This window comes from Vanellus vanellus (genome assembly GCF_965231255.1).
Source record: "Vanellus vanellus genome assembly, chromosome: 6".
Lineage (NCBI taxonomy): Eukaryota > Metazoa > Chordata > Aves > Charadriiformes > Charadriidae > Vanellus > Vanellus vanellus.
The window spans coordinates 13,507,863-13,629,570 of record NC_138911.1 but is presented as its reverse complement, the minus strand read 5'-3'; the positions used below and the strand labels follow the sequence as shown (position 1 = coordinate 13,629,570).

General features: G+C 45.4%; 2 protein-coding genes across 2 annotated transcripts in view; both read right to left on the bottom strand.

Annotated features, from left to right (window-relative positions):
• RIC3 (RIC3 acetylcholine receptor chaperone) overlaps window positions 1-5,314 on the bottom strand; it is a 19,565-nt gene extending 14,251 nt beyond the window's left edge. Inside the window, exon 1 of the mRNA XM_082484823.1 lies at window positions 5,121-5,314. Coding sequence (XP_082340949.1) covers window positions 5,121-5,268 — 148 coding nt within the window. The 5' untranslated portion in view covers window positions 5,269-5,314. The remainder of the gene's footprint in view (window positions 1-5,120) is intronic.
• Window positions 5,315-49,275: 43,961 nt separating this feature from the next.
• LMO1 (LIM domain only 1) lies at window positions 49,276-111,195 on the bottom strand. The gene is made up of 4 exons (XM_082485866.1): window positions 111,075-111,195; window positions 65,988-66,201; window positions 54,442-54,567; window positions 49,276-49,711 (listed from the first exon to the last, which is right to left on the bottom strand). Exons 1-4 carry the CDS (start codon window positions 111,094-111,096, stop codon window positions 49,606-49,608), a joined length of 468 nt encoding a protein of 155 aa, XP_082341992.1. The 5' UTR covers window positions 111,097-111,195; the 3' UTR covers window positions 49,276-49,605.
• Between the last annotated feature and the right edge of the window lie 10,513 nt (window positions 111,196-121,708).

The window sequence follows — 121,708 nt, the reverse complement described above, 5'->3', positions numbered from 1 at the left end:
GCCCAATGCGCCCTACCTGGCTTTGTGATCTTTTACCTAAGATTTACCCAACACGCTTAATAATTTATCAGTTTAATGCTTCAAATCAACTTTGCAAACCAGCTACAGGGCAAGCAGAGCATGTTTTGTCTAACCCTGTCCCTTCAATAGCTTAAGTCCGGAAAGGAAATTATGCCCCAGCTAACATTCGTGTTGTTTTAAGAGACTATAGTTTCTGAATGTAGGTAAAGTCCTTAATAGCAGTATCACATGAAAATTACTGTGGGTTTTTTAGACTTTTAACAATATTAACACGCAACTGAAAAAAGCAAATCTTAGAAAGTATATTTATAGCACACGTAATACAACAGCCAACCAGCTAATAATATTCAGAGCATCCAAGTGTCTTTTTTCCAAGAAAGCTGTTACGTGGTCTAATGGGGTTTAGGAATTGCTACTGAGCCCAACTTGACTATTTATAAAGTTAGTTAGACTTAAGTTATTGTACGATTTAGCAACTCTTAACCTAGATAATATGTCTTTCTGCAACATCTGACCAGCTGTAAAGTGCTGGGATACATACATACAGATATAATAAAAAAATAAAGTTTGACATACAGTACATATGGGCTGTTGCTACATTAAGTTTGCACTCCATTAATCAGATTTATGATACATTATGACTTCATTTATAAAATGTGCATGTTCTTCAGACCCCAGGAAGCGTAGGAAGAGGCTTAGTGACGGGAAACGGCAGCCTGGGAAGAGCGTGTGACTTGTCCATGCTGACAGCAAAGCAAAGGATGCTGTTCTCACTGCTCCTCAAATCTCAACCGCACTGCTCCTTAGGACTGCACCCACAGTTCTGCTCATGCTCTGCAGTAGGCGCTCTGCCTTTTTCCTTTGTTTCCGTCCCAAAACCATGGTTACACTACTTTGGTTTGGATTGTGTTTTTCCTTGTAAGACATTTACTATTCCTCACTGTGCATGCAAAACCAATCAAACAAAAAAAACACAGCCCAAGAACAAACCAGCTAGATATTTTGCAAAAGCTTTAACTGAAAAAACATGTGACAGTGGGATACAGAACTATCCTTCTGCCTCAGCAATGCAAATTCAGTCCTCAAACCTGTCTTCAAACTGTACTCTGACTGCCGCGTTTAGGAATGCTTAGGCGCCATTTACATTTTCCTGATAAAATGTTCATCGTAGTGACTGAAAAAGAAAACCACCATTTTTTCAGACAGTCACAGGGATCAGAAATGAAACACATTTCTGTGAGAACCAGAACTCAGAGTTTTGTACATTTTTCTCCCCTGATGTTGGACTGGATACATAAAGGAGATGTGTGCTCTAAGCAAAGCTTTTGCTAATTGGTGGTAAATGCCAATGAAGAGGCATTCATGCTGAAGCCTTCAGCTCAGGACACTTGAATCAATCTTTAGCCCCTCTCAGAAGTTTATTTTCACAAAACATTTATTTTCTGTCTCTCTGTCCAATGAGATAAATTAGCGAAAGGGTTCTAAGGCTGCAAGTGCCAACACACAGACAAACACATGGATTCCATAACAAAGTAATGTGATGTCTAGACTGAAAGTGTCCTCCTAGGTTGTCTTGCATAGCCTCCACGTTTAGTATAATAGCTTAGAAAAATCTACACAGAAACTGTTGTCTTGACATTAAATCTAAATTCTCTTTCAAGCCACTATATCATTTCTGCTGCTATTCATTAACACTCTTGAATTTCCCTAACATCTCTGTCCCCAGAAAGCCCAAGTAATTAATCATTTTTATAACACAAGTTCACATTCAGTTCACAGTTGAGGCCACTCTATTTCAGTATTATACTCTATCACAAGACCCATGTTTTAGATTTTTTTACACATGCACTCATTTATATTTTTCCCTTCTAAATCTTTTTATAAATACTTGTGATTCCGGCGGACAGTGTAACATCAAGATGATCTGGAAAAACAGTATGCATTCATTTAGTTCTTGCTCTTTTACTGACTTTTACAAAGTAGCTCTAGCTGTGTTCCCAACCACACAACTTTAGAAACCTACCCAAAAATGGTTAGAAGGAATGGAAGTTTTGAAAACCATACTTTAAATCATTGCACGGGTGTTCTTAAGTGACACAGTCAAATGCTTGAACATTTTAACTAAATATTGCAGACGAAGATTAAAAGGAAAACAAAACCACTACCCAAACATCTTAATTTTCTTAAGTAAGAACACCGGCAGGCAACTGATGTGTGCATTGCACAAATCCAGGCTGGGCAGAGGCATGACCTGAACAGTCATGTATTTTTCTTGTAAATCTGATGCCACTTCATTGTTCCTAACAATGCAGACAGACTATACACCTATTGTCATGGAGCTGTAAGGTTTTGCTCAAACTACCAACTTAGAGAGCAGCTTTACAAAATGATTGGCATATATTTGTGAACACCAGACTTAAAAGTACTTTTTAAACTGCTAGTAGCTCTTTTTTTCCTCTTTTTCAAAAGATTTAAAAAAAAAAGTAAAATTCTAACGCCTGTCCATGAAGTAAACTAGAAATGTGATACATTCACAATAAGTTCTTTAAAGAAGTTCTTTCATATACATGACACTATTACTGTGAAAAAGAACAACCATTCTGTCTGAAAGACAGTATTAACTTCTATAGTGCTATGCTTACCATTTTCCTAAAGCGACCTCTGAAAACAGCTTTATTAGAGAAAGCGCCATTCCTGTGCTTAAAGCCTGTTTCAATAAAAAGCCTTCTGGTAACATTGAGTTCTAACAAACGGTAGTAAACTTTAAGAATGTTTTATTCAGAAGCATTTTACCCCCAAGACTACAATAAGCACTTTATTAACTTCAAGAATGACACAATTACTTCAAGTCCCTGAAACTTCTGTCAGATAACTGCAGTTACCAGTTCACTGAAGAGGAGGACTAATGACAGAGATAGGAATTGAACTGTTCAATCAAGATTTATTCTTCCAATAAAAAAATAACTTCAGGGGAAATAAAGTTTGGTCTACAGAGCAGGTGTAATGAAATTCTTGCTATCAAATTGAAAATACAGACTATAATTATTCATCTGAAATGGATCAGCTGAGGTGAGGTATTACATCCATGGCCAAAGACTGGGGTGCAACAGAAGGAGCGTGCTGAGCGCTTGCTCTGCACCAGGCACACACTAACTCGTGCTGTGTTGTGATCTCCTGCAGGATGATGGAAAGAGTACTTATGCTACCTATTGATGATGGAAAGAGTATTTATGTTATCTATTTTAAGCATTTAACTGTGGCTGTGATTAGTCAGCTTATGACAGTGCTGCTTGAAGCAGGTTGTGCAGGAACAGGTATGAACACCACTCATCAGACAGCTGTCACTGAAAATTATTTGGGGGCAAGCTTTTTTTTCCCTTTTTTTTTTTTTTTTTTTAAAGTTAATTTTTCTGTTAGATCAATTCAATCCATCCTGCAGTCAAAGGAGGAGCACCAGAACATCAACTGACAACTGCCTAAGACTGCACTGCTGTGGGAAAAGTTTGTCAAACTCTGCCATCTGGTATCACTCTGGGATCAGAGCCGGGAGCTGCACAGGGGCCAAAGTTAACACAGAGACAGGTACAACCTCCCAGAGCGTCTGCTCCCATGCCTGCTTTAGGCAGGTGACTCCACAGTCCTCACCGAGCCCCTGTGCTGTCTGCGGGGCCCTGCAACGGCCCAGCACCATGCCCTCACAGTATTGCTCTTGATGTGCTATCAAAAAAATCAGCTACCATTCAAATTTGCAGTGTTAAGAGATTATGGAATGAAACTTACAAACCTGTAAATCTACAGTGCTGATGAACCTATATTCAAAAGACCAAGAATACACACAGCAACAGGTAACTGTAGTACAGAAGTCATATATTTCCGTTCAGCATAACATCGTTTCAGCAGTAACTTCAGCCTGAATGTCCTTAAAAAAAAATGGTCAAATGAAATTAGCGTCACTGAAGTGCACAGTCATGTAAGAATCAGGCTGTTGGAAAGATGCAGAAGATCACATCACTGATCATGAGTCCCTGTGGGACAGCATCCAGTATAACCTAGAGGTTCTCTGTACTTCCATCAGCTTCATCTCCAGCTTGCGGGCAGCCTTGGGCAAAACTCTTTCTCTGCCAACACCTCGGGCTACGATACTAGCTACTGTTGTGAAGTGCCTTGGGGAGAAAAACCTACAGTAAAAGGCAACAGGCATAAAAAGAATGGGAGATGCTTGTATGAATCCATTCCTCTAGAACTTAAGAGGGGACATGCAGAGTAGGAGGGCAGGCAGGAAGGACATAGCTTGAGGGATTGCAAGGACAGGAGCTGAGTCTAAATGAGTCATCATGTAGCATGTTTATTATGAGAGTTTGGTGTGTGAAAACCAAGTTTAAAATACTGGAGTAGGAAACTAAACAATGAAGATGATTCAAATGAACTTTTATTTCATATGCAACAACAAAAGCATTCCATACAGAAAATAACAAAATAATGAAGCTTTCAAATAAAAAGTGATGCATCACAATGAAAAAAAAAAAAAAAGCGGTATGTCTCTTTTCAGTAGCTTTAGTACCCCACTTACATGAAACAAATAAAATGAAATCTGAAAGATTTTAAAATATCTCTCTCTGAAGGGAACAGAGGAAAATAAATCACATGGAGAATAGTAAATTCAATCTTTGACGCTCCACACATCACTAAGGGGAGAGCACGGCAGAGGGACCCGGTAACGCTTATGGGAAGGGTTAACTACGCTACGTTTTCATACCAGGCGGCAGAGCACCTTCCAGACGCGCCGCGCAACCAAGGACCGCTCACGCACCGCCCGCCCCAGCGGCAGCAGCACCCCCGGGCGCGGAGAGCTGCGGTCGGGCCGGAGGCCCAGGGCCCACCGCCCAGCGTGCCGCCGGCGAGGCCCACCCCTCCCCGGCCTCACTCACCGCTGAGCCATCCCCCACATCATACCCTCGGCCCCCGAGCAGCAGCCGAACCACGGACCTCGGCGTACCGGGGCGGGGGTGGCGGGGGGAGGGGGGGGAACTGGCGGCGAGGAGCGACCCACCCTCGCCTCAGCGGAGCCGCCGCCGGCGGGGCCCGCAGCGGCCTCTTACCCTCGGGCGGCGCGGGCGCTGAGAGCGGCGCAGCCCCGGGCTCCTGCCTCCCGCCGCCCCGAGACAAGAAGGTCCGCGGCAGGAGGAGGGAGACGCAGAGCACCAGGCAGGAGACCATGGCCACCCGGCAGCACGTCGAGTACGCCATGACGGCCCGCGCGCCGCGGCCGTTGCGGAGCCGTTAGCCGGCCGTTACCGCACCGTTAGCCTCAGCGCAGGCGCGGGCGGAGCGCGCAGGCGCGGGCGGGCGGGCGGGAGCCTGAGGGAGGCGGAGGGCGGCCGCGGCGCCTGAGGGGCAGTAGAGGCCGAGGGCGGTGGAGCGTCGTCCTCTCTGCGGGGGAGGTGTTGAGGAGTCCGGGGGTGGGAAGCCCATGTCCTGTTCTGGGTTGGGACCCTGTGGAAAGGACCCTGAATCTCAACAGGGCAGGGCAGGGCAGGAGGGGGCATTTGGATCCCCTCTTCCTAATGCCGCCATCCGTGTTTTCCAGGCTCTGGCATCCCTTGACTACTGAGTGAAAAAGAAAAATAATAATCTACGCTGTACCGTATTTTTTCTCCCCTGTGGAGGGTTTCAGTGGTGTCACACCTGGTCTCTGCTGGTGGCAGTGATGGCAGGACAGAGCAGGTGGGCCTTGGCCACTGAAAGCTCTGCGGTGTCCAGCCATGCTGAGAGCCCGTTTCAGCAGCAGCAGTGCGGTTACCAGTGCTGTCCCCGGCCTGGGAAGCGGCCAGGGCCTTACCTGCGTGGGGCTGCTGTTGTGAGGGCAGAGGGACTCGCAGGGGCAGGAAAATGTCTTGGCTAAAAGAGCTGGTTGAGGCCGTGGCTCGCCTGGGTTCTCCATGTGGAATTGATTCCCCCCTTTGGGCACAGGATGGATATAGGAAAGCCCAGACCATATTTAAAATACAATTTACTGCCACTATCAAAGAAATTTAAAAATTATAAATGTGCATATATTTTCAAAAGAGAGCTTGAGATTTGCATATTGTCAATGCATTTGTTTAGGTTGCTGCAGTGCAAAGTCACCTGAAACCACCTTTCCACTATACTAACAATAAAAGATCGAAGTAAAGAGGGAAGTTCATTGTTTGTACTCATTCATTTTCACTGACTTAAGCAAAAAACCACGAGTCATGTCAAATTAAATTATATGGTTTTGTATTTCCATTATATTTATATTACACTGTATTACTGTAGTTGAATTAGACTGTGTTCCATGGGGTCTGGGCTGTGACTACTGAATTTAACTCACTTTACGCAAGAGCTACCCTTAATTAGACTTGAGCTGAGAGCAGAATTGCTTTGACTAACGCTGCAGACCACTATAGCCGCAGAATACCACAGACTCTTACATTGCTACAAAAGAGATATCTGCTGTCTGAACAGCTGGGACTGGGTGGGTGATTCCAGAAATTGTTCCTACTGAGCACCTCAGCCCTAGGGAGACAGCACCCCTTGGCCAGGTCCCACCAACCGTTACCGGGCTAACCTGGCTGGACTGTCCCCTTCCACAGCTCCTTCACCCACCACTCGCTCACCCGCTCTCAGGCGCCTCACAGTGGGACTTCTCGGACTCCCTGCTCTGCTCCTGGAAATAAAAATTGTGGGAACTGTTGTTTCCCTGTCTATACCTCTTCCCTAAACTTGCCAGCAGCTATTGATGCCTGCAGCAGCAAAGTTAGTAAGTATGGGCATCAAAAGGAGCATCGCCCTGATCAGAAATGTGTCATCAGTCTACTAACAACAAATAATTCACTCAGTCTGTCATGAAAAATATATTGTTGTTTGCTGGCAATGGTGCACTACCATGAGCAGCAGCTTTCATCTCTTCATTGAGGAGAAAAAGCTTTTTAGCATAGTACAGTGGTGAGATTTTACAGTTGCTTAGGACAGTCACCCTCAGCGTCTGAGGATGCTGAATTTACCCAAACCGTCAGCCAAAAGCAAAACAAGCTTCTATGATCACAGGGAGAACACTACTGGCCAAAAAACAAGTGGGAGAGGAGCAGCAGCAGCACCTGAGCCTTTCTAGACATTGGCTGCAACTGTCCAAGGGTGGTTTCACCATTATAAGTGCCGTGGGTGTCATCAAGGCAGTTGATTCCGAACACTGATATTTGGGGGCTTCCTTGGTGATTAGGTTTGGATGAAGCAGGTTGCCTTTCCTCTCCTCTCTTGTTCCTAAGAAGGCCACTGGAAGAAATAAATAAACGCTTATGGCATTTTTCTCGGTATTTTTCCCCATGCCATTCAAAGCCAAGGAGGAATGGCGAGACTGCTGCTAGCGTTTCATGTGGAATCACCAGCTTTCTGATCCCAGCATGGTGTCAGGGAATTTAATACTGGGATTACACGTAGAGACTGCATAGATGTAATGACTCATTGTGAAGTCTTCAATTATCAAGACTTACGTTTAAAAAAAAGGAGGACTTGAGCAAACCCATCTTTCTTCTACAGCCAAATACAGAAGTCTTGCAGGGGAAGCCTAGGGTACAGCTCTTGGGCTTCACAAAAAGGATGTGTCTAGTCCTTTGTGGAAGTCACAGGTGAAATCCTTCTGGTTCAGCTTGCTGCAGAACCCGTTTCTAAGAGTACAAAACAACTGTTGAAAACAGCATCCTAAAAAATAAAATCAAGAGGATATTTTAGATGATTTTACCTTCTGGAAAGGGAAAATACCATAAATATATTCTGATCTGAATATGTGTTTTTCATACCATGGTCTGAGTACCACGAATGCACTGATTGCTCACATGGGTCTCAAAAAGGTCAGCCTCCTGAAGTGGATTTCGCTGTATTTAGATTGCTTTGAATTGTGTTTGCCGTCACATAAAAAGAGATGTTTTCACAGACTGATGTCTCCATAAGTGCTAGTATTCATAAATATCTTGTTTGATTTATGTTTCCAAACTGATTCAAGTACAGCCTTTATAGTATTCAGAAACAACACTTACATAGCAAAATACCTTCCAGGTAATATAATAGATATTCAGCAGGTATCGATAGCAATCTCCAACAAATGATTTATTTTGAACTTCTGGAGAGGAACATTAGAAATGAATTTCATTTTCTTATTTAAACCCTGATAATCTCCCACTTGCCTGCCTCTCTGCTATCCCATGCTTACCAACTTTCCCAGTTTCTCCTTATTGTGGGATAAATGTTGAAAAAGTTTTTAAAGACAATTTATCCAGTATGAGTCAGACTTTTTTTTTGTTTCTTGTTTTTATGCTTTTTTCCTAAGGATGTTCGTGGGCTACTTTATTTTGCAAGGAAGCTCAAAACCTGGGAAATGACAGTGTGAGCTGTGGAAATTGTACACGTTCATACTACTATCCACACTGGCAGTATCAGCATCAAAGCAACCACCCATTTGCACAAGTATTTGCAACTTATTGTAAGGGAAGGGTCATCTTCAGAAGCTAGAACCTTTTTCACCGGTGTGGGTAAAGATCTGCATGAGCCACAGTCTATGGCTTAATGAATACCAAACTATGAATTATGTAAAACAATATTCAACAATTCTGAAAAACAGGAAAAGCAATAAATGCTTGAGTACGATTGCTGATAATTCAGTGAAGAGAAAATTAACGTGAAATAACTTGAATAAATCATTTTAAGCCTGTCTTTTTCTCTGCTCATTTTTGACTGGCCACATATAAATTGCCATAAAAGTGAACAATCTTAGATATAAATGTGAATTAGGAACAAATTCCTTAACTTAATCAAACTAACAAATGACTCAAGAGCCTCCTCATAAGTCTAGGTCTTGCCAAAAGCTGTGCCATCCCAGGTCCTCTCGCCTAACTTAGGAAGGTGCCTGTGGGCATGCTGCAAGCATACTTCTCATTGCAGAGTATCTTAGGAAAGGGCCAAATGCTGCAGTATTAGGTAAATGCAAACACCAGTAGGAAGCCTGAGAGCTTTTTTCTGAGGAAGAATGTAATGCCTTGGTAATTCCTAAATCCGCCGATTAGCTGCAGAGCAGACAAAAATCAATGGTTAGGCTGCGCCGGCAGTATTTGCTGGGAAGACCTCTGTGGTATGTTGTGCTCGCTAGTACCGAAGTGATAAAAATCCTCTGTGCCTTCTGTGGGTGGCCTGGAACAAGGATGTGGGTTCTTGTCTTATGTGCGTGAGCAAACCTATTTGGCATATTAAGTCATCCCCATACTGGAGTTGCCCCTAAATGAGCAGCGTTGACTGGAGGCTGCCTGCGTGTTTGCCAACTCTGTGGTGAGTTGACAAGGTAACATCAGGTAACAGATGGGATTGCTCACGCAGTATGATCAGGAACACATTAAAGGGGATGGTTTAACCTATGGACAAGGTAACGCCTTGCAGAGGGATGACCCTTTCTCTGCATCTTTCTCGCTGTCATTGATCAGCAGAAAGAAAGCTCAGACTTGAATTCTGTGGGCCCTTCTGTCACAAAAAAATAAGGGAAGTAGTGTTCTGCTCCAATTAATTAAACAAACTGATATAAATTCCCCGCTTAAATCGTACTTTGCATATCCATAATCTCTGCACTACATTTTATGTATACTTTACCCTTGGGTAAAAATTTGTGAGCATATAAATGCTTTCTCATATAATCTTGCTAAAGCACGCTCTTCCCTATAAATATTCATACCACTGCCAAAACATTTGCAAGCTTTCCCCAAAGGTGAAATATGTGTAATGTACTTTGCCTTCTGGGTATAAATATTATCCAATACATTTTGGTTAATATGAATACACTAATTATTCTTGTAACCCTTTTTAAAAGGGTCATCCTCATGATGTGAATTTTTTAAAAATGTAATTACAGTAATTGGATACTTAATCTAATTAAAATTGGCTTTATCTTTAATGGGAATTTTTCTAAAGAGGCAGAATGACAATTGACTTTCTGATAATCACTGTTTTCTTTCAGCTAGAGGATGCATTTAGTACAGTAGGAACCAGAGAACGTGGCCTCTTTACTACGTGCCAGCCACCTTTAGGGCCAGTTAAGATATAATTTTATCCATTACCAGGCAAAACTTCCACTTTACTTAAAAATAAAAGTTCTTCATCCTGAATCGATTTCAGGCTGTGGCTCAAGTACAGATAATTTAGGGAGTGTTTATTGTGCTGACTACGATGCAAAACCTCCCTTAGAGAAGATGCTCTATGGCGGAAGGTGCCAACCTCACAAAGCCCGTCTCTCTTGATGGCTGTAGGCACAGTCACAGGTCTGATGAGCTCCTCTGTCTTCAGGAGGTGCACCTGGATGGACCCCAGCATGCTTGGGGTGCGTGTAAATTCTCACTGAAGTCAACAGAACTTCAGTACAGAGATAATTGGGATTATCTCCTGTGTGTGTAAGTGGGATCAGCATCTCTAGTGTGCTCTCTAAAGACATGTTCCTTGCACGGTGTGACTGGCAGGACTGTCACTGTTCAAAAGGTGAAAATTATTTTGAGTCCACATTGCCAGTTATAGGGAGCATCCTTTACTGTGGGAAGCCAAGGAGAACAAGGCAATGGAAAAGCTGGGGGTTGTGTAAGAGTAAGACTGGAGGAGTGGATTCATGTCACTAGCTTCAGATACCTGTGACATACACATTTATGTCTGAGACATGTTTGTATCGATCAATGGGAAATTGGTGTTTTTAAGGTATAATTCACTTGATCATAGGTGGAAGTCTACTTTCAGATGTGATAGATCACACTATATTTTCCTTCCTTTACAATAAACGGTGGAGGGGGTGCCTTGCCCGGAGATTGATACGCACCCTGTAGATGTGAATATTTAGTCAGATGAATGCCACCAACTGAGAAGCAACCAAACCCCTGTCTGTGCAGCACATCAGTTCGCTCAGGAAGTGCAAAAGAGAATATTAACATTAGAAGCCAGGGGAGGTTCATAAAGTTTTGCTTTCTGGATGTCCGAGGACTCAGAAACGCAGCTGAAAGCTGGGTAGAAAGAGTAAAAAAAGCAAAATTACCTTGAGAAAGAAATGAAAATGGAAATTCCCTGATAATATGGGTGATTTTGAACTGTCTATGGGAAATATTTCCGAATTGGGGAAGAGCTTCCCTGATGAGCTCAACAAATTAAAATCTGGCAGAAAAAAAACAGAAAAGGCAATTCCTGTGAGCAAATATGACTGACCCATCTCTGGTGATGTTGCAGAGGTGGCACTGTCAGCAAAGACACTGGATTGGTGTAAACCCTTGAGACGTGGTTTGATCAGGCTGAGCACAACTAATACTATGACCTGGAGAACACAGCTTCAGGTTGAAATATCTGGATGGAGGTCTGTTATAAAGCTCTGCACCTTTCAGGGTCTTTGCTGCTAGCAAAAGGCATTACTGGAAGCCAGGCAAGAGAGAAGGAGCTTCTCTGAAAATGAACTGTTTTGTCGGCTCAGCTTGCCAACCAGTGTGTCCCTCATAAGCTGGTGTATTTTCACATGACTGAAGACAAAGAGAGGGATTTCATAGAGGAACTAATCATTGTTTACTAAGAAGGATAATCATCTACATCTCCACAGCGAAAAAAGAAAAAAAGAGAGAAAGATTGTGTAGACTGGGCCAAATCATCACCTAGTGCAAAGAGGCCCCACTGGTTTTTGAGGTACCTGTACTCAACTGATACCAGTATCAGCTGGGGAATGATGCAATTGCCAGAAGAGTCTTTTGGGTTTCAGCCCCGCTGTGTGGTGTCTGCTACAGCGAGACTCACAGCGAGATGGCTGTGGCAGCGTCCGGGAGAAAATCTGTGCCCGTGTCTCTATAAATGCTCTCTGTGCCTCTCACTTCTGCCCAACTGCTGCGCCTGGGGAGTCTGTCTGGGCTGACAGACCAGAAGCACCACCTTTATAGTTTCCATAGGAAGCTATTTTTTGTGCCCAGAGAGTTTCTGCTGAGCCCAGCCCTCTTGCAGTCTCCTCCAACAGGCGATCGGTTAAAAAACAAAGAAAACACATTGTATTACTGTATTACTTTTTGGGTCAGGGTGAATGAATATGTATGTAGTTCTGTTGAGCATGATGTGAAGTAGCAGTGACTGCAGAGGAGCTGAGGAAAAAGAGGATGGGGATGATGCTGTGATTGAAATGCTGTATTTCAGCACCAACCTGCACATAATACACGTGATAGAAAAGAGGCTTCTAAGAGAGCCATTTATGTATTGAGAAAAAAGTGGTCCTGCACCTGAGACGCACAGAAATGTGAATGTGGTGAGGTTCTTTTGCTATTCCAGAAAATGTGTTTGTGGGTTTGGCAGTACTTCAGAAATGTTGTGGGAGGTGAGAAAAGGGAGTGTTGTAATGGTCAGCAGCGTGAACTTTCATCTTCCCAGAGCTGAAGGTCATTCTAGTTAGCATGTTTGCATTGAGGCCATTATTGGCTACTCAGTACAGTGGAGCTGGGAGGATAATGGCTTGCTAGAAAAATCTGAGCTCTTTGGAAATAAATTTTTGGTTTCGTAGGAATTCCTGTCCCTATTTACGAGGCCAGTTCAAGCTATACTTCTTGCAGTAGCTTGTGACTGAGGAATCTTGGCAGATGCCCATCTGAATGCTTAGGAAAACGGAAGCAATTTGGTTTTGCAATCTGTCTTGGATAAAAACTCTGCATTGCTGATGTTCTCTCCAGATAGGCTTATTGGGAAGCTAATATCAAACATTGCCCTAAGCATGAGAGAAAAGTATTGGTGGCTGAAGGCGATAAATGTGTTCAGGGAGAGAAAAAAGTCTGTTGCCTCTCTTCTCTTTGCAGACATGAAAATGTTCCTTCCTTCATCCTTCAGTGGTCCAGTTACAGGAAGAGGCTGCCAAGTAACCGACTTGGCACATACATATCCTACAATACCACAGGAAAAGCTTTCTTGTCTAAGAGACAACTTGAAACTTTAGAGGGTTCTTGTAGGTTGGGAAAAAATCCTCATAGGTATTGGTACCAGTATCAATTTATTTAAAAGAAATTAAAATCCTGGTGCTATTTCACAACTTTAAAAAGGAAGAGGAGTCTGAAGTTAGAAAAAAACCAATTTAGCAAGTGTGTGACAAGGTGTGCTATAAAAATCTTGCAGAGGAGATTAGGTGTTTCTGATAAAAGGAAAATGCTCAGCAGACCACACATGACTTTTGCTTTGACCACAGTCAAAAAAGTGGGTGCCTCTTTTCCACAGTCCTACTGTCCACAGGATTATTTTGGAAAGCAGTTTGACACTATGCAGAGCAAGAAATGAACAAGCTGGGCAGCCAAGTGCTAGCGACTCCCTTTGCAGCAGCTTTGATATCTTGCCTGCATCGCAGACGGAAAAGAAATATTAGAAGCCAAAGTACTGGTGAAAGGCTGTGCAATTTCTGGATGTCTATGAGGCCAGCATCCCTGCAGCATACGGCGCGGGATGGGAGGGGGAAGTGTTGGGCTGGAGCTGTGTGCGGCTGGCTGACCAAGCAGCCAACCTACCCCTATTCCAGCACTGCAGAGACGGGAATGGGACCAGCTGAGGCAGGTGTGGGAGTAATGGGTCACCATTACGGCAGAGAGTGGATAATAAAGCGTGGATAGTTCAGATATAGCCTCTCCCCAGCACAGAGACAGTAACTGTAAGAGGAATTTGGGTAAAAAAACCACCTGGTTTTGACTGGAAATATGAAAATGCGCTGAAAACAAGGCCTGGTAGATTTGAAAGTAATTAGAATTGTATTGTAATCTGGGGGAGGGCTGTGTGTGTCAAGTGCATGGTCTCACAGGTTACCTGGTAAACGCAAGTAAGGATTTCATCTTTTGTAGTTGAACACAATTCCCTAATTTGAGGCCGCAGTAAGAAGGTGTTTCGCTGAAACAAGAGCAGCCTTCCCCCAGCCCTATCACGACACAAACAGAAAAGGCACAGGGGAAGTAGCTGGGCCTGCAGGGGGATTTCTGCCCTGCTTGGGAGATACCGCCGCCGCCGAGCAGCTATGTGCTTCACCTCTCTGTCTCCTGAGGAAAGGCAGCCCCACGTGAGACGTAGGTGCCCATCTCCCATGTATTCCTGCAAGAGGGAGCTGAGGCAGGGAGAAGAGTCCCCCTCCGCTGCGGGCAGAGCCACAGCTTCATCCTCCAGCTGGTCTTGGACCCCGTCTGAGAAGCTGAGCCTGGGAAGAGTGTGAGAGGCTCTTACTACAGTGCCTCTTCAGGCTGAAGGCCACATGTTGCAGCCAGAGGTCCAAGCTCATTGATGGAAAAGCTGGCAGTGGGCCAGAGGACAAACTGGGGATACGGACAAACATAAAATCTGAGTAACAAAACTAACACAGCGCCTAGAGACAGGGGGAGATGGGGAAATCCTTCAGCGGCAGCCAGAACCACTGCTTAGTAAGTTGAAAGGATGGTCAATGCTAATTATCACAGGGTGGCTCAGGAAGGGCCAAGAAAGCAGACAAAAATTTATAATACTATCTCCTTTCAGATGAAAACTGCAATACAAACCTCTTTACTGCTAAAATCCTGTAATCTGAAAGTGTCTGTTTCTGGGTTACTGACTGCTGGGGGCATTAAGTAAAGTAATACTGCACCATTTCTTGGTGGGCAATTTATGATGTGTTTTGGGAACTTACATTTTGTAAAGAAACACCAAACCAACTGGAGCACCTAGCTGTTCTCACCATCTCCTTTTGACAGGAGTGGCCCACAACACTCCGAATATCATCTCCATTCTTGTTCCTCAGCAAAATTCTTCAGTAACAAAGAGCCGTGCAGCCATTTCTAACATTGAAACCAGGTATCTCAGCAGCTCCTAACCCCTTAAATTGAAGAGGCTTTTGGCTTTTGTACTTAACCTCTTGCTCTTGAAAAGTTTCTTTCATCTCAAGGTGAAAAATTAGGAAGCACAGCTTCTGTTTTTCCAGGAGATGGCAGTGCCACTACAGAAAATAGCTAAGCGGATGAGCTCCTTAGGTGACCGTTCTGTAATTTGCCAGCTCAGAACTCATATATAACAAGTTTTGATTTTTTTTTTTTAAATAGATGATCAGATAATTATACTTCAATGACTGTCAAAAGCAATAATGATAGCACTCATTACAACTTTAAAGTGTGTCTGGTTTCCCAAGGGCTCACAACAAACGTTAATTCATCTGAATGGAAACAGGAGACATAATTAGGCAGTAACTCATTTCTATCACATACGGTATATGCTATAATTAATTTTTGCTTTGTTTGTTCACACTGGATGTTGAACTGCCCTCCTAATGGCCATCTCCTATGCTCCTACCTGGGGTAAGAGCAGGTGTTGCAAGAGTTGCGGTAGCAGGCAAGTAGACGGTAAACCCTGGATTCAGTCCGAGGAAATGGCATAGCACATCTGGCAGCACCCAGCAGACCTGAAGTATAAAGCAGGCAAATAAACGTATTGAAAATTAATAAGGAACATAGCACTGCACCAGATGCAGGGGTATGCTAACTACATTGCTAAATAGATTGCAAAATGCTAACTAAACTATCTAAAGTATATTCTTGCTTTCATGAACTGCGTGAGCTGATGCCTTTAATTTACAGGTTGAGCTTGATTTCTGATTATTTTTGTCACATCATATTTCAAGGATTTTGTGTTATGATTACATGCGATTTACTAAAAATAACAGATCAATGAAAAGATGCAGAACTTACTGTGCTGCTCTTTCCATTCATTTATTATATTTTCCTTTCATTACAAAAAGAAGGCTCTATTCACACTAGAAAGACTACCTACCAGTTCAGTGAGAAGAAGGCAAGCAAAGAGTTATTCTACACCCTGCTAACATATTCATATAAAACTCATCCAATTTTGTTAAGACCTTTTGTGGAGAATCAAAAGTTAGCGAAGATTGTATTGTAATTCCTCTTCCTGACCTGAAAGTCACACAGCTGGATTCAAGTAGGCCAGAAATATGTGCTTTATAGAAACACCTTGTGGTTGAGGCTTTTTTTGAAGCTCTGAAAGTTTATACCGCTGACCCTGCCCTCCGTACCAACAACAGAGTCTCTAGTAGGAACTCATGGCAGAAGACAATTTGTCGCAACTGTTAAATAGCTGGCGGAAGGAAAGATCCACCTTGTTTCATCAATGTCAGCCTCTACGTTTTCCTTCTAATGGGGCAAGAGTTGCACACTGCTCATTAGACCTGAGAGATTCTAGTTTTGTGGGACACATTCAAAATTTAAATACCCTGGAGGAAAATAATTTGCTGCTTGATCCAACAGCACCTTTTGAAGTCAGTGTGAAAATGTTCATTATCATCAGTGAGATTCAGATTAGACCCTCATTTCATAGTCAGCGGTAATACAACGTAATTGGCTGGTCAACATCATCTTTTGCAAGTCATAGGAATTCATGGAAAGCCATGTCAACAGCAATCTCATTTGTTGTAACAGCAGCAGCAGCACCCCAGTGCTCTTTACAGCCTTATGAGCATGCACATTATATCATTTGCATCCCTCCTAGGTGGTGCTAAACCCTGTCCCATACTACATGAGAACACGTCACAAAACACGCACTGCAAATTTTGCTGGTGGGTGATGGTAGAAAGGAGTGTAGCATTTGTGATAATGGAGATAACTAAGATACGAGAAGGAAATGCAGATATTCATAGAATCATAGAATGGTGTAGGTTGGAAGTGACCTTAAAGGTCGTCTAGTTCCAACACCCCTGCCACGGGCAGGGGACACCTCCTGCTAGATCAGGTTGCTCAATGCCCCATCCAACCTGGCCTTGAACACTTCCAGGGATGGGGCATCCACAGCTTCCCTGGGCAATCGCATAATAACATTTTATGTATCAGTTAATTTTAGTTCTCAGTGTTAATGACGATAATGAAGTAAGTGGTGATGGTACTTTGTACTACATACATGATAAAAACATCAGGAATCGCATGTGTATTGTGGAGAATCTCCCCATTATTTATGCCTTTCAATTTATTGCGTAGACTTTATGACAATCCTCATAAATAAGGTATTTAAGTAATAACTCTTCAACTGTTATGCCAATACAGGTGTTGCAGACCACGTTGTTCAGAGGTGCTACTCTGAACATGTGAACAACGAGCTAATACTGAAGCGCGTGTCAGTGCGATAACTGAACAGGCCAGGTCCGTGTGGTGTGTGAGGCATCAGAACTAGCAAAAAGAGCACAGCAGGTTTCTGTCACACATGAGAAACACCCAAATATCAGGGGTAAAACCCTTCTCATGCACATACCTGACAGCACGCACATGCAGACCACAAAACTCCAACCACATCCTGGAGGAGCCCTCCCCCCAAAAATGATGGAGCTAGAAGCAAACTAGAAGAATAAGACTGATAAGGTGTTCGTAGTCATCCGTTACCACCAAGGTAATTTTCAGAAGTGAAGCCCTGTGCCTCCTATGCCTTTGAAGGCATGCGTATCTCCCCACGCAAGCCCAAGTTGGGTGTGATTCAAATGCCATTCTTCTCATGCATGGACAGCCCAACTCTGTACAGCACATCTGTCCCCCTGCAGCTCTGCAGTGCCAGTAGGACTACTCACCAGAAGACAGGCAGATAACCAAGGTCATGGGGGGGCTTATTTCTGGGGCAGTTACTTACTTTCCATGTGCCTTTACTTAAGTCATCCAACCTCTCTGTGCCTTTTTTTTCCTGCTGGGTTGGGCTCCTCCATTTGCTTCCAGGTCTTCAGCTATGGTCCCCTTTTATATGTGTACAGCTTGGTTGAGGCCTCTGGGCACACCAGCATTGCTACTGCTGATAGATGGTTCCCACAAATGAGAAGAGGCAGAACAACACGAGTATATCTTGCTGTAGAAAGTCCCAGTCTCAGAAACCGTAAGAGGCGGAGATGGCCTCAAAGAGAAACACGGCAGCTGCAATGGCATAGGGATGAAGGGAGACTCAAGGGCTTGGCAAAAGGTTATGATTTTGGATGATAAAGACTGAGAAGACATTCAAGTTTAAATAATCTTTGGATGTGCAGCTGTAGGGACAGTTAATACCGAGTTCCCATTAAAAATCTCTCATGAGATCTTGTAAGATTAAGTAAAATTAGCCCAAAGGCCCAAATTTTACCTGCAAATCAGGCGTCCTCCGCTGAAATTAAAAAGCCCCTGAAGAACACGAGATGAGACCGGCCGCGTGGTCTGGCAGTCACCATGTCCTTGTCATCCTTGCCTAGCCTCCCCCCGCAGCACCTCCCGCTGCTCCAGTCAGCTCTGGTCCCAGTCACCGGGACAGATCACTCTCAGGCTAGCAGTTCTGCTCACGTACGTGGTTAACGCCTTGAAAAATGCATAGAGAAAAGGCAGTTAGCCCGTCCCGCAAGGACCAGGCCTTGTACTAGCGTGGCGTGGATGTGCCTTATACAACTCTTCTTCAAAACCTGAAAAGGCGGGCACCTTCCTTTCGGCTAGGTATGGCTGGGAGGGCTGGCATTGTAGGCTTACACATTGGTGACAAGTAGCTACAGTGATATATCTTGTGTTTCCTAACTTATGACGACTAAAAATTGGCATAGCTACAAAAATTGGTGCTCTCAATTTTACATTAAGTGTTTAAAAAAAAAAAAGAGAAAAAAAGACCAAAAAAGAAAAAAGACAGACCAAAAAAGAAAAAGACAGACCAAAAAAGAAAAAGACAGACCAAAAAAGAAAAAGACAGACCAAAAAAGAAAAAAGAACGAAAAAGAAAAAGAACAATAAAGAAAGAAAAAGAAAAGAAAGGGAAAAAAGCCCCAAAGAGTTATTAATGAGTATACGCTGATGCTGCAGGTTTTCCTTACTTTCCCCAGTCATCCCCGTTACATCCCTAGGCTGTGCGGCGGACCATCGCGGTGTGCTGCTGCCTGTTTTTCAGGGTGTTACAACTACAGCCGTGAGGCGCTTCTCCTGATTGCAGACACATAACTGGTGGAATCGCTGCTGAACAGGGGGCAGGAGATCTGCGAGCCGTGGCTCTGCGGCATGCCCGGTTCCTCTAACGTGCCGGCCAAACTTTTTATGGCAGTCATTACCGCCTGCGTTTGGCGAGCCCCGGGCAGTGCCAAGTGCCTGCACCTGCAAGTAATTCCCCGGGAGCCGCTGGCATTGCTGGTGCGGCTTGGAGCTCAGCAGCCTCGCTGCCGCTCCATTAACTCCGGGAGATGTTTATTACGAAGCTAAAATTTATTCAACCGAATCTCACAACGGATAGAAAGTGTAAGATAAATATTAGGCCTGCGCTTGGTAGAACCAGTAAAGAATACGCGGTTTACCAGCGCAGATAGGAATGCTGCTTAATTTCTGTCAGAAGTGGTTGCAGGGGGAGACCTCACTCCCTTGCTACAAAGCCCAGCTTTAAGCAGACTTGTCCTCTCTGATACTTAAGAATATTTCCATGCAGAGCTTACCTTTTTGGGTTTTTTTTTGCTTAGAAGGACAAAATATTAATACCTTTTCCTTTTAGTAACAGGTTAGTCCTCTGACAGTCTATAGGGCAGACGAGTAGTTGAAAATACGGACGTACTTTCAGACAGTAACTTGAGCCAGTCCTTTGGTGCGGATGCTTCAAGTTAGGCAATGTCCAACACCTGATAAAAAAATTACAGCAGTGGGAGTTGCTCACCTGTGCTCCAGCCGTTGGAAGTGTGTTAATTAGTTAAGGGCAGGTGCCACAACACCTGGAGGACCAAAGCTTTACGGGCAGATTTTCAACGCTATCGACATGCCTAGGTAATTCACAGAGCACCCCAAGGCAGTCCCACGCTGGCTCTTTCAGGCCACCCCGGTGGGGCCGTACCACTCGGGGACATCAGGAGGACATGGACATTGCTCCACGTCTGCCCGTTTTGGGAGCGTGTCCCCATATTTTCGGCCATGGGCGCTGGCAGTGACCAGATGTACCAGTGTTCACAAAGCTGCAGTGATCTAAGGACGAAAATGGGGCTCTTAAATCTTACCAAAACTCAACGGGCTTTAGGCTAAGGGGACGCGTGTGTTTGAAGACATTCAGGTACCTCGGTCTGGCTGACGGGTGGCTTGGGGCTCGGGACGTAGCGCCTGTGCACAGATCCATCCTGCTGCACTGGCAGATAGTCCAAGACATGGTGTAGCTTCTCCGGGAGTGAATCTATACGCATCCATCATCAATAAGGGACAGTGTATAGATCGAAACGGAGGATAATGAGTGGACAGTAATTTAAATCATAGTACTTAAGAGGACATAAGGATTCCTAACATCCTCTTACTTTCCTAATTGCTAATATACTTAACACTGATTTTGTCAATAGACTATGATATATGAAATTACTTCATATCATCTCGTTAGTTAATTAATTAGGAGGGGAGAGGTGGGGAAAACAACAAAGCCAAAAGTAGATTGAGGACCCAAACTTCTCCTTGAGTGAAAGGAGCAGCTCTGCCTCTGGTGCAGTGGTGCTAATGCTCCCCGGCCTGCGTGTTTTTCAAGTGCAGCAATACAGCTTTGGAAAGTACGAGTAAGAAGGAGATGAGGCCACCACGCCAGGACCAGCCCTTCTTTTCAGCTTTTTGAGACTTTATCTTCTGGGGCAAAAAGTTCCCAGGTGAACTGCAGCTCAGAGCCACAGCCAGCAGAACTGTGGCTGAATTAGAGAAACCAGAGAAATAAAATTAATATATGTATATATATACCGGTTTTTTAAAAACTCTCTAAATAGCTGAATGAGTATACTGAGATATAAAGTTAGTTTTTCTATGGGAGTTAATATCTTGACTAAACCAGAGGAGACAAATATTAGTTATAACTACCCAGACAAGCACTCCAAGCTGTGTATAGCGAGTGCCTTCTGGATGACTGTTTTTGGTGAGAATGAAATACCATATATTGGGTGAACCGAATGTTTCTGATTACCCAACTCAGCAATATAAAGGCATTTCAAACCACCACATTTTGCTTCTCAAATAAGCTTAGAAAGGGACACAAGGCTGTTAAATACAGCTCGACTGATGTGCATTGACCAAGTGATGCTCTGTCCCTACCTGGAGGTCATCTCGCTTTTTTACAAGTAAGGTTAGGTAGGATTTGTCCCTAAGTTTGTTTTTTGTTTGTTTGTTTGGGCTTTTTATTGTGTGGGGTTTTTTTTCTTTTTTGTTTTTTCTTTTTTTTTTTTTTCCTTTTTGCTGGTCAAAGTGGGGCAGGACATGGAAGAAAGCTCCTGTGCCAGTTGGGGGTTATCTTCCCTTTTACTATCCAGTGAGCCAAAATTTGATCTATGCTATATTATTAACATCATCTACAGAGCAAAAGGATCACACTTTCTTCCCAACACTGGCAAATGGATGGTTTCATTTTCCTCATCTAGCGTGTCCCCATACATGCCTTTTACTGGGCTGGAGACCTCTCTTCTAGCTCGTTCTTAGTCTTTTGTCCTTCAGCTGCTGCACGTGAGATGTATAAAAGGGTCTCTACCACGGAAGAAAATTTGATCACCCCGCTAAAGTGAACAAAGTGAATTTTAGATTTGCAGCTTTTGCATTTATTATCTACAGAGAAACCCAAACTCCAGTGTTTGCTTCATGCTGATTATCGTTCTGGGGATATAAAAAAAGTATCAATTTTTCTTTTACCCCTATTTCCTCACCGCTTCTATGCAGACAGTCTATAGACACCGTTACATGACTTTTTCCTCCTGTTGAAGACAAAAGTGAGGATTTTTTGCACCAACGAAGTGTTACAGCCGCCACTGTTTGTCCCATTTCTCCCCCCAGCCTACACTTACCCCTCTGGTTTCATGTGACGATTTATTGCTAAGGAGCGTATTTGCCATTAGAGGAGAAGAAGAGGGGGAGTACCAAACAAACTCCAGTGGCTGTATTCAAAGTGTAATGCTTCTTATCACAAATAATTTAAAAAATGCAAGAACCCCAATTTGCAGCTAGGAGGCCCACTTGAGGGATCAGTTAAAATTTACTCCTTTATACGCATGCCAACTTTGACTTCAAAAAGACTTTATTCCCAAGGATAAACAACCCAATATTTGTGTAATATAATTAAGTGAAGGCATCTTTAAATGTCATACCAGCTTGTGCCATGCTTTAAATTGTTATGCATCAACAGAATTTAACGAGATGGCCAAGGATCCTGCTTCCTGCGTGAATGCGATAAGCCACAAATACTGTATAGCTCTTTAATAGATTGCCAAAATAAAGCATTTTGTATGCAAATTATTCATGGAGTGGCAAAGCTAATATAGTGCCAAAATTACGCCCACTGGTCCTCTGCAATTAGTAGTTAAGTTGAAGTATCTTCAAACTGCAGAATTTCTTTCAGTGTCTCCCAATACTTGAAACATCTTTTCATTTAGGAAAATAGGAAATAGCAGCTTTTATTTTCCTTTTAAGGTTTAGGGTATGTGCGCGCGCTATAGCAGCGAGGTGGCGAGCGGGATCTAATCAGAAGAATTGCACATAGGCTACCCGGGAAATAAATATAAAAGTCCAGTGACTTGCAAGAAAGTTGAAGGAGAAAGAAAACAAATTGGTTTCCCCCTCCCCAGCCCATGCCCCTAAAATAAAGTGCGTGAGCCCTGTGAAGTTGGGCTCAAGAAGCTAACTGGAAAAACCCCGGTGAAGCCTGAAGTGAAAATACAAGCATCTGGCTTGGAAGGGCTGCCGGGGCCCCCCATGTACAGCTCCTTCTCGTCTCCTCCAGAAATCTACCCGTCCAACAAACACCCGCGTCCTCCTAACAGCTCCAGGAGAAAAATTCCTCGGGGTGCACCCGGAAGAGGAGCCACCACCGTGAAAGGCCAGCACCTGGAAATCATTTAACCTATAGCTTCGCTGGCAAGAAATCACCTGAACTGTTCTTTTTCGGCAGATTCGGGGCTAAGCCATCCATAACCAGGAGGCCCTAGTTTCCAGTTAAGTACACAAATGACCGACGGGCACGCCACCTGGGAAACACTTGCAAAGTTCTCAATTTTTCTTTTTAAGTAATTGTATTCTCCCCTGAATATCAGCAACAGGGGTACTTTGCGAGAAAGGGAAGGGGAGAAAGAAGGAAAAAAGGATGTCCCAGTCTCTAAATTTCCAGGAAAAACCTCTTTCCCTCTTCTTCAGCTCTCCAAGATCATCTCCTAGACAAACCTGGGGCCAGGGCGGCAGCCATGCAAAGCGGGAGAAGAAGAATTGCTCCTTGATGGAGAAGTTTTTGGAGAAACTTTTAAAAGTTGAATTAGGTAACTGCAAAGTATTCAGGCAACTTTTACCCTCCTCGGTGTCACTTGCAATAGTGCGTGGAGATGAAGCTTGGTGACGAACTAGAGGGGCAGGCGGGTCCTTGTAGATCGTGTCCCCGTTCTGTAAAGTTAATGCCAACTGTATTTTTCATTTACAACCTAATCATCAGAAGAGTATGGTAGATGTCAGGGGCCCGGGACAGTGATTTAAGGAGTCTGTGTCAAACCGCTTGGACCAAGATGGCCTTTCTAAGGTAACCTGGAGGATTTACTACCAGCAACACAACAAATGTAATTTCGGTCACAAACTGTTTTATGAAATGCTGTGGAATACCATAAACAATGGTATTCAGTCCAGCGAACTCCAAAAGCTGTAATCTACAGCTTTCTCTTAGCCTGGAGGGCAGCGGGGGGACCCAAATCCAACAACCCCCCTCTTCCGTACTATGATATCAGGGGAAGAAACAGATAGCAGGTCTTACAGCAGAAAACGGCAGTCGCTTGGGGCAACAAATAAGAGCAGCTACCACCATTAATAACATAGATCTTGCATTTTGTCCTTTTTATAACAATGCTGGTTTAAATGTGTCCTTTTTTATAGTGATGCGGGTTTAAATGTCCGCCCCGCAGAGGTGAGCGTTACCGCATCATCTCCACCGGACAAGATCCAGCAGAGGGCACGGGGAGCGTGCTGCCCCGGCACCTCTGCGTGCACCTGGCCGGTGGCAGCCCTTGCGCCCCGGGGAGGACTTGCCGGATGGTATTGGTTTGGGTCCCACACTGACAAGTTGTCATCAATTTTGTTCAAAAAAAAAAATAAAAATGGCAACCAATGAAAATCAATCTTCTGATGCTCCGCTGCCTTAAATACCAGTAGAGCAAACAAACAGCCCTAAACAATACAGCAGAAGCCATATATCAATTACCCTAAATGCTCAAGCATTTTTACTTCACAGCCTGCAACATCCGACTGTGGTACCCGCACCCACTGCGCCGAGATGATAATGGTGCTGCATTGTTCCTGGGCGCCTGGTGGCCAGATAAGGGCTGCCTGCGCTTAGATGATAATGAAAGTGGGCAGACTTAACATTGTGATTGGAAAATTTCTTGGGTCTCAGAAAAAGGTTCTATTAAGCCCACTGACCCCAATTGAATATTAATTAGCTAATTAACAGATTTATTGTTCCACGCAATTTCTGGAGAGGCAATTTTTTTTTCAAGTGCCATTATTTTTTTAAATTATTTTTTGCATTGTGTATAATTGAATCTTTGCAGCTGCCAGCATCTTCTGCATGATTTGGCAAAAAAAAGAAAGAAAAAGCACTTATAGCTTTCCCTTTTTTTTTTTTCTTTCCAGACCCAAATGTTTCCAATCATTTTAGCAAGTGTTTGGGGGTGGGGAAGGAAGGGAGGGGGGAAGAGGCAGCTGATATACGTCGCATTGTACAGATTTATTTATTTATTCTTAAAAGCTTAACTTAAAAATGTCTACGCTTCTTTTTTTTTTCCTATTATGATTCACTGGTCTATCTCTTAGCCTGAGGTTACTGTACACTGCGATATTGTTCCCAGGAAAGACACTGAGGTCTGCGCTCTGCCTCTCTTTACACGTCTTTTTAAGCATTGCGCATCATTCCTCTCATCTTACCTGTTTGCTCTGGCTCTTTTCTGCCATGCAACTACTTTCTGCCCAGCTGGGGAGGGAAGGGACTGGGGCAAGCTGGGCTCTACCCTTCCTGCAGGAGGGTCCATTCCATAGACCAACACCGTTCACATTTTTTTTTTTGCAAAGTATTTTTTCTAAATACTGAATTATCGGTAAAGAGAGGTGAGATTATATTTTACCATATGGATGGTTTCTGACCGTTTCAAAGAAGTTTCTTTGGCACAGACGGCTCCAAGAGCTTCACGCTTAAGTGAGCAAGAGCCCGCGGCAGTCTGTCGCATGATGCCATTACCGGGGCGGAGGGGGGTTCGTTGCAGATTTCTTACAAATCATTTACTGCATCATATCTTTTCTTAAAGAAGCAGGCGGTCTCTCAAATAAACCGTGGTATTTTGGGGAGTGCTGCCCAAAGCCTCTAATGTAAGCACTCTGAATTTCCAGAATTAAAAATCAAGATATTCTTCTGGTGTTACGAGGTGTAGTGGAAAATGTCAACAGAGAACATCATTATCTTGTTAAAAGTAGAAAAGACAGAAATAATCTTGTATTAGAGAACAGAAAACATACAATTTATATATTTCAAGAGAGCATGCAGATCTCTTAAGTCCATGCACCTGGGCTTAGGGCTACTTCTTGTGTCCAAATCCAGGATTTGCATAATCTGCTTTAGCAAGTGCGGCTCAAAACTGAGACCCGGATCTTCTGACAGTGTCTTCTTTTAAGGCCTATATCTTCCTTCTCTAACCATCATGTAAACACACCCAGACAGCTATATATTAAAAGTACGGTTAAAAAAGGACACCTCCTGCAGAGGCCTGTGAAAAACTCTTTGGTACCTACAGAAGTGAAACCGCATTTGCCTCGTCCCCCATGGACAGAAGAGATTACAAGAGGGACCAGCTTGTACCTGCCACAGCTACAGGTGGGTCTAAGGCCAGTGAATGCTCCTCCTTGGTTTCCTCCTCGGTTTCCTCCTCAGACTGATGATTTTTCTGTTTTTTGTTTGTTTGTTTGTTTGCTTTTTAATAAAACTGCCAGTGTTCAAAGAAGTAATTCATTTGTAGCTTCTAAACAATTCATATTTCTACAGCTCACAGTTATGTTTGTTTGGAAACCTGTGGAACAGGTCCTTGATGACTCGAGACACTGTGGATCCACAGGAAGGCAGTGCTGCCAAATTAAATGAGTCAAAATACATCCATCAAGTATCTCTTTCAGCTGTTAGAGGTGACACTGGTGCAGATTATGGCTATCCTGCACAGTGACATAAAAAAACCAGCTTGTAACCCCATATCTGAGAGGTAGACAGACACTTTCACTCAATGGCCAAAACTAAGTTGTACGACCCAGAAGGAGACAAGCCACCAGAGGCAGCTCTGGGCCCTGGCTAAATCTGGATCCAACCAAGAGTTTTACCAGTCATGGGGAGCAGAAGTGTCGGCATCTGGATGTTTTTGTCCATCACAGAGAAATAACCGAACTGAAATATTCAAATCCGGATACAGGGCCCACGGTCACAATGTTTTGTCCAGGACCTACCTCAGGTCCCATGCAATGTTCTTCGCGACATTGGCCTAGGTGACCACGACATTTTAGTGAACTGCTGTTGTCATAAACTCCTTTTTATTTAGATTTCTGTACCTTTTTTTTTTTTTTACAGCTACATCCTGTCCTGAAATATGCTAGTCAGGGAGATAGCGTTTAAACCACCTGATCATTTACTTAAAAATATTAGATGAAATACTACTGGGGCTCCAAAAGAGAACTAATAAAAACACGAAGAAATGTGATTTCTATTTAACTATAAAAACGTAAGGAATAGCGTAAGGAGAAACACAAAGCTTGCACTAGGATTACAGAGATATGTGAACTGTGTCAGTAAAGAGCCTGGACTAGTCTCATCAAAAGGCTGGTGGATATTATTTCATATTGACTTTGACCTTCTACTCTAATGTAATTACTAGGAACAATTTAAATAACTTTCTTTTTTTTTTTTTTTCCCCAGAAAAAAAAAAAGAAAGCATTTTCCATTGCTTAAAACTGGAAAACAAAATGTTTGATTGAGGTCATCTTGACATCCATTAGTGTGATAAATGAAGTGGAATTCAAGGCTGCTCCATTATCAAGGTTCATTTTCCTTGTTCAGATCTGGTTTCTCCCCTCTCTCTCCCTCTCCCTTTTTTTTTTTTTTTTTTTTTTTTTTTTAAAACAACATGGCCTCAGACTCAAGGCTGATTACAATAATTACATTTTCTACCCATAATAGTACAAATGATTCAAAGAGTTATTCAGAATGTTTCAATGTCAGCACTTAGATAAATGCTCCTTCTTTCCTAGGGATTGCATTTTTTATGCAGGAGGTTAGTTAGCAGCGGCAATAGCGGTATAGCTGTCAGAAAGCCGTGAATTTACGTGCCCGGTAACTACATTCACAATTGTTTGGTACTCGGCGTGGCAACAAGACTGAATGGGATACCAGATAATTTATAACTGCTCCCCAATACAAGAAGAACAATTATATTGTGTGCAGTATAAAATGGCTATTATTTAGCTCAATTTTTTAAAATTATTTGAACAAAATGCTTATCCTTTGCAGGGCTATTTTCTTCTTGGGTCTAATTAGATACCCGAGGAATACAGGATATATAAATTTTAGCCAGCAAATATATTTATGGAAATTTAATTCGCTTCTTGTATACCTCTGCCATAAACCTTGTAAGCCTTCTTCAGGAGGTTTTTAATCTTAAAGGTAAAAATAAAAAGAAGTAAAAAAAAAAAAAAAAAAAGTGAAAGAAAGCACTAGTCATACAAAAGGTAGCTGCCATTTTTCTGGTGAGCAGCAAGACCCCGGCTGTACGTCTCTCCTCTCCTACCGTAAAATTCCTGCCGTGTGGTTTATGAGAACAAGTTTGCTTCTGCAGACTTGACAGATCGCATCCCCTTGTAGGGAAGAGCGGGGCCGGCCTTGGGCAGAGCTTCCGAGGGGCCTCGAGCAGCCCAGGGGCCGCGGGACCCTCCAGCACTTGGGCTGAAGCCTCCATCCTCGGCATCCAGCCTCTGCCCCGAGCCTCCCCTTTCGAAATGCGCACGTCACATGGCTGTGGAGGAAACCTTTCCCTCATTTTCTTCCAAAGCATTTCAGGGATCGACAAAGCATATAACCAAGGGTGAACAGGAGGAGAGTCAGGTTTCACCGATTTCTGTATAATTTGTACCTAAACAGGAATTCAGCTAGGGAAGGGACAGACAGAGATGGACAGGCGTCAGAAAGCTCAGACTTGTTAGTAGCTGGGGCCAGTTTAAGACATTGTCGAAACTTAAATTTTGCCAATTTTGAAAGGAAATTAGCCATGCTATTACTGAGACGGGCTTTCAATCAAAGTCTAAAATTAGGCTTTCTTCTCTTGAATGAGACCTTAAAATATCTAACGTATATTAATCTAATCCAGCTGTCTAAGAGTTGCTATCTCCCATCACCGCATAGCAAAGTCGCAAAACATTGCATTAACCCCCACCTTGGGAAGGAGGTCTTTTATGGGATTGCATCCCCATCGGTCTAAATCCAGTCACGTCTTTTCTAATGGCAAAAAAATTTTCCAGGGGAGGCTGGGGAGGCAGCAGGCAGGGGAAGGGCTGCGGTGGTGTCCTGCCAGCATCCCAGCAAGGCTGTGCCACAGCAGTTCCCACCTGCCCTTTCCCTCAGAGAGTCCAAGGGTACGGATGCAGGAGAGAGCTGGGATGAGAGGCTGTGCTGAGTGCAATTAATTTATATCTCCGTTTAAATAAAACCCTCTCATAGTCATAGCTTGGTCGGAGGCAGCACCACTTGGCAAACAAAATTGTATTAAGTGCACTCCACTAGAAATGTTTATACTTTGTCCCCGAGAAATGTTTATGCTGGAGTACAGTATTTAACGTATCAATTTGAAAATGAATGACGAGGAGAGGAGTACCGAGGTTTTCTTATTTCAGAAACATTTGTTAAGTGCCTTTCATTTGCGACAGCTCCAAAGTCAGGGTAAGTTGTCTTCGTCTAGAGGAGTCTGCAGTGACCAGAGCAACGCTGAGTGTGCTGGTGGGGACCCTCCAGCAAATGTATATCTCAAAAATGAATGAAGGTTTGGGGAAATTTCTTCATTTCTGATTAAAATCCTTTCTTCTCACCCTCTCGTGATGCTGACTTGGCCTCAGGAGCCTAAAATTACATTAGAGCAGCCAGACCAGGGCTTTGAAATGTATGAGATTGTACCTGTGAGCTTGAATTTCCAAAAGACTCTCTCGATTAATATCTCCAGGTCAAACTCCAAGTTCCCGAAGGTCAATGCACCCCCTCGCATTCTTCCCCTGCATTTCCAGCACAGGGTGCAGTCGCGCTCGGTCGTCCATCCGCAGGGGTGCAGGAACAACGTGTGCCCGTGTCCAGCACATGCATTGCAGATGCTTTTTCTTGCCAAGGGGGGTTGGCCTTCTGCTCTAAATACTTTTTTTCATCAGAGAAGAATAAAAACCCACCTGTATTTCCTATCTCAGTCTTTTCCCCTGCGGACTGCATGAGATGAGTGTAAGCTAACCTGTAGGATCCTCTCTGGGCTTCAGGGCTTCAGGTGCTGCTGAGTGGTCCACTTTACAACCAACAAGAAAGTCGATCCCCACTCTGACAACCCCACAAGCTGCCCAGAGATTTTGGCAGCAAGGTCGCCTCTCTCCCTCCCACCAAGCAAAACTGGTGCCTCCACGTTGTGGGGGCTGGGGCTCGGTTAGCGGCCAGCAGCCAGCTGTGTCCATCACCAGCATGGGTGCTGCTGCTGCTGCATTATCTGCACGCTTCTGAGTCAGCCTGCATGGGCTGGACGTGATGCTTGCAGAGCCGTGGGGGCCTTTCACTTGCTTTTGAGTTCAGGTTTTGCTCCATGAAAAAGTAAGGCATCGGTTGAACCGGGGCTGTGGCAGGCGCGCCTCCGCCAATGAGTCTTATTCTGGGCCAAATTAACGGAGCTGGGTCTCTGGGAGCATGTGGTACCCGAAAACAAACCTCTCTGTCCCTGCGTGCGAATGCTGGATGTCAAACTGCTGAACTGGAGAACCCAAATTAAATTGCATTTATTTCAGTGTAGCGTCATACATAAAAATAAAAAGGCCAAGTGTGTGCCTCTCAACACCCGTTTGCATGAGGGGTGTGTGCCCTCTGCCTCCTCTACCACATGCAAGTAAGCATACACGTGATTAATTTCATACTCCTATTTGCTGGTAACTTATATTCCCTGCAGGAAAGCCTGTAGCCTTCCCAAGATGACCGTTTTGCTGAGGTGCTCAAGGTATTCTGGAAAGGCGGTGGATTGGCACAGAGGACGCAGTACTCCATAGATAAAATACAAATTAAACGTTACGTTCTGCAGGACAATGCGGGGGTCTCCTGCGTTGGGCAGCTCCGGGAGGCTCAAAACCAGGATTATCCCCTCTTCCCCACACAACAGCCCATCTGGCGGCTACCAGCAGGAGTGACCCAAACCGGGAGCAATCCTGGCCACTGCAAGAGCAGAATGCTCTGCTAAAGGCAAACCCGAGCAGGTGATGGGCAGTAATGGTCTAATGATCCTTCGTGCGCTATTCGGTGCTGCAGACCCTGACTTCAGACCTGAGAAGCTGCCGTATGTGGACCCTGGCTGCACCTCTCCCCATGCTGGCGTGCGGGCGCTGGCGCAGCCCCGCAGCCCTCCCTGCAGCCGGGTTCCCAAAATGACCCGTGGATGGCCATAACCATCAACCGCTCTACCAGCACTGTAATTCCCCCATCACACCCCAACAAAGGCATGAAGGACCATGCTACCAGTATCCCAGTTGCTTTTATTTGGTATAAGAAGGATGGGGGGAAAAGATCCACTGGAGGAGAGAAAATAAATTTAAAAAAAAAAGTAGGACTAGGAGCCCGAGGGGAAGTAGCATTGCTCACTCTAACCATCATCTGTAACATCATATTTGATCTTTACGTGAGGCTCCCAGAGAGACAAGGAGAGATGGTGTAGGTATGAATCCAGGAATAACAATGTGCACTTAATAGTTCTCATCGTATGATGAAGTATGACACTGACATTTTACCAATGTATCTTCAAAGGGTGTTAACGAGGGAAAACCTGCCTGAAGCCAACAGCCCAGAACATGCCAAACAAGAGAAATGATTGTGTCCGGGAGAAGAAGAGGCCCAAAGGAGGGAAAGAAGAGGCACAGAACAAAACCCCTTGTGCAACCACGTGATGTTTCAATGCCCAACGACGAAGAGCAAAGGAGGGGTAACCTGGTGCCAGAGGGGAGGCAACAGGAGGCACTCAGCAGCTCATGGAGGAGGAGGAGAAGGAGGAAGAGGAGAAGAGCCGCACCTCCTCATGGCGGCCTCAGCACTGGGCATAGCATCAAGCAGGCTCTCCACTGTCCCCCTCCTGTATCCATCCCTGATATTTTTTCTCTCCTCAAAAGCTTTGCTTTAGAATATACGTGACCTGGGTGCAAGAATCAGGTCAAGACCAGCAGCATTGTGATTAAAATAATAATAATAATAATATTTTTTATTGTTTTTCTAAAAGCATGCATGCAGAGTGAGAGAAGTGTGACCAACCTCTGAGAAACCCGGAAAACTCTGCAACTCTTGGGGACGAGCAATAAATGAGGTTTAAAAGCTTGTCACCCTCTCTAGCACATGTGTCAAGAGCAGAGGTGGTGTAAGATTGAAGGAGAATAATTTGCGAAGGAGGGATGTAATTTATCAAATTCTGTGAAACTCATCACTTCGCATTGGACAGGAACTTGCAGCAAAAATAGCCAGTGGTGATGTGCACGTTTTAAAAGAGGCAGAAACAGAAAATAATTTTAATTTAAAAATAATTTTGCTTTCCCCATCATTCACAGAATAACAGAAATGGTCAGGGTTGGAAGGGACCTCTGGAGATCATCTAGTCCAACCCCCCTGCCAGAGCAGGTTCACCTACAGCAGGTTGCACAGGACGGCATCCAGGTGGGTTTGGAATGTCTCCAGCATGGGAGACTCCACAACCTCTCTGGGCAACCTGTGCCAGTGCTCTGCGACCCTCAAAGTAAAGAAGTCCCTCCTCATGTTTAGATGGAACTGCCTATGTTCAAGTTTGTGCCCGTTACCTCTTGTCCTATCACTGGGCACCACTGTTCCCATCCCCCTGGCACCCTCCCTTTAAGTATTTATAAGCATCGATAAGATCCCCCCTCAGTCTTCTCTTCTCCAGACTAAAGAGACCCAAGTCCCTCAGCCTTTCCTCATAGGAGAGATGTTGCAGTCCCCTAATTGTCTTTGTAGCCCTTTGCTGGACCCTCCCCAGCAGTTCCCTGTCCTTCTTGAACTGGAGAGCCCAGAACTGGACACGATACTCCAGATGTGGCCTCACCAGGGCAGAGCAGAGGGGAAGGATAACCTCCTTCGACCTGCTGGCCACACTCTTCGTGATGCACCCCAGGATGCCATTGGCCTTCTTGGCCACCAGGGCACATTGCTGGCTCATGGTCATCCTGTTGTCCTCCAGGACTCCCAGGTCCCTTTCCACAGAGCTGTTCTCCAGGAGGTCAGCCCCCAACCTGTACTAATGCACGGGGTTATTCCTCCCCAGATGCAGCACCCTTCATTTGCCCTTGTTGAATTTCATAAGGTTCCTCTGTGCCCAACTCTCCAGCCTGTCCAGGTCGTGCTGAATGGGAGCACAGCCTTAGTTTTGTTCATGTGGTCTCATCCCACTAAATGAACTAAGTAGACAAACAAAAAAGGAAAAGCTCTTTAAGAAAAGCAACATGCCTTGGCCCGCTATTTACATACAGAATCGTATAAATTCCGGTAATTGTAATAATGGCAGCTTCAGCCTTCAGCCTTACTCTCCACCTGTCGTTTCCATCGCATCTAATCACAACACCGCAAACACTGAGTAACTGGGCAGGGGGAGGGACAGCGAGCCAAGCTCCTGCGCAGACATCAGTTTTTCCTTCCTTTCTGAAGGGAAAGGCCACATGCTTCATTGAGAACAGAGGGATTTAAAAAAAAAATAATTAAAATTTAAGAGTTGCATCAGATTTGAGATGGCTCAGTTGAAGTACTTTGGAGACATTAGATAATTAGTTTGTTATTTCATAATGAAAACAGGACGGAAAAAAGGATTTCTTTAGTAAAACGTGAGAAACAGCTGTTTTGACATCAGACGGCAACGAAATAGGAAGCAGCGACGCCAGACTGCGTGGGCCCTCTCTGAGCTGCCCCAATTCATAACGGCATAAGCCGTCTGTCCTCCCAAAGTTTATAGCTGAGCAATAAATGCCCGAGCTCTCGTTTGTGGGACAGGCGTCCTGGCTGCTGCACTCCCACGTCACCCTGCCCAGGCCAAGAGAGTTGCCCCCTTTGGGACAGATTGGTCCAAAGGTTGCGTTTTTTTCCCTGATTTATTTTAGGAAAATTATACCTCGTTGTTAAGAGTGACATTCCTCACCGATGCTTAAAACCACATTCTTTAGCTTTGAAATTCAGGAAAAGTCTCCTGCTAATGGCACGTGCTCCCGGGGATGAGACCTCATGTCCTGGTTTGATTTGGCCTAAACCACGACACCTCGTGACCCCAAACCCCAAAGACAGACCGTCCTCCAGGGGACCAGCACATCTCCCCAGCAGCACAGGGGCGAGACGCGTGGCTCGGCGGCGAGCACAGCTCCGTGCCCGTGGTGTCCCCGGGGAGCGCCAGCACCGCTGCTCCCCCAGGCCGGCGGCTAGGCCGCAGGAGCAGAGAGGCACGGTCAGAAGTACAGGACGCTGCCTGGCCTGCCCCAGAAACTGCAGAGGCCTGCAGAGGAAACTCGTCTTTTTTAAACACCGCCTGCTCCCGAGCTTGGAAACCACAGGGTTCCTCCCGTTACCCAGAGCCAAAATTTATATGGCCGGAGGCAGAGGAGTGCCCGCACGCAGGCTTGAGCAACTGGATACCCTTGGATTTATACTCCATTTGGGATGATAATGAGGTGGTTAATACAGAAATACAAGACGGTCATAAACCGCTGACTTTTATAGATCTCAGTGTGAATCTGAATCCTCATTTTGGCGACCGGGAGATGGGTGATATAGAGCAGCCCGGGCGGCTCCCGCTCCTCTCGCAGCTCCCTGGGAGAGCAGCAGCACAGGGCACCCTGTGAGCGCCGAGGCCGATAAATCCCACCCGGCTGCGAGGGGATGGTGTCCGCCGGACAGGATTTGTTAACGGAATATGGATCAACTAATCTCACTGAAAACCACGTTCCTTTCACATAGAGATCCCTTTTCCTCCACACAAGCTGTGCTCATTTCTAAGCCCCTGGAAATGCATGCTGGTAGCTGGCGGCAGATTTTGCTGCTAGCTTTTAAGGACTAGAAATGACTTGTTTGCTGATGGGCGAGGAGTGTTAACTACCGCTAAATGATCTACTTTCAGGTCACGTAGTCATCTAAACTTGCATTAACGTGCTTATAACTTTGAAAAAATCCACAAGATCATGCAATAGGAGTTCATACGACTTAAAAAAAGAAAAAGCAGCTTGACACATTCGTGGCAGAAAAGGTCCCTCAAAGTGCTACGATACGACTCTCCCTTTCAGCTGCCCCCGAAGCACAGACATGAGAGGCTGGAAGAGCGCATCGGGTGGGTGCACAGCCCTGGGTGCTCGCTCGGCCGCTGCCGCGGACCTGCCGCACCGCTCAAGTCCCACGGTCCTGGTTTGGGCAAACCCCGGCTCTGTCGTGGGCTGGAAGAGCCAGCAAACTTTTATAAAAGTATCTTCCAAAGTGAAATAGTGGCTTTAGGGTATCCAGCTTTAAGAGAAAGCCTGATTGCTGCGGGCAGCTCCCAGCAGCAGAGGTGCCTGCGAGCTGTTGCCAGCTGGGCTTCCCCAGCAGCAAGGCAATAAAATCACAGGCAGCTTCCAAAAGTATTCCTCTTTGTGCGTGCGTGTATTTTGCTGTGAGAGAGATTTAGGAGCTGAAGTGATATTTCATTAAGGTAGCCGGAGCTAATCCTTCCCGGCCCTATTCTTCTCAGAGGCGATGCGGGCAGGCAGGGCTGGGCGGCAGGGCTCCTGCTGCCTCCAGACCCCAACCCTGCCCCTTCCTCCAGGAGCGGAATATATGAGGATTTATATGATGGAAGAAAAAAAGATAAAATGTTAGAGGAAATGGTCCAGAAATGCTGAAATAGAAATGAAGGACTGAAATAATCTACCCATACTTTATGCAGTGGCATAGATATAAAAAAATACCGTTGTGGTTTTTTTTTTTTATTTATTTATTGAAAATCCTTTTTCTTCCCAAGAAAATTGTTTATGCAGAATCTCCCGAGAAGCTTCATTTTTTATTTATATATCCATATATATGAGTGGTGGTAATTTGAAGTCCTCCAAACAATCACCTGTAAATTACAGTCTTCCTAAGCAGCAATATATATCCACAAATCAGTCCCAGGACACTGAAGCTATATGCGAAAAGGTCTATTTATGTCACTCCAGGCAGAGGAAAAAATTTGCTCAGTTTTATATGAAAAGAAAATTTCTTATTAACATGTATAGTTAATTGGATAATAAAAAAAAAAAAAAAAAAAAAGAGCCCTTTAAAAGACCTGGGATGACTAGAAAAGTTAATCTACTGAACTCCTGAGCAGCTGATTTACCAGGGTAGCGATACCCATGCTGCTCCCTACTCCACAGGTACAGATTTATCTGCTGCACAGCACTGAGCATCACTCCTGGGTACGGCCCCTGTGCTGCACACACGCAATGGGAGAGCTGCCGCCGTGCTGGGGAGGGGGCGCCCGCACTGCTGAGTGCTGTTGGGCAACGGGGAAGTCACCAGGAGTGACTCTGCTAAAAAGCCCTGCAAAACCCAGGGCAGAGATGACGAGAGGGGCGGCAGGCTCGGAGCAGGACGCTGAGGGGACAAGACCCCTGCTCCTAGGAGCTGCGGCAGGCGGGCAGCCCCGCAGCCCGCTCCTGTGTCAGCCCATCACCACCCACAGGAAAGATGTAATGGTTTGAGCTATTGCTAATGGGGATAAAATCTGAGCTTATTTTAGTTGCCCGGTGTACATGGTGATGGCTCATTCCACAAGTAGGTGTTGCCCATCACACCTTCCTGCTGACTAAGCATCGGCCCAAGTTACCTCCTTGGGACCCTGATTTGGGATGGGGTGGGAATCGACGGGCAGAGTTCACTTTGCCAGAGCAGCACCCGCCAGTGATCTCTGTGTGAGGAAAGATGACAACAGCTCAAAGCACAGTGTGTTTGTGCCTTGCAGCTTCCTCACAGCTGTTGTCATACCCATGGCCCACATCTCCTGCTGTAAATGCCACATTTTGAGGTTGTGAGGGAGGCAGGTTTCAGGAAGGCTGCTACATCACCTTACCAGCAATAAGGGAGGTGAGTTTCCAGGATGTTGAGCCTCATCACTTATAACTGCAGAGCCCAGATCATACACATGCTTTTTTTAAAAACACACTTTTCCTCGGAGCAAGCTTTTGGAAGAAGCCGCTCATGAAGCCAGCAAATGACATCAACCGAAAGCGCCATTCAACAAGTGGGCACTTGGGTGGCAGCAGTACTTTACAGAGGACAAACCATCTGATTGCTGGAGCTTTTCCTCCCATAAATTACATTCTTGGCTTCCCTCTCCACCTCCTGCCCGGCTGAGCGCCGCTGAAGATGCAAAAGAAAACTACTAGTTGTATTGGGTCGAACATATGAAATTAAAAATTACCGAACAAATGTATCCAGGGCATTTTCTCAAACACTCGGGTGAGTTTAAACATGAGCTTGCAGCAGCCCTGCTTAGATGGCTTTTGCCTTCGTCTTCCATCAATGAGCAAGGTTTGCTTACGCGGTCTTTTGTGTCCTAACAAAAGGACACAAAATATTAAGCCTGCCCACACAAGTCCTTACATTTGTTGTATTTTGGGGGAAATGTAATGTTTCTAGGGCCTTTGCCGTGGCCGGGTAGAGGGAGAGTGCCGGGGTACTCTGACGAGGTACCAGAGTCAACAACTGGTGTGAGCCATCGCAGCCCACCAGGGCAGCCCGAGCACGTCCCAAACCGAAAGGAGAAAAAACAAAATCCATTCATTCTGGACACCAACAGACTCGCGAAAAGCACAGCCCCTTTGCAGACATTCAGAAATAGGAGCTGTGTTTGTTGGAGAAATCCTTCACTGTGAATTATTTGCTCTACTGATAAGCTGCTTTCCTTCCGTGTCTCGCGCTCACCTCTTCTCCCACATCTGTGGGTATCAATCAGGCCCTGCTCCACAAATATTACCAGAATCACCCCAAATTTACAGCAGTGCTGGGGTGAGGAGGCATTGCCATGCTGGGGAAAAGCCCCCGGACCTTAACGCAAGCCAGGAGCCTGTGCCGCAGCCCTGAGCTGGATGGCAGGGGCCCATCACACCACAGGGATGCTCTCCTGGAGCAATGCCGCAGCCACCTGGTGCCACGGTCTGTCTGCGGCGGTTTAATAGCGGGAAAGCAAAGGGAGCATATGCCGGGGGACGTGAGGGGAGAGGGGAGCGGGACGCCAGTGCTCAGAGCAGGTGGTGACGCCCAGAAATAACCATAAAGCTGATTTAACAGCCAGTGCGCTTCTTCCCGTGGATTTCCCAAGCCGGGGGTTCTGATGGCGAATCATTCCCTGTGGTACCCCCGCAACACCAGGACAGGGCTGCGGGGCCACCCCTGCAGGGTGGCAGCGTCCCAGGAGCCCTGTCCTCCACTGCCACCCAGTGCGGAGATGGGTCGTGCACTCCGGATGCTATCATCTCCCCAAAACCGCCCAGTGAAAATCTGCTTGAGCTTCGGGCTTCGTTCTGCGATCCCTCTCCCACACTGCTGGCCAAAACCAGCACAGGGCTGACGTGTTTCAATCTTGGGGAAATTATGCCCAAAAAGGGGCTCTCCCTGCTGCACGTCAGGGGACAGCAAATGCCATCAGGGTTGAAAGGCTTCAATAATTTAAAGGTTTTTTTCATCTTGCAATAATCCCTTTGCACAGTGCAACTTAGAGCAGATTTTGATTAAGGGATATCTTGTTAACTGATATTTAAAAGGTGGCGGGGGGGTGGGGTTGTAGTTTTTGCTTTTTTAAGAGGGTTATAGTGCCGGTGCTGTCCCCGTGCCCGCCTGAGCGCTGTGACACAGCCGGGCATCGCCGCAGCCTGGCGAGCGCCAAGCTCCTGGCCATTAACTGCCCGGCAGCTCCATGTCCTCCAGCTCCTGCTCCCCTTCCAGCTCCAGACAGTGATGAATTTTAAGCTAAAAGGCCAGCCGAATTTATTGTCTTCCATTAGTCTAATACAATACAATTTATTTTTAAACAGCTTCTCTCACGCAAAAGCATCCCCAAATGATTCACAGCAGATGACAGCCTCTGCATGCAAATCCGGGCAGTTTATACCCTCCCGCGCTATGCGGCGCGGATCGTACCGCGGGCTGGACCGCACCCAGGCAAATTGAATTATCCGCGAAATGGCACCATTGCGCTTTGTCCCAGAGAACGTGCAATCAAAATGAGGTAAATACGGGCGGCGGCAGATGTAGGCAGAACCAGGGGAGAGACCGACGCAGATTAAAACACAAAACAAAGGTTGAACAAACCACACTGCAAACAAAGATGCTCGAGAAGTTGGGAGGAGAGGGGGAAACGCAAGGAGCGAGCAAGGCGGTGGCTGGAGACCGGCGGCGCAGAAAGCGGGAGCTGCTATGGAGGAGCAGGGAGCTGCCCCAGGACTGGGAGGAGGAGCGCAATACAGTGACTTGGCGGCAGATGAGCCGATTTGTGTCAGTTCGGGACATACCCTGCTGCATTTCCACAAACCAACAACAAGCAGCTGCCCCAAAAGCACTTCCAAGAGGTTCTCGGCCAAGCCTCCCCCCTGCCTTGTGGTCAGGAGAGGCTTTTTTAAATGATGGGGACCCCCCACACAAGAGCAGGGCTGAGTGTGTGCCTCTCCCCCGCAGCCCGTGTCCCCAGCAGGAGGGACAGGAGGGAGGTTTTGTGGGAGCCTTGTGGCCCAATAGGGGTGTCGCTCCCTCCCGGGGGGCTGCAGGGAGCAGGGCAGGGCAGGAGGGCTCACCCCGGCCCACGGGGCCCGCCGGGGGGTTCGGTGTGCTGGTGAGCGCGGCCAAGAGGGTCCAGCACCAGCATCTTCCACTGGCCACATTTTAAAGTGATAAAAATGACGGAGTGGCCGGCAATTCAGGGAAGGAGAGCTGTAATGCAGCGCAGATTTGCTCTGTGACCGAGAGGATTTCACTTAACTGGTGATTTGGCATTTCTTTCCTCACGTACCAGTGCAGCTCTTAGCAAGAGGTCAGAACTACATGGCACCTGCACATGCCACATGCCCATCACCTCCCTCCCCACGAGGCCCACCGCATTACCCGGGTGCGCTGCAGACACCTCCTGTGCTTTCTTCAGCCCAAACAAAAGCCCAGAACGCCCCCCTGCCATAGCTGGTCCCAGCATCACTCACCAGGCCGGTCCCCCACCGCCTGCAGAAGCTGTAGCCCGGAGCATCTTGCTGCCAACAACCCACAGCTGTTCCAGCACAACCCCTCGGGGCAATTAAAGAGACGGGATAACGACCTGTGGGAAGCAGCCTGTCAGGAACCTGCCTCTCCCCCAATCAGTGAGGAAGACTTCTCTTTAATTTCCCAGGACTGCCGCCTTCTCTACAAATAAATGAATAAATACGGTTCAAGGATCATCAGGCTGAGCTGTGCCACTGATAACTCTCATTTTTATAAAACCTTGTCAATGAGACCCACCGGGGACCAGGTGCACATGGGCTGTCACACCAATACAGCTGGTCACCTGTGGGAAGTGAAAACCAAAGGGATGGTCGGGCGGTGGCTTGTGGCGAGTCGCACTGCAGAGCGCTGCCCACCGCTGTGCCGGGCAGGAGGTGACGGTCCCCGCAGCATCTCGCCTCCGTGCCATGGCCACGTGGTCTCCAAGCACACCCCGGTGAGGGTCGAGCACGTATCCACATGCACTGGGGAGGCTCACCGCCCTCACCGGTGTTTCAGTGAGGCTCACAGAGGGGTAGTCAGGGTTCTGCTCAAGTTCAAGGTGGGTCCTTAGGAGTTTTTCAGGATCTCATACTCCACAATTTTATCCAGCAATGTAATAATCATGGCACTTCGGCTGCTTCTAAAAAGGACTCTGCAAGAAGAGGATTTATTAGAAAGCTCATTCTTTATTTAAAAGCCAGAATAAAGTTCTTTGGGGAGAAATTAAATCGTGGAAGTAGAGAGCCATGAAAGGATAGCAGTGTGGGGTTAAGCAGCGTGTGGCTCAGAGCTTGGCTTTCCCGGCTCCTGGCTGGACTCACCAGAGCAGCGCCTCCGGTAAGCAAGGGCAGCGGCGCAGGCACGTGGTGTCACCCGCCAGCGGCGTAAAGCATCTCTAAAAGCAAAAGAAATCATCATTTGTGCACGAGGACACACTGTAGTTAACCATGCAGCAATAGAGGACCCTGCAGGTCATGGTAAAGTGGTGTTATCCAAAGCCAAAATAGCGCCCAACCCACGGTGAGTGGCCGTCCCTGCTGTGCCCTGCCCCGGCCCAGCAGGGACCGACCCCTTTGCCTCCCCGGCGCAGCGGTGTGGCCGGCTCCGCACCGCAGCCCCTCGCGAAACCGGGTCCGTCCTCAACCCTGGCTGCGGGTTTGGGGGCACCACTTGGCACACGCTCACGGGTTTCACATGTTTTATCCGGGAAACAACTCCCTAGGCGTTATTTCAAGTCAGACGCCCCCAAAATCAAAGCATCCTACATGATTAATCACATCCTACATGATTAATCGCATAAAAGCTGCCTTGAATGCCTTGGTTCTCTTTTTTTTTTTTTTTTTCTCCCCCGTAAAGAAACAGACAGCTCGTGCCACGTGAGAAATAAATTTTTCTTTCCGATTTTCTCCTTGTCTGTCGAACACTTATAAAGTGGAAAAGCCAGCGGCGAACTATGTCAGAATTGTCTTTTAAGGGGTTAACATTTGTAAGATGAATGCTGCGAGAACTTTTTTTTTAATTAAAAAATATATTTCTGGAGCAAAAACACAAGCAATAAAGAGTGTTTGCCTGTTGGGAGGCTTGTTTTGTAATGCGGTATGAATAACCAGCTGACAATCCGGTTTTTTGTTTTCTCTTCGTATGGGCAATGGCCACGAGCCAGCCAACTTTATTGTCCTTGAAATGTCATGATTTTGAGTATGCACAGAATTCTTAACTGCCCAAATTACTGCATAACATCCCTTTTTATTATATGGCAACAATGTGATCCTGGGCTCAAAGACTTACTAGTTAAGAAGATTATGTGTTTTCCTTTTTCAGTTTTGTTAAAGTGCCAAGTCTTGCATTTTTGGCATCTTCTAAAGAATAAAATGTCTTCTGAAATATTCTCTCCAAGCACAGAAGTTACCTCAGAGGAGCTTGGCAATGCAGGGCTTTTCAGTACTTTCTCGTTTGCTCAGAAGTTCAGACGCATTTCTTTTCCTCAAAAGCTTCCAATTTTTCCCTCTTTGTGTGTATTGACAGCAAAAAAAAATTGTCCTTCACAAGTTTGTGTTGCTTTACTTTGCTGATAATTTATTTCTCTCTCCCCCCCCCCCCTCTCCTTCCCAAGTGTTGGACGCTTGCACTAGCGAGCGTGAGCGGCAGGCGGTGGTCCCACCTTGCCCTGCCTGCCCCCTCGCCGGCATCCCTGCATCCACCCCTGCAACGTGCCCACCACCCCATAGCCCCTGCTGGGGTGTCCTCAGCCCCATCCCTCCCCGCCGGTGTCCCCGTGGCTCAGCCACACTGGTTACACAAACGTACCAGGAGAACCCGCACAGTTTTGGCTCAGTTTAGCCCCCGCACAAGTTCGAAACCCTCCGTTGGTGGGAGGTGGTCCCGTTGACTACAGGACAGTGCTGGCTCCCATGGGTCTGGTCAGCAGTGAGCGGGGACACGGTGGAGCTGGAGAGCGCGGGGTCCCTCACCCCAGCCCTGAGCTTCAGCGCAGCAAGAAACGGTGTGACTTTTCGGAGCCGCCTTTGCTGCCCGTCTCCTCTGGCGGCTTGTGCTTCCCGGGGAAGGGAGCCTCTTCAATACGTTTTCACCAGCTGACATTTAAATATGAATAAATAACTATTGCGCACACACTAAATATTCATGTATACAACATTGCCATGACACTGAGGAATTACTTAGGAGGCTGCTGGTCTCCATGGGGGCGAGGGGACGCGGCCTGGCCCCGGGTCTGCCGGTGCGGCCACGGCTGAGCACTAATGTTGATGTTTCTTCCTCGCCCAAGGCTGGGCTTTCCCAGAGCCTCCCCTGGAGTGCAGAGGCAAGACGTCCTGCTCTGGAGGATGTTGTGTTCTGGACCTTTGTGTTCCCAGCGGGACTTTTGGGACACCTTTCCCCCTCCTCCGCAGCAGACAGAAGAGGGGGCATCGCCTCAGCCCCCCCAGGGCGCCTGTTACTGTACCGCCTGTGCTGCTGAGGCAAGAGGCTTCGCTGCATCTCTGCGCCGTGTTCGGCAAGAATTTAAGAAAAAAATAATAATAATAAAAAAATTATGACAAAGATATGCTCTTTTCAGAAAACCCAACTGCGAACAGGAGTGCCCCTTCCGAACCTGCGTGATGAACATTAAAGGGGTTGCTTAACTTATATAATAGACTTACTGAAAAGCCATTCCTAAAGACTGGTGGTAATGGCGGCGTGGTCTCTGCAACTGGCCCGATTTGCACGTGCGCCCAAAGGCACCGCGGTGCTGCAGCACGGCCCTACGCCTGTCCTCCTCCCCAGCAGCCCACTGTGGGCAGGGTCCTCTCCTTTCTTCAGCTGCTGCCAGAGGACAGGGCAGGGACACCTGGGATGGTGTTTGGGCCACCCGTTGCCCTCCAGTCACTGACTGGAGGCCATGGCTGGAGGAGCCACAGCTGCGATGGGACCCGGAGCCGAGGGGAGGAGAGCAATCCATCGGCTATAGGGGTGGATGCCACCCAGGCTGTCCTTGGGCAGTGGCAGCACGTTTCTGACCACCGTTGATGACCACCGTATCACTACCAACAGGCTACGTGCAACTCCACTGGGATAGAGCTGGATGGCAAAGTGCCTGGGGAAGCATTTTAAGGGTGAAAAAAGCCAAGTGAGCTGCAGGGGGGGAGGCAGACTGGTGGGAATCGGCGCTTTACCTGCCCCAGTGCTCTGGCCACGTGCAGGCACCCGCTGCTGGGATGTGGACAGGGCCGCAGGATAAGCCCCAGAGGGAAACACTGGTTTTGAACAACAAGGTTTTCATTCTGTGATTCTGTGATTAAATAAAAATACAATTTTCTGTCGTTTCTACGGGGCTGTCAAGACCTTTAAGTAAATACTTGATTCTATTTAATAGTAATAAAGCTATTCCTGAGGTAATTTTTGTAGCAAAATTGCCCGTAAAACCTTGGGTTGCATTAGCAACGTCTCCTTGTGGCAGCACGCAGCGGGCAGCGCTGGCCTGGAGGAAGGGCTGGCCGTCAGGAGGGCTGCTGGACAAACAATGCAATACCAACTTAACTCATCCCGCCGCAGGCTGCCCCGCTGCCCCAAGCCTTGGCTGGGGCCGTTTTGCTGGGACGGCTGTGGGAGCCCACACCAGCACCAAAGCCGCAGGCCTGTGGTCAGTGCAATATGTTTATATTCATATTATTTATATTTACGCTTATACTAATGCTTACATTACTTCTGAGGTGTTTTAGAGTGCTTTTGTGCCAAAAGTGAGCTCTGTTTTGGGCACTTGCCCTCCAGTTGCTCACGGTAATCTACCAATATTTGGTACTTTTGTCTGCGGCTGATCCCCCGCTTTGATCCACCTCTCTGGCTCCGGCTGCTTCTCCAGGACCAGACCCTGCTCCCAGCAGCCGCTCCTCCTCCTCCTCCTCCTCCTCCTCCTCCTCCAGCCCTGCTTTCTCTCAGACGTTCACTAAAACCCTTCTCCATCATCACGAAGCTGCTGCCCCGCCAGGCATCTCAGCCTGGCCAGAGTCACGCTTGGCATCCTTCAGCTTTTTGCTGTTAAAAGCAGAGCGAGACGGACAGACAGACGGAGTCATTGGTTTCCCATAAGCTGAGGTACCGAAATGGAGCTGCGCAACCCAAGGCTCCCCCCAAAGCTGGTGCCTCCAGTGGGGGCTCAGCCCTGCGCTGGAGGATGCTGCAGGAGATCCCTCAGCCTGGGGGCTGGGTCTCGCTGCCTACGGGGAGCACGGGGGTGCGCGCCCTGAAGTCCCCTCCCTGGGACAACTCAAACGCGGCTCTACTGGAGAGACAAGCACTGCCAGAGGAGACGCTGGAGCGATCTGATGAGTCGAGGCACAGAGGGACCGGCAGCCGAGGACCGACCCCGCATCCAAATGGCCTCCCCTAGCAAAATGTTTGCAACCTCCCCCTCTGCTAAAAAGCCCGTTTTTGTGGGAGAGGTTGATGTTGGGGATGCGGGGTGGTGACACAGGGGGTAAGGGGATGGGGTGAGTGACATCACCCCGCTGCTGTCCCTTTCGGAAATAATATTACAAACTCCGTGCAGGTAACTCTGCCACTCGCTGCCCGGCGCAGCGGAAGGCGGCGATCTCGAGGGCAATGTGGAAAGCCCGCGCCCAATCTGTAGGGAAAGGGTTTAGAAATGCAGCACATAGAAAGCTAAGCAAGAATTAGGCCAGAAACAAACACTCACAAAAGCCAAACTAGGGAAAGCCCCATCTCCACCTTCAGCAACACCACATCCTGTAGCCTAGGGGGGACCAGCCCTGGGCACCGAGTCACCGATGTCACCTACTGCCACTACAGGGCATCCCCAGCCCTGTCCCACCACCCATCCCAGCCCTGCAGCCAGCGTGGCTCCGTGTGGCCGAGGGAGAAAAGCATTCCCATCTGAGAGCTGCTGAGGGCCAGGACCTGGGCCTGGGTCCTTCGGAGAAGTGGCTTTTAAGGGATTGCTTGGAGGGCTTTGCTCATGGTCGTCCGTCCCCCCCCCCCCCCCCCCCCCCCCCCCCCCCCAGCAATTTGGAAGAGAGGTGTGGGGCCCCGCCACAACGGCAGAGAAACCTCGACACAGCAGCACCCCCTAAAAGCCTGAGGAACACATTGGTGTTGCAAACGTCCGCCGCTGTGCCTGTATGTCTGCTGATTTCCATACTAAAGACATTTACTGTATATGTTTGCCACCAGGGAAAACTACTGTCTACGACTCAGCTATATTACTGGAAGAGCAGCAGCGGTATTTGTGCTATTCTGAATATTGCATTTCCAGGACCTGCTCTATGGCTTTCGAGATCCTCCTTCCAACTCCCCACGTTCCCCCCCGGCCAATTAGCGAAAATGCCTGGTTGGGGTGATGGCCCCCTCCTCCGCGTGGCAACGCCACGGCGAGAGACTCGCGCAAAACTGCGAGCAATCCCTTCTTGGCATTGGGAAGCATCATTCGCAAGCCAGTGACAGAGGGATGAAATGCAAATATAGCATTTCTTGTAAAGGAAATTAAGCTAACAACGAGGTAACAAACCGCTGTTAATATTAGATTAACTTGTTTGGCAAGATACGAAGTCGGGCGAGCTGGATTGTCGATAGCGCCGTGCTCAATAGCGCTAATGCTGCTCAGGGAAGTATAACATCCCTCTGAAAGACAGAGGCAGGCACCAAAAAAAAAAAAAAATTAGACTGGAGGAAGAGCCAGAATCTGTGCAGCAATTACACCAGCATTAAAGATGAATGGAGGAGAAGCTTGAGATTTTGATTGCCTTTAAATACTGGCTTGTTTTTTAATCTCAGAATCAGACTGTGCTGTGATCAGCCATTAGCCCCGACTACAAAAAAAAAAAAAAGAGAGAGGAACAGATCTAGATTTTAACATTCGTAGTATGAACTTAAAATACCACTTTGATCTAAGATAAGGAGGCAAATGGCAGATAATTCAGAAGTTAAAGCCAGTTGCGTGCAGTTGGCAGCTGGCAGCGGCTGGGCCGACTTTGGGAGCGATGGAGACTTGGGCAGAGAGGTCACCAGCAGCCGTGTCCTCAACGTGGGGACGGAGACACAAGCTTAAATGTCATACTGTATGCCAGTGGTCACTAAACTGATTAAGCAGTGGTTATCTTTAGCAGTAAAAAGGCTATCTGCTAATACTAAATGATTAGAGTCTAAAATGCCATTTACTCTGCTCTGATTCCTTGAATGAATATTTATGCCAAGTGATGACTATAACACCATCAAAAGGTTTCCGTGCTCTGCTCCGTAGAGTGGAAGTGATTATTCAACAGCAGGTCTGCACTCCAGCACTTGTTTCTATTAAGCAAATTTGCAGCGTTCAGACAAAAATTCATGATTGCATTGTCCTCCTGGGATTTTTATTTCTAAAGAAATCCCGCTTCCAGTGCTCTCCGGGGCACAGGCTGTGGCAGGTGGACCTGGTCCACTGTGCAGACACAGAAAAGGAGGATACAGATGCTGCACAATTTCTCCCTTGTATTTTTTTTTTTTTTTAAATATAAGAGAACTGGACTTTGCTGCGCCCCATTCAACAGCGAGAAGCTGTGTCCCGTCCCAGGCTTTCCTCCCACCCACCCAGCCGCCAGCCAGGGCTTTTGCATGAAACAGCATCGTGAAATTCCTCGCTAGGTGCAAGGAATCGGATCTACAGCTGCGGTGACAAATCAAGGGGGCTGCCTGTCAAAAATGAAGCTCCTAGCAAGAAGTGCAAGGAGGCGAGGAGATGCCCAAAGTGCCACCGCAAGTGAGTCAGGGCCCAGAGGTGCTCTTCATGGGGGTTCAGTCTGTCGTAATAAACCACCCTGATGTTTGCCCCTCCCCAGGAGGAGCGACCCATGTTGTTCTGGTAACATCCCCTCTCACCACTGGACATCCGCATGCTCCCACGTTGCTAACCGGTGTTTCTTTCATCCTTGGTTCCAGGTTTCCTCTACACCACATTGCCGTGCTGCCGGTACCATGTCGATGGCAGCCACTGAGACTAGACCTTACCGTGGCTGTTTCAGCTTACTGTTTATTTTGTCCCATTTACCCGTCCACGACCCATTTTTTGCTCCAAGTTCCAGGGCTGCCTTCTGCTGACTCAGCCTGTTGCATTGCCACATATCAAACCCTCCCACCCCAAACCACCCCTATCCCCAGGTGCATCCAAACGTGCCCGGCTTGGATATGCCTCCCCTGCAGAGCCCGCGGGGGGGCTCACCTATGCAGCAGGACGTGGCTCACACCAACCAAGTGCCATTTTTATTCATCCCATGGTAGAGTGGGATTCCCCACACCAGTGACCCCCTCCTCCAGCACGCTCCTGCCTCTGGGGTGATATTCCTGCGGCCTTCCCAGAGATGACGTAGGAGAGATGTGGCAGCTGCGGAGCCATTAGCCGGCATTAGCCAAGCAGCTCTGAAAAGTTACACTTTCTTCTTCCCGTTCTTCTGAAGCAAGGAGACCACCTAAGCCAAGAAAAAAAATGCTTTCTGGATGGTGTAAGTACCATTCACTGAAGGACATTTTGAGTTTTTAAACTGGTGCCAAAACTCTCCTTAAGAGCCTGAACTAAATCCGAATAACTCCGCCCACCCACCCCAGCTCCCCCCAGCTTGTTTGGCAAGGGGGTTTGGTTTGGTTTGGTTTGGTTTGGTTTGGTTTGGTTTGGTTTTACTGCTCCCATCCTCACCATGGGACAACACCACCCGTGCTCTGTCATTGTGTGTTGAATTCCAGCGCACCCCGGGGGCAGGCGGGTACCCGTCACTCCGGAGCAGAGGCAGAGGCAGGCTGGCAGCCCATTTCCAAGCAAGGAATCAAAATGTTGGGGCAACAAGCTGCTCCTTCAGTAGCCCCAGTGTGGCCACCTGCAATAACCTCTCCAAGAGTATCAGGTTTATAATTTCTCAACAGACAACCCCTCCACACACAGCCCAACCCCAAAAGACACTGCAATGAATAGCAATTAAAGCGCCACATATCCATAGGCAGCTATAGGTGGCTTTTTAATTGCTATTCCATTTTTATGGTAATAAAAGGGGCATGGGGCCACTTTGGGTCCAACCCAACACATCTGTTTATGAAGAGAAAAACCACTCAATCAGTCCACACTTTTGAGGTGGCTTCAGATGACAGGTAATATTTTGAAGTATACTAAGCGTCTGGTGGTGCTTTGCTTCTGTTTAGCCACTATTCAACCTAGATGTACATAAAAGCATTTCATGCAACAGGCAGGGCAGCCCCGAGCTGCGCTGCACGTGGCATTTGCAATTCTGAGAACACAGACGTGACCCAGAACCAGCAACTGATGAAGTCACCTCAGGAAAAAGTACTTGGTGTCTATTTATTAGAGGAAAGCAGGGTAAACCTAAGAAAAAGCAAGAAGACAAAATAAATAGAATTGCAGCCATCCTTTACAGCTACTGGTGCACTGTATTAAAGTGACACTCACAGTACAAAGAGATGTGTTTGGTACAGTCCAGTGGGTTGCACATGAATTGCATAACCTTGAAAACCATTGCACAAAGCATCGCAGCAGGAACACAGTTCAGAGCTTTTCCACGGGAGATGCTTCAAATCCGATCGCTTTCCTTATGTGGGAGGTCAAAGCACCTGGCACAGAGTAAGCAAAAAGGGCTGCAGAAAGGGATGCTGCGTCAGCGCCCGGTCGCCTTCGAACCCTGACATCAGCTCTCGCAGCAGCTCCGACCTGGACAAGCGATGCCCCGCAGGAAAACCCCACTGCCTACGAAAGCCTTGAAATTAATATTGCGATGCATGCCTGGGCACCTCTTGGCAGGGCTGGAGGGAGCCTGTTCCTCGCAGCCCAGACTGGAGACGCCGTATCAGCCGGCCAACAGGCACTCCTGGCCATGGAAATGCTCTGTCTGAATTCCTAGAGGCGAAAAGCGAGGCGACTCTGAGCCACCAGCTCAGCCCTGCGCAGCAGCCTTGGTGGGACCCGGCCGGTGACACCAATGGTTCCCAGCCATCACCCACCCGCAGCCCGTTCGCTCCCGTGCAGCAGGTTTTGGGAGACAAGTCTCCACATGGATCAAGCGGAGAGGTCGAACTCTGCAGCAGCATTTCGTCCCCCGGTTTGTGTGTGTGAGCTCCTGCCTCTGTCTTTCTTCATGCAGCTTCCAGAGATCCGTGTCTACGTTTCTAATGGTCTGCTCAAACACCAACCACAGGAAACGCAGGCTTTCACCCCGTGGGGAACAAACCACAGCTAAGATGACCAGGAAACATTCATAATTTTTAATTCACACCAGTAATAAAATTGCATTACATTTTTCATAAAATAAATGTTCCAGTTTATATACAGAAAACAGACTGTACAGAGCCCTCCCCCAGACCCCAAAAACTCACAAACATACAGGCAATGCAGTGCTCAGCTAAGCAGGCACAACTGTACATCTAAAATTGTAACTGCTTTGTGTTGGGGGGGAAAAGTACTACAATGTATATAGTCCTCTCTGGACCAAGAATTAAAAAAATATTGCAGGCAAGCTGACAGGCGCCCTGGCTGCTCGCGCGGCCGAGCGCCCATCCCACAGTGCTTCAGCGAAGCAGGGTTTGCTATTGAACCTGGGACTCGAAGCTCCCGTTCAGCTGCCCTTCCTCATAGTCCATCTGACACAAGATCATGTTGTTCTTCAGGAAAAATTTGTCTCCCACACAGAACCTGGAAGATAAAAAGAATTAACGGGCGTTAAGCATGAACAGAGGTTGCAACGAGGGGCAATCTGAGGCAGATTGGGTCTGAAGATGACTCTGCGGACTGGAGTTTGGTATCCAGCTCCGCCGGTGGTGGAGAAGCCTGCATGCTTCTCCTCCCCTTCCCCTTCCCCACACAGGCCCTGGGGTTTTGCCATCCCTTTTCCCGGCGCGGCGGTGCTCAGCTCCCAGGCCACGGTTGTATGAAGCAGCTCGGGAGAAGCAGGTGCCGGTCTCTGCCAGGTCCTGATCCGGTGGCGGGAGGAGGCTGGGGAGCAGTAAAGGGGTTTGTCCCTGCAGACGAGAGGTGTCGGATCTACAGCCAGGAAATCAAACGGGCGATATTACACGGAGACTATTTGAAGTTTTTGCTGGTATCCGCATTTCCATGGTTCCCTCGGGTGAGGCGGTATTTGCACTAATTTCCAGGCAAGGACTGGCTATTAAGTCCTTCCTCACCCCCTTGTGTACAGTGCGGAACAATAAACAGAAATTTCCTGGTGGCTGGACCCCTAACCTTTATCTTCATTGAGCGAAGGGCACCGCTCTCTATATACCATGTAAATTGTTCTGTTTGTCTTGAAGTTGACAGAGAGGCTTGTGATATTTAACAATTTTATTTGACCATTAAGGTCAAAAAAAGTCCCACATATAAGATCTGAGAGGTGTGAATTGACAGCCAATAGCTTTTTCCGCCCTGCCTGCTTGCTCAAGAATCAGAACCTAATCTTTACTTCTTAAGATACCAAATGATGCTCTTTGCACCCAATTCAGGGGCTGTTTTTTTGTCCATCACACTAGCAGGGCAATGACGGACCAGAGCACAGGGCTGCGACTCCCTGCCCCAAGCGCTGAGTCTTAAATCGGCCCTAGGTCCCTAAGGCTGAGAGGCACCCTGGTCCCTGCGCCAAAAGGCAGCTCTGAACCAAGAGGAACGGGTAGGTACCAGCCTCTGGCGAGGCTGAATATTTCCTGGGCTTTGAAGGAAGATCGATGGAGATAACCTCCATCCTCAGGAGACTTCGCAGACCTCATATGCCCATTTCCTCTGCTCCCAGGCGGAGCTTTGGCAGGGACATTGCCTACTCCTTGTCAAAAATGCTTTCTAGATTTGTAACTCAGGCAGCTTCGGGCAGAGCATCTCCATAAACTGGAGTATTTTCTGCTACAAGAACAGGACCGATCATTTCAGAGCTCCTTTATAGGTCTGACACGGGTACAAGTTTTCTCCAACTGGACGCCTGCAAATACGCTGATTAATTTGCCAAGTCAGTCCAGAGAGAACTGGGCATTGGTTCTCACTTTATATGATTTCACTGGAGACCTTCCATCTTCTTCTCCCTTTGGTACATGCTTTAGTAGTTCTGAAATTTAACATTTTTTGTATATTAGAAAGCTAAAAATTAATATAAATCTAAATTAACAGCTTTTATGCTATAAACTGTACTACACACATGCTCCTTAACACCACCTTCCCCACCAGTAGGTTTACTCACTATAAATAACAGCCACAGCTGCTCGCTTTTTGCTTCTTATCCCTACCTTAAGTAGGGATATAAACCTCCAGGAAGAGAAATGCAAAAATTACTCTTGCCACCAGCATGACCAACAGCTATCTCTTACCAAACCCAGTTTGGGTCTAGAGGAGCCAAAAGAGGAGTTGGAGAACTAGGGAGTCGGGGGTGGGGGTGTGCGTTTGAGCACATGGGAAGTAAAATGTGCATCTGGGGTACCCCGAGACCCCGTGAAGTTTGGGGAAAAGGGCTTGATTCACTGGAAAGGTGACTATTTCTTTCTACCTGCCAGTTCTGCAAGCCCAGCAGTAAACTGGCGTCTTTTCAGCTGATGCGTCGCAACTTCAGACGCAGTCTCACGTGTCCCAGCCTGCGGCTGTCCTCAGAGCGAGACGTGGGACCGCAGCGCCAGCCCCCATGCTCGGAGCGGGTCTGTCGCAGAGCCTGTCTGGCTCATCGAGTTCCAGCCGGCAGCAGCGAGAAACAGGCGCTGAACCTCCCCTGCCGTTTCTACAGAGTGATTTTCTTCGGAGCAAACCCACATTTTAGATAACGGCAACACAGGCAGCGGGATTTCCTGCAACCCTTTTCATGCCACCCTATTAGCCAGTTACAGCGGCGACCAACTTTTATTCAGTATTGTGACAAGTAATGTCAACCTCATAACAGCTTAAAGCACAGTAGGCTGAGTAGCGTTGTAGGACTCGCTGCAAACCTGATGTTTTGGAGCTAATGAAAACAGTGCACGCTCAATAAAAATATTAGAGATTTTGCTCTGATGGATTTAACACTTTACACAGACAGCCTAGCTATAGAAGGGCAAGTAAGCTGGAAGAGAACTAGTCTTCATAATCAAATCTTTTCACAGCTGAAGAACGAGGTCGGGTTTCACATGGGGCTTCTGATTCAGAACTAGTTTTGGCATCCACCTCTGCAATTTTGACTTTGGGGTTACTTAAACTCACTGTTCTCAGTTCAGCTTCCAATGTCGTCTGTTACAGGAGCGCTGCCGTTCTGCCCTTCCAGGCCAAAATCTCTAGAGGATAAGTCATCAAAGTTTGTAGCCTTCTGATCTCGGCCAAAAATAACAATCTACACATAGCTCTACGCTGTCCGCTCAGCCCATCTTTCAGAAAAACTCAGCTTCTCTCAAACTGGGCAAATCCCTTGTGCATCAAAGCGTGACTCTGCCAGAACGGGGGGATTACCTGCGCTTTCCTGCCAGGCAGTGACAGCGCGTGGAGGTTGTTTTAAGGGCAAAGTAGGTCCACACTTTGCACTGAGTGCAGTAACAGTGTTCTCAAGCGCAGAGGGAAGAGAGCGAGTGAGGTGCTTTGGAGCCTTTATGATAAAGGTTGAAATTTAAAAGAAATTCCTGAAAATGAAAACTAGGCAGCGTGAGGCTTTTCCATGAGAGAAGCTAGCGTGAAGTAGGGGTTTGATGACAAATACTCATCCTACAGACTCCAAGGCCAACCCAGCACTCCTGCCTGTGCAGCCCGGCGCCGGACTTGCCTCTGCCAGAAGGGACATTTGAGATGCTCTAACCCTAGTATCTGCGTGGCGTTTGGGAGCATCCCTCTCCTGCCCGGCCTTCATCGGCAGGCTGAAGAAAGCTGAGCCCGGCAGCACCCTGCAACACTGCCGAGTCTGGAGACAAACCCCACAACCACCCAGTAATTTCAGCTGTGTGAAGATGGACCATCTCCCATTAGCTCTGCAAGGAGTCACACGCTGCCGATGGGGAGTCACGGCTGCTGCAGGAGCACGTTCAAGAGTGGCAAAACAAGACTGGGCAACTGAAAGATTCAGCACGGCTTCCAGAAAGGAGCCCAAGGCTGGGAGCCACTAGATGTCACTGCCGCCTTGGCGCTGCCACCGCGTCTGTGGACGCCGCCAATATTAATAGGAGAGTTTTCTACCTTGAACAAACACCGCCTCCGCCTTCAATACCGTGACTGAGTAACGCCACCTGAGCTACAAGCGGCTCGCCCGATTCTCCTCTTCCGTGCTGTGGCACCAACCAGCCGCAACCCCATTCATCCCCGTGAACTAAGGCGCTGTCAGAGGGCACGGAAGGAGACTCAGACCCCAGCTTGTGCAGTCTCCTAAGTTTAGTGGGAAAGGTGGCAGGAGTTTGCATCCACACGTGTACCATGTATGACTGCTTTGTTAGAGATCCCGCTGTAACTTTTGTTCTAGGGCAAGTGATGAATTTTTAGGTCAGGCTTTTAGCTTGACTTTTACAGCATTAGGTTCTCCATCTTCCCATGAGTTTTGTCACACGGGATGAAGCATTGCCTCCTCGTTTCATCTTTGGAAAACACAACCACAAGCCCAGAACAGGAACCCCAGCGCAGCCCTTCGGCCCTGGGCAGTCACTACAGCCCTACTAAACACTTTCCAGGCCTGTCTTGGACAAGGATGGATGGATGCATCAGAAGGTGACACTGTATCATGTCTGGCTCTGTGCACTTCCATTCTGCCTACAATGACTGACAAATGGGGTGCCGGGAAGATTTTTCACAGCCCTCTCAAACTCAGCTGGCTACAGGTAGCCCAAGTGAAAACTTTGTGCATGACCCTTTATTATACTCCTTCATGTGCATTTTCCACTGAGTAAAACCCAGCAGAAATACACAAGCCCCACTCAAAATCACACCACCGAGGTCCCTTATTAATTACACAACAAAGGGATTTGTTCCTAGTGTTGGAAAGGGCTTATCTAGAGTATTTGCCTCCTTCCCGTCCTTTCTCTTTCTCCTTTTCCTTTGTCGTTCCCAGTTTTGAGCCTCACAGAAACCTGATTTAAGCAAAACGTCAGTTTGCCAGAGAAGGTCCAGTCTCCATCGTCTGTGTTCTGCAAAGAGGGTAGATCCTGAAAGGACGCTGAAGCAGTTTGTTTTATTCAGCAGCAGCTGTGCCGTGTACAACCGTGGCCAGATCTGCGGTCTGTGTGCCCCCCCCCCCCCCCCCCCCCAACTCCCCCCAGCTCCAAGGGGATTCACAGTAAAGGGGCTACAGGTACTTAGATGCATCACCCAGGGCAGCCTCATAAACCAGCCCAAGCCACGCCAGCAGGCTGTGAGCCCCAGACAGGTAGCGCGGATCAAACATTTCCCCTATTTTGCGGGCAAAGGTATAAATTAGCTTGTGTTTGTGTGTATAATAACCGTGTCCTCACCGCTGGTTGCAGAGCTGACAGGCAAAGCAGTCCAAATGGTAAACATTATCTCTGGCCCTCATCACCATCTCAAAGGCAGGGATCAGTTTACTGCAGGCAGCACAATTCCCGGTGGTACCAAAGAGCCTGCCAAAGAAGCACAATCATTAGAAGCCATTTTAATTAAATGGAGGAAGGACTAATTAAGTGTAATTAGCAGTATCAAATACTGTATTGCACCAATAAATAGAAGTTGCAGTCTCCATTTCGCTGACCGACCAGCGTACGGGAACTTGGGATAAAACTGCCTGGTGAGCAGGCTCCAATTGTCGAGATGAAACTTCATTTGGTTTGCGAGCCTAGGGCTAATTTGCTGTCTAATGGAGAAAAGCATTAAACACTTAGAGCACTATTTTGGGGCTCACAAAATTTCAGTCAAAAACCATCCGCCTCTCTGCAGCGGTGGGGGAGCTGGGGTAGCGCAACCTAAGGGAGGGAGGCAGGCTGGCCGCCTCTCGCAGCGAGACACAGAAGACACACAAACTTCGCCAACCTTGGCCGGCAACGCCGTAGTACAGCTCAGGAAGAACCTCGCTTACCTGCTGCTTAAAACTAAAAAGGACAATTTCTCTCGCGATGAGCACGACGGCATTTTGCAAAGCGTCTCAGAGAGCAAGCCCTCCTCCCCGGCGCTGCCCCCCTCCTCCCGCCTCCCCATCCCTCCCGGGAGCCAGCTAAGCCCTTCCACCGAGGCCCGAACAGCATGCTCAGCCGTTCCACTTCAGCTCCCCTCTCCTCGAGGACAGCCCTTCAGCACTGGAAGCTTTGCCATTTTCGTCTTGGCTTTCACTATCTGTCTCCCCAGATGTCTGCTGCTGTTACAGCTCCCGCCGGGGGACTCAGCCAAGACTGCAGCATCCTTCCCCCGGCCCCCTTCTCCAAGGCGTCCCTGCAGACCCCTGCGCGCGCCAGGGGCAGCATGCCACTGCGACGTTAAAGCCACACGAACCAGCTGGGGCACGAATCAACAGGCCGACAAAACCAAGTTTCACCTGAGACTGCGGTCAATACGCATGTGGTTAGTCACTTGGCTTAGGCGACGATGAAAATCGTATTCTTGGGGCAATGAGCCTCAAGACGTACGGTTCCTGCCGACCATTAGCTCTGCGCACGCAACGCGTCGCTGCCCGCAGACAGATCTGGGCTCGCGGTTTGTTTCGAGCCATTGGTTCTGGCTGATTCCACAACAGGCAGATGAGAAGCATCAGGAAAATCTATAACCAATTTCTAAACCTGCAATTTGCCAAGCTAATCAATACTAATTATTACCGGCCCGTAATTGTGAATTAAAACACCCAGCGACGTTATAGAAACCTCCACGCAACTCTCCCACCAGCCCACAGCGCTGTGCTACCACAGTCAGCTTGCTCTTCAGCTATAAAAAAAAGGCCACCCTCGTGTTCCCGTTAGAAGCGGTATCAGCGCTCTTTCACTGCGCCTGGCTGGAAAACCCCAAGACTTCCTATGAAGAAACAGCACTGCATTTCTCCTGAAAGTTGAACGATGCAAACCAAATGGAAACGCTTGCGTTATAACGGGGCAGGACAGAAAAAAATCGCAATGGCAGTACCAAAATTTCTTCCCCTAAGGTCCATCATATCAGGGCTGAAAGGCAGAGTGAAATCCCAGCTACGTTGTTTGCACTAGCAAACTCGGACCATGTAATGGGTAACGGGGCAGCCCCTTTCTCCCCGCAAGCGGACTCCGGCTGGCTCCTGCTTCCACAGGCAGGCAGGGAGGCAGGGCAGGCAGCTGAGCGCAGTGCTCGGCTGCCTAATGCCAGCAGACGGGACTGAAATAACGTGGCACTGAAAAGCGTACGGGTCTCCACCCGAAACGCCCTGGCTCTCATTCAGCACCCGCTCACAAATCAAGCCATTAATACAGACATCCCTCCCTCTCTCCCTCCCTCCCTCCCCCAACATAGCTGCCCCCTTCTATGGTACTGCACTTGGGCACAGCAAAACCTGACAGCTACTGGGGGGGGGGGGGTGGTGCCATTTTCCATAAAACCAGGCATCCGTTTTTAGAGTACCCGAGTCACAAACTCAAAAAACGAGCCCAATACGCGTTAGGCAGGGAAAGTGGGAGGTTAATCCTAGATTTGCTCTGTGCCCAGCACTGCTACATGCACAAGTATAAAATATCCATTATTCATTAGCATCACAGTTGTGTGGAGCTCAATCTAGATTAAACAAAATAAAGGGGCCCCAGACAGCACCATTTGCATTGTTAAGCAGGCGCTTTTCTTCAGCCTTCAAATGGGAGACTTTTCTAAATGGAAATGATGGGGAAATTTGGACAGATGTTCACTTAACTATTTAAACAGTTAGCTTAAGAAACATGAAAAATGTATTTGGCATCGTATTCACCTGTCTCCTTTCAGGGGTTTTGGGGGTAAACCAATTGTTAAACAGCTTTGACTGTTTGCATAAGATCTGAAGCTTATGTTCTGTCCAGCTGAAATCGTGTTGCCTTCTAATGTCTACAGAAACGTAGCTTCCAGCTAGTCTGTGTGCTAATCTTTTTCTCTTCTATCAAGTTTCACAGTCCTCCATACCCTCCCTTTCCCAACAGATGAACATTTCACACTTATTCTAGCACTTCCTAATTTTAATCTGCTTTTCAGGGAGTGATTTAAAGCCCTGTATATTCACCATGCTTCTAAAAATACGCTGTAACTTGTAGCTCAGTGAACATGATTATTATTTTTTTTTTTTAATCTGCTGGAAGAAAAAGCAAAATGAACACAGATTTTTGCCTTTTGTGTTTGCTTGCAAAAAAACCTGCCACCTCTGATACCTACTTACCCAGAAGCTACTTGAGCTGAAACTTTCTGAGGTGGGGAGCTTAACGTTATTGCAAGAGGGAGAGAAGACAAGGAGCAGGAGGAAAACCACCCCAAGCCCCATCTGTGGTTACATTCAAAAGAACCCCAGTATTCTGTGCCCCAGACACCTTTATAAGAGATGCAATACTCTCTCACACATTCACGCACGCAAAGTTGAAGCGCATTAGAAAAATCTATCGGAAGATGCTCAGCATCTACTTACCAGCTTAGAGCCATCGGCATAAAAGAAGCTGGAAATACAGAAAGGTTTCGGTTTGGAGCTGTTTTGCTTCTTCTGAAAAACCCATTTTTTTTCATCTCCCTTTGAAGTTAAAAGGCAACAATTTTTAAGTACAGTTTTATTTCCCCTTATGTAACAGGAAGACCTAGGCAGCTTGTAAATAAGCATAGACTATGCAGATTTAAAATTTAGCACAATTAAACTTTTACCCTGTGGTAGTAATTATGTTTAATGGCTCTTAGCCTGAACTTAACCACGTCTATTGTTGTCAGCCAGTCTAAAAGCAGGAGTTTGTCCAAGGACAATTTTCTGTAGTTTATAGGCACACTAAAAACCCCACTACGCGCTGTTCTCATTGGCCATTGATGTCAGTGTGTATAGTAGAAATTAAAGCTAATTGGCATACAGGAGCAGCAGTGAATGCAAATGAATTAATGGGGAAAGAAGGGAGCGCTCCCGGAAGCGGTAGGCAACTGCCGAAGGATGCTTTTTATGTAGTCCTGTCAGGGCTAAAGAGTAGTCTTCTGCACGACGATCCAGACCTCACCAGCTCTGCAAATACACCTGAAGTTAATGCAAACTATAGTAAAGTCAACAACACCCTGCAGGTTTTGGGGGAAAAAGAGAATCGTAAGGGGTCCTTACTGCAGGGAAAACAGGAAGAAACTCCTCAGATGAACATATTACGTTTAGCACCTTTTAACAGATTTTTCCTTCTCTGACCAAAATGTGCAGAGTGGCTAAACTGAGAACCTGATTGCCTATTTCTGTCACCACTAGAAACAGCAATCTGTTTAGTCATTGCCTACAAGGAGAGAGTCCCCATTTCTTCTCCTCTCTCTAGTCTGGTGTCAGACTAGCTAGCTGTTTGCAATCAAGAAAAAGGGAGAAAATCCTCCCTCCGCAGAAAGAGTGAAATTCTTGGAGCTGTTTGCTTCACAGGAAACAAAAAAAAAAGAGGAACCAGGACAGGCACATATAAATCACGAGTGGTACTGAAAGGATGGGTTGGGAGTGTCAATCAGATGTTTTTTTAAACACCACAAGAACAAGACAAATTCAAAAGTAAACAGCTGAGACTGATGATTCCCCAAACCAAGAGGCTTTGTCAACACTGAAAGGTAAGAATTATGAGTTGGAAGAGGACTCAACGCTTACCTACGGATAAGTATCCACATTTGTGTACAGCTACATATTTCTCTCTATATTTGTATATACAGATTATCTGGATATAAACGTTTCTGAAGAGCTACCGAACCCCATGCTCATATCCTCTCCGGCTAGTAGGGGAATTCGGTTTTCCCATACATGTTCCCTATATGCCCGCTGCCATTTATTTCCTAGCTCCATCAGGACCTGCTGTAAAAGATGACTTGCTTTACGTACCTGAAACTCATCATCCTGAAAAGAAAAGGGTTTGCCCCTACCATCCGAAACAAACCAACAACTAGTCTTGCAGTAAGGATGGCTCTTAACAGCTTACAATCATTTTTTTTCCCCATCTGTGGATATTAGAAATATACTGAGCTACAAGTCCTATTTGACCAAATTTGACTGAATATGCCAATAATTGCAAGGAAAGCCTGAACATCACTTCAAAAGATGAAAAGAATAAGCTTAAAAGCAACTTCAGACTCGAGGTCTCTAACTTCCCTGTAATCGGTGTTTGTGTAATATTCAGAGAGAGCCTTAGCGATAAGCGTTTCAGCACGGTAAATACATATTAGCTGGTGCGCCCTCCTATCCAGGACGCCGTTGTCAGTGCTGCAGTGGGAAGTCATGTCAGCTGAAGGAAAAGAAATGCCTTTTGATACTAATGAAGTTGGTCAAGCTGTCCTCTCGTGAAGCCTTCAAGTTCAATCCCAAAGAATTTACATCTTGCATGCCAAAAGGGTTTGGCATTTCTGGATAGCATAGCAGGAGGAGTTGAACCAGCGCGGGACAAAAAAGCCCTCTGGTTGAGTGACCGCACTAGTTCAGAGATTACTGGGCATAAACTTCAAGGTTGCTCAAGGGCATCTGTTTTCAGTTGAAGAATGAAGCTGAATGTTCACTTAGTTTTTACTCCTTTGGTCTCTCCCTCCATATTCTCAGTAGATACTTACAGTGGGGCTGGGACTCTTAGCAGGTAGAAGTCCAAGTCCTCCTGCCCTCCCCAGCCTTCCTTACGGTATAACTGAAGCCGCTGACCTTAAAACCCACCTCGGCTGTCTCTGGCACTGTTGCACACACATGCAACAACATTCTCTTAGGGGAGTTTGAAAACAGCAGTCAGAAAACTGCAAGGTTGCAAGTGCCAGAGGCACGCTAGTATACCAGAGCCAGGACGAATTCCTCCCCGTAAGCTTCCCTCCTCACTGGGAGGCTGTGGAGAAGGAAAAAAAAAGGGGGAGGAAAAAAATCAAATGAACAAACCAAGCATTGCTTGTTTATCTTGAAAGGCACGGGCTGTGAGAAACTCCTGGACCAGCTACGATGGAGAAAAAAAAGTCTCTGCTTTAACATCACAAAGCATAGCAATGTTGCCAAGACACTTTGTATTTTGAGCCTAATTAATCCTCCTTAATCTGTAGAGATACCAAGAGTAGAAGTGAGAGTATCCTATATAGCAAGCAAGATGCTCCCTGTTGCGATGCAAGAACAGCACTTCAATTTAGCGACATTTTTAGGCTCTGAGCAGATACCATTTGTTCAGCCACACTGCATTCATACCTCTGCTCCCCACGCTGAACGCATCACTTGAAAAGCAGGCAGGGCACGCTCTCGGCGCCTGCGTGCGCACTACACTTCTCGGGGGTGGAAAAAAAAGTCCCAACGACTCTCCCTGCTGCTTCAAAGGTGTTGCAGCTTCTGCAGGCTGAAGCTCCATTCAGAGTATTACTGACGTCTCTGGTAGATTAACAAACTCTGCTAGTTTCAGCACGTGCTTTCCCGTTCCCGAAGACTTGCGCTTACACGTCCAACCGTGGTTTAAATGTTTGGCTTAGGGCCTTCGTTACTGACTCGGGGAACCCCTCCAGAGGGAGGGCGCGTGCCTGCGTCCTCCTGTGCCACCGAGCGGGGTGCCGGGGTTTGCGCAAGACCGCTTTTCATATCCCACAACCAAATTAAACCCTGCACATTTCCCAGGTACAGAACGCTTCATCTAAAGGGCTCCCAAAGCAAGTCACTAACAGAACGAACCCGCTGGGGCATTCAGAGTAGAGCAAACCCAGTATCCAACAACTGGGAACCCCAGTACCAGGCTGTGTGGACGAGGAGCTGCCCAGGGTGGAGTTCCAGCCTCCACGGCACAAACAAGTGGTGAGGGGTGCCTGTGCCAGGGGATGGCAGTCCTGCCGGGACGTCTCCATCCCTCAGACGGGGTGTGCAGGGCTGCTCCGCCTGCCAGAGGCACAGATGCCACACTCAGGTTGCGGCACCGATGCCGTGCCGAGGTTGCGGAACCGATCGAAACACATGGGAAGTCGGATGAAAAGAATTTCCATGAAATCCACCGAGAACAGTATCAGGGCTTCCCGGAAGGCCATTCTCTCTTACTGATTCTCTATCATTTTTTAACGCAGGTTTTGAGTTTTCTTTGGAGTCTAATTAAGGCCCTAATCAGTTTAAACGATGAAAAACTTTCCTGGCACCAGCATATCAAACGTGCAGAAGCGACAGTTCTGCTCCTGTCAAAGCGAGCCTGACTCGCCTTTGCTCGCGTGAGGGCACCATGCCGAGTAAAAAGGAAAAATCACGTTCTTCATCAGCACTTCACAGTGAAATTTAAGTTGTCAGTTCCTCCTGGGAAATCCTGATGCAACACCCAAACCGTCCCTGTGAACTGGAGCTTGGTGAATGTTTAATTACGCCGAGGAACAAACACACATTGCTGTGCGGGAGCTGCGAGGAGCCATCCGAGCTGCACGCTAAGCTTCTCTGTCCCAGAAGCAGTTTCTTCAATAGCATTTGCTTATCAAAAATAATTAGAGGTAGGAATGCTGGAACTGTGATTATGAAACAAATGGTAAATCTATTTGCTCAGATGAAATGTATCGAAAGATACATCTAGACACAGCTGGAGACTGAGGTGATACCGCAAGGATAACAACTCGAGATCCAATTTCATCTTTCATGATTAAAAAATGAGCAAGAAAGTGTTTTATGAAATGTGAAGGTTAACAAATGTTCCTTCACAAGCAATGACGACAGTTTATCTTTTGAAACAAATGATCGGGCTATGGTCTGCTAGCGGCTCCTGAAATCCATTCAAACGATTTCTTCTAAAAACCCACAGAGGACCAGCGCACGTGGCTGGCAGCCCACACCTCGGACAAAGACGGCTCCAAAGAAACGCCGGCGCAGCGGGGCGGGAGCCAGGCACAGTCCTGTCCCAGAGCTCTGCCCCATGCCGATGACAGAAGTCCAGAAATTCATCCCTGTCCCCGACACCTGCCCGCAGGAGGGGTGGCACAAGCAGGGTCCCAGACTTGCAAATCAACCATCACTTCAGCTGAATTTCTAAGCAGCCCAAAATACTCCAGGAGCCCTTTGTGTCTATAGGCAAGCACCTATAGATTGCTGCCTCCACAGCAACGAGGCAAGCAGGAACCCAGTGCAGGGAGGTAAATGGTTGGGTCTCTGCAGCCCCGGGCAGGGACAGGCTGCCGCAGGCTCCTCGATGGAGACTGAGCAAGGCGAGGGGAAAGCACGTCGCACCAGGTCATGAAGCACGTATTCGTAAACGAGACAATCGGTTCACGGGCAAACTCAAAGAAACATTGGGCTATAAAAGAGATTATGAAACACCGATTTTTTTTCTCCTGGTCATTACTCAGCAATATTCCTTGTGAACTTCAGATAGAAAAGATGCATATATTTACATTTATGGGTGCAGAATCAGTCTAGCTTTTAATTTTTCACATGATGGTTGACCTACTAAATATCAGTGCTATATTTACCCTCTTCTTATTCAAAGGCATGTAGAGGCAGTGGCCAACAATACATTCCTCTGGTTGTCCTCTAGCTGAAGTACTCCCTTTGGCTGTCCTCTAGATGAAGTACTCCCTTTATGGTGCGACTACAGTGTGAAGTATGAAAACTTATTTTTAGGAATGAATTCTGCTAAAATTTGACTAGTAGAACAAATACCGTGAGTTGTTTAATGAGGAAAAAAAAAGATGTGGATAGAGGCTCTAAAACTATTGGAGTGAAGGAATTATATAATGATGGGAATGGGTAATTCTCCAAGAAGAAAAATTCAAATTACCAGGAGTGAACAGACAGTAGAGATGATGGTGATGGCAACGTTAGTTCCTTCTATTAATAGAACTAATAGCTAAAATTGAGAGAGAAAGAAATATTATGTGTAAAAGGCAACAGAAGATGTTTTAAAGTAAAAAAAAAAAAAAGCTTTATACTTCCATAAAATATGGGGCTCCATAGCAATGCCCTTATTCCTATCCTAGGACCCTGAAAGGGTTTCTTAGCATCAGGAGAACAGAACCCAGGAGTTCAGCAGTACCCCCAAATAATAGTATAAACCTAAATTTACTTATTAGTGAGAACACAAAGTATCATAGCTGTAAAGCTGGCTAAACAGCTGAATGCTGATTAACAGCTGTGTTACAGAATTAATGTTATTCCTCCCTACCTGAGCCTTGGTCAAATTTGCTGGGTTATGACAATTATATTGCTTTTCCCAACAAAAAAACAAGTAAGAATTATTTCTAGTTGCTGTAACAGACTACATACAGAGACTACATACGTTTAAAGTTTAGGCCACGTAAGCCCTCCCTCCACAATTTAACCCCGCTGCACAAATAGCGACAGACTCCCCCCTTGGTGGGCCGGGGATCATTCTAACCCAACAAATCGAGGCAGAGGGGCTACCAGACCCCTTTCAGGCACAGAACAAGTTTGGTTCAGAGACCGTGCTTAACTGCTGCTGTGCCCGAAGCTGCAGGGACATGGTCAAACACTAGTCCCAACTGTTGCCTTCCATGTTTCATGTCATGAGTTGCCCTGTCTTCTCAAAGATGGGACGTGGGCTGTTTGCCGGGGTCTGCAACTCCTGGCTTCTTTCCCATCCCTCGCACAGGTTTCTGGCGTGCCCCAGAAAGTCATGCCATCTGGGGGCCAGTGAGAAGATCACAGATTAAGCTTTTCCACCTCAAAGCAGCTTTCTCAGGGTAAACCAAGGAAAGAAAGAAATGCTCTACAACTGCAGTGATAAAAAGGTTCTTCTAAGTTTAACAGCGTCAGTCTCCTTCAGCACTTTAACGTGTCTGATTTGATGCCGCACATTATTTTTGTTATGAAACTAGAACAAACCAAAATCAATACGGTGCTCATTAAACAGACAAAACATGAGGTAACTCATAGGTCTCAAAAAGCAAATGTAAATGGGAATCACCGCCCAGCTGAGTATTTTGAGTAAGGTTCTGTAACACGTAGAATAACATTGAATATCTATCTTTCAGGTCAGATTAATAAAAAACAGCGAACCAAACGCAACACTGTTTATCAAGTGCACAAATGACAAAGTCTAGAGAAGTGATAAATAACGAAGAGGAGGATGACTGATGGAGAGACCCAGATGACTTGGCAAGACGGGTGCAAACAAGATAAAGTATAAACAAAGTAATGCATAAAGAAACACTCCAGAAACTAATGCAGCCTTTGCTTTGTGGAAGGAAGATTACTCCTGGAAGAAGCTCTCCCAAGAGGTTTTGGGGGTCCTTGTGATTAGTATACCTTGCATGACCCATTTGTGATACTCTGATGAAAAGAAATTACACAATCCTCAAAAAGGGAAGATCAAGAGACGTTATATTCTTCATTGACACATCACAATTATGTCCACAACACAGAAAGAGTACAACTGAACTGAAGGAAGGTCAGTGAAGAACCAAAACGCTAATTTGGGATTAGAAAACTGTGTGTTAAAGAACCTTCTGGAGCTCATTTTTTTCAGCTTAGCACAGAGAGGGTTAAGGATACTTCCCAAGCAAGTGTGGCATTAGTAAATACTCCGACTTAAGTAAGGTACAAAAATTATTTCATGATAGTGAAGATAGTTAACTCTTTCCACCTTTCCAAAGGCTGCTTCTCCTGACTTTTTGCCTTCAGGTGCGTTCCACCCAAGCTCTTTCTCACTTATGTTCTGGGCACGCATCCCGATTGACCTGGTGTGGACCTGTGACTGCTGCCTGCATGGCATAATTTCAGCTGAGACATTTCATGTGTGCCCTGGAGAGTTTCAGCTGAAACAGGAGCAAAACCCCTGGTATGGGCAGGATGCTCTTGTACGCTGCCTGGCTGAAAGGCAAGGTGGCAGCTCCCATAGGGCAACTAACAGACTTATTTCTTCTGTTTGGCTCAGTGCTCAATCTCTCATCTTTAGGAGATGCTTTTTTTTTCAAGTTTACTAAGAAAATATTTACTAAGAAAATATTTTACTAAAGATTTTCCGGAATGTGTTTTACATTGAAACACATGAAGCATCTGATCACTGAGACTAATCTAGGCAGCGTCTGGACACCGCAAGGCTAGATGGCATTTTACCTCTCTATCTTAAAACAGCGTGTTGCTTCTGTTTTGTTTCAGATGTGTTTGCTGGTTGAGATTGCATAGGAAATGCTATCAGTGCTTTAGGAAAAATAAAAAAAGAAAACATACATTAGCTGGAGATCAAGTGCATTCTTCCAAAGGAAAAACAAAGTAAAACTCAGTGTTTTGCAGTGTGACCCTCATAAGAATGTTTGCATTAGGCCTGCTGTCTTATTAAAATTAATTACTGTTTATATAAAGCATTCTGTACAAAACCTCCATACACACTGAGCAAAAAATCCCATGTGTTGTTATATATTGCAGACACACACTGACAGGGTAGTTCTGACTCAGAACTCAGTGATGGTCTCTGCAGACTTCCTCATGAAGAAAAATTTTTTGAAGTTGATCTGTAATTTTGGAGTGTTTTGCTCTGTTTACTTAAGGAAGAGACAAGAGCCCCTTGGGAGGAACCCTACTCAATATAAACACTAGAAAATATCTAAAAGCTATCACTGGGGAAAAAAAAAAGGTAAAGGTTTGGTCAGGTGTCAGGCAATATGCAAGAGTATAACACCAAAGATAAGCAAGCAAAATTAACAATCTCTTCCCAATTTTCTCAGCAAGCGCTATTTGTTCTAGTTGGTTCATAACAATAAAGAGTTAAGTCATGCCCTCCTCCTCCTACCTTGACCTAAAAATAGGATTCCGCCTCCCTGACTACAAAATATGTTGAGGGCAAGTAAAAAGCCATGCGTAGACAGAGGATGAAACTCCACCCTCTTCTGGGCAGGGCTGACCATGCACAAGTGTGTGTTTTCATAGCAGAGGTTTAGAAAAAGAAACAGCTGGCGGCACACTGAGAGGCTTTGGGAAGAGCCCACAGTACGTTCCTCTATTTACCTCAGGTAATCTCTGCGGCAAAGAATGAGATTTGCTTTTGTGTAAAGAGTTGATCCAACCTCTCCAAGACGACAGTCGCAGCAGGCACACTTTAGACAGTCTTCATGCCAATACTTATCCAGAGCCTTCAGCAGGTACCGGTCCTTGATCTTGCGGTTGCAGCCGGCACAGCCCTTCTGCTTCCCTTTGGGTTGTACGGATAACATCGGCACGCCTGCAATACAAACAAAGCGTTTCGCTTAGAAGATAGCCGAAGAGCTTGAACAGGTCGCCTGCGTTTGGGGTAGCGCTGTGAGCTACAGGTAGATCTGTGGGCAAATACTGCTGCTGGTTTCATTACAAGGAGTTCACGTTGCAAGAAGCTGATAGCCAAAGCAATTCAAACTTCATCTGCTGTCGCGGGGTAAGCGGGAGCGTGACACTTGCAGGAACGCGGTGCTTTTTTTCCTAAGGCAACACAAAGCACCCGACTTTTTTTTAATTAACATCTTGCAGCAGAACAAACTGGCTGCAATTTCAACATTTGCTTTCCCCCCCTCATTACCAGTGCCCTTGTGTTGTTAATTACCTGCCACAGGCAATTATAAAGATCAGAAGGGCCCCCAGTGTATGTACCCCCGGTCCAACATCTTGGCTGGATCGAGCTTGCTGGGGAAAGGAGAGGAGTAGGTATAAAAAGACATGGTGTGCCACTGTTTTTCCTCTCTTGTGAACCCCGCTGGTCACAGAGGCCTCAGTGAAAGCTAGAGCAGCCCGGGGGCTGCTCTAAAATAAATGTTATTCAAAAGCCCTTGAGGACTGCTGAGAATAACCCAACCAGTGCCCTTCTACCGCTAGTGAAGCCGTGCTCCTTAACCAAAGCAGAGCTTTCCTTCTCCTCTTGTACCGCTGGAGAAGGTAGTAAAAAGCCAGGAGTTTTTTCCTCCCTGGAAACCCCTGGTGGGACTGCAAAGCAAGCACGAGCCAGCTGGGTACGAGGTGGCGACAGGACACTCAGGTCACTAGGCTGGTGGGGACTTGCTGTGGCCACCTTCCTCGCACTGCTGCCTCCTGCGTTGTGCTGTCCCCCAAGCAGCTAGTGCCCCCCTCGGCGAGCACTGCCACGCTGTGAGGCCCGTTGCCCTTCTCAGTTTGAGGGAGAGGCAGGGGAAGATTTTACGGAATCAACAGGCAAGGTGGAAACATAAACGAGGATTGTACTGTGGGGGGGGGAAGGGGACAGGAGACGATGAAAGAAGAAACGAACTCACTGAGATGCCAGAACCCCCTTTTCTCTACAGCCTTGATTTTACTTTGTTACTGATTCTTATCTTTTCTAGTGTCAATCGCTAACGATGACAATGCTGGGCCTGTAACGAGCATGCCGTGGGCTTAGCCAATGCAGAGAAGATAAGAGGGGACACTGGCTACGGTAGCAGGTGTCACTGGTTATATACTCTTACACAAAGTTAAGCCACCATTTCTGTCGGAAGCACCGGATGTCCCAGAAAGTAGCAGCTTGATAATGGAATTATTAACAGTCCCTTAACCGGAGAGGACCGAGTCAGTGCCACTGTATTAAGTGACGTTTGCTGCTTTCCTTAAAAGCCAGGTTGACCTGACAGTGGCTAATGCTCAGCACATGTAAAACCCACCACTCCTACAGTAATAATTGCTTTGTCAGAGCTGCAAGCAGACGACAACGGCCCTTAAGACACCTCTACGCAAACAGCAAGGTATCGATCCATTTATTATCAAAGTGGTCTCAGCAGCACGGAGACAGGTCAAGTAACATTCAAAAACTCTTAAGGCTTAAAGAGCCCTCCTGCTCTTTGCTGCGGCACACTCGAAACCCGCTTGCAAAGCCGATACAAGCAAACTTTTGACGCCAGTGACAAATATGCAATAATTAAGTGAAAACTTAAATCTGTGTTTGACTGCCACATATGCAACCCATAATGCTCCTAAGAGAAATCCTACGTAACACAGCCACAGAGAAACACTCGCACGTTTGGAAAGAGGCAAAAGACAGGGTTGTGCCAGAAGTGTAATATACTGGGGGTGCTGGAGGTCAGACTGCAGAAAGTCCTCTGCTCCTGGCGAGAGCTCCTTACAAGAATGAGGGAAGCGGCCCCCTGGTTCTGGACACAGCACTGTTTTTTGGTTGGTTGGTTTTTTGGTTTTCTTTTTTTTTTTTTTTTCCCCAGAATACATTTCAGGAGCAAAGAAACACTTCACTTTTTGAGTAATTTCTTTTTCAGAAAACTTAAAGCCCTCATCCTATGCTCCCTCCAACTCCACGCCAGGAAAACAGCACACCCTGAGAAGGGGCTGCCTTATTCTGAGGCAGAGGAGGGGGCATACATGAATTTGCATTTGCAAACTGTGTAAAATCAGTACCAATGATGAAAGAAAATAGTTCGCGCCTATGAAAACTAAGACCTAGATGTGCGAATTATATTTTAAGATAGGAGCCCTAGACACCAGCGAGTCATTACCCACGCTCCAAACAGGCTCTCTAAATGTGAGCTGCGTACCCTTAGAGGCAGAAGAGGATTTCTTACAGATTGGGGTCATCATACAATTCTTTTGCAAGGTTCATCTACGCAACTTGAGGATCCTGCATCTGGAGGCGCTGCAGATTTCAAAATGCAGATTCCAGATAACCAGAGCCCCTTAAACCTGCTGAGTGGCTGGGGTTTGAGATCATCTCTGCAATTCAGAAACACAAGATCTTCAACCAGACGGGGCTTCCCAAGACCCTGGAGCACTTTTGAAAGCGGTGCCCTTTCAGAGCTACAGCTGCCCTCACCCAGAGGAAGGGGTCCACCGTAGGAGCGGCACGGTCAAGCCCAACGGCAGTTCCGTAGGGTTGAAACCCTGGCTGGACCATTAGGAGAGGTTGGTTTGATCAGCAAGGGCAGGTTGGCAGGTTAGGAGGGTCTCCTGAGGTGGCAAGCAGGCCTGGACGGCTGTGGGCTGGCTGTAGTGGCAGTTCTTCTTCCATCTGTGGCCTTGGCAGACCTCACTCGCTGCGGCCATCTCAGTTCCCCACTATTGCAAGCACACCATTGTCTTATAAGAAGCTTCCGCGAATAAGGGGAATGTAACACTTTGATTTTCTTCTAATAACTAGCAAAGGCACAGATATATATATTTTTAAACAGTACCTTAAGCAAGGAAAAAAGCTATGTATTTGGTCAGCGTTCAGCAGGGGGCTTTCTAATGAAAAAAGGTACCATTTCAGAGATCATATGATGTTCAAAGCTGCTATTCCCACTCAGATAATAACGAGCAAGGTCAGCCTCTGCTGGTCAGGTTCAGTGTTTTGAAATTACATTTTGGTCTGTGAGGCTTCCCTCCGACATCCCAACCAACCGGTCTGCACGGAGCGCACACGCCACTACAGAAAGTTGCAGCTGCAATTAGCTGGCGAGTTGACACAGCAGGCAAGGCGTGAAACAAAATTTCAAAAACTGCCAAACTTGATCAGCAAGGGTTCCTCGCGTGCTTGCCATGTCATTTCCAAGCAACAAGAGAGCAGCATCTCGGAAGCTTAACCCCTTTCACGGTCGGAGGCTTGCAGAGAGAGGACACAGCCAAGACCAAACCCCACTTTCCGCCGCCTGCCTCCCTTCCAGCAAATCCCAAGCAGCCTGGGCTTTGCCGGCAGAAACCACCAGGAGAGCTCCTCTTTCTTTTTGGAAAATTCCCCGCTGCAAGACTGCGGTGCTGCTTCATTTCTCGATGTAATTTTTTCCCCAGTATTTACCCCAAAATGCCAAGACACCTTGTTCAGTTTGATCAGGGGCACGTGGCGTCTAACCGGGGCTGTCAAGAAACAAAGGGCTCACCTTTGAGAAATTCCACATGTGGAGGATCCCATGTGGGCGAGGATTAGAAAATGCGAAGTAGTGTTGCAGAGGTAGGAAAATTAACAGCTGGACACTCACCCGTTTAAATAGGGGATCACAAAGGGAACGCTGATTGATTACCAAATTCTGGAAGTACCATCAAGTTGCTCTCTCATCTCCTGTTGCTAGCTATCCATCGCTATCTTTTCTTAGAAACAGTAGATGAAGCCTTTCTATTTTTGGCTACCTACACTCCCTTCCTTTGCCCTTTACAACTTAATAGACTTGCTGCTGGTAAATACAAAACAAAACCTGTTCTGAGTGCTCGGAGCTCCAATGCGCATTAAAAAATTATAGACACCACCTCTGGACATACTGAAATTTATGGCTGTGTCTAAAGAGGCTGTTATTGCAGAGAGTAATCTAAACTTTACCTCTATTCACAGTCGGACAAACTAGCTTTAATCAGCCTGTATCTTCTCAGTCGGGGTCTTTCTGTAAAATTATTCAGCTGACTTTATAACACAAGTGTCCACTAAGTACACCTCTAAATTTTTCTAAGCCATTTTACTGATATTTCTATTCACATGGCAATCAGCTGCAGTTCCTCTAAGGGCACCGTTCATAAAGCCTCGTTTCCAAGTGAGCCTGGAACTTTTTATAAATGGTAGACCTTTTAAATAACAGTTATCTGCAATGGTCCTATGGCGTACGGCTCCACAGTGCTCTGGTCTGCAAGAGAGCTGCTGGTCCCCTCTGAAAGCGTGGAAGTTCACCACCTAATTTCTTTAATGCAACTCTAAAGGTTAATTGGTCTGAAAGAGTAACGCGGGACCGCTAGCTAATGATATATGCCTCAAGGCTTTGCAGCTTGCCTGTATTTTATACAGTCAAGTCCAGAGCTTAAAAACACAGGTGATACCACCAGGACGTTTCGGACCCCCCTCCGACTTCTCGCAGCCCCCCTGGGCCTCCCCCTCTCCCACCCGAGCCCTCCACTGCACCCACGTGTGCCGAGTGAGAGCAGCAGGAGCTGAAGGCGGTTCTCCTCCACCTGCATTTCATGCCTTGTTAGAGGGGGCTCCGAGAAGTGCCGCCACTGCACTCCTCATTACCACTGCAGAGAACTAAAAACAACCCTAATGAGGAGAGCCAGAGCGTACAGCACGGGGTGGGAGGAGGGACGTCCTCCCACACTCCCCAAGGAATCTGGCCAAAATCTTCAATTTGCCATTTATGACAGCTAATTAGTTATTCTATTCAAAATCTTTGCTTTAAATAAAAGAACTAATTATACACAAAGGTCAGTCCCCCACCTCCTGTGAAGCACACATAATTGGCTTATTTCCCCAACATTGTGTGTATGTTTTACACAATGCTTTCAGGCAGATGGCTTTAACTCTTTCCCTCTGCAAGTTTTTTGGTGGGGTTTTTTTGGTGGTGGTTTTCCTCAGATTAGCTACTTTTACCGTAAAAGCTTGCTCGACAAAAAAGCAGTTAACTACATACACACAAAATATATCTACTCCCTGAAAGGTTTGTGACAACCACTCCAGGGCAGTGCTTCCTAGGCAGTCGTACAGCACCTTACGCAACACAGCACCGGGATTACGGTTGTATTCTCCACCACAAATTCTGGCTTGACCAGTGCCTGCCAGACACAGTTACCGTATTTCTGAACAACCCCTCTGCCAAAGACCACAATTATTGCAGGTTTATGTTACGCTTTTTTCTTCTCTCTTTTTTTCTTAAAGTATTTTTTGTTGGGTTTTTTTTTTTTTTTGGTGGTGGTTTGGTGTTTTGGATTTTTTTTGTAATTTATGGAAGTGATTACTATAGGGACGCAGCATTCCAGTGCTAAAAGCAATTCTGGTTTAAAGACCAGAGTTTTGGCAGTTGGGCAATTGAGCCTAGGTTTCAGAGTTCCACTTGAGGGAAAAAATGTTTATTTCTAGCATCAACACTCTTTAAATGAGCTGACCTCCTTTTGCTCCAATAAAAAACCCAGCATTTGGCTGCAAAAGATGAAAAAGTAACTGAAGGGTAAGAGTAATCTTATTAACTCCTGTCTCATCACAATAAATAAGCTGCAGTCTTATGTCTTTTATCAGAGGATCTGATATCATTTAAAAGCATTAGAGCCCTGCATCACCCATTTAAGTAAATGCAGACAGTCATTGCCAAAAAGATGCAGTGAATTTCATTCCCTTAAAAAGAAACTCACTTTGTGTTCCCAGTATTGTATTACTCACCTTCTATGAACATTACACCCTGTGAAACAAGTTAAACCATGCACTTCCATTGAACGGAGAGTACGTCGTCTCGGGCATCTTCACCAAGAATTTCATTTGAAGAATTATGGCCGGCAAGGTGAAACTCATCATGTCATCTGTATATCCAATTAAAACATTACATTTGGAACATCAAGTACTTGCAACTAAATGCTTATGAACAAGCCTTAGACCATTCATCAAAATTATTCAATGAGCAACCACAGTCTTTTTTCATTTCCAGTTTCATGCTGCAATACACGGCAGGTGATTTTTACAGTGGCTTCAGCAATTCATTTGTGGCATTCTTTCTTCTGAGTCACTACTGTACAAATTTCCCACGCATGGCAAAAAAATAGTTGGGGAGGGCAATTAATAGGATATTAACATATATAAAACCAACATTTTGACCAGTACCTCTGTTTTAACTATGCTGTAGTCCTCCTCCCAATAACACAGCAATTTTTTTGGCCCTAAAGTTCTGAACAAGCTATAGAGAAATATATTGTAGAGCCAGTGTCCCCTGGCAGCTTCAGCTGCCTCAAAGTGATCCAAAGCTTCATGAGTGGTTTAATCCCCCCCTCCAATCCCCCGTGCAGAGACCCTGTTTTCAAGCCATTTGCTCAGGTAGACCAAGGTATCCAAAATAATCATTCTCATCGTCTGAACCTGTACCAAGGTAGGTCCTGATTCAGGACACAAGGTTCAGGGTTAGAATCTAGATTTTCATTTTTCCCCAAAGTTTTGAGACTTCCAGTACCTGCTTTAAGACTCTCTCTATTACGGAGTTGCTCTTACCAAAGAACAACCTGTAGCTATAAAGCAACACATGGCAGCAGGACTGAATGCAAACCATAATAACTGTTGCTGCAAAACAGTTTCTATAAATCATTCCGGTAAGTAACATTTTCCCTGTGCTCATAAAATATGCTTGTTTGAGCTTTAATTTTTCATAATTGGCATATGTCCAAAGCTTATTCTTAGCACATGTAGCGTTTCAGTAAAACCCATTTTTACTGTTTGAAGCCCTGGGAACAGTGAAAAGACATGCAGTTTTCTTACACCTTCAACCTAGTCTGAGAACATTCTGATCGAGTTTTCTCGATTAGTCACAATTTAGCATCCTACAGACTGGCAAAGGTCCTTATTTTAGGTGGCCAGTTCCCTCCTTCAGTGTCTATAGAAAAAACTCTGGCAACGGAGAGACTATCCTCAAAATGCCTTTCCAGTAGTATGAGAACATCACAGATGCGAAAATTATTATGTGGGATGGCTGGCTTGGAATTCTTCCCATATTCCTCAATATCCCACTGATTTGCAGGTGACCAGTGAAAAGACACCAAGCTCCAAAGTTTCCTGTTGGGGGATTTGGATGTTAAAGCAAGCCAATGGAAGAAGAATGGCTGAGTCAAATGATCACAAAGGTAAGAACTCACCCCTCCCTTTTCGGCTCATTTAGACATAAACTATGTACCAATGTTAAATACAGGGAGGTTTTTGTCCCTCCCCCTTCCAAAAAGGAAAGAAAATCCAATAGAAAAACCCTATATCAAGTTAAAAATCCCAAAGAGTGTCGGAGAAGTAAAAACTCGAGTCAATTATTTCCAAGCACACGTGTATTACTACACAATTCTCATCTTCTAGTTAAAATGCACTGTTTAATGTATTACTACTGTGGTTTCAAGACACGTGCAAAGATGTGCGATGCAGGAGAGCTCAGGTTTAGCAGTGAAACGTTAACATCACCCTGACAGATTTGGTATGCTATGTATGTGAATATTTTAAGGAGAACAGAACTGTATCATTGCACGATCATCATCATCATCATCTTTTCTTCTGCCTCTTTGCAGACATATACAATGTCAACCTAAGCTTTCGGCAACCTTAATAGAATTTCAGTGCCCACTGCCAAATGGCCATTTGATGTTCTGCTCTGTGTACACTGATGAAGCAATCTGTCACAAGCTTTAATGCAGGCAATGATGACTATCCAATCTAAAGCTTTCACAGGCTTATAGAAATTTCTCAAGACTTTTGGAGCCTATAATAATTTGCGCAATATCACAAAAGAATTTGGAATCCTGGTGCTCTGTGTTTAATGAAATATGAATATACTCTTTTAAATGTTTCTAGAAGAAATCCTACTCAAGCCAAAAGCATATTTTACACCATCCATCACCAGAAAGTTGTGCTGGCGACTCTGAAATAGCAAACGCTATAGTGATTGCTAAGTTATTGCAGTATGGAAAGAACAGCCCCTCTTGCCCCTGTCTAAACTTACTGCAAAACCAAACATTGATGCTCATGCCCTCCACTAGATTAGTACAATAAATATACAAGGACTACAATCTATTTGCATCTTCATTTCCAAGAGACAAGCAGAGATTCGCCTATAAAGAATGCAGAGTCCCTCTACTTAATGCAATCCATGCAAGAGATACTATTGCTGCTGACCTAGAAGTTGAGAAATAGACCTCCCGAGTGATTCAGAAAGATGCCGTTATCCCCAAAAGCTAGCCTCTTCTCCCTTTCCTAGCAAAACCAGACCAACCCATCTGCTATTAAAAGTTGAAGGGAGAAGGGCAGAGAGAGCTATTTCCTTCTCTTCTCATTGAAAGGAAAAAACACAACACAGAGTCCTTTGCAGGACTATTTGCATGCTGAGCTGTCAGACCATGCACTTTCCATTAAAGAGATAGCATCCCTTTTCATAAGTCCATTTGGGATCCATTTTAGTGTTATCTAAAAATCAAATCTACATGGTAATCCTTTTAATGTACTCTTGACTTTTAAAAACAGCTTTATGTTCCTTCAGGAAATGTTTTAAGCCATTACTCAGTAATTACTACTCAGCCACGAAAACACTGATCTTTTACAATATATAATCAGTTTGCTGACTTAAAAAATAAAGCAGACTAGAATTTTGTCTCATGAAAGCAGCAAAGAAAACCCAAGGTTAAGAGAGCGTCCTGTCTGCCCCCCAGCCCGGTATTTCAAAGGGGTATGTTTTTCCTGTTGTATAAGAGAGGGGCTGAGGTGGTCACAGTTCCAAGTTTCTGTGTAAAGTCTCCGGGCGTGGAGACTCTCAGTCTCAGTTTTGCATTGGTGATCACTGCCCAAGTAACCAGTAACTAATTACTGATTTAGGAAGCGGAATTTGTAACATCTTGGGTATAAACAATACCCTAACCTTTTGCAAGCCCTGAAGTTTTGAAAGGCTGGCAACATAGGAAAGCCACGGAATTTGTGGAGTTGCTTTGGTAAGCTTCAGCTGTACAAGTCGCAGAATAGGTGCCAAAAATGGTTCACATCTAGTGCAACTTTCCTGGATTTATCCGGACCACACCTGCAGTCAACACAGCAAGGCCTAGCCGAACTTCAGGGGCCTGAAATTACCTTGAAAGTCCTACCGCCAGCTCCTAAAGGTTTTGCCTTGCTCCCTTCCAAACTCCTCTGCCCACCTGGAGGTGGCTGGGAGGCAGAGGAGGGTCTGAGCAGGGTGGTAAGCCAGCACTGGCTTGCCCTTTCTGGCAGGAGCCAGAAAGAGGACAAGAGTGCGTTTTGGCGAGTTACAGCTCCCAGCTGAGGATGACCAGAGAAAAGCTCATGACTTCAGTAATGCAGATGCTCAGACTACAGGAGGTCCCTGGACATCTTAGTCTTGGATGCCATTTAACAAAGACCTTAGACGTTTATACAAAGTATAGCCCACCAAAAATGGGAACGATTCTTCCCATCCCACCGCTGACCCCAGAGAGCACAGCATCCTTCTCACTCAACTGCTCCGGCAAAGGCAGTTCAATATTTCACGACTAGAAAAAGGGCAGGGTGAAGTTTGTCTGAAAGAACTTGCTGTACCTTGCAAATAATATCAGCTGAAGTTCTTGTTCTCTTAATGCCACGAAGATAGAGAAGACGGAGAAAGCGGAGGCTAAATACTTGCATTGCTTCTGTTCTTCTGTTTACTGAAGTCTAGTTTAAGCTTTACTTAGCCACAGCTTGTGTCCACAGACAGATTTTACTCTACCCCATTTCGCTTCTACAATTAGGACAGAGGAAGTCCTGCATTTGGCCATTTCCCCCTTCATTCACAGGGAAAGGTATGCAGACCCCAGTGCACCAGTGTTCATTAAACATTTGTTATAGCTGCACTTGGCTAGTAACTATATGCCTCAAAGTAATTTTTGTTATTCTCAACTGATTAAGTCTGGGCTCACAAGCCACAGCTGGCCATTAAGGCTACCCTTCTTTGGAAGAAATTATGCTGATAAGAATTAAAAGTGGTTTCTTGGCATTAGCTGTTGTATACTCATTCTATAATGAGTTCCTTTGAGGTGATGTATAGAGACAGGATTTGAGCACTATTACCCTGGACAACAGGAAAGACCCAAGTAAAATTGCAAGACTTTTTTTTATTTTTTTTGTTTCTTTTGTTTCTTTTTTTGTGAAATGCCCCAGAAAGGCTTTGAAAACTCTGCTGCAATTCACCATATATTTCAGAATAAAGTGAGCACTAAGGGTTTGGGGCAAGTTAGCATGACATTTAGTTTGCATTAAAGCATCTTAGAAGTCATATGAAATATACCGTAACAGAGCATATTCTATTCTATTAAGCATTCCGGAGCACCGCGGTATTCAGAATATGGATGAGAAGCTGGAATTGCACAAGACATTCCTCTTCTTATGGTTGACCACTGAGTTGAATTCAAGCTGATCCTAAGGGAGCCGTTTTCATTAACCTACAGTAGCTCTCTAATCCTATTCCTTGAATTTCAGACCACCACCACTACAAGAATTTATAACCTGCTGCCTGCACTTTGGATGGTACTCACACTTTACTCTTTTCCTCAATGCATCCCGCTCCTCTGGATCATTACCACTGCTTCGTGCAGCAACTGATCCCCTTAAAGTGGAAGTCTGCTCTTGAATTCAGTTATTTATGCTCCATTTAATTCTCACCAACATAGGTGACGATGCCGATGGTTACACTTGGTTAAAAACAATGAAAAAAAAAAAAAAATCATATTTCCTAGCCCAGTGTGCACAACTGAAAGCCTCCTGAAATGCACCACCTCCTGAAGTCCGGCCTGGATATGTATCTACTAATGCTTTGCCTGAAACCTCAGACTAAAAAGAAATTCTAAACCACTAACCTTCAGCTCCCAAACCGCCACACTTCTGGGCCAAAAAACTTACTGAGCAGCTTTTCCTCCGCTCCATTTCCATGGGAGTCTCTACCGCTTGATTTGCTCAGTTTTCGTCCACCTCATCATGAGATTCCTGAGTGCTGAAAAGAACTCCTTCACTGAACTAATGAAATAAGGAGTCTTAAGTGCCCTGCAATGCTTTTTAGAAAAGTCTGTATCTCCAGATGAGTCTCAATTTCACAGCATCAGGGAACTGTGTGCCAAGGCACTGAACTGGAACGCCAGGGCTAGCAGGAGTTGCAGACAACAATGCTAACATCAGGGTTATTTTAGATTAGAGTACTTCCAAATCAATTTTGGATTCAAACTTTTAAATGCACTCTCCAGAAGGAATCTGCGCTGACGGACTATTTTCAAGGCTAATTTTCTAAGCTTGAATGAAACTCATTCTTATCTAAGAAAAAGATGCAAGTAACCTTTGCCAGAAAGGCTGGGTCACAGCTAGAAAATTAGGCAGACGAGTCCTAAAGAGGAATAAACTACCTAAGAAAACATCTGTAAAACTACAAACAAAAAGCACTAGTGATACTGTTGGGAAGAAATTTTAACTGAGACCAGAAGGTGTGACGACATTTGGGATCCGAGGCACTTCTCCTACAGCTGAGGTAGCCCATCTTCCACAAGCGGTCCCATTCTAGCCAGGGGTATGGGCATGTTCTGGGCTACCCGGGGCAGCAGAGCTGCCCTCCAGGACCGTGCATCGTGCTGAGGTGGGATAAAGAAGGAGCTGAACATCCGCAGCCTGACGGCAGTTTTTTGCCGGACTAAAAATCCTGCAGAATTAAGACAGATCCTCAGCACTTTACAGAAAGAAAGCGGTTGTGCCGAGAAGGGAATGTGTAAGACAGATGGGAGAGTTAAGGTTAAAGTTCAGACCAGAAGCAATTAAGACGGGTAAGAGTGCTCTGCAACTTGACACAGGTTTGCTTTGTATTCAGAACTTTTCACTAGCATTAAGTGTCTTAACTTGTGTATAGAGAGATTATAATTAAAACCTGACAAGCTTAAATTAGCCATTTATAAAAGGTTCTCCAGAAAGCTTTTAAAGTAGACTAAACATATCTATTAAAATGGAAGAAAGGAAAAAAAAAAAAATCAGAGCCATTTTCAGTTACAATAGTTTTCCCTACCTAGATATCTCAAGAGATTAGACAAATTTAAAATCAAAGTTCTGCAACTGTCCAAAGCCACTTAAAAGGGGGGAAAGGGAGGAAGTGTGGCAATTAGAAAAACCTTTAAAACCCCCTCTATTTAATAGCCCACAGTCCTTTGGATTAACATAAGCACTCCAGAAACCCCATTAAAAAAAAAAAAAAAAAAAAAAAAAGGGACCCTAATTTCCCTTCAGGTTTTTGAGCACTTCAGGGAGTGCTCTATTATGGTTCCCCGGGGACGGGGGAATTATGTCAATCTGCCACGAGGCCGGGCAGTTAGCGAGGGAGGCAGGCCGAGAGCCGGCTTTCACCGGGCCACGCCAATTAGAGCGGAGGGAGCATTGTCACCTCACACTGGCTATTTAGATTAATTCCTCGCATTTCAATGCCATACAATTTTCCTACGAGTTCAAGAAACTGAATCTAAAGAAAATTTGCTCTTTTTCAAAGAAAGAGACATATCCACCAGTGTCAAATGACACCAGGTAATTTATTCCCCCTCAAAAGAAAATAGCTACAAATATTTTGATATTTCAAGAAAAAGTTCACAGACTATAAATACCTGGAAACGAGGTTTGTGAAAATAAAAGTCATTAAGGGCAGGGCTGCTGCAAAGTCCACCTCGATGCTTCCAAATCGTATTCGATCCCTTCTTTACCTGCCTTGCCTTTTCATAAAGTAAATGCAGTACTCAAGAAATACGGTTGGGCATCTAGCTGGGACACAAGCAGCGAGCTTTGGTTTCCCCGCGCACATCTCCAGCCCTGCCATGTCCTCCTCTTCTCTGCTGCACAGGTCACGGGCGCAATCCCAGCTCACTCTCAGTACACCTTTCGGTGAGGAAACGGCTTCAAACATGTGCTTATTAACCTAAAGAGCTCCTGAACAACTCGCCATTATTCCTAGCTCTGATTACTCCCAAGACCACATCAGCCTCTCTGCAACCTTCATTTTTAAAGCTCTGAACAGATGCTTTTATATGCATGAAGTACACGATATGGGTATTTTCACAGGCCCTAGGGCGCCCCTGCCATAACCTGCCGTAGCGGCCTGTTGCCGCTGCTGAAGACTCAGAAGTTACGTGGGCGAAGCATCCCACTTTTTGGATGAGAAAAGGAGGCAGAACGGAAGTCAGCACAAACGCTATATGAAATATGGTGCAGACACAAGTACAATAGTTCTTCAAAAGCAGGAGAGAGCCAGCGCCTGTCCCTGAGAAAAATAATCAAGCCGTAGCAGCAATGATGCCGCTAAACCCATGTTGTTTATCTACAGCCTACATTCATTGCTTCCACATGCAAAATGTAAGCCTTGTCTTAAATCTGCCTCAACTCTACTGCACTCCGTGGGGTACCTGTTTTCAGAGGAGCGTCTAAATTATCTAAGCACAGGGAAAAAGAACGTTACTTTAAAGCAAGCCATGATCTGCCACAGCAAAGCGTAAGATGAGTAATTTGTTACTTCAAGTGCTAGAAGGTCTTTTTTTTTTTTTTTTTTGAGCGTCAACAGTTTTTGAAGTGATAATGTGCACATCCAAATCTTAATTTATTTTGCTTCATCTTTGTATACTACTAGTGTACTTATTCCCAATTCACGGTGAACCAAAAATCTGATAAGGAAAAACAATGCCTGCTCCGGATCCAATACCTAACGGAAGCATGCGAATGCACATTTGCAAAAGCCAAGATCCATTTGATTCCTTAACTGAAGTGCTTGCAAACAGGAATTTGGTGGAAAAGAATAGATAGCTCCATTTCAGGGACCCCAAAGTTCAAGTAAAAAAAAATCTATCCCATTTTTGGTTGTCTGTAGCAGCAATTTCACAGCAACTGCTGGGTGTGCGATTGCCAACCTGCTTTTGGAGAATTAAACAGCAGAAGACCTCTCCAGAGACTTCTCACTTTTTATGCAGGTTCAGCCTTATTTTCACTTCATTCCCAGACCTACCGCAGCTGAAATCTGGCCCCAGTCCCCAACAGGCCCATCAGGCAACCGAAGAGGAGTGGCAGATCTGCGCGGAAAGCCAACGCAGCCCAGTTTCTCCTCCCAGTGTTGTAGCGGGACCATCGCTGTATCATCCACCGCCCGTCCCACCGTGCCTCTCCCTGGAGCAGGGGTTATTTTCCCATGGAAGTGCCTGGCACGAATTCCTCTCCGAGGTGAGAGCCTCTGCTCCCCTCTGAGAAGAGTTTGGGTCAGTTGCCTCTGGACCCCCATTGCCACCTTCTCTCCAGGCTGGGAAACCCAATTCTCTCAGCCTCTCCCTGTGTGTACTGCCACTAAGATGGTGCTGGGTTGACATCGGACTCGCTGGGCTCTCTCTAGTCTGTCAGTAGGACAGCTGACCAGCTTCCAAGTGATGAATACTTATTTTGCGTTCAAAGGCCTGCAGCTGACTTCACAATTGTCATGCGACTTCTGGGAAGCAAAAACTTGTCCCTCATATGATAGAACGAACGATACGAGTCGGGTACCTTGAAAATTTATTTTTTTTTTTTTAAATGAGCTCCACCACAAACTATTCCTACAGCCTGAGCAATCATAAAATTTGATTTTTTTTAAAATATACTGACACTGCATGTCTTTTGCCTAGGGACCCCATACTGCAACCATAGACAACCGGAGGGATGAAACATGGCCATCTCCAGAGAGATGTGAAGCCAACAGACAGCATCCAGATAGCACTGTTTAAACGGCTAAAAAAATCGGGGGAACCCCTCCTATGTATTAGTGCTCTGAGGCAACCTCCACCTATGCAGAACAGCCACCACTTCCACATTTAAGACTTGCCCATCCCTCTCTCCGAGATCTACCCTCTGCAATAAAAACAGTTCATCTCCCGCTGCGAAGGTCAAGGGCTCCGCCAGCCCTCCGGAGATTTGAGCTACTGGTTCCACAGAGTCTGCCAGTATCAAACCTGACACTTAGATTAGTAGTTACTCCCCAGACATATCTAGTTTCCCATTTCTTCAGTTTCTAGTGTCAAAATACACTTGCAGTACAATATGCAAACCTCCACAGACAGTATCCTCTCTGCTCTTCAGTTGTGGTAGGAGGAATGCCTATTTTTGAGGAAAAGGGTGTACTTTATGTTAATGTATTATCATACTAATGTACCCCTGAGCTCATATTTTTGTTATAGAGCATAGAAAATGGTAAAGCTGCAAGCCACAGTTAGCATCACATTATCAGCGCACAGAGAAATATTTCGGAAGTTAGCATGTAAGACAGATGCTCTGCATTATAAACACCAGAGAACGATCCATCTTTAATACACAGTTCATGGATGGCTTCATCACAGCTCCATTTGGTGGCTTCACTTGAACCAATACAGTACAACACTATATATCACCCCGTTAAGGTCTGCATCAGCATGGGTACCTGCACATTACCTTCTTCTGAGGGCAGTGAAGAGTTAAACCAAGGGACCACTCCTTCCCATTCCACGTGCTCAAATAGGAGCAATCCTATGCTCCCACCTCTTACACAGCCTTAATATATCAAAATCATTGCTCACTTTTATTCATCATGAACAGGGTTTACCTCAGTTTCACCCTAAACTGTGAAGTGGTAATTTCCCCTGGTGCTTCCGCAGCCCAGAACCACTCTTGTGCACCCAGGAGAAGCTCCTGCCGTGTCACACAAGAGGCACTGTCCCCCTGTTTCGGGATGCCAACATCTTAAAAGTCTTGTGAGTAGAAGGGCCAACCTGGGTAGTTTCTTGCCCAGCTGCAAGGAATTTTTAACAAGGAAGGAGACAAAACGAAGCTTAAACAGGAGGCATGAAACCTTACCAGGCCACTATGCACCGAAGTTATTAAAAAAGTCTGAAATGACAACAGAGCTCTACTTAAAAACCTACAGACCTGGTTCTCCAAGGCTATGTATTTAAGTAACTTGCAGATAGAGTTTGTATCATTCAAAATGCTTTCACACTTTTACGCAAGCCCAAAACTGCACGAGCAGACTGCACACAAAAGTTGTTCTTACACAGGACGTGGTGGCAGAGAACAACTTGTCCTCGTCCACTCCACTGGGGTAAATGGGCACCGACTTTGTTCCCACTGACTACATGTATTAAGTAGCTGCGTTGGTCCCTCTCCCTCTGTCTGCCAGGGGACACGACAGTTCTGAATTCTGGGACTTTCTGTAAAACTGCCATTGGCTATTTTTCAGTTCCATTAATTCACGGACGCTTCTGCAGAGGAGGTCCACATTTGGATACGGCACACCTTGTAAAGTGTCAAGAGAAGAAAAATAAGCGGCGGCAATGCAGAGCTCAGGCCGCAGGATCGGCAAAAGGATATCAAATGCTGCTTTAAGTGCTGATATATTTGTGCTTTGAAGGAAAAATGCCTTCAAGAATCGCAGCAGGAGTCACCTCTATATAAAGACTTTGCATATGAAGGGACATTTATTATTCTCAATTAATGGCATTCTGATAGACACGTTTACATTTCCAAGTGTCAGATTCAGCAGACTACGAAATGACTGAAGGCCTCTTATTTCGCTCTGAAAATGGCCATAAAAGGATCTAAAGACGACAAAAAAAAAAAAAAAAATCCACATTTTCTAGAAGACACAAGACGTCCTTTGGTCCCTTACAGTTCTGAAACCTGGTTAGTACAGCAAGGCTTTCCTAATACAGATTTAAACGCCTGCAAACAGCAAAGCGAATTGCCACTACAGCTCCTTCACAGAATTCGGTGACGTCCACATCGAGAGGCAGTAATAGATCTTGATCACATCCTCCCATGGATTATTAGGGAAACCTAATGTGGCAGAACGCTGTATAGTAGGTTTCTGGAAAAATGAATAGCTGGAAGTCTCAAAGAAATTCACACTTTGCAAGCAAAACATGTATAATGTTACTGGATTTTAAACGAACGCATCAGATATGTTGTCTAAAATGGGGCAGAGAATAAACATCTTGATCTTGTGAGAGAAAACTATTTGTTTGGGGGAAAATCTAGAAACAAAAAGCCACTTCAGTGACATTTGTGTAACTGAAGCACTGATAAATTCTTCACACGTACACACACGTGCCCGCAGGTTGCTGGTGGCACGGCACGCGTATGGCCGGGACTGATACACAACTGTTTGCTGCTTTTGAACCTCCCTAAGGCTAAAGAGAAAAAATAACATTAACTCAACCACGAGCAGCTAAGAACCATATATAAAAAAACCTAAATAGTAAAAATAAAAGTGCAGATACTTAAGGCCCAAAGCTATTGCAGTGCCTAACGCCCTGTGGCAAAAGGAGGTCCTTCTCACGTACGCGCGCACACATCAGCCACCAAATCCTTCAAACACTCTCAGCTGCGGAAACACTGACGTGAATTGTTAAGCAGTCAACACACCTCCACCGAGCGCCGGAGACAGCTCACAGGGGGACTGACTCTGAACGACGGAATAGGAAGGGTGGGAGCACGCGCGAGGCCAGAGTAAGAGTTTGCAGGAGAAACAAGCCAAAATCCCAGAGGCAGTTCAGCGCAGTGGTTTGCGGCTCCCACAACAAGCGATTCTGAAAAGCTCCTGCATGAAGGCACAAGCAGTCCTTGCTTCTGGTCCCGACTGAATCCTGTCCCCGCTCCTCTCCTGGTGCCACTGCGTTCTGCAGCTGCCTCTCACAGACTCCACCTGCATCCTCCCGGCGCTAATCACCTCCTCCAAATAATATATTTATTAAAAAGAACAATTTTACTCATATTGACTCTCCTTTCTCTGCTGGAAAGAGCTGCAGACTGTTTGCTTTACCAGCAATTGGAACACTGGCTAGTTTTATGGGTTGGTGGGTTTTTTTGTTTGGTTTTTCGATTATTTTTTTTTTAAATTAAGAATATCCCATAGAAAATGAAACTTCCCCATCAAGTTACACTGCAGTTCACAGTTTTGAGGACTTCAAATTAAAAATGCCTAACCACCTATTCAATTATATAAATCAACATGTTGCGGGTATTCCTGCCTGGTGGCCTGATGTTAGACCTGTAAATAAATAATTCAGTACTCCCTTAATAGCAGCTAAATTTAAAAAGCACCCACAAAACCTGCTAACGTTAACTGGAGCTTTCAATGGTCAGGTTTAGTTTCTTGGGCAGGGTGGGAAAAGCAATTTACTACCACGGGGAAAGTATGGGTGTTGAAAACTAATTCAGCAACACCTCCAAAAATGAAAGCTGTTCCTCAGCCCAGCCAGTGGGCTGCAAATCCCCACGGACCGCGGCTCCCTACACCCTCACACGCGGCACTGCGACCACCTCCAGACTTGCCAGACAAGCCCACTTTAAAAAAACCCTTGGGAAGAGCCGGGAAGCCAGCAGCTCCCCAGTTTGGATAAAGAACAGCACCATAAACCAGAAAATCTCAGATTATAATTGCAGTTCGGCTACTGATTTTCTGCATGAAAATCTCTACATCTGTCTCTTCACCAGCAACTGGGAACCAGCAACGCCAGTTATCTCCAAGAGCGTTTGAGTTGAGTCTCCAGCACTCTGAAAGCAACGAGTTGATGTATAAGTGTAAGTCTGATGCCAGATTTAACGTGACAGACTATGCTTACCTTGTCCCAAAATCCTTTAGCAAAGGCCAGGTAGATTAAAGAGATGAAACTTTCCACTGGATTATTTTAAAACCTCCATAAATTCCCCACAACTAGTTCATCTGAAAACATGAGTTTACATTTTGTTTAGCAAAAAGCCTTTGGAAGCTGTGAGGCGCTCCGGCATACACGCATAGATATATATTACCAGCAAAAAGGCAGTTTTCTCTCCTTTTAAGTGATGGAAAGTCAATTTGCATCATAATTACAACCAAGGCCCTGTAACGTTACTTTTAGTTAAAACAGTAAACTACTATAATAAAAGCGTACCTGGGGAATATTTAGAGAAAGCACTAATGATTTCTTCCCTAGTGGTTAATAAATTCACTTCCAGATCAATTTGTTCATGATAGAAACTTGAGAGCATAAACAGTTACACAAGCACATTAGAGTGTGTCTTTCTCAGTATAAATGATTTATTACAATGATTAGCAGCACATAAACAATTTAAAATACAACTCTAATTAGCTTTTTGGAAGAAAAGGAGAAAAACCTTCCTGACTCTCTCTACACATTATGTTTTACTTTTCTAAGTGTGTACTTTTTAATTAAATCCAAATGTCACAATAAATTTAAAGTGTTTTATTACCACCCTGGCTAACTAAGCCATTCATGCAAACACCCATTATATTAAACCAGATGCGGGACTGAAAGTGGTTGAGAAGAGAGGAAAAAGAAAGGGAGGGAAAGGCAATTACTTATATATTTGACAAGAGATTTGTACAAATGTTTAAAGACAAGATCATCTTTGGCAAGCTTTCTCTGATTTATCCAGAGAGGCCAGCCAGCTAATTGCTCTTTAATACCTGTTTCCAAGTTTGAAAGCGTCACACCCTGCTAAACTTCTTCCCCGTTGAAAGCACAAGGAGGAGGAGGAGGACAGAAAGGTAGGAAAACCGGTCTGCATAAAGTCTAGCACAGTTTACCACAAACAGCCAAAGCAAACCGCCTCTCGACCTGTACATACATATATCCTTTTTTTTAATGTATGGGGAGAGCAGAGGGATCAACAAAGTGTCTTTTCTAAAAGCGCTGAGAGCTCTCCCACAAGAAGGCAGACAGTGAGCCCTTCACCGTTCATGGTGATGTGTGGCCACTGCTCTTCTGCGGGGTGAAGTGCCGCCTTCCCTCAACCTCCCCAGCTCAGAGGACGCAGCGGTGTGTAAGACAGGGAGGCGCTCACCCCGCTGATGTTACCGGCCGTCCCAAACAGCTCACCCACAGCTCACACGCGCTCGTGGTGCAATCAGCATAACGAGGGTCCCCCACCAGCAGCAACGAGCGTTTGGCTATTACTTACGGGGGAGAAAAGGCTTTCAAACAAGGTCGGCAAGGCGCAAGCGCGGCTAAGCTGATGGTGGGATGCTGAAGATACAGCCCAGGGTGGCCGCTGAGCGCCGCAGACCCATGGCCAGACTCTGGGCGCTTTGCAGAGGGGCAGGTTAGGGTTGCTGTGGGGCTGGGTGCGCTGGGAGCTGTGCTGGGAGGGAGGGAGACCCGGCCCCAGAACCTCCCCGACCCCAGCGGTGATCCCGAAGCCTCAGGGCCGCTCTGCAGCACTTTGTTTTACCGCTACATCAGCAGCCTGGTCTAAACAGGACAGATTTAGCGTAGTTCAGACAAAAGCTACCCATTAAAGAAAGCAGCTACGATTATTAAAATAGGTTAAAGTAAATGGGTACTGCGCAGATAAAGCTTTTGACCTTAGCGTTCAGCTCTCTCAAGAACACTTTAGCATAATTTATCTAAATTAAAAACCAAACACCAAATTCTAAAATGGCACAAAAAGATCGTTTAAAAAATGCGATTAAAAAAGCGGGTCAAGGGTTGGAAATTAGTAATTACTACTACAATTAACCAAAATCAGAGAGAGACACATAAATTGTGCATATTACTGCAGTTCACGTCAGAAAGGCAAATGTGAGCGGAGCAGAGAAGAAAAAGCCTGCAAGTTGCAGAACCACTGGTATAATTAACCTCTGCCACAGCAGAAGACCCGCTCTTGTAAGTTTGCGTCATTTGTTTCTAGAGAGAAGTGCTGCTAGTTACTATGCACAGCCATTAGACCACGCTCTTCACTGGTTACTCAATTCTTCGGAAACCGATATTTTGATTTTCTTCCACTCTAAGATCTTAGTGCATCTTCACCCTATTAGTAGCACATTTGCCCTCCGCCTCCTGTTTTAACAGTTCTGAAAAAAAGATGAGACAGGCCAGCTTCTGAACATCCTGGTACTGAGAAGAGGTCATTTGCCAAAAATGCCACCTGCTAGAGTCTGTGTTGTTTGAGTGCAAAAGCCTATTCAGAACTGCAAAGGACAAAATGTAAAGGTTTTCTAAAACAGACTACTTAACCCTGGACGGAGACAGAAATAGTCTGTATGCAACTAACATCCTTCAGATGATTTTCCTTAGGTTTTGGGGGGCAAAAGATAATTTAACAATTAGCACTTTGTTCCCAGTTCAATCTCAGAAGGGCTCTTTGTGAGCTTCCTTGGAGCAACGTTGAAAGAGCACAGTGGGAAAGAACAGACTGACTACTGTTTTGAACTATAACCAAAATGAACTATTCTCTGGGTCCTCCCTTGAAGCTATCATCTACTTTAGGTTAGATGAGGAAAATCTAGGTTCAAATCTTATTCAGGCTCCAGTTTAATTTTGAGAGCTCAGAAGGCTCCACAAATCATTTTAAGTTAAAGTAATGAAAATAGGTGAACTTGAGAAGGTGGACAGGCACGAATGATCTCTTCCAAAATAGGGAAGAATCCATCTGTTCCCTTTTAAAGTGCATAAAAGTCTTTGTAGCAGTAATGAAAATTCAGGGATGTAAGTCATGGACATCATAGCAGTCTATTAGAGAGAGGAGTGGGGCTGTATTACAGAATACTGCGAGCAGCGGTGATTATATAAAAGGGATGCTGCAAAGGCAGCATAGCAGAGGGCAAGTCAAATGATTCAAGGACTCAAGAATCTCACTTCTTCAAAAATGGTGGGAGAAATAAGATTTCTACCTTTTGAAGAGGCAGGATGAGTCCAGAGCCACACGGATGTCTGAAAGACGTGGGGGAGATGGAGGTATAAAGCAGGACATGCTCCTCAGGTGTGGAAGGCAAATGGCTGCAGGTCCAGGCGAAGCACAGGCGGTGGGTTTGCACCACAGCCAGCACAGGGGCAAACAGGAGGAGGGCTCTGCCACAGCGCTTGGGAAGGTCTCTACTCTTCCCCTCTTCATTCCGCACATCAAACCATGCCTTTTGGCCACGCACTCTCAAGCAGGAGCGAGGCACGGCCTCCATGGCAAACACCCCAGGCAAGGCAGAGCCAGTCAGGATATCAGGCGCTATGGTTGGGGGCTGCCCAGCAGCTCACAGCAGGGTCTCCTGTCTCCCAGCTCTGTGCCAGCACGCACCACCAGCTCCCTCCGCGGCACATCCCGCAGGATGGCCACCGAGGGCTGAAGGTGCTGAGTGCTTGCAAGCACCCCACCGCTACCCTGCAGCGCAGTGGCCAAGAAACAACCCTTTCGAGCCTTCTCACGGGACTGCGGCACAAAGAGCAGCAGTGCTACACTCGCCACCTCTTCGGGTCCTGTTCCTGTGGGGCACCCTCTGCAAAACCAGCCCAAACCACCCAAGACCCGGGAGAATACTAAATACTAGTTGATCAGTCATGTAAAATAAAGACTAAAATGTTGACACACCCTTAGTTAGTTAGGAATATTTTTCTGTGTGCATTTATGGAACCTGTGTGCAGGTTCCATACAACTTCTGTTTACCTCTGGATCACTTCTTCTCACTTAGAGCCAGTAATACCCAAAACTCACAAAAAAACCCAGTATGTCCCGCTTCCAACTCATGCATGCCCTTCTCCTCTTCCCTTGTTGGGTGACTACCTAGTATCTCCTACCATACACAAAGACCCAGTTTACTTTAACGTTTCCAAAGATACTTATGTGCTTTATTGCATATCTCCATGCTAGTATTTTTAAAACGTCATTGTCAACCAGTCTTCCAGTAGAGCATGTGTTTCATTTGGTTTGCACATTGTTGCCAAATTGTTTCTCTCTGTTTTAGAGGAAAACCACTTTGCCATAATACCCATTATACAGTACAGTAAATCCAGCAAGGGGGAAGGCTAGGATGACATATTAAATTGCACAAGCGATACAAAAAGCCTTAGAAAGATGAGCACTTGACTCAGTATAACTCAAAATCTTACTCTCAAAGTAAACTGGAAACAGACTGACAGCCAGTGCCCATGCTGATCTGCCCTTGGGTATGGAACTGAAGAAAGAACCACATGAACTTACAGGGTGTTTTTTTGCAATTCAGCATATAATGTTCAGGCCTGAGATGTGGAGACCAGAATTTCATCTCACCGCAGATTACCAAAATGCTGCTATTTCGGGAAAGTTACTCTACTTTCATTGCCCTTCTCAACCTTTTTTTTGGATGTTGAAGTCAAACATTCTAACTTAGAGATTATTTCTTGCTATTCTGTATGCACACACTGCCTTACATAGCACAGTACCAAACAAACATAAATACAAGCCGGGTCAAGTCCTGTTGTGTTTTTTTTTTCCTACATGATGTCTTAGTGATTTCTTCCAGGACATAAAAAGCATCTTCAGTATTTACTTCATGGAAATACTGTCATTCAGCATCCACAGGATGTGTAAGACGTTTCCTTCACTGGATAGGCATCTCTGCCAAACTCAAGGGTAAACACTTAAGTGGAAGGAGCGCTCTGAGAGCTTGGAGGGAAATGCTGAGTAAACACAGCCTTGCTATCAACACTACCCCTTAAACGACAAATTCATTCAAATGTTAAAATTGCCTCAAGCGCTTGATCATGATATGCAGTGTGAGGAAAGTTCAAAATCAACTCCTCCTCCTGCCTTCTCATACAACTTCAAACAGTAACACGCACTTACCTGGCTTGCTTTACAGATCTTGCTTTCATAAGCAAAATTTAACTAGGTTAATACCACTTGAGGAGTATTCATTTCATTGAAACAAAATGAGACTCGTCACATTGTTCACTGCTGGTACTGTAGTAGCAACTCACATGACTCTCTCTCTTGTAGCAGGAACCAGCGTAATAATCTTCACAACTGCCTTGTTCTGTAGATCTAATGGAAACTTAAGCCAAGACCAAGAAATATTTGCTTTCTTTGATTAAGCATCACCAAGGAGTGTTCTTTGGAGAGTCAGTGCTGTGAGCTTACAAGCTAAATGAGAACGGCACACACTGAGAAACCCTAAGTACAGATAAGGATTTGGCAAGGGTTTCGTTGAGCTCAAATTTTTATCTAGTTCCTTAAGGTGGGAGGGGAGTGGGACACAAGTCATTGTTTGAGACTTAAACGCGTGGAGCTTACTCAGCAAGAAGGAAGGAGCCAACCATCCCAAGCAAAAGGACGACAGGATTAAAAGAAGCAAAAGCAAACAGTGAGTATCCATCAAGCGCAGTAGAGGGGCTACTGTGACAGGTCCACAGCTTCTTAGTTCAATGCACTGTGTCATTTGCTAAAAAGTTTATAATGACAAAAAACAGTCAAACTATTTGTCCCAAGAGGCAATCAGAGCTTTGGTTAATGTACAGAACATGGATCCAATTGTGTATAGTGAAACATGCCGCAACTAAACTGCAGTGACCACGAGGCAGCGGTTCCTCCAGCCTGGGAGGGGAGGTGGGAGGAGGACAGATGAGACTGTCAGTCTCTGGTGTCATTTTTTAGGTCTTGCAGATAGCAAACTGTCTGACTTCATAGTTGGTCACCTACAGGAGACATCAAAATCATTCTCCTTTCCTCTGCCTTGGCTGGTACAGTTGCTATCGCCTTCAGCTCGCTCAGGATCCCGCCGGGGGACATTTTTCTTCTGAGGGTGACCACTGGCAAATTGCAACTCTGGATGCAAGCATGGCCACCACGCAGGAGCGCTGCACAGTAACTGTCCCCGGGGAACACAGAAATTGCGCTGGGCACAATTAAAGCTGAGCAGTACATTACCGCAGCATGGCCTCTCTGGTTGCTCTAACTCAAAGCCTGTCAGCATTTCCAGCGTCTCTTCCTCACAGACTTATTACAACAGTTGCAAGAAAATAAAAGAAAGAAAAGGCAAAAAAAAAAACCCCCACACTGAGGGTTTGGGTTAGCCTAAGATCTCAGCCTACGGCTACGTTGCACTCACTCCAAGACAACCCTAGGAAGAATCCCACAAGACGCTGCCCAGGGAAATCGGAACCCTTTAACACAGACACAACCAAACCCTTGAGATTGTTCACTCGTGGACAGCACTGATGCATCTATGCAACCTCAAGAAGGGCCTAGGTGCTGTGACTGTATCACCAGAAGGGCCTTTAGCTTACCAGGCATTAGAGGAAGCAAGAAATTGGGAATCCCCATCCCTGCAGCAAGATGCTGACTTACGCCAGCTGGCCCCTGCATTCTGGCTCAAGGTTTGATGATGGTGGGGCGCCTTCCCTAGTCGCTCCTTCAGCTACAGGCAACCGCTGGCTTGGTGGAGAGGCTGGCCGGTCCTCAGGGGCACACCTCAGCTCAGGCCGTTTCCTTTCCTTAAGGTGCTCAGCAGAACTTCTCCACGACGGTCTCAGCTGCAGCAGGAGCAGCAGCAGCAGCAGCACTGCCTGCTTTGGTACACACACTGACAGCGCGAGAATACACCAGTTTTCAGGCTGGCATTGCTTCCCATGGAGCACATCGTTATGTCAGGTGGTTGCGTTCAGCAGGGCCTTTTTAAAAGTGACTCTAAGGCTAGCAACTGGAAGCATGGCACCACCAACCCCACAGCTTTGTGCGAGTCAACACCAGCTGTTTCCCACGTTAATGCACGATGCCTGTGAGCATTGATGCCCACATGAAACCAGGTTAAAAATCTTAGTGCTACTACCAATTCTTGCAAAAGGGGCAGCGATAACACCACAACAAACTCATTTTATCGGGTCTGGCTTTTTATTTTTTTTCCCCTATTCAAAAGAGCACTCTGCTGCCGTTTTCACTACAAGCAACCCCATCTCATTAAGGTGAAGCCTACAGGGTGGACCATGTGTAGGGAAAGAGAAGAAAAGAGAAGAAAAAAAGATTATGCAAAACTTAGGAGCTGCACTTGGTGAGGAACAGCTGCCGCAGTCAGTACCCCAAGTATGTTACCACGAGAATTATGTTTCTCTCCCGCCCTCCCCAAAGTATTTAATTCAGGGCAGAAGGGGTAGAACGCGTTCACCTTTGCGCTCCCGTGCCACAAGCAACCATATTCATTCAGCTTTCCTATTTAACTAAATGGAGTTCACACATGCTACAGTATAAAGTTACCTCTTGCCATCTGAAAGCAGTGCAATCAATGCTATACCCAGAGAGCAGCATTTGAATCAGCCTTAAGTTAATTCTTAGTCGTCGAAACTGTGACAGCATGCTGACCCTTTCAAGTCAACTGGGAGCAGGCAATCTTTGCAGAAGATCCTCAGGCCTTTAATCAGATTCTCAGTGGGTTTTAAAGAGATACTACAGCATCAGTTTGTAAACATCTCTCTAGTGAAAATAAAGATTACTTCTGACCTAGCCAATTACTCAGTCCCAGAAGATATATCCTAGAGTTATAATTGAATGAACCATAGGGAAAGAAAATATATTTTAGGTAGGGGGTAGCAAACCCAAATCCCAACTTAGGATGCACGCAGCACCATTTCCTGTGGAAAGATCAGATACAGAGAGAAATTCTTACAGAAAAAGTCTATTAAATCATCTAGTCCTTTCTCCTACCAGGGCAGGATTGCTCTCTTGAGCACAGAGCCCTACTAAGATAAGTGCAAATTATCAGCTGAAGCTCTTCCTGAAAAGCAGGTGTGATGGGGAAAGACCAAGGCATTGTTTTGAGGAGACCCACAGTATCAGCTACCTGTTTGCTACATCACAGAGAATCTGGGGCGAGATGTCAGCTCCCGGTAGCATGGGTATGCTACAATCTGAGTAAGCAATGAGAAAGAAAATGCTGGAGAAAGAAAGCAGAGGGCTTGCGCTCGGCTCTGAGACTGTCAGAGACATTAAACAGTCTCTTGTTGCATTACTTTAAAACTGCATTTTAGCATGCGGAGCCATTGCACTCCATTGCGGAGAGATATAATTACTGACTTTAAAAAAAAAAAATCAAGTTATTTATTCTGAAGCTATTACAGACTAATGTGTAACAGACATCACCCGATGGACCGTAAAGGCTCCAAGGGCCATTACAGCCTCACAGGTCAAGACCTATTTGAAGGTTTTAAAGTTTGTGGATCACTGCTCTCAAGCCGAACAGCACAGGCAACACCTGCACACCAACACGCATGCAGAAAAGCTAGGGGGACTTCTGGGAACAGCAGCTGGTTATGCATTTTCACACCCGGATCAAACCAAATCAGATCACTGAAAAGAAATTCGGAACCTGCAGACGTGGGTTTTGCCATTCCTATCCAGGAGTTCACCCATAAGCTTGTAGCTTGTGCCTATTATCGTGGGCTTGTTTTTTTTTTTTTTTTAAAGGGAACATTGAGGAAGAAATTGACACTATACCCTCCATGCTTCCCCATTAGGGCCCTCCTTCTATTTTACTTTCACTGAGAAGTAAAAATCCCAGCCAAGTGACGGGTTTATACAATTTTAATAGGAAAGAAAAAGGTATCCTCAGGCAGGATCTTATGTGCAGACTTTCACCATAAATGAATGTTCATGAAAATACGGGTTTTATATGGAAACACTGACAGGGCTTCATACACTGCGACATAAATGCCTCAGCATGGACTGACAACTGAGATGGACCCGCGAGTCCCACCTCCTGCAGCCAGAGGCTCTCATACCATCTCTTTCTCTAACCCAAACAATTCAGCTCCGTGCCTCCACTATTCTCTGGGGAAGGCTCATCTAGAGACCAACTCTTCTGAAGGCCAGAACCTTTCAAGTTGCTAGCCTAGAAATTTTCTTAGCAACTTCCGACTACTTGTTCTAATGACAATAAAATACTTTGGGGTAAAAAGCCTGGTTTGCTTCCTCCCTGGTGTTTCCCCTCCCAGCGTGGTCATACAGGGCAAACCAGTCAGCCTTCATTTTGCAAAGGTAGACAAGTAGAAGCATGGACCCCTCTGTCTTCAGGAGCATCTTCTCTGCCGCTATTTCCACACGGATTTACTGTCACTGAGAATGAACGATCCGTGGTTCACGTACGGCAGAGCAGGTCTGTCAGTGCCTCCCTCCAGCATTACTAACAGTGATCATTATTAGCAGTTTCTTGTTCAATCCACTCCAGGATTGCATTTGCCTTTTTCCAGCTACCTCATACCTCATGCTTTTTGAGATCAACCACCATGTTTTCATGCCACCCTTTCCCTCTTCTGCTGCTGTTTCCAGCGGATGGTAATTCCTCCTTGTAGCAGAGATCGGCTGGGGCTCCTGGACTCCTTTTTGTGAGCTTCACAGAGGAATGAAACTAAAGGGCAAGAGAATAAGACCTCAGTCCCCCTCCCATCAGTTACTTGCACCGCAAAACCTTTCAGTGGTGTTTTCATGAGATGAGGAAATTTGTACTTTGTGCTCGCAAAGTAGCTTTCCCACCCTCTACACCAAAAGGTAAGCTGAACGGCTTCTGTTTGAAAGCAGAATTCATGGCTTTGGTTTCAGGATCTAAACTACCACTTCTGAAAACAGTGATGCTTGAAGTTCATTTCCCCTCATCTCCCAGGTTCAGAATAGAAGCATTATTTCTCATTCACAAAAAAAGAAAGAGATGCCACAAGGAACAGTCGCATCCCGTTTAGGCTGTCATTTCTTAAAGCAGCAGCAATCCAAGAGCCGTGTCGCATAGCTAAGGTATAACAACCCGGTACGGAGCTAAAGCAGTTTGTTATTTTTTGTTGGCCGTCGGGAACGTACACACACTTCTGCAAGTCAAAAGTTTTGCTTTCAGAAAACTTGAAGCTTCTCAACTGCATGAGAAAGATGGGTAACCAGGGAGGGTACCTGCGTGATGGACACCACCAGTGGTTCTCTCAAGTGCGACAGAGACCTGAAGTGGCCAAGAACCAGCTCCACCCAAAAACTCCTCCTGATTGCTTCAGAATTTGTCGTTCTCCTTAGCATATACACACACAAGGCAGATTAAAAAAAGAAACGGTGTGCAGGGTGGAAGCACCATTACACAGTATTAAAATGTCACAGGTTTAAGCTCTGTGTTGGTTTAGTCATAAGTTACCAACAACCACTGATGGCAGACATAAAGCTTCCCTTAAATTATTAAGCATAAAACAGCAGACTGTAATATTTTGCTAAACCAGAGTACAGACACAGACAAAGATGTCATTTCAATATTTGAAACCAGCAAGTTTAATTTAAAATAAGAGCAAACCAATAAGCTCAGAAAATAGCAATGTGTGAGAGGAAAATTACACTGCTAGAGAAAAAAGTGGAAGGACTTAAGAAATTTATAAAAGTAATCTCCAAGTGGAAATTAGAAATCAACCCCTAGAAACAGAATAACACAAAAGAAATATTACTGTCCACTTTCTAAATCAATATAACACTGCTACACGACAGAATTACCATGGTAACTCAAGTAAAAAGAATAAAGCAATTCTTATTATTTCAAAATAAAATCACAGCCTGAAGCCCAGCTTTTATTACAACTGCTGATAGATCGCTGGCTTGTATTTATCTGAAATATTGCTTTTCAATCAGCTATTTTATGAATGTACAAATTTCACTGAGCAGCCCACTTAGACTGAATGCCTAAAAAACCCCAAAAAGACTAGTCAATGAATCGATTACACATATGCATACTTTTTTTTTAAAGGGAGCCTTATTATTTTTCTTTTTTACTCTATCCAAATTCAAAAGAGATAAGGGAATGAGCGAGAATAAGTTAAACCCCTGTTTAGTCCGACCTCCCTAAATTCCGACTTAGATTCCCTGGAAAAAAACAGTAATAAGGCAGAACAAAGAGGAATAACAGCCTCCCCTAAATACTGCAGCCCCTGCACAAGGACAGGGAATGCGTGTGCATCAGGGGGTGTGCGCACACACATAAGAAGAGACACATCTGTTCCCTCCTGATCAAAGGAAAAGAGAAAACCCTGTCTAAATACAAAGTTGCTCAAGGACATTTTGACTTGCCCTGCTGGGTACTTCAGACATTTAAAGCATTATTTGTACAGCTTGCAAAGTGCATCAAGCACAGGATACTCCTCTGTGTTGAAGCCGCGCTAAAGGCAGAGCTCAGTCAAGTTCCCCCGCACCTCCGCTGCTGGTGCCACCTTTTAAACACATTAGTGCAAGGAGAAAACCAGCAGGTTACCTTCTGCTCCCTCCCCCTGGACGTTCAAAAGAGCATCTATCAGGAACTGAAAGCCACAGTCCTCTTAAAAATAACAGCGCTCCTCCTCTGCCCCTGCCCCTCCAGTCCCTCCTTCCTCCGGTCACGGCAAACGTCCCTGGACCAGCCGGACACCGGACAGTCACGAGACCCGGGGCAGAGCTCCATGGGACCTTGGAGCAATCACACGGAGAACCAACACACCAGCTGGCTAAGAAGTTAAGGCACCATCTACCGAAAAAGGGACGCTAAGGAAGCGCCTGTAGACTGTCAGGATGTTTTACAGCACAGTCTTACCTCATTTCTCTGTCGCATGCATGAAACAGCAGAGGGGAACGCGACCGACACGTATAATCATGGCAGGAATCAGAGGGGGAACGTGACCAATGCTCATAATTATGGCTGAAAGATAGGCTAGTGAATGTTCTTCCTCAACAACCTGCCATTACTTGGACTGAACCCCAGGTACATAAAAAAATAAAATAAAAAATTGCCTACTGAGAGAGGATCGACACAACTTCCCCAACAACAGTCAAGGTGAGCAACTGTTGCAATAGCTCTCCGTCCTTCCCAGGAGATCCAGAAGTTATTTCTCCCTTATTCTGCGGAGCTGTGACCTCCAAACCCAGCATGGGGAAGCAGGCGAGGTAGGACTTGGCCCCAGAACTGTGCCGCAACAAGAGATGGCATTGCAGATCCCACCATCCTCTGTTGCCGGACAGGGCAGCACGGGCGGCACAGAGAGAAAGCAGACTGAGCAAATCTGGGACAACTTGCACAAAAGCCCACCCACGCCTCAGGGGGATCAGGCACACATCCCCCCCCCCCCGATACCCAGGCTTTAGTTCGAGGGAATGCTAACTTGGGGTACACAAATTCTTTAATACCGGCAAAAGGCTCCGAGAATGAAAAGGAGCAGCTCTATGCCAAGTATCATAGCTGGAAGTAAAGACAAATGCTGCGACGAGAGCAAAAAGCCACCTGCCAGCTGCCTTTTATATTAAAATATTTCAATTTTCTTAGAGCTGCTTAATTTCCCATCTCGCTCCAAGTCCAGAGGAACTTTGTGGGTTGCTAGTTTTGCCGTGCAGCCAGTGACATTGCTCATTATTTTTAAAATAGATTTAGAAGCTGTGATCACACTCAGCTCAATCTAAAAGTATGCACTGTCTTTTAGTGTAATGTGGTCCTTTGCTGTCTGCTGCAAATGGGTTTTAAAAGCAATGGTGGAAACAATGTGTGCTTAATCTGAACGTGGACTGCAGAGAGGTCACACACTCAAATATCCTGTTTTATGTGGTATCTGGTTGTATTTTAAAACACTCTTTCTAGAGACTTCAAGCCAGCTGAGGTCACAAACAATCATATACAGATTAGAAAAGGGAAGGAGCTGGGGGGAGCGCAGGGGGGCCTTGCCTGACATACTGAAATAGGACACTCTAAATTCCACTTAGTATTTCTTTAAAAGAAAAAATGGCTAAAGTACTAAGCTCCAGCGAAACAGTAAATACAGGGGTGGTTAAAGAGTTTTTATTTAAATAAAGTCTTGCCCCAGGAGATGGAGGGAGATTCTTGAAATATGGAGATAGGATTTTACATGTGCTAAAAGCATCAGTGTGACACTTTTTGGAGGAAAAAAAAAAAGGGGGGGGGGGAAAATACCTTCGTTGTTATACATGACAAAATAGCAACTAAATGTTTGCTTTGATCCCAGCGCATAAAGGGTGAAGCTTTTAGGCAAGGAGCGGCAGGTGATCTCAGCTCTTCTGCAAGTCCTAATGCTCCTAAAAGCCACTCTTCCAGTTTCTGTAATTGGGCATCAGTAGTTAATGTAGTATTGACTGCATTACATGCTCCTGTGCATCCTCTCACTAATGCCAATTGCATCACCTTGTACATTTACCATATTGCTTAGCCAATAGCTGTTAAAAGCAATCCAAATCATGAATCATATAGGAAACTTTTAGCAAGACACGACATCCAAAGGAGACAATTTACAGTTGAGTTAATCTGGGTACATTAGCGAGACATGGATTCAGGAAGACAGACCAATTTATGTTACTTTAGTTTTACCCTTTATTGCTTTGTATAGGCAAATGAATGGAAGGGCATGGAGTAAAAACAGATATAAAGGAGTCCTTTTCAAAACAGATCTCCATTCTGTGCAGACAGGTCAAAGGGTTTGAGACTGATGCTTGGTTCGGGCTTTCATAACCATAACAGGGTACTTACAGAAATCATTTTCCACAAAGGAGTATAAAGATAAATATATAATGGATTCTGAATGATGCTCGATACCCAGCCCCACTGCAAGTACATTAGGCAGAGACCAGGTTGCTCAACATTATCTAAGGCATGGCCTATCCACGAGTCACCTGCCATCAAGAGTGCCAGGAAGAGGCTTCACACAAGGTCCCAGGTAGGTAGGTCTGCTCACGAGCTCTTTCAGGTGGGAACCCAGGGCAGAAGGCGTTCTGCAAAACACGCCAAGGCTCACCGGCTCAAGCCAGTCCCCCACCCGTAGATCTCTACCACATCACTTGTCAATATACAGAAAGTATGACCTTCCCCTACCTACTCCACTCGAAGGGATTGCATCCTTTTGAAATGTGTACCCATCTCTCTGGAACAGAAGGAAACGATACAAGCATTAAAGAGGTATTGGTTAAACCACATCAGCTGCAAGGTAGAGCCAACCAGGAAACAAATTAGTAGCAAGTTCCCTCTGAAAAAGTACATTTTACGGAACGATTTCACACTGGATGCTTGACCAAAAGATGCATAGCAAATTGACATAGCACCTTTCTGCTTTTCTCATCAAGCTCAGTAGCACCAGGAAAATAGAGGAGATGGGGAAAAAAGGACAGCTGGGAAGTGTGCTGTCGCCTCATCTCTTATGGGTAGCGAGGAATTTGCAGTAATTTTGGAGGGGGAAGAAAAAAAAAAAAAAGAGCGGTAAAGGAAATTTAGGGGAAGAAACGGCTCATCAGCCAAAAACTTTACAAAGGAAAAACCGAACTGCATCCTTAAATATTGGATTCCAAAATACTGGAAACTCTGGTATTCTAAGCCTGGTTTAAAAAAAGATCATGACTCCCCTTTGAAAAGCTTCCAGAAGTCCCTTCGAAAGAGTTGCACATGCAGGGAAAATGCCAAAACAAAACATTTTCACTAGCTGATCAATTTAAACAGCTGTGGTAAAGCTGCAGCCACTGGCACCATCATTAACAATTTAAAGCATGGCTGCTTTTGTCTTCCTTCCCAGTTACATTCTCATTATGCCTTTTTATTTATTAGAAACACAGTCCTCCGGAATACATTTCTATATCTCAGATCCATAATAAACCAAGTAGGAACATCCCTGGCTTCCACTCAAATGGATGTTTGCATTGGCGAGAGGGTTAATTGTTTAATTCTGGTCCAAGTTCTCTGCAGTTCAGTCATGAATATGCAACAATCATCCACTTTTTCTTTAAGAAAAACTAGAACTGTTGAAATCAATAGTTTAAAAAGAAGGCAAGTATTACTTTCGCTGCCCAAATCACCCTTTCAGAGTTTGATTAGCATGCAGGGAACTCTGAACGCTGGCGTAAAGAATTCAGAAATGTTCAATGAAATTAAAAAACCCTCTGAATTTGGACAACAGCATCCATGATCTGCTTTGATGTGCAATGTATGAAGAAACTAGTTTGCAAGAACATTCACTGGAAAGGAGAGCTGAGCATCTGTTCGCACAGATAGCACCCAACATCGCGCTTGAAAACTTGGGCTCGGGAGTCATCCTGTTGGAGGACAGAGAAAACACACACACACACACTCTTACACACTGAGAATTAAGAAACAGTAGCTGCGGTGAATTGTTCTCAGACCATCTATAGGTTTAATTATGTTAATCTAATAGTGAACAACTTTCATTTTAAATCGCCCTTCCCTCCACCCCCGAGTCTTCAGTGAATAGGAGCTACATTCACTGAATAAATCATTCCCTGGCAACAGTTACGCACATTATTGAAGTCGGGGGCAGTGATTTCTATACGGTTTAAAACAATGTCTGTGTATTCTAAATGATGACAGTTCTGTCCAATTTTAAAAAGATATAGACCCATTAGAGTTTTATAGTTCAGCATTTAGCAGCATCTGCAGTGCCTTTTTTATTCTTACACCGCAACACTTAATGCTTGATACCATTATTCTGATTTTGAATTGATTTCAAGTAAAATACCTTATTTGCCATAAACTTTCACATTCTTTACTTAAGTAAGACTCCTCACAGACGCAATCAGTCATAATGCTAAAAGAACAGTTTGCCTTTAGCAGAAATGTAATAGTTCATGCTAATGACAGTGAAGCAAAACTTTGAACAGCAAGCACATTTGCAAAGAGAGTGAAACCATCTCTAAACACAAAGCCTGAAAACCTTAAGAAAGCCTCCAAATGAAATCAATTAATCCTCCAACCATGATAAATTTCTTAACCATTTAAGAAACATATTTCAGACTCTTCTGTGACCCTTTATCACCAGACCTAATGGATTACTTTATTAATAATGCACTGCTCTTAAAAGGAATTTTTCCGAAGATTCTACCATAAGAGAGCATTTTCGGAAAGGCTATGACAAACAGGCTGACATGTTCACATTGTATCTATTAAAGATAATAAAATTTAACACTAACTCCAAAGAAGACAAATTATGTTCTGCTGCCAGGGTATCAAGCATGCTTTCTACTGTATTAAACCAAAATTAGAGCAAACTAATTTCCAAGAGCCAGCTTCTTCTTTTGCCCTATTGCCCAAGTTGAAAAATGTTCCTACACTGTTTTAACGCTTGTTATGTCAACCAGACAACTATCCCATGTCTACCCAGACCCTTCAGCTATCTAGTGTGAGCAAACACTAAGAACTATTTGGTTGCCCGGCAGGAATACACCTATACAAAGTAGTTTGCTCCTGTTAGGCTTACTAACTTCTTTCATCTCTCTTCGTCCCATAGGGTAAGTTTTCATTAAATAGACATCTAGGTTACCAGTGCTCCAACGGCAGTACCTTCCATCTCTTGAAAAGGTTTAGGCGATTACTTTCCTATCTTGCGATTCTCTCACGCCTCTGTATTTGCCATTTCCAAGGGCATGGGGCAACTCTAGAACTCTAGAAAGACTACTTCTAGGACTACCTCTAGCTCCCCACTTGGTCAGCTTTGGAGAAAAAATTTTTTTTTTTTTTTTTCCTTTCCGGCCAACCTGAGTCTCATGGTTTATTCTGCTGCCAAGTGTGTTCTGGCCTTATTCAGATTGCTCCTGCTTTTACAACCTTCTGTCTGTTCTTCATAAATAGATTAATCCACTGCTGTACATTTGAGTCACAAAAAGACACTTTGTCATGAACTGAAGCCAGACCAAACCTCTGAAATTACACCAAGACCGCGTGCTTCAAGATCAAGCCCTCAGAAAAACAACAGGTAACCCAGCTAAATAGGTAAATACAGGGTCTCTGGAGACCTGAATCAAACATTCTTTGAATAAGCTGATGTCTGGGAAAATGTGTAGTGGTTCTTTACTCACGGGAAGCTAACCGACGATGGACCATGGAGAAGGTCCAAGGTAGAAGGGCATAGGAGATAAAAAGAAGGGGGAGAAGGGGGGTAGACGGAGAAATGGCAGCTTCAGGAATATTAGGCAACAGAAAAATTAAATTCCATGTCATGTGAGGAAAAAGCCACCGTGCCATTTCCCCTCCTCTCTCTTTGCATGATTCCTCAATTCCGTACGTGTGAGAAAGGTATGTTAAAAAGAAAATAAAAGATACCAGCAGCACATAGAACAACTCCTCTTCCTATATAGCACTATTTATATTAGGCTTTTGCACAATCTGTATGTGCCTTATTTTTGTGCACATAACAATTTTGATTAACAGAAGCAGATTGCCAGGACCCACCTTGCTGGAGGTAGATCTCTCTCTATATCCACCTACCTATCTATAGGTACCTCTGTACGGCAGCTGGCATACTCATTTGTGAAGCCAACCCACAGCTCTGGTGTCCTGGCTAGGGCGCTGTGGCACCATTCTTGTAACTGCCATTATACAATCAATTTCCCTGCTTTTTTAATTCCAAATGCTGCTTTTCTTTCCTTCTGTGCAGGGTAAGATGGGCTCTTACACAACAGGGAACCCAACTGCTGCTACTAATCCAGTTTCAAATTACCTAATATTCATTGCCCTAAATACCTCCCATCAACCTAAGACCCATTCTCCAACCCCAATGCACACAACCACTGAGTATCTGTATTTTTCTTTTCATTTTTAAAGGAACGATGGATTATATTTTTTTAAATTAAACCCAAGGTTTGTCTACCGCTACACGTTTAAAGGAGTCCTCTGATATATTATTTACTTGCCCTACTCTGGCCATCTATTTAATCAGAGTTCTGCTTGAAAACACAAAGGATCTGTGATTTGGGGTGCTACCATCTACACAAACATCGGGACAAACACACAGCTGATCAGTGTTTTTACAAGTGCACACACACTCAATAATTTGGTTGAAGGATACTATGTCTAGTTAACACAGTACAAGTTAGCTAAAAGGAAACTTTCACCCCCCGCACACATAACAAAGAGCCGTGATTTCTATTAGTGCATTTCATACCATACATGCTGATTACCAGGCTGTGCTTCATTGTTAGCAGAGATTACAGCTGGGATAAGCTGCAGCTTTTTCCTAATTGCTATTATGATGACTGAATTTTTGTTTTGTGTCAAGCATTATTCACACATTATACTCCAAAATTTGATCCCTCCATGATGCATTATTGATTCCATGCAGGCAATCATACTGCCGCCAATGTGAAGAATTAATTTGGGCTATTCGACTTGATTTGCATTGCTCCATCATAGCAGAACATAGTTCTGTAGGGAAACACAAATTGAAAAGGAAGATTTCACAAAATATGGAAAACGCTGCTGTCCTTTAAACGAGATGAGTCCTACACAGGGGAAAAAAAAAAAAAAAAAACAACAAAAAACCCCAAACCCAGCACAACACGTGTGGTCCAGATAGAAATAAGGTCAGTCAGCCAAATTCATCTTCATCAGAGGAAGGTTACAAGAGTAGCCTTATGCCTCTAATAAAGCAAACTAGCTTGCTTCAACTTATATTGCCAAAGAAAACAACTGAACACCTCTGAGAGCGACACTGCTTCAAAGCCTTTGAAACCCTGTTAGCTTCATTTGTTTTCCCAGCATAAGCAATACTCAACCACTTAGTGTGTCTTTTATCCACAGCCCGGTCAACTGCAAAGCTGATCTAGAAGATGTGTAACAGATGCTTCACATCTACTCCTTTTTTTAAAGTTCTACTGTGTTAACAAAGAAACTTATGAGATCTCAACAGAAATAAAGCCTGGGATTTATTTTACTTTTTTTTCCCGAATAAGATTATTTCACGGTTTTAGGATGCCAACTTAATTAGCACAGAATAAATTCAGAAGGGCAAGACAACTTACACGTGGGCCTGACCCCACACTGGTCAACTCTTAGTCAAAATTTGAGTGAATCTGCATACAAGAGGGCACTGACAATGATGTGCTTCTGCTTGGTCTCATATTTTAAAGGTGTAAAATCTTTGTGAAAAGTCCATTCATATTTTCTCATCGTCCCAAGTGCTTCACGTGAGAATGGAACAAAACCTCACATGCTACCCCAGAAAGCAGATTCAAATTCTACACCAGATTGATAATCGTAGAAATCAAACTTATAATGAGATAAAGACCTCAAAATGCTAGATGTAATACTGGGTAGTATTTCCCCCTCACCCTTTTTTGGGAGGCAAGGAGGGGAGAGAGCAAAGAGAAACTTCAGTAGAAGACCTTTGGTTAAAAGTGAGCATCCATCCATTATTTTCAATAGTCAAGCCTTCTTTCCTAATTATTCTCCGGTACAGTATTAATTCAGTTTTAAAATACCAGAAGACAGATATGGGTGGGAAAACCAAAATCATATCACTCCAACTTATTAGCACTGGGCAGCTTTCAGTACTATTCACGATACATGATTAGCACCAATCTGACACAGGAAAGCAAGTGACTTTGAAGTACAAGTTATTTTTCTCATAAATATTTTAAAAAGCAATACATATATTCAAGTAAAATCAATGCTACTGCCAAAATGCTCAACTTCCGATTTCTCCAAGCTCTTTACCTCCCTGTGAAAAGCTGTTTCCTTTCTACAGTCTTGCAAATATTCAGTAATTTCTTCTACTTCCAAATGACAACTACCTCTGACTTAGAGGCAAGAGGCAGCGCCATCGATGGAAATCCATCTGGATGGCTACAGAAGCGTTCTGCTCTGCCTCAGTTTTAGTCTTTGCTTTCAGTGTACAAGCTATGAGGAAAGACCTAAGCCTTAGAAAAACCTCATTAAAAAGTTGTGATTAGACTTACCACGTTCATCCTAGAAACTACTGGTGACTGAGCAGTTAAGTTGCACGCCTTGGCAGGCAACGTGCAAAAGGCGGCATCAGGTCATTCAAACTACTAACTAACACTGTCTATTATTCTTTACATCAAATCGTACCCCTTAGTCATCCCTGATAAGGACTAGTCAGCTTTAAAAAATAAGTATATGTGAAGTCCCAAAATAAGTCAGGCTCTCCTTCAGCTTCATTCATTAAATCGCCTCCCAAATGAACCTCCACTTCTGCCATTTAAAGAAGGGAGTAAATTCTTAGAATAAGGCAATGTTTTTTTGCTTATTAGCTTATTGTCACTATGTTTATAGCTATGAAGAAGAGCTGCGAGAAACAGATATTAAAGGCGCACATTAAAGACACCCAAATGACATGCAATGGAAAGGAAAGAAAATCTCAAAATTAGATTTACAATAAAAGCTGTTAAAATAAACAGGCTGAAATGGATATATTAGAGCAACCTGTAGAAAGAAAAATCCAAATAGATATAAAAAAAAAAAAAAACAAAATTAAGCTGTTTCTGCTATGTCCTTCAGCAGACAGAGCCTGGGGCAAACCCCTCTCGACTGGTTCGATCATGCCAGAGAAGAGATTAAAAAAAAAAATAAAATAAAGAGCAAGCATGCTTTTACCAACACAAGAGGAAAATATCAGAAGCTGAAAGCAGAGCACTCTGATATGCACAGCGCGCATCTGTTTCAAAACTATTTATTTCTACGTTAGCAGCACACAGAAGACACCAAGCACAGGCTTACACAATCTCAGCCCACCTACCGTCCTCCTTGTCCAGCACCATCATCTCCGCAATCAAGAAAAGTCCGGGGACAGATGCTTCTTCTCCAGCAGCCTCCGCTCAGGGGAGAAGAGAACAAGTCTCTGGGAACACAAATGAGCTACGGTACAGCTGATCGTCCTTTAGCAGCAAGTGAGCTCTAATTACCCAGTTGTCCAGCTTTTAACCTAGATTGCACTCAGTTAGAATTACACTCAGAAATAAAGCACTTTGCAGATACAAAAGCAGTCTCACCTACTTTTGTGCCTCAGAATTGCAAGGAACTAAAACTGCAATTTAGAAAGAAGGGGGATCAGAGCCGTTTCTTTGGTTCTCACCTTCTAAATGGCTCAATTTACACAGTATAATCTATTTTAATGTAATTGCATTTGATAGCTCATAACCCTGGCTGTTGCAACTACACAGCTTTCAACCTTATAAAGAGTTTTCCCTTTGGGTTTAAGCTGAATCTAAATCTAAAATTATATCCGGAGAGGGTGGAATACCTAAGCCTGGCTACTGCTGCCTCCGTCTCGCAATTTGTGAGCTTTGCACACTTGCTGTTGAATAAATGCACGCATTTCCCAGGGACCCCTCTCCTTGCGCTGCCAGGCTCTCCCGGCCAGCCGCAGCCTTCCCGGCTCAGCAGCACCACCTGCAGCCCGGCCCCGGCCCCGCCGCCCCGCAGGTGCCGCCGGCTCCTTCCCGGGCGCCGAGCCTCGGCGCGGCAGGGGGAAGCCCAGACACGGAGCTGCGTCTTGACACCGACGCGGTTCTCTTCGCCTTTATGAAGGCGCCGAGCCAAAGCTGGGCTGTCGTGCCAGATCTGCTCCCGTAAGAGCCCGGATTTCGTCCGGAACCGGCCGGTGGCGGCCACCCAAACTCTGCAGCGGGTGCCGGCGACCCGGGCTGCGTGGCACCAGCCCCGCTACTCACAGCTAGAGTTCACACATCCGTTGCGACCTAAAACTTGATACTAATCTTCCGTACAAACATTTGGGGTTTGTTTTCGCATGTACGTATTGGTTTCAGGGAATACTCTGGAGAATACAGCTCCATTTTCACTAGGTGGATGTTAAAATGAATTTAACAAATCAAATGCGGGACAAACCCTTACAGGTTTGCTCCACTTTTCAGAGATGCCACCAATGCCCAAATATAAAGTGACAAGTTTGGGGCCTGCGTCTTTTATGCTTCCTCTCGCAACTCGCAATCCTTATTCAGACAAGTCATCTGTTGTCTCCGATGGCACTCGTAAGGATTGCGGGATCAGACGCTTCGCTACCAAGATCAACAGCACCATTTCACTCCTCTCTGCCTTTTAATCCGAGAAAACATTTCATTCCCGCTTTAATGATACTCCTTCCTCCCCTTTACAACTGATACAACGGTACTCTGAAAAGCATGATAGCGGGCTCAAGTTATATATCCTTAATACCGATTTTTAATTAGATTCCTTATCCCCAGCTGAAGTGGCTTTTCCTTCCCCCTTCATTCAGAATACTTAATCCTAACAGTCCTTGAGCATATTTGATGTTAAATGTATCATTTTACATTGAATCGTTTTCATCTAGTACTTTGAACAACTCCTGTTTCCTAGTGATACTAGTTTGCAAGTGTTGAATATGTATTTTAGCGTGAGTGCAACCACCGTAAAGAATCATTTTATTTTAAGAAGTATCACAAGCTAAAAAGGAGGAGGCCTTTACCCCAAAGATTAAAGTCTAATAGTTAAAAGCATCAGTGCAAAAAGTAACAAAAACACCGGCTTTCTAAATTTGAGGCATTTTAATACTTCTGTTTAATGCTACTATTTGCCTCCTTTAGAGAATGATGAACTCCAAAAATGCTCCGTCTTTCTCTTTGCGTACTTTTCAACCCCATCACCTTCATAAAGGACAAACTTGCCCAAAATATATGGTACATTTAAGCTCGCATGATTTGGTAATTAGAAGAAAGGCAGATTTTTGACAAAGATGAGGTTAGCCATTGTCTATTGCAGCTGACTTGTGTGGCAGAGCAAACTAACAGACGTAACGCACTCGTAAAAAATACGCAGTACTGGATCAATGTAAGTTTTATTCCTTTACTGCTTCAGCACGTTATAGAAGCTGGATTACTCCCTTCGCAAATGGGTATTTTTAAACACTTTATCTGCTTACTCATTTCACACACCAACAATAAAAAAAGTTTTCTAACCCCCAACACATTTGTACAGCAATTAAAGTCAACTACAATTAACACAATCTGTTGGAATTAATCATGATACCTGATGTCAGTTTACTTTTTAAAGCAGAAATCTGGTCTTTGCGATCAAAACATTTATGTATTTGAGAAATATCTTAACTCTCATTATCCTGAAATTTATAAATGCGCTGCACGGTGCGTAGGTTGGCTTGCCCACAGCAGACTCAGCAGTGATTTACGCAGTGGAACTGACTAAAATGCAAGCCTTGAAGTTTCTCACTCTCAACCTTTCTCTTTTTTACCCCGTCTCTCTTCTCTCACTTCCTAACACTTCTTTTTGGGAAGACATTTGCCAAAGTTCCACTGTAAAATGGTATTTTCTAATATCAAGTCATGTTGCATCAGTCAAGTTATATTATGTCACTTCAAACACACAAAATGATGTTACCTCCCTGACATAACTTGACGTGATGCCACAACACATCAAGTCAAAAACATTATTATTGTTGTTATTTTTTCAGTCCGCCCCTTCATCCTCAACGATATCTGTACAGACCACAGAAAAGTATTATTGCACCTCTACTACTTCTCTCGGCACCACGGAGTGCTTTTGCCAAGGAAGCCCTTCACTCACAAAGCCGTATAGCGGTTATTAGACTTCACGGGTGATACTGGTGTCACGCTAGGGCTAGCACGTGCCCCTAAGGCACCGTTACAGCCCCGAGCCGAGGGCTAGAAGAGCGGGAGGCTTCCTCTGAGGCCGTGGCCATGGCCCAGCTTGCCAAGTAGCCCTCAGGGATGCAAAAGCAAGGAGCACATTGCAACCTCTACCTACTAGGCAGCCAGTGTCCTCCTTGCAACACACCAGGACTACCGGGAGGGGATGTTTCTGAAATCCTGCCTTCTCCATGCAGTAATAACTATGAATACCCCCACTGCTGACAGAGACCTCAAAAGCAGAAAACCCTTCCAAAAAACCCCGCGTGGCAAAACCTCTTAAAATCAAGGGGAGAACTGGATACTAGCCACATCGCCTGGATTTTTAGATGGCAGAAATCAGACCGGCCTCTGGAAAAAAAAAAAATAATAAAGAAGAGCCATTTACAGGAGTAAAACACCCATTTTTATTAACAAGCTCATTCAAGCTTGATTTCAAAAGAAATTGGTTTAGTTAGCAAAAGCTTCCATTTTAGTCCATTTGTAACCTACGCAGGTCCAGCATCCCCTTTTAACATTCACAGATGAGCGGGCAAGTGGAGCCCATTTGAATCAGGCAGAAAGAAACGTACCAAGGTAAAATAACCTCTTCATAAAAAGAGTTTCTTGTCTCAATCTCACCTCCTGTCCCCAATTTCTCCAGTGCGCTTTTAAAAGTGAGCATAATTTCTCCCCGAGCATAACTACTCCATCAAGAGCACAGAAGATTCCCAGGCATTACCGCAGTTTGTTGCTCTGATCTTCACATCCCTCTCATCAGGGGTTTGTTTCCTGCTTTACTCCTTTTTAAGTGCACCCTGTACTAATTTCCTCTTTACCTCTACCATCACCACCATTATTCCCTTTTATACAACCGCTCATGAGATCTCCTGGAAGGAGGCTGTTGAGAATCCGGATAATCAACAGTTCTAGTTTCATTTCCTTACACCACCATCACGCCGGCCCCGAGCTCCTTGTGTTTAATGAGTACGTCTGTGACACTTGAAAGAACCCAAATACCCCTATTAGGAAATCCTCTTCAGATCTCAGTTTTTCCTCCCTGCTCACCTGTGCCTCTCGCTTCTGCGATGGAGGCAGAATCCTGCTGTTAGCCCGTCAATCAGACTGAAACGGATACAGGTTGGCAGGCACCCTCTGACAGACAGTCACTGGGATTAAGACATCACCCAGTTATTGTTATTATCAAAGGGTATTAATGGAGATGTTAAAAGCCTTTCCTCCCTTTTCCTCTGACAGTCGAGCAAAATTCAGGGGACTCTCGCAATGTACATCACCCCTGAAAGCGAGGTCAAAGAGAAGCACAAACCTTGCTCCGCATATGTACACCCGTAAGAATTTACCCTCGCTTAATTCCTCTGTCATTACTTAACCCTTTTACCTTTGTGCACAGGGGTGAGGGATGAGAAAAGCCTTTCTACTGTTATCTTTCGCTGACCAGTTAGATAAGTTCATTCCCTCTTCTCCAACACACGCGCTTTTGACTGGAGCATTATAGACCCCATTAATAACACTACATCAGTTTACTTCAGAGGGCTTCAAGAAACCGGAGGAAGAAAAGACTCTGGGAGAGGGATTCTCGGCCCAGAGGCATGTGACGAGTCTGCAGCAAGCTCCCTCCCCACGCACCTCTCTGGGGCAGTGAGCATTTAACCTTGTAGTTGTCAGCGCTTCGGCCCCCTCCCACACAGCCGGATCGCACAAGCGAGCCCGTGATTTCGCGTCGTGCCCCATCTGACTCCGCGGTGTCGTGGCAGGCGGATTCTCACCTTTCTGAAGCAGAAACTCCAGATCAAAAGAAAAAGGGGGGTGGGGGGGTGGTAGAGAAACAGGAAAAAAACAGCAAAGGAAAGCATCTCCCAGTTGCCTCTTTAGCCTGGTATCCACTTTTCCGAGTTAAAGCCCCCCCCGCCAGCCCGACAGAGAGACATTTTATGGCAATTTACGCAATCACGTAAGACAGCACTGACTGCAATGGGAGCGCGGGGCGGCATTTCGGCACGCCACAGCCTCGGATGCCACCGAAGTTGGCCCGGTGGTGACACACGCTAAGGCCACCAGACCTGATGGCGGGCCCGGTGACAGGGCTGCAGGCGTCAGGCACTTCCCCGCTGGCCGCAGCACTCGCCGGGGCCGGGACGAGCCGCCGCCGGTGTCCCCAGGGCGGTCACCGCCGCGCCGCACCACACCGCACGGAGAGGACCGCCGGCCGGAGAGACCCCGCAGCGCCCGGCCTTGAAACGGGCGGCGGCAGCCCGCAGGGGGAGCGGCCCCGGGGGCGGCTGAGGGGGCACCGTCCCGGGCGCACTCGCCGGGCTCCGGCAGCCCTTTGTGAAGCGGCGGGTGAGGGGCTCCGCTACCCGCGGCACCGGCGGGGCGATGCGGGACAGGCCGGGCAGCGGCGCCCTGCCGCGGCGCAGCGAGCGGGGCAGCTCCTTCCCTGCCTCCCTCCCTCCCCGCCCGCCGCCTCCCGCGGCCGGGGCGCCCCGGCGGAGTTGGCGGCGGGTCCCCGCGCCCCGGTTCCCACCTACCGTCCTCCTTGTCCAGCACCATTGTCCCGGGCGCCGAGGGCGGCCGCCGCCGCTCCGGCTCCTTGGGGGGCTCCCCCTCCAGCCGCCGCCGCCGCGGCTCCGGGGGAGGCGAGGCGCCGCGCCGGGCCGGGGCCGGGGCGGGGAGCTGCCGAGGCGGGGGGAGCGGGGCAGCCGCCCCGGCGCTGCCCCGGGACGCGAGTTTGGAGCGGGGTTGCGGCGAGCTACGGTGGCGCTGGGCGCCGGAGAGCTGGAGCTGGGCTGATGCACCAGCCGCCTCGCCCCCGGCCCCGCCGCTGCAGCTCGAGTGCCAGTTTAGGGATTAAAAAAGAAGGGGGGAGGGGGGGGAGAGAGAAAAAAAGGTACGGGAGGAACAATATCGGGGGCTGGTTCCCCAGCTCCGTCCTTTCCCAACCTGCGCTGTCAAAAAATTGTCTTAATGTAATCGCGAACGATAGCTCACAACCTCTCCCCCCCCTTTGCTGTTGCTACTGCAAGAGCTTTCCAGGCTTCTAAAGTGCTTTTCTCTTGATTTCACTCTAAATCTAAAATTATATTCAAAGGAAGGGGGGTGGGAGGGAGGAAAGATGTGAACCTATCACTGAAAGCAAAAGCACTTGCCGCCTGCCTCTCTCACTCGCTCGCTCTCTCTCTCAATTTATGTGCTTTGCACTCTCTCCTGCTGCTGAATAAATGCACACATTTCCCAGGGACCCTCAGATTCCCCTGTTAATTAAATCAATTCATTATGCTCAGATCTGATTAGCAGCCCCTTCCCCCCCTCTTTGAATCAATTATTCAATACACAAACATAATTGCCTGTGCCAGAGGTGTCTAAGTATTAGCTTATTTAACTCCAAGGACACTAATTACCCCTAGGGCAAGGGAACTTTTCTCATTAATTCTGACAAAACACAAAAGCACAGTTAAAGTGTGTGTGTATATACGTGTGTGAGAGAGAAAATGGGGGAGCGTATAGCCGAGGAAGGGAGGCATTACTCTAACGCACGTGTTACTGTATAAATAAACTCAATTTTCTTTCTACCTTTGCATTAGATTATTCCTCACATCTCCCCTTCACTAAACTCGCCCCGTCTGCCCCCCCCCCCCCCCTTTTTTTTTTTTAAAGTAAGGAGCAGATCAGCATTGCAACGGTGGCAGTTCTGGAGTGAAAGTGCTTGAGACCAAATCCAAAAAGAAAAACTGACGGGAAACAAAGCAGAATTGGCAAAGAGTTTTGTTTACCAAGGCAGAAAACTCTGTGGCAGACAATCTTCTGTACTTTAAAAACCTGTGAAAGCAGTGGCCCTCTGAAGCAGCAGGTAAGATGATACATAATCTAGTATGTACTGGGAACAGTTCTGAATTGTTTACCATTGGAATTAATGTCAGTGCCCACTATTAATGTACTTGCTTCCTACATTTACCATAATGGGCTTGACCATTAGCTGAAGGTGGAACTCTATAAAGAGCCTAGGCAAGACAGATGCAAACCGAGATCGACCATCGTTGTACTATCTGAGACATATGACTTCTGACTGGCGTGTTACCCAAATTTTACCTCTGCATGAACCCCCTTTAAATAAAAATAGTGTAAGAAAAAAGAAGTAGTAATTGATTCCCACAAATTAGTTTTTTTTGCTTTCTAAAGACCTGTATTGTTCATGTCCTCAATGTGCACAGAAGTATTGAAGATTTTCTTTTTGTTTCCTTAGGCAATGCATGAGCTGATCCATTAATCCATTTGGCTTTATATATCAGGAAACTAATATTAGCTCAGCTCATCTATTAGCTTTTATTTAGGTCCCCTCATGTTGCCTTTTTTTGGACTTTTGTTCAGGCTGGTTCCCCTTGAGGGGAGACAGACAATTTTTGACAGATTTCCGGGGAGAAAGTGCTGCACAACATCTCATGGGAACTATCCCCTCCCCAATTCCCCATCCTCACCTTCACCCATCTCAAGACAGCCATGATTAAACTTGCTTGTTTGGCAACTCTACCCACTCTAAACCGCACGTTGTACGCATCACTTAAAGCCAAGGGGGAGAAAACCCCCACAAACACTTCCTCTTCTCCCCCACCAAAACCCCACCCTGTAGCTAAGCTTGAGCTTGCTTGGCAACAAACTTACTGAGCTACATTCATTTTTTCCAAGCATAAATATGACTGGGAACACAAAGTTGTGTTTCATTAGTGCAGTATTTTTTCTGTGAGTACACACATAGAAGGAGAAAAATGCCTTCAGCTTTGTAACACAACAAACTCTGTTAATTCTCTGGTCTGTAATTTCCCCTATATGGCACATACTGCACCCACAGGAACTTGGTCCATCTAACTCAATGAATCTTTTTTTTTTTTTTTTTTTTTTTACCTCTGAAAGAACACAGTAGCACTTGACAAATACCGACCCTGGCAAACATCACGCACCGACTCATTTCTGAGCGTACTTTTGGTCCTTGAGCCCATTCCTTTTCTCACTGTGGCCAAAGAGACTTTTGGGTGCAAAGCCAGAACCTCAGGATCTTACTATGCAAGTCTTGAACCTTAATTCCAAGTTTGCTACAGGGGTGACGCAGTTTCACCTAAACACAGACTTACTGAGTAGCGTTGGGATGCCAAAGGTAGAACAGGAAGAAACTGAGGAAACAGATGTTGACTTCGGTATCGTGCTTAGGAAGCGATGTTCACACTTGAGCTGAGAGAGATGTGGTCACTGGAGATGAAAAAGAAAGAGGTGGAGGGAAAAAGCAAGAGACAAATTTGCACATGTGCATGCGCATGAGGGAGCATCACACAAGGGGAGAAAAATAATGCAAAAAAGTACAAACCCCAAACATCCTGAACACACACCCTGCAGTTTGAACAGTCTGCTGTAATCCTACAGTCCCAGTTCTGGGGATTTTTAGGTTTACAGCTTTAATAAGATGAAGGGATGGACCCCAGTGTAAAGGTCCCCACTTTAGGTAAATGACTTTTTTACAGTGTGGTGAAGCACTGTTCTGCATGGTTTTCAATTATATCTGTTCAGCGAGTCATTTCAGAGAAGTGAGCGAGTTTCAGTAATTTTTGAGCCTCCTTCACCCAGTAGACTGGAAATCTCATACAAAGAATTTTACCACGCTTATTTTTCAGTACCTCGACACTAGAGAGGAACAGCTAGATCACTCCCTCGAAAAGCGCTATCGTAGGTAATGGGCACCGTAACGAGTGACTGGGAAAACTTGACACAGATCAGCGGCAGAACTGGGAATAAGCCTCAGTTCCCCAAGCCTCCGTTCTCTGGAGCAAAGCACTAAAGCAGCTCGCTGCCGGAGGAGGACCAGGCAACACCGTCGCCGCGGTGCCAGTTTATCATTAACGTGCTCTGGTATTCATTCAATTATGGTACCTTACACACGCCCTGTCTAGGCAGTACTGAGAGTCATCATGCTCAATACTGCAGAAACTACAGATAAAAGCGAACAGCTGTGCTCTGCCTGAGAAGGCTTCTGGTCTAATACTAATTCCTGATATTCCTGGTGTGGGAGGGAAGAGGCACACAGGAATAAAACCACCTATGTGCTGCAGGAAGGGCTCAGACCTCTGGGTCTAACCTGAGGTCCTTGTTCACCAGTGGCTCTTACTTTTCTTTCTAGACTTGAACACAAGCAAGAGAAAATGAAGTTTCTTAACCACCACGTGCTGTTCTTATTAAATTGCAAAGGAAGTCTGCAATACACTTAAGTCAAGCCTTTAGCAGACCCGTGAGGTTTCATATTATCCTATGCTTGAATGAGGCAGATGACTGGAGCAAAAACCAGCTAATGACATAAAAGCATTCTTCTACTTTCAGTCTCTCTTAATTAAGGAGTTGGTTAATGTTTCAGTGTTGGGAATTATAAAGCTTCATCAGGGAGGTTAATATGTTTTTTATTTTATGTTTCAGCTGACAGGAGGAAAAAAAAAATAAATCAAAACCAAAAAAAGGAGAGAGGGGTGATTAGGTCATATGCCAGTCAATCCCACAGTGAAGGCAGTATCAGGCCATACCAAAGACCACTGCTGCACACGGTGAATTCAGCGGCTATTTCCAAAGTCAGATTTCTGAGCAGATGAGACTTTTGTCTGCCAGTTTAGACACATGGGATTTATTTCTTGAATTCACACAAATAACCAATACAATTTGCACAGTTCTATGCTAGATTAGCTACAAAAGATCTCTATGTTATTACCCATTTCAGAATCACTTGCACCTACCTTGCTAGTGTCAGAACGGAGTGACCACGGGCCTGACCTTATACCGCAATTCAGCAGTCCGGTAAAGGAGGAAAATCACAAGTGCTCTAAAAAGTTATGTTCACACAGAACATGGGCTGCAGTTCAAAAGACCACTTAAATACATACCTGAGATCTGCAGACCTCAGTTATATCTAAACTCCTACTTGATTTACTTAACTTCTCTGCCTATACATTGTAAAAATTAATCACTTGATTCTGTTACTATGTTTTCCGTGAAATGAATGTTAAATATTTTCATAAATATAGCCTATTTTTTAAAAAAGAAAATAGTGTGTTAAGAATACAGCATTTCCTTTGATAGAAGGAAAATGGCAAAGCTTCAAAAATAGTACCTCTAGAGAATGAGTTCTTTACCAGCGTGATATAAGGCGAGCACTTTAAGCCATTAGGCTTTACAATCTGTAATGACCTTTTAGAGAAATTTACAGCTGATAAATTAGTTATTCAGAAGTTTTGCTGCTGCTCTCCATAGCACAAAGTTAAAAAGATTTTTTTTTCAAAAATAAAAGTAGCGAGACCTAAATACTTAGTCTGCTTCTTGTTTCATAAGACATTTAACAGGCAGATACTGCCCCTCCAGAAGAGCTCAGCTGCAATGAACTCCATAAAGTTTCTTTCTCCATGAAAAAGCGATATCAGAAAGGGTTTGTGATCACGTATAAACTACTGGAAGATGAGGTTGGGTTTGACATTTTGCAGATCAACTACTGTCTCCCCGGTACTAATACATCTGGGGAGAAGGGCAAGTCTAAGGCAGAGGAATTTATGACCCAAGTGAATGGCTTTAGAGCAGGCCCAGCCTGCCTTCCCCTGGGCTCCAGGGAAAGCATACTTGGAGGAGATACATCTTTTCCAGGAGATGCCTCCTTTCTCTACTTCTTGAAACTTTCCCAGGCTTAAGCGAGACACGTTCTTCCACTTGTATGGTGAATCAGTTCTCAACAGTGATGTAAAATTTCAATTTATACTGAAGTTGAGCCAAAGTTCAAGAATGCACCTTTAGCCCATCCTCTCTGAGCAAGTCAGCGCATGGACTCTGACTCTGCCACCTCTTCACGCACCAGTATCTGTGCAGAGTTTCCAGAATCCTTTAAAGTAAATGGAAAAGAAGCCTTATAAGACCCTGCAAAACACCCAACACACTCCTTCCACCCCCCACCCCCAAACCTTATGAGTAAATTCTGGTGACAGTGTTTCTATAACATCTCTCACTTTCATTTGCATCAATGATCAACTTTTTTGTATATCCTTCTCTACTTCAAAGTTCATTGATACTGCAGTGTTTTCTTGCAGATAGTCCTGCCTTTTATTTCTCACCTTGGTGGGTGCCGTAGGTAGACCTGAAAGACAAATCTGGCATCCACATATCTGCCTCAGTTGTTTTATGGAGGAATCCAGTGAGACAGTGCCTGGTTCTGGATTGACACATGGAGCTCTCGGGCTTGCTGCCACATCCACTGTTCCGATCACAGCTTATTGCTCCCAGCCTGATGTCAGGCAGAGACTAGTCAGATGCGAGATGGGTGAACAGAGGCTGAGCCCCAGAGCTGGCTCTTCATAATCTGTTACTATCAGTTCTTCTTTATACCGCAGCAGCACACAGGGGTTCCAGTCATGGAACTAGACCATAACATATATTCCAAAAATTCCAGTGCCTTTCTTCAAAAAGGTACTTTCTTTTCTCAGTGTCTTGCTGCTGAAGAGACCAGGCAGAATTGACACAGAATAGTCAGAGGTAGGAAATACAGTAATTGAAAAGACAAAACACAATTTCAGGCTCATGTTGCTTTGTGATGACAATATCAAAGATGCTGCCAGTGTCCCCTGTGTTTTGTGGTTCCCTCTGACTTTACTTGGCATGGGTGACACTTGCCGGGTCTTCGTAGCATCACGCTAACAATGTATCATCTAAAAATGTCGACTCCATAGGAAAATGGCTGCTGGCACAATAGCAGTAGGTGCACACAAAGGATATGGCATGGCTGCTGAACACACAACAGAGGAATTCCAGCTATTCCTATGTCACAAGCCAGTCAGGGTCTGTTGCACTGGACTATGTTTTGCACATGATTTCATCAGCATCCAGTTCAGTCTGAATCTAACAGTGATAAGCTTCTTGATCCATTAACATGTGAGAGGGGAAAACACATCCACAAACCAGAGATGAATATTTTACTTTTTTTTTTTTTTTAAATAAACCCGTCCTGTAAAATTACAAGATTTTTTTTCCCAATCCAAATGCAGAAAGAAGTTCAATGAAGATGAAAGTTACTGAAGATCTTCTGATAAAAGCAGGCAGGTGGAGGGTCTAATGAAGGCATGCACTACAGTCCACATCTTGCCAACATTTCTTAATGAATAATACGTGCACTCAGATGAGAATAATATTGATTGAGGTCTGCAGGGAAAATTCTCTAGGAAAAATTTTTATTCTAGGAGCAGAGTCCTTTTTGTAAGATTTTGATCTTTTCCTGCTGCAACCTTTCTCCTCCCCTCTCTTTGTGCTACCCAAAGCAACTGACAGCCAAAAAATGAAAAGCCTGCCCTGCATCTAATGTATCTATCAGATCCAGAAAGAAATTTATATACCGGTACTAAGAATGGCTGCACCATTCTCCTTAGCTGGTAGAGGGCACAGCAGTGTGTAATTAGGACTGGATTACTTTACTCAGAACTGGAGCAGAGAGCAGATGTCATGCATTAATATTGGCATTTGATTCCACACACTTTCTCTGCCATGTTTGCAAAAACAATTTGCCTTCCTATCTTGGATCTTGCCTTGCGTTTACCCTCAGGTTGCTATAATGCAAACAAAAAGCCACCAGTGGCAATACATGTAGAGGGACAGGCCCATACAGAGTGGGTAGAGTTTGTGATTTAATTCCTAACATAAAATATCAAGTTATTTTACATAAAATATCAAGTTATTTTCTGATTACGTTGATTAGATTAACATAGCCGGTATATTCTACTAGACGCCAGCTCAGACACAAGAGGTCGTGACATTATAATGCATTTGTTAACATAAGCCGACAGTAAAGAAAGTAAATACACCTTATTCCAAATTAACGTTATCAGACACTATCTGTAGAACATACGAGAGATGCATCTCCTTTCTCAAACATAAGCCAACCTTTTCCTCACCTGTTTTTCCACACAGGGGACTTCAGTTTTGATTTTGCTCCAGTTCAATTCATATACAGAATCCTTCCAGAGGGCCTACAACAAAATTTTTAACATGCTGTTAAAAATATTGGCCCCAGTTCTGAACTGCAGCCAGCTTGCATTTGATAGCAGCTTTATGGCTGCAGCTGGGTTCTGGAGGTTTCTTAGGAGGAAAAGATGATCTGCCTTAATTTAGGAGCATCCAGAGGCTGATTACAATGGTTTATACTACAGCATCCCAGAATATACTGGGCAGCATGCAGCCCAGCAGAGTGACAAACTCTAGCTTCATATATACGGATGCAACCCAAAGAGAGTAACCACTGAAACTCTGTTGCAGTAGAACGTTTGGCTTCAAGACGCACTGTTTGCTTTGCTTAGTGATGGAGGATGCACGTCAGACCCAGACCTGTAACACCAGCAACACCCATTTGCAGGTGGCAACACCCGTTTGTATCATGCAGGGCTTCACCTATACAGATGCTTTGGGAATAACACCGAACTCTATCCAGACCTATGTAACCCCACCTCTACTGCCCTCTCTTCTCTTGTGATGCCAGCCGCTGGGGAAGGGGGGGTTGTGTGATTGCAATAACAGAGTCACAGCTCTGACACCGACAGATTTTGTGCTTGTAGGCCACTGAGTCCATTCACCATGGAAAATTGTCCCTTTTTTTGCCTACTCCCTGTACACCATGGTGTTAACTCCCCTAGTCCTAAAGGAGGGCTATATGTTGGATACTTTAACAAAATGATGAATTACCTTACCAAATTAGGAAAAGACTGCTGAAATCGGATGGGCAGGGCCACATTCTTCTAGTCCATGAGCAAATGATAGAAGTGCAAGAACTGCTACCCTAAAACAAGAAAATAACTGGAGGAAAAAGGTAGTGGTTGCCACAGTTCTTTTTAAGCAGGTGAGAAACTCAGTCTGAAAGCTGTAAAGATAACTACAGAAATGATATCATTCTCTCAGTGAGAGCTAGAAAAGCTTCTCTGCTCACAGGGAGGTCAAGAAGTGAGAGCCCAGTGGATCATTTGTTGCGTTTTTAATGCTTCATGGCTCAGGGTCAGTCAGAAATCCCTATCCCTAAGGTCATGGTTAGGGCAGTCTGGAAAACAATCTTGTTTCTTCTCTGTTACCGGCAAGGCCTTGCTCAGGCTCTGCTATTTCTCTCTCTCACAGCAGATTATTACAGCCCACTCCTCCTGCTTATCACGCTATGGTTAAATTCACCCTAGGCGCTGACATGCAGCTTCTCCAGGATCCCAGTGGCCCAAAGGACCTTCCCTGTAGCAGTCCACAGAGTTGCAACGTGATGCAACAAATAGCCAAAGAAAGCTAACCCTGGGCAGCGTTCAGGGGAGTGAAACTCCTTACCGTGCCTATTGATAAGCAAGCACTAATATTTATTTTTAGCTTCATTTTTAAACGGCATCAATGAGACAGAACGAGGAGCATAGATGGCAGCAAACTTGCCTGTTAACTAAGCACCGAGTCCTATTTCTGCTGCGCTAGACCCTTGCCACTGCAGCAGCGTGGCTGCACCTGACACATGGGGAAGCAGTGGCAATCATCTGTCTCCTAACCTCCTTAGGAGACAGTTTGACTTAGAAGAAGCTGGGAAGCACAGTTTAGAGGGCCTGCTAATGACTACATCTGTTTTAAATAGACGCATTTTGACTATAGCTTCCATACCAAGCAGTCACTGGAGTCAAGCGATCACTTAAAAAGGCTGAGATACAACTCTGCAGTATTTTACAATGGATTTAATAGCTAAGCCTTAAAAGAAAAAATACCACCATCCGAACACACAGCTGAAGCACAGGCATTTAATGAACAGCCCTCACTGCTTAAATGTGAATTCGCACTACAACACTCTTGCCAACGATCTATACTACCTTGCATTGCTAGTTTATCAAATTTACCTCAAATATTTATAAATCAATAGATATAAGCATGCATTTTAAAGTGAATATCAAAAGTGCATTACACAGGGTTCTTACACACTCTCTAATTAAATCAAATAATCACATTTTTCCTTATTAAACACTATATGGATAAAATATAGCTTGCCGTCAATTCTGAGCACTAAAATACCATTAAAAAGAAACACTACTGCCAAAAAATATGAGAGAGAGAGAGAACATGCCCATAGAAGAACACTTAACTGAAATGTAGCTGTAAGATCTAATGCCATGAAATGACTAACAATAATGCATATATTACTTTTAAACAAGTGACCAATTTTGGATAACTCTACCTCTGTCTGGTACGCTAGTTTCAGCCCAGCGAGCTATAGCTGTGCAGGGAAAGCAGCGAAAGAGCCTCCTAACCCTCTTGCACCTTTAAAAAAGGTCTCCTCAGAAAGCAAGGATAATTCCTCATTTCCTCCAGCTGCTTATTTACTGGTGCTTCCTTGCCCTCCCTTAATTAGAGCTACAAAACCAACACCAACAACTGTCCCTGATAGTTTTTTAAAACTCTTTCCAACTAAGAATCCCTTTACTCATCAAGAGGCACGAAGAAGCACTGAGGACAGCTCTATAGTTTGGAACAAATTTCTCAGTCAGTCCCACTTTAAAGCTTTTATATACCTAAGAAGTCTAGTCCTGCCTGAAAGACAGTGATTAAAGTTTTTAAAGAGTACAGAGATTTTTACGCAGAGTAGTATGATGCTCAGGACCAATTACATGTCATCTTAAGTACTTAACCGAAGCATTTTTTGTACACTAAGAATCAGTTAAGTGGAAGGTGACAAATTAAACTTACATTTGAATTTTGCCATTGCCTTAATCTCAAGAGATTATGCATCGTATTTCAAGAACGATTTCAGAAAGCTTTCAGTAGAACAGTCTCTGTTAAGTTGGCTTCAAGAGCACTGCAGAAGTCTGAAAAAAGAAAACACACAAGGGAAATTTGACATACTCAAGAGCAAATAAGCACAAATAACAACAACGAAAGTGTTGCAATTAAGCCCAAAATAATGCAGGTGGCATCACATGAGGGGGTCTCAGTCAAGAGAGACTCAGTCTGCACAAGGACATTAAGTGAGTTTGTTCTGTTTTCAGGCAAGGGCAATAAACCCCAGGTTTTTCTTTCTCCAACATGCGACAAGTTAATTTGCCACATGTAATAACATGATACAATGATTCGCATGCCCTTTCTCTAATGAATGCTTTTCTCAAGCAAA

Bases quoted from the DNA above. Each gene is read 5' to 3' on its own strand.
- LMO1 (XM_082485866.1), bottom strand. From the start codon at position 111,096: ATGGTGCTGGACAAGGAGGACG. The intron at 66,202-111,074 runs GTAGGTGGGAAC...TTTGTATTGCAG, and splicing joins GGTGCTGGACAAGGAGGACG to GCGTGCCGATGTTATCCGTA. The intron at 49,712-54,441 runs GTGAGGACACGG...TTTATCTTCCAG, and splicing joins TGTCAGCTCTGCAACCAGCG to GTTCTGTGTGGGAGACAAAT.